Source organism: Brachyistius frenatus, unplaced genomic scaffold, assembly GCF_029030835.1.
Source record: "Brachyistius frenatus isolate BFR_SWC_R1_liver_20210118 unplaced genomic scaffold, ASM2903083v1 Contig_150, whole genome shotgun sequence".
Lineage (NCBI taxonomy): Eukaryota > Metazoa > Chordata > Actinopteri > Embiotocidae > Brachyistius > Brachyistius frenatus.
The window spans coordinates 599017-739618 of NW_027210749.1; the positions used below are offsets into that span (position 1 = coordinate 599017).

Sequence of the window (140602 nt, forward strand, 5' to 3'; positions counted from 1 at the left end):
GACATTGAACGTCTCAGGACATTGAACGTGTCAGACAGTGAACTTCTCAGGACATTGAACGTGTCAGACAGTGAACGTCTCAGGACAATGAACGTCTCAGGACATTGAACGTGTCAGACAGTGAACGTCTCAGGACAATGAACGTCTCAGGACATTGAACGTGTCAGACAGTGAACGTCTCAGGACATTGAACGTGTCAGACAGTGAAGAGTACGCCGGACATGAATGCAGCTTCGTCTCTGTTGCATCAGATTTGGTTGCGTTACGCTAGAATATTTAGAGCAGGTTCAACAAGGCTGTTGTTTATTCTTTAAATTATGTTGGTTTTTTTGTTGGTGGGAGTAAAATAAAGTTTCAGTTTTTCGTATGTCAATTTGAAAAAAATTGCCTTGGATGTTGTGATTTTACACCGGTGAATAAAAACCAAGAAAAATACTAATAAAGAGACTCAAATTTTGATTTCTTATAATTCGGAACATCTCGCCCCCCCCTCTTTTTTTGCGATGATTATATGTCCTGGTGAACTGTGTGAAAGGTTTCTCTCCACCAGGCTTCTTGTCACGCTGACAAAACTCAAACCGCGCCCAGTCAGTCATGAAAGCCTGTTTGGAGGAGAAAAAAAAGAAACTGGTGACAGGTGACATAAACCGACGCGTTCCTCCGCTTCTCTCCTAACGAGGTGAAATTAAGTTGGATTAAAGCGTTTATGAAGCCACATGACCCCGTCGGATCGGATAATCCCTTGAAAGTGACATTCTTTTCCAGGCCAAATGAAACCAATCTCATTCGCCTGCACCAGTGAATCCACACCGACACGCCCCCCCGCCCCCCCTTCAAAACACCGACCCAAACCGGTCCTACGGACTTTTTTTTTTCACGTCCTGGTGTAGTTGTGGCTCTCAAGACATATTTGCTCTATCCTGATATCTAACCCCGCTATCCCACCGAACCATGTTTCTCACGCGAAGAAAGCCGCGGTGTCTATAAGAGGCGCGAGGCACCGGCGCCGCGGCGCAGACGGATCCAGCCGACTCAGCATGGGTAAGACTCACTCACCGGGTTGTTTCTCCCGTTTTGCCTAGAAATCTGACAGGAAATCTGGAAATCTGGAAATCACTCAACTCAAAAAGCCTGGACGGACTTTTCGTTCATTTCCGGAGCCTCAAACGTTCAAATTAAAAGCTCAACGTTGAGATTTATGTAAATGTATTTAATTAAATAAAGACTTCTTTAATATTGCTTTTAAATGTTGTATATGTTATATTCTCAGGATTGTAAATGTGTATCTATCCGAGAACATTCTCAGATTCATGGCTTTGTTAAAGAAAAACGGTTATTTTGGCAACACTTTATTTTAACGCCCCTATTTAACATTTTTGATTATGAAATAAAAAATGTGGTTCTAATTTTTATTAAAAATGTCTTCATATAACGTTGAAATCATAAAAACAAAATGCTGAACAACAACAACAACAACAAAAGATACAAATCTGCAAATGACTGAAGGGAGACCTGGAAAGATTCTCTTGTGTTTCAGGATCCTTCAACTTTACCTCCACAAAGTTGGTAAAGACATTTTAAAAATGTAATTTTTGGGGGGGGTATTTTTAAGTGTAAATGGGACATTAATACTTATATAATTAAATAAAATTAAACAAGTTCTTACAAAATTTCATTCAGGTAACAATTTTATAAAACAAATATTTTTAGTTGATAATAAAACTATTCTAGTTGTAATGCATATATAAATAACATTTTGATTTTATAGCTCTAACTGTTTCTCTATTTTGGAGTTTATGAGCTGAAAATAAACGATGACTAAATGGTTTATGACACTGTAAAGTAGTTGCAAGTAAAATTATAGTTGTTGAAAACTTCTCTTTATTAACTAATATCTGCGTACGACTTAATTACTGTATGTTATGAACATGTTAACTTTTGTTTAATAAATGCTAAATGGGAGGGGGGGGTGAACAAAATGATAATGTTGATAAATACTTCACACCGATGACTCAATCTCTGTTTGTGTGCATATTTTCTGCAGGTGTAAAATTTACATGTTATTTTATGACAACTAAAAAAACAAAAACAATCACATCATTTTAATAAATGTATCGATTTGTAAAGATCACAGCCAGAATCAGCACTTTCATCAGTTTTTAATAATAATAATAACAACATTAACTTTTTTTTGCTGCACAAATAAAACCAAATTTGTTTTGTGGGGACAATAAAATAAATCCTGGAACCACCAGAAGAGCTGAATTTAAATTTTAATCCAACCAGGTTGCGTTACGAGGTAACGAGGAAACTAAGAAGTTTCAACCTCCATCCATCCAGATCTCCACCTGCTGATGTAGTTCATAAAAGCGTCACTTCATTCATTCAAAACACTTTTTATTTTTTTATTTGATTTGTTTGTTTTTGTCCATCTGGTTATAATTGGATTTTTTTTTTTTTTTAAGTTAGTTTCCTCCTTTCTTTCTGTTTTTCTTTTTGTATTTTTGTGTTGGACAGCTCAGAAGACGGTTCTGATCGTGTACGCCCACCAGAGTCCGGGCTCGTTCAACGCGGCGGTCCGAGACGTGGCGGTTCAGGAGCTGACGGAGCTCGGCTACCGGGTCCACGTCTCCGACCTGTACGCCGTGGACTTCAGAGCCAACGCCACACGGGACGACATCATCGGTGACACCGCTCAACCTCTTCCTGGTTTTGTTCGTGTCTTTTTCTGGTGTTTTTGTTGTGATTATTTCTCTTTTTACTGCTGTTTTGCATCTATCTTCAATTTAAATATCTTTTTTGTTGTTGTTTTGAGTTGTTTTATTGTTTTGCGACTCTTTTCCATCTATTTGTGTGAATTATATTCTTTGTGGTGGTTTTGTTGATTGTGCGTCTCTTTCACTTTAACCCAACTACTCGGTTAAAGGAGAAGATTCACGCTGACGTAGTTTTCTAAATCAACTCGCTTTTTCATCGGACAAACACGAAAAAAGAACTAATTTACAATTCGTGGGATTATTTTCGATACGAAGGAAATACAGAAAACTCTTCGTTTTAAACCTGACGAGTTATTTCACGTCCAGGTGACCTGAAGAACTCGGAGCTTTTCCAGTACGGCGAGGAGACCATGCACGCCTGGATGGAGGGTCGCCTCGGCGACGACATCGTCGCCGAGCAGCGCAAAGTGGAGGAGGCGGAGCTCGTCATCTTCCAGGTCAGAGGTCACGCAAAAAAAATCACATCGCCATACGATTATATTACGAGACTTTGTCACCAAAAAAAAAAATCCATGAACGCGACATCTTTTTTCGGTTCCTCGAGGAAATCGCGACATATCGTGGTGACGCAGTAATCTTCAAAACTTCAACGTTTCTCCCCGGAAAACGTCTTTTGTTTTGTTTGTTCGATTTTGGCGGGAAATTAAAGTTCCACGGACAGCGAAGTTTTCCTTCAACGCGTATTTGCTTTTGCAAATTATAAGAATTATCAGGTTACACAAATTAAAAAAGCAGCTTCACGAGTTTAGATGTAGTTCTTACCAGACCTGCAAAAATATGCACATAACACAAAACAAAGTGAACAGATTTCTAGCATGTAAATTCAAAGAGAAAGGAAATAATAATAATTGAATAAAATAATAGATTATTTTCACGACATAAATCTCATGGCTTTAATTTGGTTTAACCCTGATTGGCGTCTGTAAGGACCGACTTTATAATAAATCCACTAATAAATGCTGAGCTGATTGAAAGTTTTGGCCGTTGAGTTGGATTAACAACAGGAAAATAAAAATTGGACAAAACGCATCAAAGCCACAAAATGTGTATCAAAAGTATTTCAATTCAAAAATGTTGTTTTGTATTTTCTCTCGGCAGTTTCCTTTGTACTGGTTCAGCGTTCCCGCCATCATGAAGGGCTGGATGGACCGAGTGCTGACTCAGGGTTTCGCTTTCTCCCTGAAGAGGATGTACAACAACGGTATCTTCAAGGTCCGTCTCAGCAGGCGACACGAAAGCATCTGAATCACACAAACCTCCGTTTTACCAACCAGAACGTGTTCGTCTGGTTTTTGGGGGGATTTGAAGACAAACAGGTTTTAGCCTCGTTTTAGCTTTTCTTTAAGCTGCTTTCAGACATGTTTGAAGCATGTTTTGGAGGAGTTTTAGCCTCGTTGTAGACGTGCTCTCCGCGTGTCTCAAACTTGATGTTGAAGTCGTTTTCAGACCGGTTTGGAAGTTTTGTTAAACTTGGTTTCATTCCAGTTTTTAGATCGATTTAAGCTTTGTTTTTGGACTTGTTGTCTATGACCTGTACGAGGTGTTATATTCTGGTGTTTCCACTCATTAAGATGTGTACTTACTGTATTTGTATGTTTCCGTGAAGGATAAGAAAGCGATGTTGTCCTTCACTACCGGAGCGGCGCAGACGATGTTTCAGCCCGATGGCATCAACGGCGACATCAACGTCTCGCTGTGGCCGCTCCAGGTGAGAGAAACAGACAGATGGAAACACGATCCGACGGGATTCGTTGAAACGTTGTCGTTAACCTGCCTCTCTTTCCTTTTATTGATTTCAGAACGGGACTCTGCACTTCTGCGGATTTCAGGTTCTAGCTCCTCAGATTTTCTGGAGTCCGTCTCACTGTCCCGCCGCCGCGCGAGCCGCGATGCTCGACGGGTGGCGGGCCCGGCTCAGAGGACTGCTGGCAGAAAAGCCGCTGACCTTTGCCCCGTGCGAGCTCTTCGACCTCAGCTTTCAGGGGGGGTTCCAGCTCCGCCCCGAGGTGAAGGAGGAGCGACGGTCGCGGCCCTTCGGCATCACCACGGGACACCATCTAGGGAAGCCGCTGCCGCCCGACAACCAGACCAGAGCTCAGCCTTCGGAGGAAAATACACCGGGCTGCAGGAAGTAGGACCTTTTCCTCATCTCCTCATCTATATACGACACTCTAATGCAGAAATGTGTGATTTTTTTTTTAGACATGAAATAAAACACTACATAAAACAATGACTTGAGCCTATTTCTTTTTTTTTTTTTATCAGATGCAAAAACATAATTTTACTTGTGTATATGCTGCCAGATTAAGACAAAAGGCTCCATTATAGTCTGTTCGCAAACTATTCACAACTCTTTGCACTTTGTTGCATCAAAATCAACTTTTTTTACAGGCGAGTCGGTGACGCTTGAAATTCTTCTAAATAAGTCTCAACTGCAACTTTATCAAATTTGATACAACAGAAAATGAAGCACAACGACCCTGCGTCCGTTTTAGTCACCTTATTATAATTATAGGCTTTTTAACCCGATACTGCTGCCATTTAAAACGGCAACTTCCCTAGGCGCATGCGCAGTACGTAAGCGCTGGTTATGTTTATGTTCTCGCGAGGAGCAGCAGCGGATGCTGATCACACGTTGCGACCAGGGGGGAACGAGGTGAAAAGTTTTGCGAAGTGACACGCAACGCATTAAAATACTTCAAATAAAAAAAATAGCACTTAATTTAAAAGCTGTATGTAATCAGTAAATGTATTTAATTTAAACTATTTAACCATAAAACCCGAGGATACCGCAGTTTCCCGTCTCTCTCTCTCCCCTACTCCCCTCCGTGGTGCAATGGTACGGACTGCAGTGACGTCATTGGTGTCGGGGGGAGGTGCTCAGCTGTGCTGATTGTGAAGAAGAGGATTGTTGTTTGTTGTTTTTCTCCGGCGTTGAGAGCTGCTGTGCCACATACGACCTGATTTAAGAGTTATAGATATTTAAAAGAAAAAGACAGTTTACAGAAAGATTAGACACATCTGACATCAACTCCGCGAGGACGTGTTTTTACAATCTAAAAAAGAACCAGCCCGGAAAAGGCAAACATGAAATGGATGTTCAAAGAGGATCACTCGTTGGGTAAGAGGGGAATAACCAAAACATGTCGACGCAGTTTACATTTTGGAGTGTAATTCTTTCACTTTTGGCCCCCGTGGGAGGTTAAGTTTGTTGTTTATTGTTTTTTTTTTTGTTGCTATAAAATATTGTCTCGCGGGAGCTTGGCCTGGTCCTTCAGGCTTCCGTTAGCTTCTTTAGCTTAGCGTCGTTAGCAGCTGTGAATATGAATGCCAGCTCATTTAAAAGACAATTGAATGTCCCCGCAGGTCAACAAGCCGTTTGTTTCTTTGTCCCTGCTGCCACCACAGGATGAACTGGTTTCAGGCTCCTGGTGGGGGTGGAGGAGGGGGTCGGGAGGCTATCAGCCCCTTCACATTTGCATGGAGTCCCAGTCAGCAGCTGCATAACAAAGCAGCACTGTGGCTGTTTTTAAATGAGCAAAACATCTTCCTTTACCAGTAGATAACAAAGCACCTGATTATGTGGCCAAAGTTCTTCTATTACTTCCTATAAACTTGAACTATAACCTGGAGGCCCGAGTCCAACACGGATAAAACAACAACAAAAGGGCAAGTTAATCTGCAGCTGTTTTGATCACTGATAGTCACACAAATCACAAAACACATTTGGTCCTCAAATACATGTTGCATGACTCGATCTGTAATTCAAAAACACATTATGAACCCCATGTTGTTGACCTTTCACAGTGAGGTAAAACAAACACACTAAAACTCAAGTTATTATTACGTCATTAAACTTAAACCACAACCTGAAGGCCTGAGTTCACAAGGCAAAAAAAAAGTTAGCAATCAAGTTATTCGGCAGCTATTTTGGTAACCGATTAATCACGTCAGTATTTTTCTTTTAGACATTTGCTTGAGAATTTATTGGCGTCAAGTTCTTAAATCTGCTGCTTTTTTTTTTGTCCCAGTAAACCAAAGTAAACAAGTTTTGTATTAATTGTCACACAAATCAACATTTTAACCCTCAAATAATAAATAAATGTGATTTTTTTTTTTCTCTTACATAACTCAATCTGTAATTCAAAAACAGGAGAAGAAACCCATGTTGCTTTAACCTTTTTCACAATGAGGTAATCAAACACACTAAAACATGTTTTTTTGGCCATTTATAAAAAAAATATTTATCGACTTCACCAGATTGTTTTTGTGATAATTGGCTGAAGATTATTCAGGTCACACGGACATATTTAATGTTTTTTCTGTCTTATTTCGCATACAGAGTGACGCCAAACCGGAGTCAGTCGCCGCAGTAATCAGTTACCTGTTCGTGGTTTTTGCACAAAGCTGCAATGATCCACTGAACTTTATCTGTGAGGCTAAAAAACTTAACTCCTCCTCCTCTTCCTCCTCCTCATCATCATCAGTAGCCTCTGGTTCATCATTCATTCATTCATGGTTTTCAGCAAAAAACATCCGACATCAAAGAAAAATGCTGTTCTGCACTAAGCCCTGACACCCAGGTGCTGCAGCCACGTTACCATGACAATAAGCCAAACACACCTTAGCTTCTTTAGCTTAACAGTATATTCACAGTTAGCAGCTGTGAATATGAATGCCAGCTCATTTAAAAGACAATTGAATATCCCAGCAGGTCAACAAGCCGTTTGTTTCTTTGTCCCTGCTGCCACCACAGGATGAACTGGTTTCAGGCTCCTGGTGGGGGTGGAGGAGGGGGTCGGGAGGCTATCAGCCCCTTCACATTTGCATGGAGTCCCAGTCAGCAGCTGCATAACAAAGCAGCACTGTGGCTGTTTTTAAATGAGCAAAACATCTTCCTTTACCAGTAGATAACAAAGCACCTGATTATGTGGCCAAAGTTCTTCTATTACTTCCTATAAACTTGAACTATAACCTGGAGGCCCGAGTCCAACACGGATAAAACAACAACAAAAGGCTTTTAAAACTCATCATCATCATCATCATCAGTAGCCTCTGGTTCATCATTCATTCATTCATTGTTTTCAGCCAAAACCGTCCAACATCAAAGAAAAATGCTGTTCTGCACTAAGCCCTGACACCCAGGTGCTGCAGCGCCACGTTACCATGACAATAAACCAAACACAAGCATCCTCAGTATTAGTTTAGGTATTGTAACTTTAATTTAAAAAAAAACAAAAAAAACACTGCCCCCATCAGGTAAGATTTGGCATTACAACCAGCAATCTTATCCAGCAGAATCTTGAATAAGTTTTAATGCCAACTTTAAATATTTATTAAGACGGTTTACATGTTGCAGTGGAGAAATAAAGTCGTCTTTTTAAACATCAGTTTTTAAAAAACAAAACAGTAACTTCACCTCAGTGTTATTATTAGACTACATTACCCATAAACCCCAGCGCTTCCTGTGAAAAGCAGTTACTGTGTTCCAGTTCACTAACTCAGATGTTCTACTACGAGACTTCAGTTGATGATTGTCTTTATTATTGATTAATCTATTGATTATTTCCTTATTTAGCTGAAAACAAACAAACAAAATTGCTTCACACCACCAACAGTCCAAAACAAATAAAGCCATCAAATCATCACAGGAAATGTTTGGTTTTTTTCTTTTAATTGAGAAATTAGTTATTTATCAAATGTTTTGGTCACTTTTTAACAATTTAATGATTTGTATCAAATAATTGGAGTATTTTAATTTAAGAGGCCAATTTAAAACTCAAATACGTTGACTTTTAATGAGCAGCTAGATCTCTATTTTGCAATAGCAGTCTTAATTTAATGACATTTTCATTCACAGTATTTTAAATGGAAACAATTGTTGATGGAAGTGTTAAAAAACTGGATGATTCATTGTTTATTATTTACTATTGTTTAGTTAGTTTTAATTTAATTATTTTATTGTATATACTGTGTATTTTTATATTTAATATTTCTTACTGTTATTTTATTGCTTTCCTGTACCTATAATGCTGCTGTAGCGAAATAAATTTCCCCTTGTGGGATTAATAAAGTAACTATCGATCGGTCTATCTATCTGTCTATCTATCTATCTATCTATCTATCTATCTATCTATCTATCTATCTATCTATCTATCTATCTATCTATCTGTCTGTCTGTCTGTCTGTCTGTCTGTCTGTCTGTCTATCTATCTATCTATCTATCTATTATCTATCTATCTATTATCTATCTATCTATTATCTATCTATTATCTATCTATCTATCTCTCTCTCTCTCTCTCTCTCTCTCTCTCTCTCTCTCTCTCTATCTATCTATCTATCTATCTATCTATCTATCTATCTATTATCTATCTATCTATTTATCTATCTCTCTATCTCTCTATCTATCTATCTATCTATCTATCTATCTATCTATCTATCTATTATCTATCTATCTATTATCTATCTATCTATTATCTATCTATCTATCTATCTATCTATCTATCTATCTATCTATCTATCTATCTATCTATCTCTCTATCTATCTCTCTATCTCTCTATCTACTTTTGCACAATTAATCTCCAGAAATGTAAAATAAATGACTCAGCAGGAATACAGACAAAAGCAGGAGTTTATCCGTTACCGCACAGTTAATGTGGTGACGTTTAATTACAGTTTTCTTAAGTAACGAGAAGATGATGTTCAGCCGGTCGCAGTTTTGGTTAATCGACAGCAGAAGCCTGTGAATCTCACACAGATATTGATCCTCGTCCGTCAGAGCAGGAAGTGTTCCTGAACTCCTGCCTGCAGCAGCTTTTTGTTTTTTGAACAAACCTTTATTTAATATCAAGTAACTCCTCATGGAAACAAGAACCGTTGTTAAACTGAAGATTATTTTAGTTTTGGACAGTGTTTCCTTAATCATTTTATTGGTGTGTATGTATATATATATATATATACATACACACACAATTTGTCTTGTTCCTCTGACCGCAAATTATTTTCTTGGTTTCTTCTTTCAAATGTAAACAAACTGTAAGCGCCGGCCTCCAGACAACAGGGGGCGCTGCAGGGAGCAAATGTGGGCATTTTTGCTCTAAAAATGGCTGAGCGAACTATCAAAATCATTTTAAACCGGTTTACTTCAATTGATTAACTCGTGTTTCTGGAAAATACTTTTATTAATTACAAAATAACTTTTAAACTTCCAATTTCACATATTTGTACTATTTTATAACTCGTTAATAATCCTGAACTGTATTTGTTTTCATACAGACTTAAGTTCTCACGTATAAACAAACTATCAAAAATAGTTTTAGTCCAATCGATTAATATTCTTATTAATTACAAAACAACTCGGTCTACTTCTTGTCGTCACGTTAAACGTCGACCTGATTAACTAACATAACTGGTTTTTCTTTTGTGTCCCGCAGAACATCGATCCATAGAATCAGCCAAAATCCGCTGCAAGTACCCTGATCGGGTCCCGGTGAGTGAACGCGGTGTGATGTTTTGGAGGGTGCCATTTAAAAAAATATATATTATTATTATTATTAAAACGATACCCGTGTTTTTCGTCAGGTGATCGTGGAGAAGGTTTCGGGATCGCAGATCGTGGACATCGACAAGAGGAAGTACTTGGTGCCCTCCGACATCACGGTGGCTCAGTTCATGTGGATCATCAGGAAACGCATCCAGCTGCCATCGGAGAAGGCCATCTTCCTGTTCGTGGACAAGACGGTGCCTCAGTCCAGGTTGGTTTAGCTTTATTATAATAATAGTAATAATAATAAAACCCTTTATTTGTATGGCATCTTTCATATAAGAAATGCAGCTCAAAGTGCTTCACAGCAAGAGAATCACATTCAGTGTTTGACATTAAAACAGACATAAAGGAACATTTAAAAATACTGAAAAGAAATTAGAAGCATTAGAAACAGATAAAATTAAACACAAATAGAGTTCAAATATAAAATATCCATTTTAAAGGTAGTTCAAGTGTAAGAGAGCTTCAAGAGTAGCTCGTTGAAGGCTAAATGTAAAGTTTACAACGCATAATTACGATGATTTTATTTTTGTGTGCAGCTTCACGTCCAAAGTGCAGATTTTTTTAAATTAAAAGTACGTCATCAGTACGTGAGGCAAAGCTATCTGATGATAACGTTAGCATCGACGTCGGCTTAAACAAAATAAAGATTGCCGCTACGCCAACTACGATAAGTTAACACGTTGCCCAAAACAATCATGTCAGCTCCAAGTTTAACTGTCTCATTAAACAGACTTTTAAAGTAATGTAGTTCGTATGTAAATGAGATAACCAGTCTGACGATATCAGAATATAACATTCGCTATCACAGTAGTTTAAACAAACTCAAGTTCTCCTCCGGTTTGTATTTTGTTAAAGCGACTCCGTCTGCGTTTCAGCATCACGATGGGGCAGCTGTACGAGAAGGAGAAGGACGAGGACGGCTTTTTGTACGTGGCCTACAGCGGGGAGAACACCTTCGGGTTTCAATAACCGGGAGGCCGTTAATCGTGAGCGGCCTCGCGATGACCCCCCCCCCCCCGCCCCTCCTCCTCCCCCACCCCCCACCCACATCCAACCACCCCCCTCCCTCTTCCCTCCTCCTCCCCCCAGGAGACGGTGCGGGAAAAGAGATTCAGAGACAGGAAAAGCGACGGGAGGACGGACGACTGCTCACCCGACTGGATGAAAGTACCGACGGCACCAGTGTGTTTGTTCTGGTTCATGTTGCAGCAGTTGTTATAGTTCAATTATTATTGAATATTTGTTGGATGTTGTGATTTGATTGTTTTAGAAGGAATTTTGTTGTTGTTTGTTTCCACCTTTTAAAATGATATGCGTGAATAAGTTTTGGTTTTAGTTGAGCTTTCTTCTTTGACAAAAAATATTTAAAAGAATTTTAATTTAAATATTTGAAGGTAAGGTAGCTGGATGACCTAACCAATAAAAAACATTAAAAAAAAAAAAAATTCAACTTGCTTATTTTTGTATTTTGTAAGTTTGGTATCACCTGCGACTGGAGATTTTTTTTTTTTTAAAGCAAAATATGGAGTCGTGGGAGTGTCATAAAAACAATAAATCTGTGGAAATATAAAGACTAAGTATGAAATAGTTTTGTTGTTGCTTTAAAAAAAAAAAATTGCTTTCACTTTGAGGGCTGAGCTGTCAATCAACTGCCGTTTTCGCTGACTTCTGGTTTCTACCGGCAGTGGTACCAATTTTCGTTTTTAAGCCGTATGCTAGCGGCAAATGTTTTTGGAACAATGAGAGAAAAAGTGGAAATATTACAGGAAAAAAAAAAAATCATCCCCCTTCACACTTTGTCTTTATAGTTCCACTTTTTTTTTTAAATCTTTTTTTTTTTGTGGCTCTAATTTTCCCATTAAAAAGCAAATTGAGCAATTGAAAAAAAATTTAACATTAAAGAAATTCAGAACAATTTTATCAAAGGAACACCAGATAAAAGTGGCAAACTTGAACAACACCACAAGGAAAATCAGCTTTAAAAAAAAATAATTTGTAATATTCCTCGACGGAACAAGTAAGTAAACATTCGGCATCGTGAGTTACGTAGCGCTTACTTTTCACCGGTGTTGTACTCAAAACACTTCAAGTTAAAATACAAATAAACTGACACGAATGTACCTAATTAACCTTTCTACTTGGCAAACGATCACATCAATTATTTAAGACACATTTTAACACTCAATTCTATAAATCAGATTTGGGTTGTTGTTGTTTTTTTTCTTCGGTTGACCTGAGGTCAACATCCATCAAGCAAAATAACAAATAAGATTGACTAGTTTTTATTTATCTGTAAAAACAGCCATCTGATGTGAAACCGTGGCGCCTCATCGACTACCGTAAACACAAGTCGAAAGGTTCTGCCTGAATAAAGGGGCATTAAAAACACCACCATACAACACAGGAACAAGAACAGACTTATTTCATGCTCACTAAAAGGTTTATTTCTCCTAAATTTGCTTCACAAAATTGTTAAAATCTGTATTAGCGAGCGCCTCACCTGTGTGAAGATGACCCGTCCTCCTGACAGGTGCAGCTGGTCAAGGTGCTGATTGAACAGCCTGATTATTGACATGTGGTCCTCAGACCAGTCACGATAAAAGGACTCTAAAATGTGCTCATTAACACAGATTTGAACAAATGTGAGAGAAAATATACCTTTTGTGTGCATAAAAGAAGTCGCAGTTCTTTGACTTCAACTCGTGAAAAACGAAAGTGTTGCGTTTATATTTTTAAGTGTATAATTAAATATTTTTTTGTATTTCAAACCCTACTTAATAGTTTTTCGGTTTTGTGCTCATATGGTATATTCTACTAAATAAAGTCATGTTCAGTGAACAAATTAAAAATGATCTGAGGAGCTGAAAACAATTGATGAATGATTTATATTTATAAATGAAGATCAATGAACATTGAAATCAACATTTGTAGGTGTCCATATACTTTTGTCCACTAGAGGGTGATAGTGAACCTCAAGTGTTTATCAGCTGTTGCTCAAAGACAGCAATGATGGAGGTCCATGAGAAGAAAGAGGAGCAGAGTTTGTGTTCATGCCCTGAATTTAAATGACACGACATCAGCAACACAAGTTAAATACTCAAATACAGAAACTCAAATAAATAAATAATAATCGAATAAGGCACCAGTGGTGGAAGAAAGTACTCTTACTACAATTCAAAAACACTACGTGTCTCTTTATTGTAGTTTTGAGTTTCTTTGTTGTAGGTTTGAGTTTCTTTGTTGTAGGCTTGAGTTTCTTTGTTGTAGGTTTGAGTTTCTTTGTTGTAGGTTTGAGTTTCTTTGTTGTAGGTTTGAGTTTCTTTGTTGTAGGTTTGAGTTTCTTTGTTGTCATTTTGAGTTTCTTTGTTGTAGGTTTGAGTTTCTTTGTTGTAGGCTTGAGTTTCTTTGTTGTAGGTTTGAGTTTCTTTGTTGTAGGCTTGAGTTTCTTTGTTGTAGGTTTGAGTTTCTTTGTTGTAGGTTTGAGTTTCTTTGTTGTAGGTTTGAGTTTCTTTGTTGTAGGTTTGAGTTTCTTTGTTGTCATTTTGAGTTTCTTTGTTGTAGGTTTGAGTTTCTTTGTTGTAGGCTTGAGTTTCTTTGTTGTAGGCTTGAGTTTCTTTGTTGTAGGCTTGAGTTTCTTTGTTGTAGGTTTGAGTTTCTTTGTTGTAGGTTTGAGTTTCTTTGTTGTCATTTTGAGTTTCTTTGTTGTAGGCTTGAGTTTCTTTGTTGTAGGTTTGAGTTTCTTTGTTGTCATTTTGAGTTTCTTTGTTGTCATTTTGAGTTTCTTTGTTGTAGGCTTGAGTTTCTTTGTTGTAGGTTTGAGTTTCTTTGTTGTCATTTTGAGTTTCTTTGTTGTAGGTTTGTGTCTCCGATGTTGTTTCGTGTCTCTTTGTGGTTGTTTAATTTACTTTTTCCAACATGGAGTCCCTCCTTGTTATCTTTAAGTAAAGCAGCACATCGTACTGAGTACATTAGAAATCATCCCTAATTGATGATTTGACCAATAATTTATGTTTCTCTGAACAAACACATCGAGCTACTCAGGAACTAACGATCGATTGATTGTGTTTTGTGAAAGTGTTGCTGGTCATCGACACAATATCAAAGGTTTTACAGTGTGCTGCTGTCGTTCTTCTACTTCTGTAGAAAACAGCATTAATTGGTGACTTTTTAATTCTGCGTGCGTTTGCGTCTGTTTGGGATTTCTGGGTAAAACCACTAAGACCAAAAACAGGGTGAAAAGTTTATGGTTAAGTTCAAGGAATTGCATCTAACAGTCTGCTGTAATGCACTTAAATGAGGACCTAAGCACTTCATATTTTACTGAGGAAGTGAGAATGCGGTCATTCGTATAATAAAATGTCCTGACGTCATGGTGTATTCAATGATTCCAAGGAGATTTATCCATCTTTAGTCACCATGTTTCACCTTAGTATAACATTATTTGGTATTACTACGAGAAATTTTTATCTCTATATTCACTCCCAGTTTAAGTAACTCAGCTCTTCATGTAAATTCCTTTTTTAAATATTTGTAATTTATTGTGGGATGTTAAGGTTTTTCTCTAAGATAACTTTGCCTCACATAGTTTCTACATGCAAGTAATAATGAGTATTTATTGATTTTTATTATTTATTCTGTGTAATTAATTGCACAACTACTTTTTACTACTACATTTATAAGATAATAAAAAGTCTTATCTCGACATAGTAACACTTTATAGTGGGGTTTTTTCTTACACCTCCATGATGGAGATAGCTATAGCTGATTTTATTGATTTTTCCGTGTCGTTCTTGTGAACACAATATCTGAAGAACACCTTGAGGGAATTTCTTTAACTTTGGCAAAAACATCCACTGGCTCCCGAAGATAAACTGATTATATTTTGTTGGTTCCCATTTTTGTGAATGTGATATCTCTGGGGCGCCTTGACGGAATTTCTTCAAATTTGGGACAAACGTTGACTTGGACTGAAAGATGAACTGATTCGATTTTGCTGGTCAAAGGTCACTGCGATCTTTTTTAAAACAGGTTTGTGGCCATAACTCAATAATCATGACAGGTGTCACAAGATTTCCCACAAATATCTGACAGGATAAAATGATGAGGTGATGACATTTAAAATTCAAAAGGTTGAGGTCACATCAAAGTAAAAACCTTTTTCCGTCCATTATTCAGCGCCGTGTCTCAGGAACAAGAAGGGGAGACTGTGACCACATTTCACATTTGATCAGCTATGAAATCGGTGGCACTAATCTTGGGTGTCCACCTTGAAACTGTGCTGGTTATATAGATGTTCTGTTCTGTTGGGTTGAAGATGTGTGTGAAGCCTTCGTGATCTAGAATTTGCCACTTTGAAGCATCGTCTGCCGTCACTCGGCTTCATTGGCCAAACATATAAGGATTCCCTTAAATTTAAGAGACGAGCTTTATTTGGTCCAACAATTATATTTTATTCAAATGCTGGTAACTTTAGAGTAGATAGTGTTGGACAAAGAAGATTTTTCCAGGCTGCTTTAAGCCTTTTAATTAGGGTAAAGTAGATCATTTATAATAAGTAACAAAATAATATCAAAACAAATTTCACTTCCTCGTCTCTCTTCTGCAGCCTTTCTGTGAACATGCTACATACTTGGTAATAAAGAGATGACTTCCCCAATGAGGAAGAAGCAGGAACTTGTTTCTTCTTAGAGAAACATCCTTCCTTATCCTCAGAATGAAGTCCAATCTCTGACGTTCCTTTCCTATATTTCCAGACTCCCATTCAACATCTCATAAAATTCTCAATAAATTCAATAAAATGTGTCCATCAGTTATCTCGGTGTTGTTAGCTAAAGTCACTCCTTCTTATTAGTTTTCTGGAGGTCCATCTGAAAATAATCCCTCATTCATTAGAAAAGAAGATTCAAGAAGACCTGTTTTTGGGGGCGTGTCTGTTTGACTGACAGGCCTGTGGTGCAGTCAGGTTACAGCTATCGGTGGGCGGGACGTAGTATCGTCAGGTTTCCAATCAGATCGGTCAGATCCACCTCTGGCTCCTCCCCCAGCTCGTCCAAATATGGTCACTTCCTGCTCCTAAATGCTCCAAAATTCCGAACTCGAGGCTTCATCACAGCTGTTCACAAACCAATGGGTGACGTTGCCACTTGGTTTATCATCACTAAACCTCACCAAGATGTTTTTGTAGCAAAACACCAAAAAAACAGAGGTAAAACTATTACTTTGCAATATTTCACAAACAAAAATGTCAGTTAGTGCAAAAGTCCCATTGAGAAAAGGTCATTTTTAGGATGTTGTTTCTCTTTGAAATGTAGCAAAGAAGAAGTGAAAAGTGGCAGAATTTGGAAATACTAAAGTAAATTACAGCATCTTTCCATCTCGGCCTTGGGGTGCCTCAGGGAAGTATACTCGGCCACAACTCTTTCTTATTGTTTTCTACACTGAGATTTTCCACTGATGATCTTCATGTCACAAACACTAACATTTTCTTCTTGTCTGGGTTCAACAACAACTGGATCATCTGAACAAACTCAAACACTGAATTTATAAATTCTTCTGTTTTTAACATTGTTTTTTATATTATTTATTCAGATCGATGCTAAATCATGAATATATTACCACATTTAATGAAGTTACTTCTATACTGAGGATTACAGCAAAAATAAAGTGGGATTAAAAAAGAAAATAGAAAGTGGTTATTGTTACTTCTATTTTACGTCTACTAAACGTGGTGTCGTAAGACTGAGTGGAAAACGACCACAAGTTGTTCTCAGAAACGTTGTTGTGCTTTTGCTGGTGGAAACAAACGAGGAAGTGCAAATTATATCATGCCGAACAAACAGCTCATTTACACTGTTGCACGTGTTTTGTATTTCAAAAACTCAGCTTTAATAATGCCAAATAAAAAACGTAGATACTACATTACAAGTCTTAGCTTTAAATCTGAGCAGGTTGAGTGACTTCAGATTGATTGTGTAAACAGAAGACGAGTTCTGCTGATGCAAACTGATGACTTTATAATTTTCTAAATCAATCTTAGGTGTTCTGACGATTTGTTGTTAAAGACGAGGACGTTTCACTGGTTTGATTCAAAATAAAAGTGGTCAAAGACGAAGGTTCGGAGCCATTAAACGAAGTGAACTGAGTTTCTTTTCCAAGCAGCAGTTTAAAAAAAACCAAGTTTGTTCTTCGAACGACTTTTTTTTTTGCACTATCACTTTTTTCTCTGTAGTGCAGAAATGTCATCGGTGTGAGAAAAGAGAAGGAGAGGAAGCAGAAGAGAAACTAATGGCTGCGTTTTCTTCGAATGTAACTGAATGAATGAGAACGTGTGGAGACGTCTTCTGTATAAAATGGGAGCGCAGAGCTCGAACCAAAGCAGATCGTCTCTTCAGAGTAAAAGGTCCTTCAACCGAAAACCGAAGAACACCCGACAATGAAGACGCTGGCAACTCTCGGCCTCCTGACTTTCATCTGCTTCCTGCGTCAAACCTCCACCAGTGAGTAAACTCTTGCTCGATTTTTGTTCTAACAGTCGTGAGTCTCCGCTGCGTTTATTTTTAACCGGCAGGTGTTTTTTGTTTTTTTTGCATTCGCAGGTCCGCAAGCCCTGAGCATGATGTTAATGGAGGGATGCTGTACAGGATACAACCGAACAATGATACCTCATAGCAAGGTGAAGCACGTGGCGATGACCCCGAGCGGCTGCAAGCCAGCGGCAGTCATGTGAGTATATATGTGATGATATCATATCCACCACGTGTTGTGTGCACTGCAAAGAGTTTATATTTTTATCAGTTTCTTTATTTTCCTAAAAAAAAAAAAAAAAAAAAGAGGGAGTATCACAAAGTAAAAATTCTCCTTTACAAGAACTAAAAACGGCTTCATATTTAGTAGAGCTGCAGCTGCAAAGGTTTTAAAACAGATTTAATAACATCGGTGTCATTGAGACGCTTATTTACAGTTTTGTTTTTAGCAAAAATTTGTCATTTTTGGACGCAGTATTTTCAGATTTCAAGCTTTTAGATTTCAAAAGGTGTAAGGCAGAAAAATAAAACACGTAGATGTCTGATAAAAAAATTATATCAAGCAGACAATTCATATCCCATTATATTAAAGAATGATGCGTAAAAACCCGACTTCTAACAAGCACGAAGAAAAACAAAACAAATTAGAGCTTTAGTTTAATTTAGTAAAATTTTGGGTGGATCAATTTCTGCAGGTTCATCAATATAAAATTAACTTTTACTATACAGACATATAAATTTGTCCCACTTCTAAGTACATTAAGGTGTTTTTGAATGCTGGATTTCTTTACTTGTAATTGTGCATTTGGAGTTGTTTTGATACTTCAATTCATCAACAGGAACTGAATGTTTCTTTTTACTGAGACTGTTTTTTGTTTTTTTTCATCAGTGACAGTGTGTGAAATGCTCTCGTCTTTTTATTTTTTTAAATTTTTGACAACGTTCAATATGTGTTTCTTACAGAGTCACAGTTAAGAGTGGAAAGAAGTTTTGCCTCGATCCCAAATGGCAGCGGGCAGAAACTCTGCTGGCAAAATATGAGAAATCACAAGGCGCCTCGAGAAAACTCTGAACGTGTGAAAGGAGATTTTTAAAACTGTGAAAACGTTGTTCCTTTCTGCATAAATAATCATTACATGGAAAAAAAAAAAAATTGAATGACAGAATGCAAAATGACTGTTTGCAAAACCTGAACTGATAAAGTTGGGTTGTTGGTCAATTAAATAACATCTTGATTCCACAATATTTAAGAGTTTATTCAAAGATAATAACAGGTAGTTTTACTGTTCGTTACTGTATTCATGTGGATTACAGGACAATATTTCAAACATGTGTTCATCAGTGACAACATCTGAATAAAAACTGTATTTTTGTATTTGGTGTTCTGTGTTCTTTATTTTTGAGGTCGTAAGTCAAACAATTGAACTTACAGTTGATAGTTTTTCGTTGATTTTTTTTTTATTACGATTCGCAAAGATTTTTTACTTCATTACTATGATCCTTTGATCAGTATAATCTGGGGAGCATCTATGTCCATGAATGTCTAAAACCAGGATAATACAAATGAACGTACAGTCCTGTCAATCAGTGAATCTGAGTAAAAAGTTTATTTTTTTATTTTTTTAAATCAACATTATTATTATTATAGCTGAAGACGTTAAGAAAGTGCCAATCTTTCAATAACAGCTGGTTTCAAACCTTCGAGGATGTTACGAAGGGACACGTCAGTCGCGTCGCTTTTCTTTTGAGCTTCTTGACATTTGGGTTTGTCCGCCGAGGACAGCAGGAAGAGACGAGGTGACGAAAGGACGAGAACAAGCGGCGGTCGGACTTCTACAACGTTCCCATTGTCTGCGGGTTTGAATTGGAGCCATCGTGGCAGCGACGGCGTCTGAATACGTTCTGGTCCAGACAGAAAGGAGCTTTTTGAAAACGCTCCATCTGCGTCTCGAAAAACACACTGACGATAACAACAGCTGTCGGTTTGAGGAGAGTTTGCTTCGGTGTTTGGATGTATCAGGGTTGACGACCACGCACACCAACTCATGAATGTTCAGTTCAGCGTTAAAAGATCATCGTTCTGGACGAAGAAACTAAAGGCTGGCATGCTGCTTTTTAAGTGTTGTTTATTGGGCTGTTATTTCCTTTAATTCCTTTCAGAGTGGAGATGATATATATATATATATATATATATATATATATACACAGACAGACAGACAGACAGACAGATAGACAGATAGACATTATAGGACTGTGACGCCAGATGCTACAAGCCCTTTTTGGTTAACAGAGTTACGGCAACTTATGTCTAACTTTACACTTTTCCACCTCCGTTGTGGAGATTCAACCGGATTTTTTTTGTTTGTGAATCATTAAATGTTTGTTTTCCGTCTGACTGACTGGACATTTTGCTTCCTTTCAGAATCGTTTAATTGGCCTCGTGATCTTTAAGGTTATATTTATTCAGCCCTACATTTCTATTTTATTTTTTAATCTACAGTAAATGTTTTATTAATTATGTCAAAGTTTTGACGCAAACGACACGATGAAAATCTAAAGCTGTTGTCGGAGGGCCAAATATTTTTAACGGCTGAAATTAGCAGAAGCTGTAATCAGTAGAGTCACTTTTTAGACGATAAAATAGTCAATTGAAAGGAAATTGGCTACCTTTTTATTTGTCTTCCCGCCAACTACTTCACAGATCCTACAGGTGGCGGTGATGTGCCAAGAAATACGGCAACGTGAGGAAGGAGACTCCAAGCTAGCTAACACGGACGTAAACATTTGAGTATTAGCCAATTAAATGAGTTATGAAATAATTGACCGTGCGCATTATAACCGGCAATTAGCAGCATTTATATTGACTATGTTTTATGTTACATTTTCCAACACGTGAAGGCGCGAAATCGCTGCAGCTACTGACGTGACAACATTTCGTCACAGTAAAAGAAAAAGATCTGACAAACTGAGCTCGACTAAAATTATGATTTTATTTATATTTATACGTCCTATCTGCGAACATGGAGAGGGGGCGGGGTTTATGACCGATACAGCAGCCAGCCATCAGGTAGCTTCAGGGTTCGACTTTTTGAAAATAGCCAAATATCCTCTTTTTAAAAATTCCCGTGACTTAATTCAGCCATTAATTTAGGATATTTTCCATCTCTGATATAAGAAGAAGGTAAGGCATTCACCTTCATTTTCTATCATATCATCCCTTTGGAGCTTCATAAAAACAAAAAAAGTATCTTCCATATCAAGTAGAAACAAAAGCAAACCAGTGTAAGAGTTATTTTATTTAAAAAATGCCTGGAACAGAGAAAAGAGGAGCTACAGGACGTTCGAGTGGAGGACGAGATTTATCTTGACGTAAAAGGACCCGACTGTTTTTCTGTGCTCATCAATACCGACGCCAATCAGGTTGTTTTATTTTAAATGACTTTCTTATCCTTCGAGGCATCCATCGATTTCCCCTGGAAAAAAAAAAAAATCCACCTGCAGATACGAGACAACTCGTTTTGTGCTGCGTAATCCATCACGATGACGTTTTCATCGCCACGATCTGTCACTTGGCTTTTTGAGGGCTGACGGTGAATTTAAAGTGGAACTCCAAATTAAATTTGAGAGTCGGCAGCGTGAAATTGTCGCATTCATGAGACGTGTGATGAAAAACAAACAGGAAGAAAAAACAAGTGAAGTTGTTTAGTTATTTGGTTAAAAACACTAAATGGAAGAAATGTGATTTCCGGTCTTTATATTTATGCTTGCCGGACAATCAATAACAAAAATTTTGGTAGCTACGGTAATTTGAATGGTGCTATATGTGTGGGTATAAAAATAAACGGTTGCTCCCCTTTTATTTTAACGGCAGGTCCGGGAAGATTCCTGAATTCTCATATTTTCAGGAGAAACTTTGCAGACAACAAGAGTGCCAGAAATAAAGTTTTAAAAATCAAGTGTCTTTTCCGTGTTTGGCTTTACATCCGTAGGTTAACAAGTTGGCAGCAAGTTGACTCCGGTAATTTGTTATCGGTTAACGACACCAAACTGGCTGGTTCGAAATCAGCTTAATAGAATTTCAAACTACGATGATGTTAAAAAAAATTGTGAATTTTGAAGTTTTTTCGACTTACTGATTATACAAAGTGCAAAAAAAACAAAAAACAAAAAAAACAAAACCGCAGGCTGGGATTACGTGAAGTTGAAGGGGTGCTGAACATTTGGGGACGGGGCAGGAGGCGGGACCTCGATACCACATCAGCATAGCACAGACTTTGGTTGTAAATGACGTCACCAGAACAAGATAGTTTGGCTTTCACTTCAGTACACTTTAAACACAGTTGGACACGAGTCGCAGTGAGATTATAGTTTATATTTTCTGACATAAAGTGAGGAGAGTTCAAATTTTCAGTTCAATTTGCAGTAAAAGTGTAAAGAAGAATTCTCAGATAGGAAAAAAACAACGAAATAAAACCTGATACGTAGCAGAGAGACTTTGTCGGAAGCATTTAAAGCATGAACCCATAAGGTGGAACATGAATTTTACTCTGGCGTCCATCTTGTAACAGTGTTTGGAAGTGTAAATATACGTTTCAAAGGACGGGGAGTGTCGTGAGCGTCTGATTGCTCACTTCCCCGTTAGAAAGCCGTAGGTGGAAGCGTGGCCCGATGAGTCTCGCCTGAGATCGGCCCGTCGTCGTCGGGCGAGAACTCGTCCGGCGCCGCGTCCGCCTTGCACCAGCTCGCCTCCGACTCGGCCGCCGCCTCCTCGTCCCGCTCGGCCTTCCACAGCCGCTCGTACTCCTGCTTGAGCTCCTGGTAGGAGCGGGAGAAGGTGTGGAAGATGGAGGTGGCCGGGAACGCCATGATCAGGATGCCGCTCAGGATGCTGGTCAGCGCCACCACCTGTCCCGGGATGCTGCGCGGCACCATGTCGCCGTAGCCCACCGTTGTCATGGAGATGATGGCCCACCAGTACGAGGCCGGGATGCTGCTGAAGCTGTGGTGCGGGTGCGTGGCGGCGAACGGCGCCAGCTCGCTCTCCGCCAGGTGGACCAGCGGCGAGAAGAGGGTGACGGCGACGCAGACGAACAGCAGCAGCAGGCCGAACTCCCTCATGCTGCGCTGCATGGTCAGACCCAGCGTCTGCAGGCCCAGCGAGTGGCGAGCCAGCCGCATCACGTAGAGGATGCGCAGGGCGCGCAGCAGGCGCAGGATCAGGCTCAGCTTGTCCAGGTAGCCTCTGCCGGCGCCCACGACGACGTCCTCCTGCGACTCGTCCCCGACGTCCACCGCCAGCGACACGTAGTACGGCAGGATGGCGATGGCGTCGATGATGTTGAGCGGGCCGCGGGCGAAGGCCAGCTTGCTCTGGGCGTTGACGAACCGCAGCACGAACTCCAGAGTGAACCAGGCCACGCAGATGGACTCCACCACGAACATGTTGCGACACTTCTGGGAGCACTCGCCCTGCAGACAGAACAACATCCGTTAGCCCGTGAAAACCGGAGGCAGGAAGACAGACGTCGTCACGGTTACCTCCGACTCGAAACTTTTCATTTATAGCAACGAAGCCTGTCAAGACGTCGGCGGGCGTTTAGAGGCACCGATGGACCAACATCACGGTGAAGTCGATGTAACGTTAACCTTTCTTTTATTCCAATATTTTTTTCTGTTCAATGTTTGAAAACACGAACTGGATTTATTGAGGAAGGATGTGGACGCTAAGCTTTTTCTAACTTTTTTCTAACAGACAAGAATAACACCTGTAACTAAGGTAACCGTACAGAAAGATGGCGACAGCTGTAAATTAAAAATGTAAAAAAAAGACTAAAATATCTTCAGATTCTAAAACGATTAAAAATTGAATGGCGAAAATTTGACAAAAAAAATTTTTCTTCAAAAGACAAACTCTGAAATTAAACCAGAATTAACACTGCTCGTAACGCAGCTCACAAAATTACCATACTTTTTTTTAATTTTATTAATTTTCACAGTGAAGCTGTAACATTTTTATAAATGGAGTAAATAAAAAAATACAATGGTTCCTTCTGAAATATGAGTCATAAAGTTGCGCAAATGGAAAATAAAAAGTACATCAAAATGATTCTTAAATAGAGTATTTAAATGTGTTGTACGTTAGCATATCAAATATTGACTTAAAAATTAAACGGTCGTACTAAATAAGTCTGTTTGGATCCTCCAGCTAGCTGATATAATGGATTTCTTGTGATTCATAAAGCTAAATAAAGTTAAATGAAGTAAAAATGCGTAAAAAAAACCCCTCAAAATCTTTTTCTTGTAAGTCCAAATTTAAATTTTTAAGTAATGAAGTACACGTTTGAACAAATCAATCAGCAAATCAATGCACCTTTCTATCGACAGTAGCACGACTGATGAACCTTTAAGCGTTGCAAACCGAACGAATTCGAAAAACCTCCACTTGTGTTGCAAGTCACCTTCCCTCCATGTACGGCTGAATTATCAAGACCTGCCCAGTTTTTACACATTATCACTTCGGGCACGTTTCTTAGTGCAAAGTAAGAAATTGAAAAAAACTTTTAGAAGCTGCAGAGCACTTATATTGATTTCTTTTGTGTTGATGGGTTAAAAAACGTGAAGCAGACGTTCAGTAAAGTGAAAAAAAAATTAAAATACTATTTCCATTCCAGTGTGATTTTCTAAGCCAGCGAAAAAAGAAAAAAAAAAACAAGACCTTTGTGATGAGAAACAGTCAGCGCAAATAATAATCACACAAACGAACAGGAAAACTACAACCTTGGGAAAACACAGGCTTTTTCTAAGTGCACAAAATGAGCCCATTTTCCGAACGAGAAAAAAAGGCAGAAGGCAGCTATTTCTGATTGAGGGTTGAAATCAATGTTTGTAATCTCTGTTACCAGAAGAGAAACTACTCTTGAAGATAAGTCGATTGTTATCCAGGCATTCGATGGTGAATTCAATACGAAACGTTCTGCACGCCAACGTGTTGAAAACGTACGGCATTTTTTTCCAACAGTTTGTGTTGTGTTATTTTCTTATCTTAACACTTCACTATTGTAATAGCACCGTTTCATTTTGGTGTTGCTTTAATTACAAGTCGCACTGATGTCTGACATTTTCTACTACTTCCACTGGACACAAGCCAGTGTGAGACATTTGCGTGGATAATTCTTTTCTAAGGTTATCTAGCAGAGGTGGAATAAACGGTCATATTTACTCAACGATGGCTCGTTGACACTCGATATAGTTATTTACATTTTTTTTACAGGAAATCACCCCAGCCAGAATATATATACGCCCGTATATGGTGCCAACATGGGAAGTCCTGTATGCTCGGCGTTCAAGTGATTAAGTCGTTAAAAACACTATTGCTAGGCAACGGCAACATGGATGGCATCTAGAAGCCTCAGAGGCTAACAATTTAGCAAGCTAACAGGGGAATGCAAAGACAGAGGGGAAAAGATGAGGCCGTTGGGAAGATCAACATTTCCCACAGACGATAGGCTAAGTTATGAAGACAAACTCTACATGACTAAGATTACAATATATTAGCTTAACATCCAACCAAAACACGAACTTCCACGACCTCTGACCTTTCTGGAAACGTCACGCAAACAACGTCACGACTCGTGAACTCGAGGCTTGTAGAAAATCTAGAGTTCCGACGTCGTGAACACCACAAGAGGGCGCCGTTCATACAGATCCTCTTGTGTAAAACGGTGAATACGACCGCATTTGAACGCAGCGTTAATGCCAAGTTATGTCACTTGATCAGAAGCACGTCCCAACTGAGTTTTTATGAGTTTTTCCCATCAATCGAGTTACTTGGACACATATTTCCTGATCTAATGGATGTGTTTTAGGCACATTTTTTTCCATTTGATTTCATTAATGACTTGCTCTCCTTTTACTCCTGGTTGTGATTTTACTGCCGATTGAGCAACTTTCTTTAAAAAGCTGTACAAACATCAATTAATTGCTAAGGTAAGATAAACTCTACTTGCGTGCACCCTTAGATTATTTTCTATCTTTCTTATGTTTAATCACGCATCTATTTTTTTGTCAATAGCATCGTTTGAACTGTTGTGATGACGTAATTGTTTTGACACCACAAAATCCTGATTCAAATCATGTTCATCATAAAGAGACCGCCACTGAAACATCCACGTAAACGTGACTAATTCTGACATATTTAAAGGTGCATTAATTTATTCATGTGACCACTTGGGTGGCACGGCGACTTCCTCGATATATACAACAATGACAAAGTTAAATACATGAGCATGTTCCTCGGTTTTGAGTTGATGTGATGAATACGCTGGTGAAGAGTTGAGTTTTTACACATCCAGCCCACACAGCACGGCATTCATCTGTAGCCTCATTTGCATATTATCCACTCTCCGGCGTCGGTTGCCGGGCGCCGGGCAGGTATCATACCGAGTGCTTTTCTTTCTTTGTGTGTCCTAAAAACACCTTCCTATGCGTGGAAATAACACTGTGAATAAAAACACTATCACTCTATGATTCCTGACCAACACCGCTTTAAAATGACAGTTATTTGGCACGTTGTTCACATACATTTTTTTTTTATTTTTGCAGTGTAAAAGGTTGTATCATCATTTTCTTGCGAAGATTTGATTAATAGGAAATCTCGCTGAATTTAAGCTAGTTTTTGATAAATTAATCAGTAAACAGCTCCACAACTATGAGGCCAAAATGTTCACGTCTGTAAGGATCAGACACAATTTTAGGAAAATTTTAAAATACATTTGTGCCTCTGTCACCGGGCCGAATTAAAATCTGAAAAAAATCCAGCAAAAAGTTTTAACATCTGCCTTATCAGAACTGTAAATTAGAGAGTCAATGACGGCCTCGTAACGATGAGTAAGTGACACTGATGTTGTTGAAGTTGCTCTAAAAAACTCTCGACTGCGACTTCACCAAATCTGACGCAACAGAAATGAAGCACAACGATGTCGTTAAAGTCACAGCAGAAACCGGTGGTTGTCGTCGTAAACAATTTTTCCACGCTCAGCCACCTGCTGGATATTTTCTAAACTTCTTCTAAACTGCTGTCTTACCAGCATCCGTCGTAGTACGGCCACGAGATCTGGTGCAACAGAAATGACGCACAACAATGCTGCCTCCATTTTAGCCACAGAACCTTTTTTTCCAGATGTACTACGATACGAACTTTCACGTGTTTAAAATATATTCGAAAAGATGTTACGAGGCTTTTCGATGGCTTTTGTACGCACCCTGGTCTCCTCGTCTCGGAGGTCGGGCATGGTGCTGATGCACAGGCTGATGACGGTGACCATCACCATGATGATGGAGAGGCAGGCGAATATCTTGCCCGCCAACCCCGAGTGAGGGTTTTCCACCACCTCCCGCAGCACCCAGATCAGCCTGCGGTCGCCCTTCTCGGGCTGCGTGGCGCTCTTCTTCCCCACCATCCTCTTCTTCCGCCACTCTTCTTCCTTGCGCTCCCGCTCGGCCAACTCGTCCACGCGGGTGAACATGCGGCGGCGGCAGCAGCGCTCCATGTGGCCCGGGTCCACCCCCCAGTAGTCGAGCTCGTCGTGCAGCGAAACGGCGCACAGCTCCCGGAGCAGGCGCAGTTTCCCCGCCGCCAGGAAGTTGAGGATGACCCTGAAGGCCGTGGGGTTTCGGTCGAAGAAGAACTCCCTGCACGTCTCGTCGTAGTCGTCGCAGAGCCGCGCGATCTCCTCGGGGGTGGTGCAGAAGCGCAGGCGCCCCAGCCGACTCTGGGGGAACCGCTCCAGGGTGCTCCAGGGGAAGGCGTAGCGGTTGCCGCCGACGTTGACGAGCGCCTGCAGGGTGTGGTCGACCGCGCGCCAGGCCTTGGGGTCGCGGAGCAGCCGGGCGCGCTGGAAGTAGACGCCCTTGAGCGTCTCGGTCTCCGGGATCTCGGTGAAGAAGCGGTCGAGGCTGCTGTCGTCGCTGCTGACGGAGTAGGTGCTGAAGTCGTGGTTGGCGTTGCTGATGATGGGCATGCTGGCGGCGGGATGGAGGAGGTTTTTGTATTTCCGGGAGACGGGAGATTACGTGGAGGCTCCACAGAGATGACGGATGGACTGACAGGAAAAAAAAAAAAAAAAAAAATTCAGTTTTTAGAATAAAAAGACAGTTTTTCCTGTTGGAGTCCCACAGGGCTCGTTCCTGGATCCACTACAGTTCTGCATGTACTGGGATCGGACAGCATTTTATTGAATACTCCTTTAAAAAAAAAAAATCTATTATTCTTGTTCACCTTTCAAAATTTGCGATAATTGAAAAAACACCTTCAACTCCGTGTTTAATCACCTCTTGTTGACAAAACACTGCAGTTTCACAACCTGAAAGCTATTTACGACATGTTTCTTAGACATTTGACGCATTTGGTAAACATCTCGTATCTCACTGTACTTTAGCAGTTTTCTGACATTCATCCAAGAGCTGCAGTTTCCTCACATTAATCTGTTCATAAAGTAAGGTGCAGATTAAACAGCATAACAACTTCAAATTAGCTTCATCTCAGCCAGCTGCACCGTTAAACTGCTGGATCAGTGTAATAATTCAGTATTCTTAAAAAGAGTACTTCTAGTTTTTTAAAACTTCATTTTGCCTCTAATAATGTAAATATAATTATGAATGCAGGACTTTAACGTTTTGCAGTGTTTAAGTGCAACTTTTATTTTGTAAAATCTCAATATATCCTTAATTAAGCACCTGAAGTTGTCACAAATTAAGTTACTGAAATATTGAAAATATTTTGGACATAAACTGTTGAATTTTTAAGAACCATTTATGACCTGAAACCTTAAACGTTTCAAGCCATTCTAATATTAAGTTAATGGGCATATTAATAGTTATGAACCAAGGCAATTCCCCTCGTTAGTTCTTTGCATTCAAATGCACGAATTGGACTCCAAAATGAGAGGATGAATTAAGTATAAAAATACAAAACAGCAGGTTTAAAGTTGCAGTCGTGGTTGCGTGTGAAACAAAAAGTCATAAAATACAATAAAAGTCACGAAAGTTGTTGCTGGCTCACCTCGTTAATGCGTCTCGTTCATCCTCACTCAGCTGTTGCTGTAAAATGAAGATCAATTAAGACTGGAGCCAAACCGTCCGCGTGATTGTAAATGATTTTAATTATTATAAAGCTGCACGTGAAGCGGCAGGATCAGTGTTGTTACGGCTCCAGCAGTTTATTTTAAATAAAAATCCACTCGGGAAGTTTTTTGCCGGTTCGGTGTGCGTCCGTGCAGCTTCACCGGGGACGGCACGCGTCGCCTCTCCGGCAGCTCCAGCAGAGTTGGAGGGAATTTAAATTTAAATTAAAAAAAAAAAAGAAAGAAGATTTCTCTGTCCTCGGCTCGTCGCTGCGTTTTTTTTCCTCATTGGACCCCCTCCCCGCCCCCCACCACCCCCTCCCCGCCGCCAGCAATCCGACGGAGACGATAAAATGGGATTATCTAACAGCGGTGCCCTCCTGAAACCTGCTGCTGTATTTTCATCTGGTGTTTGACAGCAGGACCATCCTCCTCCTCCTCCTCCTCTTCCTCCTCCTCCTCCTCCTCTTCTCACCCTCCCATCTCCATCTCTTTTCTAATACACTGTAAAAAGCAGACTGAGGCAGCTCCACTGTATTTATTTCAGAGCTAAACCTGTTGGTTGTTTGTCGTCTTTCTATGCTGTTCCTTTCTTTCTCTGCTCTCCCTGTCTTCCAAAGGAAAGATGGCCGCCGACCTCTGAGTCTGGTTCTGTCTGAGGTTTTAACATTTATTCATGTTTACACACATATTTTATTTCTACTGTGTGACCCCGCGGATAGAATTAGTAGAAATAATATTACTTATACAAGTAAAAGTTACACATTTTTTAAACCTTTTTTTGACAAAGGAACCAACGTTTTTTTAAGTAAAGTTATGTGGCTGAATCAGAAATATTAGTTTATTTGAGCTAATGTCAGTTTTACCCGTTTGTGTCCAGCGTTGTGTCAAAATCTATTTCTCCAACAGTTCGTACATGAAATATATAAACATCATTTTGATGGATTTGTGGTGCCCCAGACTTTTCAAATTTATTTTCAACATTTTGACTTTGTTCTCGATATTTAGTCTTTATTCTGTAGCCTATATTTCAATTTTATTTACTGTATTCTGTACGTGTTGATTTTATATTCAACATTTAGTTATTCTCAACCTTTTAACTTTATTTACGACATTTTGACTTTATTCTCGACATTGCGATATTTGAATTTTATTCTCAATACTTTGACTTCATTCTAAATTTTTCAACTTTATTCTTGAAATGCAAAATAAAAAACGATTTTCCTCTTCTAATTTTTTTTCCCATAAATTTGCCCTAATGTGAAATCCATCTATCAGTTGTTGAGATATTTTATATTTTACCATCTTACGTTTTGAAAATTACATTTTATTTTCCAAAGTAACTGATAGTTAGGAACAAAACTAAGGTCATAAAATAATTGTATTTTCTTCCTCCTAAATGAGATGGAGTACATTCATAAATATACACATATTCAAACTTTTTGTTTGTTTACATATAAATTGTACAAAACACATAAATCTCACCAGATTTAACTACTTTGCATCTGTTTTTTTTTACAGTGCAGAGCTGCTTGTCTACACTCCATCATGATTCTTCAACATAAACTGGATTTGACTGAGCAGCAGTTTAAATGCAGCGAAAGCCTGATTGACAAAGTTTGTGCATGATGTCCAAAGACGGGGAGGATTAATAAAAACGGACCGAAGATAAAACTGTCTCAGTGTGTCCGCGTCTGCGTCACACACACACACACACACACACACACACACACACACACACACACACACACACACACACACACACACACACACACACACACACACACACACACACACACACACACACACGATTATGTCATTGATGATTTGCTCTGCTGCTTTACAAGAAGCAGGTGGTTGTTTCCGTCCAGATCTAATAAGCAGAACATCAGCTGCTGTGAAGGTGAAACGCTGTTATCATGTGGTCACGGTAAAAGTAGAGTTGGTTGGTTTGTAGAATAAACCTTCATCTGAGGTTTTGGGTTCCTGTGTTTATATTTTATAGCATAAATAAGAAGTACTCCAGTAAAAGTACCTCCTCAAAACTGTACTCGACCGTTTCTACCTTGGAGGAGGAAGATGAAGTCGCCCTTCGTCTCTCTCCAGTTCAATCCAATCCGTCTGCGCGTCGGGATGAGAAGCGATGTCGGAGAATTGTAATAGGATGACCTTTGACCTCGCAGGCTGTGCTGATTAATATCAAGGATTACATGATAATCCACGAGCAGGAGGGAGGCAGGAAGGAAAAGGAAACCAGAGAAACGTCCTGGGACACAATGAGGCTGCTGGGCATGGCCGGATTAACCTCCTGAGGGGGGCGCCGGCACACACACCTCCTGACCCCCCGCTGTTTCATTATGTCTTTACACACCAAAACATCTCCAACTCAAAGACGGTGTAGGCGGCGCCATGATAAGGAGCTTCTACGTGAGCCGGGCCTTTTCTCAACCAAAAGACCAAAACCCAAATCTGCCTGGGAAGAGGAGGGTCGACGTGGGAAGTTCCTGGAGGTCTCGCACGCAACCCCTTCGTTGACGAAGTATCGTGGTTTACCGAAGACCGGAATTCATTGTGGTTGAGCTGACAAGACATACGAAGAGACCCATGAGAGAAAAGGTCTGGAAGTAACAGCCGTTTAGTCCAGGAGGGCGAGGTGATGGTATGGTCGTCTGGGAAGATTACAGATTGGAGTTATCCAAATATCAACCGGACTTGCTTGAAAATTGAAATTGATGTAAAAGTCTGCATGAACGACTTTACTCTTGTAGCCTCGGTGTACTGTCCTTCGGTTGGACGAGCTTCTGCCAGGTGCGTCTAACATGTGACTTTAACGATCCTCCAGGCACTAGGAAACCTTTCAGATGAGAGGTCTTTCAAGAATTTCAAGTAGGTCCAGTGACCTTTGGATAACCCTTCGATTGGCAGGTACGGTTGTCTGTAAAGGTTACAGATTGGAGTTATCCAAAGGCAAGTAAAGTTGCTTGAAATGGAAATTAAGGAGCTCTGCTTATAGCCTCCATGTTGTGTCCTTCGGTTGGACAAGTTTTCTGCCAGGTGCGTCTAACATGTGACGTTAACGATCCTCAAGGTGCTAACGACCCCCACAACAGGTTAAAGTCCGGGACTCCCTGAGGAAACCTTTCGGATGAGATGTCTTTCAAGAATTTCAAGTAGGTCCAGTTGCCTTTGGATAACCCTTTGATTGGCAGGTCCGGTTCTTCCCAGTGGGATATTGGTGCTGCAGAGGTTTTCCCAACCAGATCAGCATGCTGCAGAAAAAAAATTCCCAAGCAGCTTGCGGGACGGCGGAGGAGGCAGACCGAGTTTCTCCGAGAGGAAGAGATGCCAGGAGACGGGCAGGTGACCTGGCTGCCATTGCCGACCAACCAACCGGAGATCGTCGCTGGTTAAGGCTTGAAAACACTCAGTGAAGGTTGGGTACCACCTGAAGACATCTACTCTTGGCCAAAGGCTACGGTTTCCTCATCAAGGTAGCTGGATTAAACATCAACGATTTATCAAAGATTCTTTTTTTGGGGAGCGCAAAATCAACGACAAACCACCTTTACATCCATTCAGGTTGGAGGACTTGCCGGAACTGGATCAACATTGCGAGTCGCCACTCCCCCCTTTTTTCTTTGTGAGCAGCTCATTTACATTTTTGTAATATTAAAGACCTTTTCATCCTGTTCGGAAACCCTAAGCCTTCTCTTGTAACTTAATTTCCTGATGGTGCTTGCGGGTTAACACGGTTCAGTGGAATCTCTGCGACGGAAGAAATTAAACCAAACTCCTGGGGAATTGCTCTGCTCTCTCAATTTGCGTCCAATCCGCCGGGGGACCCGTGCAGCGGGGCAACTGATAACTCACCCCTTGATTCAGCACAAACACTTCTCTCGAACGCTCGTTAATTAACTCCCGCCTTCAAATCCCAGCCTTATCGCGACTCCCAAAGTCTACTTGTAAAGGCCGTCCTCGCCTCCAAATGCCACCGAACTGTATTTCATTAATACGACATGTCGGCGGGCGCTTCGGCCTCATTAAGCATTCAGGATTTGTTTGTGCCTGTTTCCCTCCTCAGTCTCCTGTTTCTCATAATGGATTGAGGAAAGAGAGGAAGTCAGTGGAGCATTCACGTAGGAAACCATCACAAAGGAATTGGATTATATAGGCCAGGTGTACTTTTATAGTTATCGACGAGCTGCCCCCCTCCTCCCTTCACCCCCGACTCAGTTTACAAGCTCCTTGACCGATCCCGGATAGGCAGAAGGCATCGGTAAACAAATTCACATCCTCCAGGTGGGTTTGGTTTTATTATTCAAGGTTTTTTGTCCAGAACCAACAGATTTATCTGGTTTAACATGCCTAACTGTGTTTGAAGCACTTCACGTGCAGTCAATAGATGCTTTCGGATTCAAAACTATGGATTGGAGGAACAATGCTGAACAACCGACCCGCCGAGTATCTTAAAAACGGTTCAGGTGTGCTGAGGAGTCTGTTTTTTTCTCTTTACTGCACTTTGGGTGGCGGTAACTGATTAAAAAACTGCATATCAGTAGAAGAAAGCAGTCAGTTGCTTTTTGCTGCACAAAAAACATTGATTCAGTCCTGAAAATCACAAACAGAATCCTTGCTCACGGCATTAGTTGGCCATGAGAGTTTTACTGTCAGGAACCACAACACTGGACAACACGGTTATCTGTGGGGAAGAGATGCATGATGGGATAAAGGTGATCTTCTGGGACGGCAGAGATTTGAAATTTCCCAGAGCTGTCAGAGATAAATGGCGCTGAGTCATGCTCGGAGAAACACGGGAACAAGGACAGAATGTTTTAAAGAATAATGCAGCTCATTTAAAGTCTGACCGGCGGGTTTTTATTCACCGCACACCAAACAGAACACGATGGTTTTCTGTTTTTCACCTGGTACAAGAGCAGTGACGGAAGAAACAGTGACACTTTATACCACAGCTAACAAACCTTCTCATAACTGAACGATATGAAATGAAGCCTGGAGTCTCTGTCTTTAACAAACACTGATGTTGTGTGTTGAAGAAAATACAATATAACAGAGGGGAGCTCAGTTCCAGACACACTGCAGTCAATTCAATTCAATTCAAATAGATTTTATTTATAAAGCGGCAAATCACAACACTATAGTCTATCGGGCATCTTAATGCAGAAAGAAAGCCTCAGTAACAGTGACGATTGTGGATTTTATGATCAACCAATTTAAAATAAAACAAATGCGGATGTTTATTTGTGGCTAACTTACAGTGTTCACAAAAGGATTGTCAAATCCCCAAAAACCAAACAAATCTAAAACAACTTGACAAAAGAAGAGGATGAGCGGCGACTTGACTCAAACAGGCAGAAATATAAGAAACAGTTTGAGGGCAGGATGAAGATATTTAATCCGGTTTAAAAAGTCAAAACGATTTTGTTTTCTGATGAGCTGGCAGCGAACCTTGTTGTCGTTTCCTCCTGAGCGAGAGCGAGTCAACGTTGACCGTTAACCGCCCGTAAACACACAAGCAGGCAGCGCCACGAACAGCTCCGGCGTGGACGGGGTTGTTTTTCTTTGTACGAGCAAGGTGTGTAAGACACATGTTTTCTCAGTCCCGTACCATCCCATAATCAATATCAATCAGCTACTCACGCAACTCTCCATCGTCCAGGCTCGAAGTAAACAATGGTGAAAATTCTGAGTGTAATTATATTGCTAACGTTGCCACCGAGCTACTCTAATCGAGTTACTCTGAACCCTGTTGCCATGGCGCCACAGTTTAGCTAATTTAGCTAAACTACAGCTAAAAACAAGTTAACGACCAACTAAAAACACTAGCAATGAGCTAACAAAGCTAACAAACAGCTGATTCTGCTTAGAAAAAAAACGAACAGCAAAACTCAAGTTAACAAACAGATAATAACGCTTACAACCATCAGACGCCTCAGAAGGAACTCGTGTTGACAGTCTGACTCTGGGGGACCAATTCACGGTGACACAAAGAAAACCCACCTGGTGTCTCCTGACCTGACGATCCTTCTTCGGTCTTGGACGGTGAAGCTCCGCCCCTCTTGAAACGTGATGTCATCAGAACACCTCGCCCGGCTCGTCGTTTCATCGCCGTAGACTTTCTGAACATTTCAAAGGTCTCTGTTGACCGTTTACACAGTTTGACCCAAAATCTGATGTTTTTCTGGATCCTCAGGCGACACCGCTATAAAAACAACCACGATGCTGTAGTGGAAATCACTGCACGGGCTCAGGAACACTTGTTGAGGTTGTCTGTTTCCCCAAAATCTGCTGTTTGTCTGCTCCAGTTTCAGGTTTCCATGGTGACGTCACTAATGTTCACGTTACCAGCGGTCACGTTGTGGAACTCAGTGATGATGTTGATGAAGAGACGACGCTCTGAACACCCCCTCGTGAAGGTCGTTGCTTCCTGCTGCTCTCCGTGTGCATCACTTGTGCACAGTTGCCGTGGTTACCGTGGATGTATTAAGATGACATGATCCCGGGTTTTAAGATGACGTATGATGACACTCAGATAAATAACATTCACTGTGATGATTTGGTGTGTGTGTGTGTGTGTGTGTGTGTGTGTGTGTGTGTGTGTGTGTGTGTGTGTGTGTGTGTGTGTGTGTGTGTGTGTGTGTGTGTGTGTGTGTGTGTGTGTGTGTGTGTGTGTGTGTGTGTGTGTGTGTGTGTGTGTGTGTGTGTGTGTGTGTGTGTGTGTGTGTGTGTGTGTGTGTGTGTGTGTGTGTGTGAGACACGAGCTTTGTCTGAGCCGCCGTGCATCACGTGATGAAATGATCGAAGGCTGCAGTTTTAAAGTTTCAAAGACATGAGAAGGTCGATCCCGAAGTGAGGACACACACACACACACACACACACACACACACACACACACACACACACACACACACACACACACACACACACACACAGAGTTGGACAGCTGACTTGTTAAACTCGGGGGGGAAGGGATAATCTGATTTCCCCTCCTCGGTCTCCTTCTTGACCTTTTCTTTGTGTTTTCTAATCAGCATCTCTCCTTCGTCTTCCTCTAATTTCTCTTCTGTACAATTTCCTCCATTGATTTTTGTTGTTCGAGTGCGGCTGTCGTCGGGGGAATCAGGGCCATAAGTACGTCATCTTGTCTCCTCCAGATGAATTTAAAATGAGAGGGGAAGAACATTTGTACTTTCTGCTCCTCGATCGTTTCAGTCCACATCACAGCTTCGTTGATCGTTTCGAAACCTCCTTCAGCTGCCGTGAGAACTTTAATCTTCACTTCGTTTGCCGCACGACGTCGTCTTGATTAAAGTCGTTTAAAATCCATCGCCGTGTCAGAAATCTCTTTAGTTGACCGTGTAACAGTTCCTGCTTCTGTGCCTGTTAAAAGTTCAATTAACCTGTATTTCACCTCTTAGCAGACATTTTATTCTGACTATTGTTTCGCTGTTTGGCAGAAACGACTTCATTAAATCTAACAGAAATAAAAAATGCAACACTTTTGTTTTCACGAATTTAATTAAAAGACTTGAGACGTCGTTAATTTACAAATTAAAATCAAGATGGTGATTAAACAGCAGGGTTGTTACACCGGTGACCCTCAGACTGGTCACAATAAGGCTTTAAAAAGGTTATTTTCTGATATTAAAGTACATTTTTATGTATAAAATGCGTTTACATGTATGTTCTCCATGCGTTTACATGTATGTTCTCCATGTGTTTACATGTATGTTCTCCATGTGTTTACATGTATGTTCTCCATGTGTTTACATGTATGTTCTCCATGCGTTTACATGTATGTTCTCCCTGTGTTTACATGCATGTTCTCCATGTGTTTACATGTATGTTCTCCATGCGTTTACATGTATGTTCTCCATGCGTTTACATGTATGTTCTCCATGTGTTTACATGTATGTTCTCCATGCGTTTTGTGGGTTTTCCTTGTGTTTAACCCTGGCTGTAGATAACGGATGATTGGAGTCCTCACAAATATAGAAAGGCCAAGATTTGTTTGTTTTATGCATTTTGGCTCACATTTTGTTATATGCAGAAACAACAGCTGCCACTTTTATCTCCACCTGCACACAGAAATAACACACACACACACACACACACACACACACACACACACACACACACACACACACACACACACACGTTTAAATCCCTTCTGGGGACATCACCTTCACTTCAATACTTCAATGACACTTTAACCCAAATCTTCACACCAACAGTTGCTGTTTGACCTCGTGGTGTTTGTTTTTTTTACCGTCCAATGAGTCGAGTCGCCACAATGTGACTGTTTAAACAGATTTATGACCCCACAACATGAGTAAAACCAGTAAACACACACACACACACACACACACACACACACACACACACACACACAGAAAAACAAGAGGATGGAAATGTAGCTGCATGAAACCGGACTCGTCATGACTCATGTTGGTGTAACGTGACATTACTGTACTCTGTTTTAATGTTACCGGGCAGCTCGTTTACATGCAGAGACACTAAAAATAAACTGTTGGCGATCGCCGCCACCGATACGATCGATCGGAAAACACTCAGTGCCCGTTTGTTTCATCGCATGCTGTTCCTCTATTAAATGTACTCATGTCCTTTTGCTTTTATATTGACTTTATTGTTTTTGCTGTGATTGTTGTGACTTATATTCTGTTGTTATTTGTTTGCATTATTTTTATGTAGCGATATTGTGATGTCAACTTTGTATTTTCTAAAACTGTAAATTGTTTTAACATTATCAAGGTGGAGGCTTCAAATAAGCCCACTGGGTGTTTGTTTTTTCGCACTGATTTATTTTTATTTAGTAAAATCTTGTGTGTTCTTTTAATTTGTGCAAAATAAATCAAATCATGCACAAAAAAAGAAAGGCATGAAAACTCACTTCCTCTTTGATTTTATTTTGAAATTGAAAAGCATGTTTATGTTACAAAACAGCCTGATACTCCCCCACCAGTCCACTCAGAGTCGGACTGATTTATCTGCCTGTTTATCATCATCATCATCATCCTCACTCGCAGTCCACTTGACAATGAAGAAGATGAAGGATAAAACAGAGAAAAGACTTAAAAGAATTAAACATTGTGACACAGAAGAGGTCATTTAAAATCCACAGAGAATTTCCTATAAAGCTTCTCTTCCATTAGACGAGTTGTGAGTTTTCTGACTATCGTCCCAGATTTTCATGATGCATATTAAACAGCACACACACACACACACACACACACACACACACACACACACACACACACACACACACACACACACACACACACACACACACACACACACACACACACACACACACAGTGATGATCTCTGCTTCTCACCCACTTACTCCCTCTTGTGTTCTGTTTCTATTCCTGTCGAGCGGCTCTGAGTCAAAAAGTCCTCCAGGACTCAAAAAAAACCAACAGTTTTTCTACATGCAACTCGTGTCGAGATGAAACCTGGAAGCACACGTGGCGCTGATGTAACGCTTTTGAACGCTGCGGCGACACTCAGGCCCATCATCCTGCTGCAGGAGGTGGTGCGTCCACTCGGCGCCCACCTGCAGCACTCAGGCCTGGTCTGAGGTCACCGAACCGGGTCAGAAAATAACCTTCCTCCGCCGACAAAACTCTCAGCTCCTCAAAATCCACCAAACACAACACGCATCAATAAAACATATATCAATGTATAAAGTTCCTCTGGTGTGATTCTATTCTCATTCATAGCTCTGTATTATCACTTTATGTATACACTTTAATTAAGGCTGGATTACCATTAAAAAGATGATTTATTTGATATTATTTTGGAACTTCCTTTTCCTTCAGCGCTGGGCTTTTAGAGGGACTTCCTGTTTTAAAAAACAACATTGCTTTTGTTTTTTGTTTGTTTTGTTTTTGAGCTCCTTTGTTGTTGTTTTCTCATACTACTTGAATTTTGTTTTTCTGTGTGTCACCCCAGCGTATGAGGCAGCAAGCACAACAATGATCTTCATCGCCACTTAACTGTTCAGTTTATGAAACATCAGAAAATAATGAACAGTTCATCATTATATTTATCGATTCAATTTAATTTATCTTATTATTTGTTTATATTTTATTCACATTAATTTTTTTTTCTCATTTATTGTTTTATAAGTTAATTTATTTGATCTAATTTAATTTACATTTTTGTATTTTATTTAATGAAATTCTAAAATAAATTAAATATTTTTAATTAAGTAAAATTATTTGTTTATGCATTTATCTTATTTTTCCTTATATCATTTATGTTCTTATTTTATTATATTACTTATTGCCTAAAAATAAAAGTTGAATATTTGGGGAGCGTCCGCCCTCAATTCAACGTCAAAACGAGATTTGGAACCTAACCTCTCGCGCGACTTGTCGAAGCTATAAATACCTGCCCCGGCCGCGCGCCCGCTCTCTTTCTCTTTGTCCTTTATCGGTGGAGGTGCACCAGTAATCGGTCGTCCCGAGTCCGGGTTCATCCGACACCCTCACCAACCAGGCTGAGCCGAGCTCCTCCTCCACAGCAGCGACATGCCTCCCAAATTCGACCCCAACGAGATTAAGATTGGTATGTGTTCAGTGTCGCGTGGTAATAAGCAGCAGACGCGTTTTTCTCAGCCGGGATGGAGGCGCTCTGTTCCCGCGCCTCGAGGCCTCTGAACGGCCACCACAATACGGTAAAATATGGGACACGAGACGTCGCGAAGAAAGCGGAAGGACGGTGCTTTGTTCTGTGTTTGTGAGCTTTAATGTTTGACGAGGCCGAAAAGATGTGAAACGAGTGTGAGGCGGATTGTAGCTGCACGTGGGAGAAGGAAGTTAGCATCTGGTGCTAATGTGCTAACATTAGCTTTTAGCATTTAGCCTCGTAAAAGGTGAATTTTTGTTTTGGTGTTTATCTGCATTTATTGGTTGTTGGTTTTTTTTTTGTAGTTAAAACATGAACATTTAAATAATAAAATCCAGATCTTAGGTTTGTATGTCCAGAAAACATGAATGAAACTGCTCATTTGTTTCTGTAAATGCCTGAGTTGAGTCCTTGTGTGATTTTATATTTTATTCTAGTTTTAACTGTAATTGTTTGTGTGAATTATGTATTTAAATCTGCCTTGTTTGTTTTTAAGTGACCTGCTGCAGCACCAAGCCTTTCCCTTTGGGGAGATCATTAATATATTGAGTTAATGTGTTAGCCTGCAGACCCATGAAGCCTTTTTTATTTATTAAATCCTTCCTCCTCTTCCTCCTCCTCCTCCTCCTCTTTCAGTGTACATGAGGTGCACCGGTGGAGAAGTCGGAGCCACCTCAGCTCTGGCCCCCAAAATCGGACCTCTGGGTTTGGTGAGTGTGACGAAGCCCTTCTGTTCTGTTGTAGCCTCCCGCCACTACGCCCGTCTGACCCGGTGACGGAGCGTAATCCAGTGGAGGCTCAGAGCAACCCGGCTTTAGGAAACAGGGCTGCTCAAGAACTGATGGGCAAAGCTCTGTGCCGAAAAGTCTGGAACAAACGAACCAATTAAAGACGTCGAGATTAGTTTCAAACGACTGGAAAAAGGCCCAAATATAAACCGTTTGAACGGAGTTGGTTTCAAAACCACGTCGCTGTTTTTATTAGGGAGCTTCTACGGACTATTATCGTTATTTAAAACCGACATTGGTTACAAACGCGGTGTGATGCTCTCGTAGCTGAGGTCCTCTTCTCTCCACAGTCTCCCAAGAAAGTTGGTGACGACATCGCCAAGGCAACCGGAGACTGGAAGGGCCTGAGGATCACCGTGAAGCTGACCATCCAGAACAGGCAGGCGGCTGTAAGTACCTCCGGACCCGAACACCTGAACCACATGCTGAAGTCTACTTCTGATTGGACACTTTAAGGGGAAATCTGGACCAGAAGGGGTTTTAAATCTTAATTTGGATCTCGTGATCGAGATGTGGAGAGGGGGGGGGGATAGTAAAATGTCCCTTTTGTTTACTTTTTTTTTTTTTTACACATAAAATGAAGGTTTCAAGAATAAGAAAATGTGTTAAGATGCTTTTTCCAGCTTGAAGAGGTACAAAATAAAATGGAGAAATTAGCAGATCAGAGCTTTTGAGTTGTTTCCTTTTAGGTGACAAATCGGACTTCAACGTCGGCAAATTGCACAACGTGACCTTCATCATATGATGAAATATTAAAACCAAATTCTACAGACTTGTTACCTGCAGTAAGCCCCTCCCCCTTTAACAAAGCTCTTTGATATCACAGGAGCTCAAACTCGCCGGTCTTAATGAGCAAGTGTCTGTTTTAGCATTTACATTTTCTACAAACTAAACTTAACTACATTTGGGAACAAAAATTCTGAAATTAAATTAAATTCAACTGGCATTAAAGTGACTAACAATCCAGTTTTTTGTTTACCAGGTGGAGGTGGTTCCTTCGGCCTCCGCTCTGATCATCAAGGCTCTGAAGGAGCCTCCTCGTGACAGGAAGAAGGTCAAGAACAGTGAGTGACTCTTTATTTAATAATTATTAATAACAGCTGGTTTGAGATTCATCGGCTGCATTTCACCCTCTTTATTTTTTATTTTATTTTTTTTATCTTCCAGTTAAGCACAGCGGCAGCGTGACCTTCGACGAGATCGTCGGCGTCGCTCGCGTCATGAGGCCTCGCTCCATCGCCAGGGAACTCTCCGGTAGGAACCGGCACAAAAACCTCCCTTTTTTATAGCTGTTAGTCGGCTTGAATAGTTTCGTAGCTGCTTTTTTATATATATATATATTATATATCTCAGCCTCCCGCCACTACGCCCGTCTGACCCGGTGACGGAGCGTAATCCAGTGGAGGCTCAGAGCAACCCGGCTTTAGGAAACAGGGCTGCTCAAGAACTGATGGGCAAAGCTCTGTGCCGAAAAGTCTGGAACAAACGAACCAATTAAAGCGTCGAGATTAGTTTCAAACGACTGGAGGAGAGAATATAAAACATTTTCAGAGTTTGGTGAGCCAGTAAGAAAAGGGTTTAAAATGTCACACACACAAAAAGACCAAACCGGAAGAAAACAATTTGGAGCTTTTTTTAAAACTTTTTATGGAACTATTTTTTTTTGGAATATTATCAGTTACTTCAATGTGTGCTGTAAAAATTTAAATACATTTTTGTACTTTATTTTTAAAATTTCAAGTCTCATCAGGTCTTTATAACAGTTTATAACTCCTGACGTGAGAAAGCAACTGAACTTGAAGAGCTACAAAAAAAAACAAGCTCTTTTGCATCTGCTTGTTTTAGTGACGCATCAAATTAGATAATCTGGTTAGAATAAAGAAACGGTCTCATTTGTCTCATCCTTTTTTATCCTGTCACTCTTTTTAAACGTCAACTTTTTAACCAACGAGCTCAACGGCAACTTTGTTTTATTTCCCTCTTCAGGAACCATCAAAGAGATCCTGGGAACCGCTCAGTCGGTGGGCTGCACCATCGACGGCCGCCACCCCCATGATGTCATCGATGACATCAACAGCGGCAAAGTGGAGTGCCCCACTGACTAAACATGTCACTAATAAAATGTTGACGAGAACAAATACACTTGTTGGTTCATTTTTGTTTTTAATTGAATCAAATAAAATACCTGAACCCTCAATGAAACCGACGGTTTCAGAGTTGACTGTCGGCATCAAAGTCGTAATTATCGGTAAGAAGTTGACTTTGGTTTGTACTTTTCTTTTTTTAACAGCTCATTGGAAAAAATATTTTCCCTTTTAGTATATTAAGAGTTTAGCAAAATTTGAAAATAAGACATTGTAAAATGGGTTTGACAGATTTGTAGTTGAAATGGGATTTGAGCATTTTTGTTGTTTTTAAAGAAAATGTCTATTTTTTGTTATTTTAGGTTCATGTCACAAATTTTAATTCTGAAAAACTAAATGTAGTTTAATTTCTTCATACTTTTGAGAGAAAAATATAAAATTGTTTTCTGTCATAGTCTTATGAAATATTGTTTTTTTGTGAAAACATCCTGATTTCAGAAAGCTGGTTTTGATAAACCTGAATATTAAGCAGGTTATTTCTGCATGTGAACATCTGATCCAGGATTTATCACTTGTATATTTATATTTTATATATATATATGTATACTCGTGTGTGCGTATATACAATATATATATATATATATACAGTGGGGCAAAAAAGTATTTAGTCAGCCACCAATTGTGCAAGTTCTCCCACTTAAAAAGATGAGACGCCTGTAATTTTCATCACAGGTACACTTCAACTATGAGAGACAGAATGGGGGGAAAGAATCCAGGAAATCACATTGTAGGATTTTTAATGAATTAATTGGTAAATTCCTCGGTAAAATAAGTATTTGGTCACCTACAAACAAGCAAGATTTCTGGCTCTCAGACCTGTAACTTCTTCTTTAAGAGGCTCCTCTGTCCTCCACTCGTTACCTGTATTAATGGCACCTGTTTGAACTTGTTATCAGTATAAAAGACACCTGTCCACAACCTCAAACAGTCACACTCCAAACTCCACTATGGTCAAGACCAAAGAGCTGTCAAAGGACACCAGAAACAAAATTGTAGACCTGCACCAGGCTGGGAAGACTGAATCTGCAATAGGTAAGCAGCTTGGTGTGAAGAAATCAACTGTGGGAGCAATTATTAGAAAATGGAAGACGTACAAGACCACTGATAACCTCCCTCGATCTGGGGCTTCACGCAAGATCTCACCCCGTGGGGCCAAAATGATCACAAGAACGGTGAACAAAAATCCCAGAACCACACGGGGGGACCTGGTGAATGACCTGCAGAGAGCTGGGACCAAAGTAACAAAGGCTACCATCAGTAAAACACTACGCCGCCAGGGACTCAAATCCTGCAGTGCCAGACGTGTCCCCCTGCTTCAGCCAGTACATGTCCAGGCCCGTCTGAAGTTTGCTAGAGAGCATTTGGATGATCCAGAAGAGGATTAGGAGAATGTCATATGGTCAGATGAAACCAAAATAGAACGTTTTGGTAAAAACTCAACTCGTCGTGTTTGGAGGAGAAAGAATGCCGAGTTGCATCCAAAGAACACCAAACCTACTGTGAAGCATGGAGGTGGAAACATCATGCTTTGGGGCTGTTTTTCTGCAAGGGGACCAGGACAACTGATCCGTGTAAAGGAAAGAATGAATGGGGCCATGTATCGTGAGATTTTGAGTGAAAACCTCCTTCCATCAGCAAGGGCATTGAAGATGAAACGTGGCTGGGTCTTTCAGCGTGACAATGATCCCAAACACACCGCCGGGCAACGAAGGAGTGGCTTCGTAAGAAGCATTTCAAGGTCCTGGAGTGGCCTCGCCAGTCTCCAGATCTCAACCCCATAGAAAATCTGTGGAGGGAGTTGAAAGTCCGTGTTTCCCAGCGACAGCCTGTGCGATTCTGTGCTAGGTTATGTTTACAATAATACAACATATATATATGCCATATCATATTAATTATATATAGGTTGTATTATCAACTATTAATCCTAAAGGGTAGACGAAAGGCTGTGTTTGTGAATGAAGGTGTAGACAAAAGGGTGTGGTGGTGAATGAAGGTGTAGACAAAAGGGTGTGGTGGTGAATGAAGGTGTAGATGAAAGGGTGTGTATGTAAATGAGTGATACTGCTGGGCCAAACCAAAAGGTCACAGGAGGGGGTCTGTGACCTGTGGGGTCACATACTGTTGTTCTTTGAGTCATAAACAGGAACAGACTGTCTGGAGGACTCCAGGATGTGAAGGAAGACAACCACCACCTCCACCTCCTCCAACCAACAAAGGACACATCAACACACATGACTTTTTGGTGTCTGTACTATAAGAAGACGGTCAGGAGGTCAGGAGTCAGACTTCATGAACTGACACATACTCTGTTGTGGTCAGGAAACATCGTCTGGACCCAGAGCTCTGTAAACGGGTTATTCTGCTGCTGTTAAATAAATATCTTGAAGCCTGACATCTTCTCCTGTTGCTTCATTAAAGAACACGCAGGACTGGAGGCTGACACATGTTGGCTTTGTACTAGCAGGAGCCCGAGTCCAACAAGCCCCAAAACATCACTGCTCTGGAGGAGGTCTGCATGGAGGAATGGGCCAAAATACCAGCAAGTGTGTGAAGAGCTTGTGAAGACTTCCAGAAAACGTTTGACCTCTGTCATTGCCAACAAAGGGTATATAACAAAGTATTGAGATGAACTTTTGTTATTGACCAAATACTTATTTTCCACCATAATTTGCAAATATATTCTTTAAAAATCAGACCATGTGATTTTCAGGATTTTTTTTTTTCTCATTTAGTCTCATAGTTGAAGTGTACCTGTGATGAAAATTACAGGCGTCTCATCTTTTTAAGTGGGAGAACTTGTACAATTGGTGGCTGACTAAATACTTTTTTGCCCCACTGTATATACACATATTTACATAACCATAAATCTGGTTATGTATGTGTGATAAATATATATAATGTATATTTATCACACATGGACATACATAACCAGATTTATTAATTAAACTCATAAAACTTGACATTAAACCAGAATTATTCTGGTTCTGGATGAGTCGAGTCTCTTCTGATAATCACGACAGAACAACGTTACAGGTTCAACTTTTATACAAAATATTTATTGAAAAATTTCAGCCGTTCATATACAAGTCTACAAAAAAGTATAAATGGTTGAAAAACTCAGCAGATGAGAAACAGGCTGACGTGCGTTCACTAGTGCAACTAGTTTTTTTTACTGAAGTACTTAAATCCAACGACAGTTTTACAATCACTCTTCATCTAAAACCTCATATCTGCTTCTGTTTAGAAAAAAAACAAAACCAAACATCAGATTCTGTACCAAAGTTCATTTTTATCTTCTTTGATCGGGACGCTTTCGGATTTAAATCCTGAATTCAATCCCGTTCCTGACAACTTTAAAAAAAAAAAAAATGTATTTGCCTTCTTTTGTTCAGTTTAAAAAGAAAAACATGTTTCACAGATCAGAGTGAGGCTGTTTTTTTTTTTAACTACTGAAGGACAGCGACCTACAAAGGGAGCTTTGCGTTTTTTTTTTTTTTTTAACGCTCGTATAAAAGACAAGTTTGAAGAGCAAAATTTCTTGCACTGCATTCAAAAATACAAGTTTGTGTGTAAAAAAAAAATATATATAAACCTAGAATGAAGTTATTTGACTTTCCCCCAAAAAAACCTCCCTCAGTTTTTTGGGGGTTTTGGTCAGATTTGAGAATTTAAATTATGAAACCAGACTTTAAAACATCTTCATTGTGAATCAGACCTTCTTGGCAGGAAGTGACCATATTTGGACGAGCTGGGGGAGGAGCCAGCGGTGGATCTGACCGATCTGATTGGAAACCTGGAAACTACGTCCCGCCCACCGATAGCTGTAACCTGACTGCACCACAGACCTGTCAATCAATGAATCTTCTTTTCTAATGAATGAGGGATTATTTTCAGATGGACCTCCAGAAAACTAAGAAGAAGGAGTGACTTTAGCTAACAACACCGAGATAACTGATGGACACATTTTATTCACTTTGGATTTGATGAGAGAAGTTGAATGGGAGTCTATGGAGCCGGAGGCTTTTTGGAGCCGACCTCTAGTGGCACTCGCTGGTATTGCAGCTGAAGACATTATTTTCAGACCCAGAAGCTACGAACACTTTTAAATAGTTTTAAATAGTCTGGCAGTCCAAAACCTTTGGTTGCAGTGGGCGGAGCCTACACTGATTGGATGAGAGGAGAATTTCTGCTTGTGGGTTTGTAAACACAACTGGACTGTCGAAACCTTTTGATTTACAACCAAACGTTTTATTTTAGTTTTTTTAATCAGACCTCTTTGGTTTAAAGTTAGAATATAAACTTTTTTGTTTCAGAAGCAAAATCCTCAAATCTGCGACCAAAATTGTTTGAAATCCAAAAATAATTTTATTCTTAGTACATATTTTTACTTACAAACTTTATTTTTGATTGCAGTGCTTTTTTCTGATGAATCTGATCGATTAATCGTTTGGTCATTATTTATTTAATGTGTAACGTCACATTTCATCAGACAGGAGATTTTAAAATGTTTTTGCTTGTTGTATTATGAAAATTGTTTACTGCTGAGAAGAAAAAAAAAGTTTGTGTTTATAAAAAATAAAAATAAAAATAAAGGTCGCGGAGGAGGACGTGTGTTTGTGTTGTTGTGCTTTTGTGTTTGTGTTGTCGGGCTGGAAGACAGCAGCTGCACCGGACGCCACCGAACGCCTCACCGTCCGACTCGAGGAGGCCCGAGGTGAACGAGCGTCACCTGAACGCGTCACCGGGGGCGACGACCCCGAGAGGGAAGATGGCCGAGCGCTCGGTACCTCAGTTCTCCACCTCCTCCTCCTCCTCCTCCGCCTCGTTCTCCGCCTCCGGCTCCTCCTCCATGCGCTCCTCCTCCTCCTCCTCCTCTTCCTCTCTGCTCTTGTCGTTCTCCGAGTCGTTCTTCTTCTCTTTGTCTTTGCGCTTCTGCTCCGAAACCTCCTTCTTCCCCTTCTGTCCCTTCTTGTACACTGGAAAAACAAAACCGTCGTTTATTCACGAGGCGACCCTGAACGCATCGCCCTGAACGCATCGCCCTGAACGCATCGCCCTGTGAAGCTGATAACTCATCTGTTCCGTAGATTCTTCTCGGCTTCGTCTGTTTCAAGACCGAAGAAGGTTTGTTTACTTGAGATCAGCTGGTTTTTAGCTAAACTAGCTGTTTGTTAGCAGGTTGTCAGCTTTGTTTGCTGTTTTGTTTACTTGAGTTTTCCTTTTTTTTGCAAAGTGATCCGTTTGTTAGCTGTTAACTTGAGATTTGCTGTTCTTTGCATATTGAACTGGTTGTTCGTTGGGTATTAGCCGGATTTGAGCCGTGTTTGTACTCGAGTTTTACAGTATTTTTTGAACAAAGTGATCCGTTTGTTGGCGTCGTTAGCTGGTGGTCAGACTGTCCACACCGAGTCCTTCCGGGACCTTCTGACGGGGAAACCACATTCGCTGTGAACTGAGTCGCCGTGGCAACGGGGTCCTCCAACAGGACACAGAAGTTTCACGAACGGCCGAAGTAAACCGGAGCTAGCCGCGGTCTCCGAACCGATCGGAGGAAACCCCCGAAGCCGTTTCGTGGGTTCGCGTGCTTCAAAAAGACGTCGCTCACCTTCCAGCGCGTCTCGCAGCGGCTCCAGGAAGCGCTCGAACTCCATCTCCTCCATCGCCGCCAGCACGTCTCCTGCGTTCAGAGTTTTCCTCTTGGCCTTCATGGCAAAGTTATTCGCACTGACGACGACAAGAAAACACAAAACGTCGTAGTGGAGCGAGTCGTGGACAGAAGAGTCGGCCAACGCTCCCGTCGGGAAAACGTGGATTTTGTTTTAGTGTGTGAACGAAATTAGTTCTTACCAGGAGGTCGCGTACAACACGAACACGCTGGCGGCCTGAGAAATGGCTCTCCGGGCTTCTTTGGACACGTTGACTCCATCTGGGAGCTGAGGAAGAAAAACAGGACGAGACTTCCAACAAACACGCTTTTAACCAGATCTTCACACATCTGAAGGTTTCTGAACTTTAAACGATTTTAATTCATTCAGCCGACGTTCATTCTCATTATTGGTGCATTTGTTGACCAGTTCTTGTGAAGCAGCTTTCATGTTCATTAAACCTCAAATAAAAACAGATCTGAAGGAATAAATTCAGAGAATATTGAGGAGTCTGAAAACGACCGTCCGGTTCTAAAAACACTCTCCGGTTCTAAAAACACTCTCCGGTTCTGAAAACACTCTCCGGTTCTAAAAACACTCTCCGGTTCTGAAAACACTCTCCGGTTCTGAAAACACTCCCGGTTCTGAAAACGACCGTCCGGTTCTAAAAACACTCTCCGGTTCTGAAAACACTCTCCGGTTCTAAAAACACTCTCCGGTTCTGAAAACACTCTCCGGTTCTGAAAACACTCTCCGGTTCTGAAAACACTCTCCGGTTCTGAAAACACTCCCGGTTCTGAAAACACTCTCCGGTTCTAAAAACACTCTCCGGTTCTGAAAACACTCTCCGGTTCTAAAAACACTCTCCGGTTCTGAAAACACTCTCCGGTTCTGAAAACACTCTCCGGTTCTGAAAACACTCTCCGGTTCTGAAAACACTCCCGGTTCTAAAAACACTCTCCGGTTCTGAAAACACTCTCCGGTTCTGAAAACACTCTCCGGTTCTAAAAACACTCTCCGGTTCTGAAAACACTCTCCGGTTCTGAAAACACTCTCCGGTTCTGAACACACTCTCCGGTTCTGAACACACTCTCCGGTTCTGAAAACACTCTCCGGTTCTAAAAACACTCCCGGTTCTAAAAACACTCTCCGGTTCTGAAAACACTCTCCGGTTCTGAAAACACTCTCCGGTTCTGAAAACACTCTCCGGTTCTGAAAACACTCTCCGGTTCTGAACACACTCTCCGGTTCTGAAAACACTCTCCGGTTCTGAAAACACTCTCCGGTTCTGAACACACTCCCGGTTCTGAAAACACTCTCCGGTTCTGAAAACACTCCCGGTTCTAAAAACACTCCCGGTTCTGAAAACACTCTCCGGTTCTGAAAACACTCTCCGGTTCTGAAAACACTCCCGGTTCTCTCCGGTTCTGAAAACACTCTCCGGTTCTGAACACACTCTCCGGTTCTGAAAACACTCTCCGGTTCTAAAAACACTCCCGGTTCTAAAAACACTCTCCGGTTCTAAAAACACTCTCCGGTTCTGAAATCACTCCCGGTTCTAAAAACACTCTCCGGTTCTGAAATCACTCCCGGTTCTAAAAACACTCTCCGGTTCTAAAAACACTCTCCGGTTCTGAACACACTCTCCGGTTCTGAAAACACTCTCCGGTTCTGAAAACACTCTCCGGTTCTGAACACACTCCCGGTTCTCTCCGGTTCTGAAAACACTCTCCGGTTCTGAACACACTCCCGGTTCTCTCCGGTTCTAAAAACACTCTCCGGTTCTGAAATCACTCCCGGTTCTAAAAACACTCTCCGGTTCTAAAAACACTCTCCGGTTCTGAACACACTCTCCGGTTCTGAAAACACTCTCCGGTTCTGAACACACTCTCCGGTTCTGAAAACACTCTCCGGTTCTGAAAACACTCCCGGTTCTAAAAACACTCCCGGTTCTAAAAACACTCTCCGGTTCTGAAATCACTCCCGGTTCTAAAAACACTCTCCGGTTCTAAAAACACTCTCCGGTTCTGAACACACTCTCCGGTTCTGAAAACACTCTCCGGTTCTGAAAACACTCTCCGGTTCTGAACACACTCCCGGTTCTCTCCGGTTCTGAAAACACTCTCCGGTTCTGAACACACTCCCGGTTCTCTCCGGTTCTAAAAACACTCTCCGGTTCTGAAATCACTCCCGGTTCTAAAAACACTCTCCGGTTCTAAAAACACTCTCCGGTTCTGAACACACTCTCCGGTTCTGAACACACTCTCCGGTTCTGAAAACACTCTCCGGTTCTGAAAACACTCTCCGGTTCTCTCCGGTTCTGAAAACACTCTCCGGTTCTGAACACACTCCCGGTTCTAAAAACACTCTCCGGTTCTGAAATCACTCCCGGTTCTGAAAACACTCTCCGGTTCTGAAAACACTCTCCGGTTCTGAAAACACTCTCCGGTTCTGAAAACACTCTCCGGTTCTAAAAACACTCTCCGGTTCTAAAAACACTCTCCGGTTCTGAAAACACTCTCCGGTTCTAAAAACACTCTCCGGTTCTGAAAACACTCTCCGGTTCCGGTTCCGAGCTCGCGCTCACCGCCTCCTTGATGATGCGGGTGATCACCGCGTTGGGGAGGTTCAGGTCTTCCGGCCTCTCCGCCATCTTCGCTCGCGGTTCACTGCCGGTCCTCCGACCCGGTTCGGGGCCCGTTATCACCGGTCAGATCCTCCGGTGGGGGGGGGGGGGGGGTGAAGCTAACCGATGAAGCGCCCGTCCGCGGCTTTGTGTTAGCTTGGAGCTACTCGGAGCGGCTAGCTAACGTTCGAGCTCGTTCGGTTCCGGTGTTCACGTGCGTCCGTTAAAATCAGCCGCGTTCAAAGGAACAACGTGAATCTTTATCGAACAACGTGAATCTTTATCGAACAACGTGAATCTTTATCGACGTCCGGTCGCCTCAGGTCGGTCGCGTGGCCATCTGAACCGATTTGTTTTGGGAACGTTTCCCGCGAACCTTCCAACCCACCACGAGCCCTCCTACGTCAGCGATATGCACTCCGACCTCGTGACGTGTGCGTGACGTATTTCCTGCTGCAACGTAACAAGCGAATGAAACGAATAAAACGATAAACAACAAAGAGATATACGATTAAAATCATGACACGCCAGACATGATCCCATCAAAACAAATTATATATCTTCAAATTGAGATTAAAAATGGAATTTCAGAAAACAGGAAATAAAACAAAACACTGTATTGCAGAATATTTCACGGTGTTTCTGTTATGACATTTCTTTGAGCTATTTTATGAGCATTTCTCACAGGTGAACTCGAAACTTAACGATGGGGATTGTTTTGTTTGTTTGTCTGTCAGCTTCTTGTAGCATTGTTGTTTTTCTAGTTTTGTATTTTACATGAACTCTGTTGTTGTTAACTATTAGACACAGAACTTGTTTTTTCTCTTTTTCTCCGCCTTCTTATTATTCTGAATGTTATTTATGGTCCGTAATTTATTTACTTTATTATTATTTACTGTATTAATACAGTACTTTGGTTGACACTTTAATTATGGTCATCCCCCCCCCCAAAAAAAAAACTTTAATTTTAAGCTTCAAATTTTTTGCATTTTTAGCTGTTTGAGTAACATTTTGTAAAAACCTGCAGTAACCAGCTGTTGTAAAAAAATAAATAAATCATAATTTAAGATATGTTTTTAAAGATTTGGGTTTTAGGGCAATTTTTGTTAGTTTTAATTTGCTGATAGTATGAAAACCTCTATAGATTAATGTGTATTTGCTGGTCCCCCTGTGGGTAAAGTACTTCCAACACATACTGTAACATTAATGATATTCTAATTATATTCTAACTATGTGCAGTGTGATGAATATTAAATCCCTGATTGGGCAGACTTCCAGCTCAGCTGACAGCTTCATTACAGTCAGAGTGGGCAAGGTCAGGGTTTCGTTGGGGTGGGCAGGTGAGGGGTGAGGGTGGGGGTGGGGGGGGTATTTAGGTGGTTTCCATGGCAGCTGGCTTCCTCACAATGCGGCCCACGGCAAAAACCTGCTCTGCAGAGTGAACCACGGCACCGACACACCGACACACCGACGCCCACCGAGTTCAAACTTCTGGAGCTGTTTTCTGGGCAGCGCTCCAGGAAAGCAAAGTTTTTTTCCCTCGGGCTTCTTTCTGTTTGCCTCTTTTTCTCTGTGTTCACCTGTAAACGTAACACCCACAAATGTCAGATCAGATTAATGGAACAAGGGTTTTCCTCCTTTTATGAAATCACTGTTTTGTTTTCAGTTAATCGTAAAAAAGTTAAAAAAAAAAAAAAAAAGTTGTTGTTTTTTAATCTTACAGCTTTGGTTCCATTCAGGGATGAAATGAAAGATCAAATTGTGTCCACATTTTATTTTAAATTTATGGTTGACTTGTTTGCAGCTTAGTTTATTTATTGAATATGTGTTGTGGTTGTTACTGAATGCCATAAATTGTCTTAATCTACTTTTAGGACTTGTGTGAATTCTTTTTTTTTTTTAAAGGTTTTCCATCATTTTTTGCTGGAATACAGTGAAGAAAATAATTATTTGATCTCTTGCCGATTTTGTCAGTTTTCCCACTGACAAAGAAATGAACAGTCTATAATTGTAATGGAGGTTTATTTTAACAGAGACAAAATATAAAAACAAAATCCAGAAAAATCACATAATGTAAAAGTTATAAATTGTTTTGTGTGAAATAAGTATTTATGTGATTTTCTGGATTTTGTTTTTATATTTTGTCTCTCTGTTAAAATAAACCTCCATTACAATTATAGACCGTTCATTTCTTTGTCAGTGGGCAAACTTACAAAATCAGCACAAGATCAAATAATTATCTAATTCACTGGATGTAAAAAAATTTAGGGCTTCACAAACTTTCTATATGTTTATATCTAATTTATCTTCAGCATTAACCAGCTGGAATCACTGCACTGTTTATTTGTATAATATTTATAATGGTGTGTTAATAACCTAAAAAGCCAGACTGTATTCTTACAGCACTTAATACATTTCACGTAGCTTTTTCCCCCCCAGTGACAATATATAAATATTGATTAGTGCAGCTGTAAGCGGCATTGAGGCCTCTCTCTGCTGCTGTTGCCTTCAGGGAGGAATATGACCATAATCATATTCATAATATGCGCTGTACCGCACTCTGTTACTATAGGAACAACCAACATTTGCTTACCACAGGAGTCACGAACCTCCCTGTAAAGAAAACAATAATGTTTCCTGCAGGGAAGTCAGCAATATTGAATAATGAATACTGAAATATACTGAAATATTAATACTAATGCTGTATAGAGCTGTCTGGGTCATCGGTGTCTTTGTAAGCACAGACACAGAAATCAGAAGATCCCCTGCAATACTACACAATGTAATCCAAATTATTATGCAGGTTTATATATTATTATATTACAACGTGGATATTAATACAACCGAGTTTAAAAAAAACAAACATCTAAATTATTATGCAAAATGAGGTTTTAAAGTACATAAAAGGGCAAAATAAACTCAAAACAGAAATTTGTAATTCATAATTATAATCAAATAACATTTCTAATCAAACAAACAGTTTAAAAAACAAACACCGGTGAAGTAAAAACAGAGATCCTCCCTGATATAATCACTGGCTCATCCATTGAACCGCTTTTATTTTGAAACTGTAAAATAGTCTTTCATTGTAAAACACAGAGCAAGTGGAAATGCCCAAAAGAGGAAGAGATATCAATAATGTTCTGTTCAGTAGAGAGGCTGTCTATTTATTTATTTTTCCTGCCTTCATTTATATAATTAGTTTATTATTTTATCTTCCTGGGGGATCAGGCAGACCAGGGCAACTCTGGGCCATTTCCTGATTTTCAGAGTGCTTTCAGAAATGCATCTCTGATTACATCTTATAAACTGAAAGGAAGGAAGAAAAACCTCCAAGAGGGCAGGAAGAAAAAAACGTTTAAAAGGAACAAAAAACCTTCAAGACGAGGGAGGAAAAACTCCCTTTTAACAGGAAGAGAACCTCTGTCATGTGCAATACCTTTGACAGCAGGAAGGACAAACACCCTTTTAAAGGGTAAAACCTCCAAAAAAGGGCAGAAAAAAACCCTCTTTCAACAGTAGGAAACCTACAACAGTGGGCAGGAAAAACTCCCTTTTAACAGATAGAAAACTCTTTGACAGCGAGCAGGAAGAAAACCTTGAAATGGGTAGAAAACTTCCAACAGCAAGCATAAAAAAATAACTTTTAACAGGAAGAAAACAAGTGACATGTGGAAAGAAAACGTCCTTTTAACAGGGACAAAACCTTTGACAGCAGGAAGGACAACAACCTTCAACAACGGGCAGGACAAAATTGAACTTTTAACAGGTTGAAAACCTCCAAACAGCCAGCAGAAAAAAACCCACCTCACTTTTAACAGGAAGAAAACCTTCAACAGGCACCAGCAATGAGGTTTAGAGGCCATCAGTACAGTACATTATTTGCTGTATTTGTTTTTAATGTTAACATGGTATATGGTATGACATCATATTTCGTGTTATCTCACTTCAATAAATCATAAACCGAGGCACTCATTCTTGAAAACTACAACTAGTGAATGTGGTTGAGTTCATATTCAAGGGTAAATAATAATAACAATAATAATGATAATAATAATAACAATTGGAAAACAGCTTTCCAAGTAAAAGGTGGTCTGTTCGGAAACAAATGAGGAAACGCCTTTTAGAGAAGCCTTCACCGGCCCGTTATCAGGTGGCGTGTGATTAAAACGCCATTAAGAGCAGTAAAAGAAGGTTCTTCCTGGTTCTGGTACGGAGTTCTTCACAGCAGGAACCGGGTCGGGTCTGCCCACCGCCCAGCTGGAGTCCTTTAGGGAAGCATAAAGAGGTTTGTTTATGCAGCACTACTTTCTTTTATGTACATCCGACAATTACTGCCACAAAACTAACATGCTATATAATTATTTATTTGTGAAGGAAAGCTTTGACTTGTGTGCACTCCGTTGAGCCTGTGTGAGCGGGTGTTTCCTGTCTTTCGGGGGTGGAGGGTCTACTTTCTCTCGGAGGAGGCCGTGCTGCGCCTTCCTCCGTCCGTGCTGCTAACGCCGCCATCTTGAATTTTAATGTTGAGGTAAAAAAAAAAAAAAAAAAAAAAAAAAAAAAAAAAAAATGTGTTTCCTGTGATTATTGTCGTTTTCGGTGCTCGGTGGCCAAACGTGATCCTCCGGTGTCCCCGGTGCTGGTTGTCCCCGGTGAGTGTCCCGGTGCTCGTGTCCGGCTCGAGGACATCTGACGCGTCGCGAGCGAAGCAGCGCGAGACGTCCAGCTCGTTCAGCCGTTAGCCGTCGGGATGACAACACGCGCCCGCCGCGGGCCGCTCCTTCTCCTTCACCGGCTCCGGTAGCGGGTCACCGTAAACCTACCGACGGTCACATTACGGACGGAGCTTCTTAACCCGCCTCGGAGACGACGGGTCGTTTTATCCCGTAAAAGGCAGCGAGCTTCACGTCGAGCCGCCGGAGCAGCGGACGTTAGCCTGCGTTAGCCGCGGCGGGGTTACTGGTAAGCGTTAGCGGCTACAACGAGCACTTTGTTTTCATGAGTTAACGTTCAGTGTGGAGAACAGGGCTGGATGGATGTGTTTAAATCAACATCAACATCAACATCAACATAAACATCAACATCAACAATGTCTGCTGAGCCTGAAGCTAACGTTAGCTGTAAGGGAAGCTCGATGCTAGCTAGCTTCACACCGAAGTGAACGTCGTGAAACGTCCCGTCGGACTCGCTCACAGCCGGAGGTTGTTGTTGTTTGTTGTTTGTTTGTTGTTATTTGTTTTGGTGAACGTTTAGCAGCTTGTGTGTGTGTTTACACAATGTGGAGGACAACAAAAAAAAAAAAGGAAAGAAGAAAAGAAAGAAGCGTCGTGGAGGCTCGGTCATATTATGGTGTTCGTTAAATACCCTCCACCTCCTCCTCCTCCTCCTCCTCCTCCTCCTCCTCCTCCTCCTCCATCATCCCTGTAAAACTCTCCAGTCGGTCTTTTGTGTTGATTTGAGTGTTTTGAAGCTCAACTCGTCGCCCCGGTTCGCGTCGTTAGCATCGTTAGCTCCCTGCGCTAACGATGCTAACGACGCGAACCGGGTGGCGAGATTGTTAGCAAACAATACCTCGGCTGCACGTCTCGGCCTTCCGGGGTTCACAGCCCTTATCGAGTTAGTTCTGCTCTCCCCCGTGCGGGATGCGCGTTTTATTTATTTAACATATATTTCTGTAAATATATGTTGTTGAGCTTAGCGGAAAGGCATCTTTCTGTCTTTGAACGCATCGGGCTCACCACCGGACACGATGCGACGCTTTCTTTTTATTTTTATTTATTATTTCCCCTCTTCTCTCGTGTGCATCTGTTTGAAACTGACAGACAATGTAAACAGTGCAATTTGATGTGTGTTCGTGCAAAAAGTTAGACGTGAGCCGCGGTGACGTCACGACGTCACGCACGAACGTCTTTTTCCACGTCTGTTTACAGGATCAATAAATGGGGGGGGGAAGAAAACGGCTCTTTTTATAGCGAGACCCGGTGTTGACAAGAGCAGCCGAAGACGTCCCCGTGTTGCCTGCTTGACAGTTAAAAGCCGGTGCAGTACCCGGGGTTACCACTAAGCGGCGCTGCAGGAGCATTTTGCTGGCTGAGCACCTTTTTATACATCTTGAGCCGACCTCAGTTGTAAACAACACCTGTCACCGCTGGGTTTAACTCACTGATGCTGGTAGTTGGTTCTAAATATGAATCCACCGGGTGGATCAATGGGTCCGATCGGTACCAAATAGGACCTCACAGCTTCGTCCTAGTTCTCTACCTCGTCTGTTATTTTCAATTATTCGTTTAGTCTGTTGTATATATATATATATATATATGAAGTTGTGAAAACGACCCTAAAGAAAAGCAGTCCCGTTTGAGAAGCTAAAACCAGCAACTTGTTTGACATTTTTCGCTTGAAATTAAAATAGTTGGCTGTACATTTCGGGTTTTGATTGGCTAATTGATTAATAACAGCAGCTCTAGATTCCTAAATGCTGTACAAATATAATTAAAAGAGTCCTGCAGAGACACGTTTGTGTAACTGTGCCAGTTACGTATTGATGCTGGGAAGGTGTCCATGTGGTTGATCCCAGCCAAAGACTCATAGAAAGAGTGAACAAATGGTCCAAATTCAATGAGAAAAGTTTTATAGAAAGATGTTCCTCTACCTTAAAGTGAAATATTTACATTACAGAAGTTAAAAACAGCCTTTTTTCCCCCCTGTTTGCTCATTAAAATCATTATTATATTCATCAGTTATTTGATTAATCGCCCCAGAAGTTTTAATACATGTGTTGTTGTTCTTCTGCTCCGCCTCCTCCAGGTTTCAAACTCTGGACCCCCAGGTCTTCCCCACTCGAGAGTGTTCCTTCATCTCGGAGACTAAATGCAACTGGACCAGGGGGCTTGTGGGCATGAAGTGGCTGGGCGAATCCAAGAACATGGTATTAAATGGCAGACGACACGGAAACAAGTTGACCGGCGAGCAGCCTGTGAGCCAGACGCGCTCTCAGCACCCTCAACGCGCCTCCCTGCGCCACAACAAGAGCCACGCCGGAAACCGACGATGTAGCCGCAGTGAGTTCGACGCGGTCGCCGCCGCCGGGAACCTCCTCCCCCCTCCCCCCCTCCTCCCTCTCCTCCGGTCGGCGGGTACTAACACCGGTTCTCCTCTCTCTCCTCTGTGTGGGTTTTACAGGGTTCACCGCGGCCACCCTGGAGGCCGAGAGGCGCTACGTGCCGTCCTCGGGGATGACTGCGAAGGAGCTGTGCGAGAACGACGATCTGACCACGAGCCTCATCCTGGATCCGTATCTGGGCTTTCAAACTCACAAAATGAACACCAGGTCGGCAGACGAACTCCAGCAGACAAAAGATTACGCCGCGTCGGCGCTTGGATTTTTTTTCACAGTTTGCGTTGCTGAATTCGTCCCCGACAGGTTTCGACCAATCAAGGGAAGGCAGGAGGAGCTGAAGGAGATCATCGAGCGCTTCAAGAAACACGACAACCTGGAGAAAGCTTTCCGAGCGCTGACGACGGGCGACTGGGCCCGCAACCTTTTCCTCCACAAGACGAAGGCTCAGGAGAAGCTCTTCAAGCAGCATGTAAAACACGCTGACGTAGATCGGCCATGTTGTTTCTCTCGCCGCAGCGAACCGGCCGATCACGCCACTTAACTCCGGTGTGTTTTTCGCGCAGGTGTTTGTTTATCTGCGGATGTTCGCCACGGACAGCGGCTTCGAGATCCTTCCTTGTAACCGATATTCGTCGGAGCAGAACGGAGCGAAAATCGTGGCAACGAAGGAATGGTGAGAAAACATCCTGAAATCACTCGATACGCTTTTAAACTTCTCCCAATTTAGATAGAGATCGATAGATAGGTACTTTATTAATCCCTCAAAGGGACATTTTGACGTTACAGCAGCATGTAGAGGGCAAAGACATAGAAATGACAAATAAAAAATAGAGGGAGTAAAAAATATTAAATATAAAACTTGTTTTTTTTAAGCAAAGCACATTATATACAAGTGAAAATAGACTAATATTAAATGAAACTAAACTAAAAAAACAATGCAATGAATCAAACAAACTAGCAGCAGCGCGACGGTGTTGTTGTGTGGTGGGTTTGGCCAGAGGTGAGTTGTCGTTAAAGTCTCATCTCGGTGGGAATTTATCAACCAACGAAACCCAAAGTAACAAAAACCTTCTCGTACACTCTCGAGGAAAAATAAATAAAGTCGCATCAAATCCTGTTTAACTTCGGCAGTAAAAAAAAAAACAACAAAAAATGTGACTTTTTTTTAAAATGTTGCAGGAAAAGAAACGACAAGATCGAGTACTTGGTGGGATGCATCGCCGAGCTCTCGGAGAGCGAGGAGAACCTGCTGCTGCGGCACGGGGAGAATGACTTCAGTGTTATGTACTCCACCCGCAAGAACTGTGCGCAGCTGTGGCTCGGGCCAGCTGCATTCATCAATCACGGTATTGATCCTCATTGGCAACACGTATAATAAAACGCTTCAATCTCACATTTGTTATTATTCAAAACGATACAAATTCAAAATGTCCTTTTTTTTTCTTCTTCTTCTTCTTCTTTTTTCCCCCCAGATTGTCGACCAAACTGCAAGGTAGGACCGCTTCAAAAGACCCCGTTACTCAGAAATGTTTAAAAAACAAAACAAAAAAAACCTCTGAACTAATTGACACTTTTTCTTAAATTTCGCGTGTCCAGTTCGTGTCGACGGGACGCGACACCGCCTGCGTGAAGGTGCTGCGGGACATCGAACCCGGAGAGGAAATCTCCTGCTACTACGGGGACGGATTTTTCGGGGAAAACAATGAGTTTTGTGAATGCTATACGTGCGAAAGGTTGGTTGATAAAAGACACGAGACGCTAACGAGGAAGCTGCGAATACACGCGGAAGGTGTTCGAAATGCGATCAGCGTGCTAGCTGGCCCGAGACGTGTTCGATAACCGTAAACGAAACGTTTTAGTGTGCTTGAATTGAGAATCCGAAAAATGGAAAAAAAAAAAAATATATATATATATATTAATTATTAAGACAACACAAAATAAATGTTTTTTTTTTTTCCCCCATTATTGATTTTATGCTCAAGACAGAAATAATAACTTGAATAAAATTTGTTGGTTTGATTCGGTTTCATCTCGTCCCGAGGAACCAAACGGTGATTTTAAAGGAAGCTCACGTGACCACGTGGCTATTTTAAATAAACTAGGGTTGAATGTTGAAATCAAAGTGGTCTGCTTTAATAAAAACTGATGGTGATTAACACACGAAGAAGTGGACAACTTCCTGTTTACACCAAAAAAAACTTTTTTTTTTTTTTTTTTTTTTTTTTTTTACAAACAATAACAAATAGTTCTTTTCATTTCCTCTCTCGAATAAACAGAGGAAGGAGTCATTAACATATTTGATGTCTTTCTTTTTTTTTGTTGTTGTTGTTGACGCAGACGGGGTACTGGTGCTTTCAAATCAAAAGCTGGACTGCCAGTCGAGGTGCCGGTAATCAACAGCAAGTACGGGTTGCGGGAGACGGACAAGCGTCTGAACCGGCTGAAGAAGCTCGGGGAAGGAAACCGGAGCTCGGACAGTCACTCGGTCGGCTCCCACACCGACGTAGACTCTCAGGAAATGCCAAAAACACATCAATGTAAGAGTTCGCCGACGGGTTCAGGTTCCCCGGAAGAAAAAAAAAAACCATCCCACGTTTTACTGTTGCAGTTTGTAGATCGATACACAAATATCGTAGCTCGGCAATATTTCGATACCTTTGAACCTTTAATGTCGTCTTCCCTGAAAATGTGTTTTTTGTTGTTGTTGTTTTTTTCCCGTTTTCACCTCCAGCTGCCAGAAAAAGAACATCATCATCATCATCATCATCATCTGGCCTGAAGTATAAAAACAGGACTCAAACCAGACAGACTTTGTCGCGAGCCCTCACTACCTCATGTTCGAAGCAAGGTCGCGTAAACAATAACAGGGTACCAAAGAGACTAAGAACCCAATCCAAGCCTTCACTAAGTAAAGTCCAGTTGCGGAGTCGGCGGCGGGCGGCGGAGCCCAAGGCGTTGGCCAAAGGAGAGACTTGCCAGCTGGGTCTCAGGGACTCGAAGGTGTCGCTGTGTAAAGGCGTCACCGTCAAGAAGGAGAAGGACGGGCAGGAGGCGGCGCCGCCGGGCCCGGGCCAGCGGGGCTGCCTCACCCGGCACGCCGCCAAGGAGAACGGCAACCCGCCGTCCGCGCAGAGCGGCGACGACGGCAGCCGGTGTTCGACGTACAGAACTCGCAGGTCCACGAGGACCCTCGTTAAAGCCCAGGAAACGGCGGCCGGCGTCAAGCTGGAGCCCAGCGCCATGGACGGCCTGAGCCCGGTGCCCGGCGGCGTGGTCATTAAGACGGAGCCGGCCGACATGGAGGAGTACCTCCACCACGGCGTCGGGCTGGAGACACCGGACGCCGGCTACAGCCGGCGGAGCTCGCGCACGCGGCGGAAACGGCCGACGCGGCTCCGGACCGAGCGGACGATTAAATGCGAGGACTCGTACGGCGAGCCGTTCACGCCGGGCGGCCGCGCCGCCGGCTTCTCGGACTGCGGCAACATGCTGCTGAGCTTCACCGACCGGCACCGGGACTACAACGGCGGCGGCGAGTCGCTGCGCCGGGACAAAAGCAAGAGCGGCTGCCGGTCGCAGGACAAGGTGAAGAAGAAGCGGCGGATCACGAGGTACGACGCGCAGCTCATCCTGGAGAACAACACCGGCATCCCCAAGCTGACGCTCCGCCGGCGGAGGGACAGCAGCAGCAGCAAGACCAACGACGGCAACGACGCCGTCGGCTCGTCCAACCTCGCCGCCGCCGCCGTCAGCTCCGCCTCCTCCAGCAAGATCAGCATTAAGTTCAGCAAGGACCACGACAAGGACAAGGGCGGCTCCTACATCGCCAAGCTGAACAATGGCTTTGCGCCCGTCGTCCACGGCAACGCCACCAAGCTGAAGATCCAGCTGAAGAGGGAGGACGACGTGCGGAGGACGTCGCAGACCAAGGGGGACCAGATGTCCTACAACGGGGACACGGGGCCGAGTCTGGAGGCCCGGAACGGCGGACATCGGACCCAAAAGGTGCTGGCCGAGCCTTCGTCCGACGAGGACGACGACGAGGACGACGAGGACGATGAGGAAGGGGAGGACGACGAGGACGAGGACGAGGACGACGACTATTTCGACAATGAGTTCGAAGACGATTTCATTCCACTTCCTCCGGCGAAGCGGCTCCGACTCATCGTGGGCAAAGACTCCATAGACATCGATATCTCCTCCAGGAGGAGAGAGGATCAGTCTCTGAGGCTCAACGCATAAGCTGTGGACCTCCCCACCACCACCTCCCCCACAACACTCCCTCCCCCCTCCTTTGTAAATAAAAGACAAGCCACCAATCAACTGTTGTGTTGATGTAAAAGAAGTACAGTAATTTAAAAATGAAAAAAAAAAGAAAAAAAAGAATCTGAATGAACGTTACTAAAAAGGGTGCTGTTAACCTAAAACAAATCTCTGTTCTTCACTTCAAGTTGTCTTCATCAATAACGTATCATTTTTTTATTTCTTTTTTAAATGTCGTTCACGTTGAGACGAAATTCCATCGATCATGAAAAGTTTACTCGCCCGGCAGGAAGTCTCCTCTCGTTTCCCTTTTTTCGACGTCGTGAAAAACCGGAGGATTTGTTTTAAGTTGAACTATTCCTTTTTATTTTTTATTTTTTTTAGGTGAATCCACTTTGTTACGTTCATAACGGGCGTGGATATTGTAGAAAGTGTACAGTAATGGTGACTTATCCCCTCTGTCTCATAGGCAGGTTTTTACCGGAACTTTTTTATTTGTTTGTTTTTGTTTATCTTTGTTTTTTGTTTCTCGTCTCATAGTTTTGTACGTTTTGTCGAGCAGCAGTTCGGTCCAGAGGCATTATGACGACGTCGTGTTCGGGTGCCATGTTCTCATTAACGCGAGTCACCTTCACCGTTATTTAAAATCATGTCGTGTCTGTGGAGTCCATCCGCGAGGTTTTGGACCTGTCCGATCATGAGGTTTTTTATGTTGACACTACAAACTACACACAGGTTCTCACGCTATTCACACGTTTACAGGTTTTATTTAACAGGAAATCCCCCCCCCCCCCCTGCACTCAATTCTCACGTCTGTAAATACATTGATTAAGCTTCATTAACTGCTGGAAAATTTAAAAAAAACAAAAAAACACAGAAGGTTTTTGTTTTTTTATAATCAGTCAGCGAATTAAAAACAAATCGTGTTTTTTTTTTTCTCGTCTACATTTCTGGAGCTGCTCCGTAATGACAACATGGCACATGGAGGTTTAATCAGATGCATATTTACAAGGCGACCTGTGTGACTTTTCTTTTTATCAGTAAAGTAACGTACGGAGAGACTTCATGACGCTCTTTTTCTTTTCGTCACTTTATTAATCCAATTTTTATTTTATTTTTAGAAGCAATAAAGTCAAAATTCAACCTTTTCTAACGAGTACAATCAGAATCTGCTTTTATTTGTTTGGACCCAAACAGCCCACACACACACACACACACACACACACACACACACACACACACACACACACTCCCCAATTTATTTGTATGATTACGTAAAATTTTCCGACAGCACCAGGTGCCTTAAAAGACCCTCCCGACCAAATTTTACCGCACCGAGGAGTCCCGTCAGGTCCTCCCGTACGTTACTTTCACTTCTCCAGACTGAATGTTTAACCCCGTTTTCTTTTTTGTTGTTGTTTTGTTGTTTTTTTCTTGTGTTTAATTCGTACTGTTCACATCACCAGCAGCTAATCACCCTTGTGACCCCCTCCTTCCTCACCCTCTCTCCCCCCTCCTCCTCCCGTCGGACGTCTCCATCCCACACTTGTAAACTCTTCCAGGTGTTACCGTCTGTGTGGTCTTTGTCCCAAAAATAGACAGCTGTCACAATTTCCAGTCGATTCAAAACAGAAAAAAAAAAAAGTGAAAAAAAAAAATCTAAACAAATGTGAATAGTTTTGCGGACATTTTAGCGTGTTGCGTGGGTAGTGGGGAAAAACGTGTAAAGAGAATTAAAAATGGGCAGTGCATATATTGTCCGATATGTAAATCATGTGAACACATCTTGTACTTATTTAACAGTTTTGAATACTTGAAAACTATATAAAGTTTCTTTGTGACTCTTGTTTTCCTGAGCTTGTTTCAAAGTTCTGCGCTGCTTTAAAAAAAAAAAAAAAAATATTATCATCGCCGTGGAGACGCAGACGATACCATTTATTGTTTTCTGTTCATTATTTTACATTTCATACTTTACAGGGGGATGTTTTTTTTTATTACAGCAGCGTGGAAAGATATGGGATAAAAGCAATAAAAATATAGGATAAAATGTACAGTGTATATAATCAGACAGATTCAAGGCAAATCAGGACTTTTAGTGCCAAATCTTCTCAGAAAAGCCAAATCTTCCTGATGTGGGACACAACGTCCACGTTAAAAAGTGTAAATCACCTTTATTCATGGAATAAAAAACGTCTCAGGTTGGTAATATTCAAGGCGAAATGTCCAATCCCATTCAGTAATTTTATAAAATAGTTTATAAAATTTACTTTTACAAATGAGAATCAAACAAAACACTCTTTAATAGTTGTGATGTATTTATTAGAAAGACATTTAAAGGGCATTTCTCACGTTATCTCAGGGAAAGTTGATGTAAGTGTTTATAAATGGTATTTTTTAAGAGTCCCGTCTTTCTAAAATGATCTGAAGCTTGTTATGAACTCTAAATGTGGTTTAAAGTGCAGGTTAATCCGTTTAATGTTCTTTAAACGACCTTTTCGTGTCTAAGTTCGCGTTGCCATGGTAACGAATGAAAACACGTTGGTTTCATACGGAACTGTAACATGACGTCAACCTTTGACCCTCAGAATATCAGCCAATCAGAAGCGTCCGTGCCCCAAGGCGCCGTCCAATCAGATCGGGCGGAGCGCTATTTGAAAGCCGCTCGTGTCCTTGTTTAGATGCTAACAGTCGGTGTTCACGGAATCTGGTCGGTGCTGAACCGAAACCCCGTTGAGTTGATTTGAAGTCGGTTTGTCTCCGTTGCTGTCGAAGTTAAACATGTCGTCGCTGGAAGTTCGTGCTGCGGTGAGTGAACTTTTATTTTAGCTGCGTTTAGTGACGCTGTTAGCACCGTTAGCTAGCATTAGCTCTACGTTAGCAGTTTGTGGGTTTATGACGTCAGAAACCTGCAGCATGTTTGTCCAGCTTCTCCTCCGAGTTTTAAATTCTGGGTCCTCCTCTTTTATGGAGCAGCTTCCAGCCGCAGAGAACCCGCTGAAGATGAGGAAACCCGCCGCAGCGCCTCCGAGGAGAGGAGAGGAGAGGAGGAGAGCTGCTCTCGGGGAGATCACCAACAACTGTCCCGGAGCAGGAGGCACCACGAAGGTAGGAGGAGGAGGAGGAGGGGGGGAGAGAGGAGGAGGAGAGGAGAGGAGGAGAGGGGGGAGGGAGGAGAGCTGCTCTCGGGGAGATCACCAACAACTGTCCCGGAGCAGGAGGCACCACGAAGGTAGGAGGAGGCGGGAGGAGAGGGGGGGAGAGGGGAGGAGAGGGGAGAGGAGAGGAGGAGAGCTGCTCTCGGGGAGATCACCAACAACTGTCCCGGAGCAGGAGGCACCACGAAGGTAGGAGGAGGCGGGAGGAGAGGGGGGGAGAGGGGAGGAGAGGGGGAGAGGAGAGGAGGAGAGCTGCTCTCGGGGAGATCACCAACAACTGTCCCGGAGCAGGAGGCACCACGAAGGTAGGAGGAGGAGGAGGGGGGAGGAGAGGGGGGGAGAGGGGAGGAGAGGAGAGCTGCTCTCGGGGAGATCACCAACAACTGTCCCGGAGCAGGAGGCACCACGAAGGTAGGAGGAGGAGGAGGGGGGGAGGAGGAGAGGGGAGGAGGGAGGAGGAGAGGAGAGGAGGAGAGCTGCTCTCGGGGAGATCACCAACAACTGTCCCGGAGCAGGAGGCACCAGGAAGGTAGGAGGAGGAGGAGGAGGGGAGGGGGGAGAGGGGAGGGAGGAGGAGGAGGAGGAGGAGGAGAGGGGAGAGCTGCTCTCGGGGAGATCACCAACAACTGTCCCGGAGCAGGAGGCACCACGAAGGTAGGAGGAGGAGGAGAGAGAGGGAGGGAGGAGGAGAGGGAGGAGGAGAGCTGCTCTCGGGGAGATCACCAACAACTGTCCCGGAGCAGGAGGCACCACGAAGGTAGGAGGAGGAGGAGGAGGGGGGAGAGGGGAGGGGGAGGAGGAGAGGGAGGAGGAGAGCTGCTCTCGGGGAGATCACCAACAACTGTCCCGGAGCAGGAGGCACCACGAAGGTAGGAGGAGGAGGAGAGGGGAGGAGGAGAGCTGCTCTCGGGGAGATCACCAACAACTGTCCCGGAGCAGGAGGCACCATGAAGGTAGGAGGAGGAGGAGGAGGGGGGGAGTCAGGGGCCTCCTCAAGGAGGAGGAGGAGCAGTCAGGGGTCTGACAGCTTTAGTTTCCTTTCAGGTTCATAAATGACTCTCTGGTTTCCGACCTGTTTGTCTTCTGACTTCAGGTCAAATTCTAGATTTACTGAAACGGAGATTTATTTTATTTTTTCCCTCAAAACTTCTCGTTGTTTAATTTCAATAAATCATCCAAATATCTGGAAAATAAGAACTGGATAGAAAGTAGTTGAAAGCAGCTATAATAACAATAATAATAACAATAATAATAATAATGATAATAACAATAATGATCATAATAATTAATAATAGTTATTGTGATCATTATTGTTATTGCTGTTATTATTAACTAACAACAATAACAACAATAATAAATCGGTCAGAGGGACCAAACCAGGACTTTTATTTTGAAACATTTTGTTTCTGATATTTTCTTTTTTTCTGAACGTGTTTCCTCAGAAGACCAAAACGACGTCCAAACCGTCGCGTGTCCAGAAAGTTAAACCTACGACTGAGGTCGTCCCGGTCCAGGCGGCAGAAGCTCCGCCTCCGGTCTCAGAGGAGCCGTCTGTGAAGGAGGAGAAGGAGCAGGAGGAGGAGAAGGAGCTGTGCCGGGCGTTCTCCGAGACGCTGCTGGACGTGCTGGACGTGGACGAGCAGGACGCCGACCAGCCGCAGCTCTGCTCCCAATACGTCAAAGATATCTACAAATATCTTCACGTCCTGGAGGTCAGTCGTCGCAGGTTCTCCTCCTCATCCTCCTCCCTCCTTTCTTCTTCTCCTCCTCCTCCTTCTTCTTCCTCCTCCTTCTTCTACTCCTCCTCCTCCTTCTCCTCCTTCTTCTGCTCCTCCCTCCTTTCTTCTTCTTCTCCTCCTCTTCCCTTCTTCTCTTTCTTCTTCTCCTCCTCCTCCCTCCTCCTCCTTCTTCTCCTTCTCCTCCTCCTTTCTTCTCCTCCTCCTTGTTTTCCTCCTCCCCCTCCCCCCGTGTCACCATCACCTCCCCTGCGTCTCCTCAGGTGCAGCAGGAGGTGCGAGCCGACTACATGCAGGGCTACGAGATCACGGAGCGCATGCGTTCTCTGCTGGTGGACTGGCTGGTTCAGGTCCACTCCCGGTTCCAGCTGCTGCAGGAGACTCTGTACCTCACCGTGGCCGTCCTGGACCGCTTCCTGCAGGTAACCGCGGCGACCGCTCCGCTCTCGGATCGTATTCGACGCGGAGCGGTCGGAGCGGGTCCCGACGGATCGACCGGTGACGCGGTTTAAAACATTGAAGCCAAATCGGCACTTTTCCTTCCAGTTTTCTCAAAAGCGACATTTTCCTCGTGTGAGAAACTAAAACACCAAAAAAGGTTTAAATCCTTTTATTCGTCCAAACGTCTCCAGTTAGAAACGTCGGAGGAGAAACGTCCCGTTTATCCGGCGGTTTTCTAAACGTGGAGCCGAACGTACTGTTTATATACACAGTATACACAGTATATACTGTATATACAGTGTATATACTGTGTATATACTGTGTATATATATACTGTATATACTGTGCATTTGATATTTGTATTTGATATCTTTTACTGCTATGTTGTTGCTTTTCTATTGTTCTATTCTGATCTTCTGACTTCTGTACGCTGCTGTAGTGTAAAAATGTCCCCTCGGGGATTAATAAAGTAACGACCTCCCTAAACGGCTTCCCGCCCGTCGCAGGTCCAGCCGGTGTCCCGCAGGAAGCTGCAGCTGGTCGGCGTGACGGCCATGATGGTGGCCTGTAAGTACGAGGAGATGTTCGCCCCCGAGGTCGGAGACTTCGCCTACGTCACCGACAACGCCTTCACCAAGCCGCAGATCCTGGAGATGGAGCAGCTGGTTCTGAAGCGCCTCAACTTCCAGCTGGGACGTCCGCTGCCGCTCCACTTCCTGCGGCGCTGCTCCAAGGTGGCCGACGTGAGTATCGCCGTGACGATGTCGCTCCGTGAGTAAAAAGGTCCAAATGAGGACGCGAGGTTGAAACGGAGATACGAAGTAAAAGTTACGAGCTGAAGTCAAAATACTGAAATCGGAACGAACGAGATGAAACGACGACGTCGAGTCGTTTTAAAGGAGCGTTTGAGTTTCCTGGTTTCGTTCCTTCGGCGCCGGCGGCGGGAAGTTCTCCTCCGTCGGTTCGTTGACGTGTTTGTTGACGTGTTTGTTGACGTGTTTGTTGTGGTGTCAGTCTGACGTAGAGCGCCACACGCTGGCCAAGTACCTGCTGGAGCTGACCCTGCTGGACTACCAGCTGGTCCACTACCGGCCCTCCGAGCTGGCCGCCGCCTCGCTGTGTCTCTCCCAGCTGCTGCTGGACGGGCTGCCGTGGGTCCGTTCGTTAACGCCTCGCATTTATTTATTCCGACGAGTCGATCCGCCGCTCGCTCTTCTCACCGATCTCCTTTCGCCCGTCAGTCGGCGGCGCAGCGTCACTACTCCACGTACGACGAGGACCGCCTGAAGCCCGTCATGCAGCGCATCGCCAAGAACGTGGTGGCGGTGAACGAGGGGACGAGCAAGTTCCTGGTGAGGCGTCATTTAGAAAACCGATCCTCGCAGCGTATCGCCTCGAACTAAACCTGAAGTAGTAGTATTATCATTCTTCTTCTTCTCCTCCTCCACAGGCCGTGAAGACCAAGTACTCCAGCAGCAGGCTGATGAAGATCAGCCTCCTCCCTCAGCTCCAGTCCTGCGTCCTGAAGAAGATGGCGTCCGCTCCGCTCAACGAGCCCTGAGCTCCACGTTCACGCTGCCATCAGGACTTTTCACACATCTCGCACTTTATGTTTGAGGTCGATCGAACCTGCGAAAGAACGCTCACTCAATTTTTTTTAATAAAATGGTTTTATGATTTAGTTTTTATTTATTTTTTCATCGGGGCTTCGTGGTTTGTTCGGAGTTTTAATTCGTTCTTTTATTTTTGGACTGAAGTCTGAAATCCCTCCCGCTGATCCGATCTAGCACCCGCCGACCGGTTACGAGAATCGAGGGATTGAGATGTTGCCATGGATACTGCGGGCTGCATCCCGAGCTTCGTTTCCTGTGCCTGTAATCGTTTACATTTTTTCAAGTTCAAATCTTTTATTATTTTTTTTATTTCGCACTAAACTTGTTTTGTTTCTTGTCGGAGTCGATTTTAAACCAATCGTGGAGTTTAATTTCAACAACTAAGTCGACAGTTTATTAGAAACATCCAGATTAAAACCTCTGAAATAATGGAAGCACTTTGTAGAAATCAACACAAACTGAACATTAAAGTCTTCAAGAAGGAGTTCGGTCTGAATCATAAACCGATTTAAATACGGGGTCAAAAACAAAGTGCCTTGATTTTCTTCGGTCTGATGGCTGTTTGTTGAAATGTGTGTTTCTCCTCCCGGACACAAGACCTGAACGCTTCTTTACAGCTGCAGCTTGTGTGTTTGTTTTTGACAATCATTGAATGGATTTACATTATAAGATAATAAAAAGGTAAAATACCAATCGATGTTGAAACAAACATGTCGGCTTTTTTTATTATTTTTTTTTAGGTTCTGCTGCGTCACTGAAAAGTAGATTTAATCTGATTAAACTTTCTTATTCCTCAGACAGTAACGTCTTCCTATGAGGAGATAAAAAGTTCATTAATGATATTAAAAGTTTAAATTATGTTATAAAAGGTCTGAATTTTGAGAGAAAACTGACATTTTTAGATAAAAGCTCTGAACTGAGATAAAGTTGAAACTACGATACAAATTTCATTAATGACATAAAAAGTAGAATTTTTGAGATAAAAGATCAAAGCATTTAGATAAAAGTTCAACATTATGAGATAGAAAGTTGAAACTAAAAAGTCACATTAATGAAGGTCTTGTCTCGTGTCGGTAAAACGATGACTCAGCCTCTCCGGTGGGACGTGACCCGCCCGCGGCCCGCGGCCCGCCGTGAGGTCAGCCTTCAGCTCCTCGGCGTCCCTCGGCTGCTCCTCGGAACCAGGTGAGAGAAGTCCGGGGACGGACGTCACTCTCCGGGTGTGACGCTGACGTCCAACAGGCTGACAGGACGCTCTGTTGGACGCCGCGTCTCCACGGCGATGACGTCAGGCTGCAGAATGACACTCTTTATTTACAGCCCGTGAACGCAGCTTCATGTTCAGAGCTGACGGACTGCATGTGCTGCGGTCTGAGGAGGAGCATTGTACCTCCTTTCAGACTGGCCCTGACCTCACCCCCACCCCCACCTCACCCTCCACCACCACCACCACCACCCGGAGTGGCCCGTCAGCACCCAGCTGGAGCTGGAATATCAACACTGTAAGCACATAACTGAATATATTCAATGAAAAAAAAATATATATATATATATATATATATATTCTGTATATATGGAGGTCATTTCTGCCCGGAACATTTTTACATAAAATTAAAGATATAAGTTGGAAATTCAATCATTTGAAATAAAAAGTAATATTTTTTTTAGATAAAAAGTTAGTCATTATTAAAACTGAAAACATTTTTTGATAAAAAATGAACATTTTTAGATTTAAAAAAAGTATGTATGGAAGCCTGTTTGCGCCAATAAACAAAACAATACAAAATAAAAGAAGTCATGATTTTAAATCAAATTATAAGACTGAAAGGTCAAAATAATAAAAATGTCAGTGAGATAAAAGGCAAACTTTTACAATAAAGCCAAAATATTATAGTGCTTTGATCTAAAAAAAATACAAATATAATCCAAAACACTAAATATTAACCAAAGTAAAATAATTTCATCAATCCAAATACTGTCAACTATCCTACTGCTATTTCTACAAATAAAATGTAAATATAAAATCTTTGATTATTATAATACTTTTTCAAAATAAAGTTACAAAGTTCTTTACATTAAAAAGTAAAAACAAGCTAAAATAAACTACTACTACTACTAATAATGATTAAATGTCAAAATAAAATCTTTGTTTAGTGCTTAGTAGCATACCTTTCAAAATAAAGTTACAAATTGCTTTACATTAAATGTATTGTAATAAAATGGCCTACATTAAATACAATCCAAAACATTAAAGATGAAACCAAGTAAAATAATTTTATTCATACAACAAATACTATCAGACCAGTTATCCTATTAATAAGACTACACTATAAATCTTATAATATTTTTTTTAATATAGTGCCTTTCAAAATAAAGTTACAACGTGTTTTGCATTGAAAATAGAAATACAATCTGAAAGTCAAAATAATAAAGAAGGTGAATTAATTTAATCAAAACTAAAAAAAAATACTATTAGTTATCCAATTAATACTACTACAAATAATAAAATGTAGGCTAAATATAAAATCTTTGTTTATATAGTAGGGTACCTTTCAAAATAAAGTTAAGAATTCTTCACTTTAAAAAGATTGAACGAATATAAAAGTAGTCTTAATACAAAACCCCAAAGCATTAAGTATAAACGATGACGACAAATTAATTCATTAATCCTCCTCCTCCTCCGTCTGTGTGTAAACAGCGCAGCGGGGATGGAGGGGTTAACCGAGGCGGTTCATTCCCCGCTCCGCCACACGGTGGGGACCGGAGGATTCCCCGCCGCCGCTCGGTCCTTCCCCTTCAGTCTGCTGCCCCGCTGCTGCCGCTTTGTTGTCCCCGTCGAGGAGGTCAGTCAGTCCGCGCAGCAGCAGCAGAGCTCACCGAGCAGCACAGGAGCCCGCACGGGAACCCCCGCACTATTTCTCCGCAGTTTGAACGCAGAACAACACGTGAGTAAAAAACCCGCAGCTCGCGCTGAGGGGGAAATAAATGCGTCTGAACCGAAGCTGGTTCTCTAACTCCGGGTTTTGTGAGCACGAGGCGTGCGCGGCTTGCCGGGTGATCGGGTTCAGATTGATCACTGATCAGACTCCGGGTTCGTCGTCTTTTGTGAAATCGGCCGTGTTTCTGCACGGTTTTTTTGGCCGCAGTTGACGTGAAGGAGCCGCTGATGTGGCGCCTGTGTGGAGGATTTATTTATCGGACCACTTGTTACTGAACATACACGTTGCTGTTACAACTGAGCTGAAAACTGAAGAACTGACACCTCAGTCGTGTTTTATAGATTCAAAAAACTCCCAGAATCGAAATATAAGGTAATAAAAACGTGAATAACTGATAACTTCACCTGCTGTAAACGTTATTGAACAATTATCAGAGATCTGGTTAAAACAGCTGGTTTACTGAATGGACTTTGGTTCGAACAGAAACTGAAGGCAAATTTGATTTAAAAACTGCTGGACTTTGTCTCAGCTTTGTCATAGTCAGTATTTGTTTCCTGCTCAACCTATTTAAAGCTTCAGGAGTGTGAAACTACTTTTAGACAAATACATTTCTGCTTTTTTTTTTTTTCAAACTATTTAATGACTTAAGTAAGACACACAAAAAAAGGCACATTTACCATTAAACGTAGTGACGTCAATGGCTTTAAATGGGTGTTGAATGCACAATTAAATCTACTAAAAGTTAAAATGTCTACAGTTTTGGATATCCTGGTTGTCGCGTTTCTTGTCCACACTTGTACAAAACAATTCAGAAGCAATCGAGGTAATTAGTGAGGAGGTGTCCTTTAAGGAGCCAGGCTGATCCAACAGGGTTGAAATCTGATTTTTTTAATTAATTTTTTTATAAATGTTGTCTTGCAGCTGACACACTACAAAAGAAGTTTCAGTTTGGATTGCAATTTATTTATTTTGTTCAGATCTCCAGTTGTATTTTCTTCTGTTCTAAATGTCTAATTTCACATATTTGTTTAATATAGTTTAATAAGACAACTTATGATCGAGATGAGATGTTTATTTGCCGGCGTTTTGGCTTTGAAACTAAACCCGTGATGCTGGTGTCGGTAGATTCTCACTGAGATGTGTTTTGGTTGAATTATTGAATATCACCTGTTGATTCCAGCGAGCTTCGGTTCGTCACCTCGTTGTTTTGTTGTGTTTCACAAGATTTTATTGACTTTCTGTTTTGGTCAATGTTTTACTTGTTTTCTGTGTTTACAACATTTTAAACTTCGTCATATGGTTTGTTTTTTTGTGTTTATTGTTGTTATTTCTAAACTTTTTTTCCGTTGGCTAAAATTTTGTAACATTTCCTTTGTTTTAGTTTAATTTAGATTTGAACGCATTTCTTTTCTGTTGTCGTATCCAGAGGATTTATTTGAAAGTCTGAATAGTAAAATAACAAAACATGAATTGTGATTTTTTTTTTTTGTGTGCATCTGGAGGAAGTTTGAAATGTGACTCCAGTCAGATTTCTACAGATGCTCAGTCTGGACGCTCAGATTGGATTTCTGGCGTCACTTGTAAACACGACACTCGATGATGTCATCATTTTCAGAGAGACAGTGTTCCTGTACCTTCCTGCTAAAAGAGAGTTTTTCCTTCTGTTGGAGGTTTCTTCATGTTAAAAGAGAGTTTTTCCTTCTGTTGGAGGTTTCTTCTGTTAAAAGAGAGTTTTTCCTTCGGTTGGAGGTTTCTTCTGTTAAAAGAGAGTTTTTCCTTCTGTTGGAGGTTTCTTCTGTTAAAAGAGAGTTTTTCCTTCTGTTGGAGGTTTCTTCTGTTAAAAGAGAGTTTTTCCTTCTGTTGGAGGTTTCTTCTGTTAAAAGAGAGTTTTTCCTTCTGTTGGTGGGTTCTTCCTGTTAAAAGAAAGCTTTTCCTTCTGTTGGAGGTTTCTTCTGTTAAAAGAGAGTTTTTCCTTCTGTTGGAGGTTTCTTCTGTTAAAAGAGAGTTTTTCCTTCTGTTGGTGGGTTCTTCCTGTTAAAAGAAAGCTTTTCCTTCTGTTGGAGGTTTCTTCTGTTAAAAGAGAGTTTTTCCTTCTGTTGGAGGTTTCTTCTGTTAAAAGAGAGTTTTTCCTTCTGTTGGAGGTTTCTTCTGTTAAAAGAGAGTTTTTCCTTCTGTTGAAGGTTTCTTCATGTTGAAAGAGTTTTTCCTTCTGTTGAAGGTTTCTTCATGTTAAAAGAGTTTTTCCTTCTGTTGGAGGTTTCTTCATGTTAAAAGAGAGTTTTTCCTTCTGTTGGAGGTTTCTTCTGTTAAAAGAGAGTTTTTCCTTCTGTTGGAGGTTTCTTCATGTTAAAAGAGTTTTTCCTTCTGTTGGAGGTTTCTTCATGTTAAAAGAATTTTTCCTTCTGTTGGAGGTTTCTTCATGTTAAAAGAGCGTTTTTCCTTCTGTTGGAGGTTAAAGGAGTTTTTTCCTCCTGACTTCTGTGGCAATATTTGAGTTTTGGGGTTTCTCTGAATTATGTTGTAAAAAAATAAATTATGTCAGCCAGCTCAAATATTTGCGATCAGGTAGTTTTGTAATCATTTTGAAAGGTCAAACTCAGGAGAAAATAAAAGTTTCCTTCAGAACTTTTGGCGTCTTTTTTTTCAGCATTTTTATGATCTGTTTTTATTCAAAAATGACCTAATTGAATTTCAAATTTTTATTAATGCAGCTCTGCTTCTGTCTTTATAACAAGTTAGAAAACATAGAAAAACAGTTTCATAAATGTCTCGTTTTATTCAGAGTTAGTGAGAATAAACAAAAACAAAAAAGCTGCAGATCCTCCGGTCGGTGGAGCTTGAAATAAAGAGCTGACCATATTTCTTTTCCTGACTGATGAGTCGATCAATCAATCGGGGGTCTAAACTGAATCCAGAGCTGACCCACGTCTGAAATGTCAAAACTGTTTAGTCCAACTTACATAACGTCCTTTTAACATCGACGTCGTCGGTGTTTACGAGTTTACCGGTTCTGCACTATGGATGATAAATGCGGGTCAGCGTTGAGTGTCGATGCTCGGCCGATATTTCAGCCTCACATCGTTTCCTCGACGCGAGGCTGTAAATCAGTTGAGCTGCACTCCATCCGTGACCTTAATTACGTTTCCATACGCCCGGGAGGGTCGGACCCGAGACGTCGGTAAACGTCTGGACGACCCTCACACAGGAGCTCTCGACCGGTTGGGCTGCATTCTGGACGCCTTCGCTGTCGAGCCGAGTTCGAAGCCGACGCCCACAACCGGTTCGCCCTATTTGCTGGAATTTAGCCCGGAGGGTAATTATGGGCTGGATCTAGGTTTGAAACACTCAATCACATTTTTCTGTTCCTCAACTGACGAACAAGACAGGTCGCTGCTTTTCTTTATTTCTGGCAAATTTAAAATGTAAAATCTGATGAACTTGCTGATTTTTTTCAATTTTTTAAGATAAGTTTGCGATATTTTTTTTCTAACTGTCCGGAACCAAGTCCACCACCAGGTGTGGAGCCAAGTCCACCACCAGGTGTGGAGCCAAGTCCACCACCAGGTGTGGAGCCAAGTCCACCACCAGGTGTGGAGCCAAGTCCAAAACCAGGTGTGGAGCCAAGTCCACCACCAGGTGTGGACCCAAGTCCACCACCAGGTGTGGAGCCAAGTCCAAAACCAGGTGTGGAGCCAAGTCCACCACCAGGTGTGGAACCAAGTCCACCACCAGGTGTGGAACCAAGTCCACCACCAGGTGTGGACCCAAGTCCACCACCAGGTGTGGAGCCAAGTCCACCACCAGGTGTGGAGCCAAGTCCAAAACCAGGTGTGGAGCCAAGTCCAAAACCAGGTGTGGAGCCAAGTCCACCACCAGGTGTGGAGCCAAGTCCACCACCAGGTGTGGAGCCAAGTCCACCACCAGGTGTGGAGCCAAGTCCACCACCAGGTGTGGAGCCAAGTCCAAAACCAGAGTCCTGATCTCAACATCATGGACTCGGTCTCTGATTATTTAAAGAAACAGAACAAGTCTAAATCGAAAGTCCGGACCATAAACAGAACCAGTTACTTTATGTACATATGTTTGTGAGTAAACACTGGTTTCACCAACTGAACTGTGAACAGCAGCAGAGTCGTCATGACTCGGCAGAAAACGGCATGAACAGGTGAATTCTGGGAAACCTCAGCGATGCATTTGAATGTCGGAGGAACAACGGAAACAAAGCAGAGATCCCTCTTCTTCTTTTTTTTTTTTCCTCTGTTTACAGCGTCCGAGTCTAAACAAGCAAGATATCCGAGCGGCTCGGTTTTCCCACGCCACACCTCCACCGCTGCAGCGTCGCCATGGAAACCCACTCCTCTTCAGGCTGAGTGGGAATCAAGTTGTTCTGGGCGGCCCGGACTGTTTTTTTACCTGACGGCGGATTAAAGACGGAGGGTGGGATTCAGTAACCGGGGGCGACAGGCTGGGGCGGCACCTCTTTTTGTTCTGGTGGACAATGAGTTGTGCAAAGTCATTGTTTCACTTCACAGGAAGCTGTTTTGGTTTTAAACCGTGGGACAAAAACAAGAAATTTCATGGTATTTTAAAATTATTTTGATCAAAATATAAACCAATGGATCAATTAATCAAAGGATAAATCAAAACTGGTGGACTTCAACGAACAGTGAAAAATGTATTTCTGAAACATTTGATTATTTTACTGTTCTTTTGTAAGAGCATCGGCCTTATTACATAAATGATTCTTAGTTTTTGGAAAATAAAGTAATTTAAGGTGTCAAATAAATGCTGTGAAAACTAGAAGCAGCAAATAGAAATACACGAGAAAAGTACCTCAAAATATTGCTGAGGTTAAGTACAACCACCATCTGTGTCATCAATATCTAGACTGAGGACTGAAACAATTACATGATTAATTGATGAATTCATTGATATAAAATTCCATTATTTTGATAACAAATTAGTAGTTTAAATCACGTTTTAAGCAAAAAATGACATGAATTTTCAGCTTCCAGCCTCTCAGATTGGAGAATTTGTTGCTTTTTATGATCAGAAACTGAGTCACAAAAACCAAGAAAATGAAATTAAACTATTTTCCAACGTTTCACAGAAAGATTTATTTGTCAAATTGAGAAAATGGCATTGATTTAGCAGCGGGTGGTGTTTTTTGGGGTGGAGCTGCTCCTGACTCCCGGGATCAGCTTTACGTCGGCAGGTATCGAGTGTCTCTGGAAAACAAGGTGTCACGGTGAGAAGAGGGCGTCCTCAACGGCTGGTTTTTTATTATTGTGGTGAAGAAATGTCAGAACTGAGCTGAACGCCGTGTGTCGAGTTTCCCCCCTTTTGTTGTCGAGGGGAAAATTGTGTCTGAAAGCTGCCATTGTTTCGGTGGGACCCTGAGGAGGGGAGGTGGAGGGGGGGGGGTTAGTGAAAGGAGTGTTGGTGGGGTTGAAGTCAGGTGGGAAGAGGACGAGAACCAGCTGTAAGTTTAGTCTTGCATCCCCTCGTGTAGTCACTAGCAATTCTAGGCTGGTAGTTGGAGGCTGGTAGTCGGAGGCTGGTAGTCGGAGGCTGGTAGTTGGAGGCTGGTAGTCGGAGGCTGGTAGTTGGAGGCTGGTAGTCGGAGGCTGGTAGTTGGAGGCTGGTAGTCGGAGGCTGGTAGTTGGAGGCTGGTAGTCGGAGGCCAGTCGCCACCATGTTCAGGTTATCCATTAGCATTCATTGGTGAGCAACTAGCCTTCTAAGGCTAATGATTTCAATTCAATTTTATTTAAATAGCAGCAAATACCAATTTAAGTCATCTCAGGACACTTAACGCGTCGTTATCAGAAATACTTTACTTATAAAAAAATGTTCAGTTGAAGATAGTATCGATATTCCCATCTCACTTTTGCCAAGAAAGTAAAACTGTAAACTTCCCCAGAAGTTGAAGTGTCTCTTCAGGACGACGGCATTCGGTTGACATGAGGCTTTAAACGATAAAACAAATGGCGTCTTTGTTCGTCCCTTCGTCGTCCTAATATGAGATTTAAATTTCCGGCTACAAATAGATTTTCGAGCTGTTTATGGAAAGAACAGCGAGGGAGGAGTGAAACAACAGAGCTGATTGTTGTTGTTGTTGTTGTCGTCGTGCTCGTTTCTGATGGAGAGAAAAGAAGAAGAAAAAAGCAACGTGGAGTTGAAGTTCTGCTGCCAAACACTGAATGATGGACGCTGTCAGAGGAAAAAAAAACAACTGCCAGCAAAGACAAATTGTTGTTTTCAGCTTCAGTGTGAGGAAGCGCTTTTCACAGTTTGGAAGAATCTCAAAGACAAAACTGGCCGTCTTTTGGTTTCCACTTGGAGACTCTAAAATGTCCTTTCTGAAGAACTGCCGGGACTTTGTCATTAAAAAACGCTCAGTCATCAGATTCGAGGCTCTAGAAAGTAAATACTGAGTTTTTAAGTTTCCGTTTTCGTTTGGTGACTGTGACGCTCTATTCAAATCTTATTTCTCTGTGTTAGGAGCTGGAATTAAAATGAAAGTTTGGACCTGTTTCCACATCGCCGTCATGTCAGACTCTTTAAATACAAACTGATCTGTGAGCTCAAAACAGAAACCTGCTCTTATCATTTTCACTGAGTGTCGTTGCGTCATTCAGCGACGCTCAGCTGTGTTGTTGTGCCTGGTACAACCAGAGGCTTCAGAAGGAGGAGGAGGAGGAGGAGGAAGAGGAGTAATAAAATCAAGGAGGAACCAGCACACTTATTTATGAGTTACAGCTCAGAATGAAACTGAAGAAGACTTTCTTTTTTTTATATCCCCAGTTTGTGGATTGTGTTTCTGGTGTGGCTAAACCAACAGTAATAACTCAATCAAACGAATGTAAATCCAAGTATATCCTTTTATTTGAACTTGGAAAAACGAAAACGCCCTTACTTTGAATTCTGTGTACAGATTTTGGATCTCCGTCTTTTGAGTTCAGTGTTTGAGGTGTTTCCTCCTTTAAAGAAGTGTCTTCAGCTGCAATACTAGCGAGTGCCACTAGAGGTCGGCTCCAAAAAGCCTCCGGCTCCATAGACTCCCATTCAACTTCTCTCATCAAATCCAAAGTGAATAAAATGTGTGCATCAGTTATCTCGGTGTTGTTAGCTAAAGTCACTCCTTCTTCTTAGTTTTCTGGAGGTCCATCTGAAAATAATCCCTCATTCATTAGAAAAGAAGATTCAAGAAGACCTGTTTTTGGGGGCGTGTCTGTTTGATTGACAGGCCTGTGGTGCAGTCAGGTTACAGCTATCGGTGGGCGGGACGTAGTATCGTCAGGTTTCCGATCAGATCGGTCTGATCCACCGCTGGCTCCTCCCCCAGCTCGTCCAAATATGGTCACTTCCTGCTCCAAACCGCTCCAAACTAGCAAAGATGTGAACTGGAGGCTTCACAACGTTCACAAACCGACGGGTGACATCACTGCTAGTCGCCACTCAGCGACGTTTGAATTCTATCTTTTGATCATCTAGAAAGTCGTCCCTGGTCATCGACTGAAACGCTAACACGATTCTGACGCACGTCGGCATCAACGCTGTGCCGAAGAATCTCGTGACTGAACTCGGGAAGGAATTTTTAAAACCCATCGGACAGTTATATGAAGACTGATATTTGTTGTTTCTGTTCATATAAACGACTTCTCTCCTCGTCTCTGTGCAGCTCTGTCGAAGTCGTGCCATAAATTCCTCCTAAACAGTAGTTATGTGACGGATCTGTCAGCGTACACGGTGAAACGACAGGGTGAAGCACTCCGGGTGGTTGTTATGGGCTCGTCTCGGCCCGGTCGGCGGCCCGGCCTCCAACTTCCTGCAGCTTGTCGTCAAAGTGGTAATTTACTCTCGTGTTTGGTGTCATCAGAGCAACACTTTGGTCCCGTTTAAGATGCCCTCGTTTCCACTCAGCCACATGTAGCATGTCCTCTCTGCTGGGCTGATAGTAATCCATCTGGGTTTCCTTTGGACTCGTCTCACTCCACCTTCAGCAGCTTTCTTACAATAACAGTTTAGCTCGCTAATATGTAACTACAGTACACAAACAGGTGGATGGTTTTAAAGCGAACCTGAGGTCAGCGAGCTCCTGCACTGAGTGAAGGAGTACATGGAGAGAGAGAATAAGCAGCTCCTTAACAACTAAAAGAGCCCGTTGAGAAGGTTTAGTTTGTGATCAGGATGCATCCCAGACAAGACCCCGATTTCAGACAAATATTCCTTAATAAACAAAGGCTAACTCGCCATAACTAAGAAACTATTACTTACTTTTAGCTACTTATAACTAACAACAACTCTGACTATAACTAACTGATTGGCTAAATAACTACCAAACTAACTCGGACTAGGCTAGGTTAGGTTAGGTAGTTACTTTATTAATTTACTATAACTTACTTCGTAACTAAACGACTAACAAACACACTAACTGTTGCAATAACTAACAATACATTTTACTGTTCTGACTATAACTATGATTCACAAAGCGTCTACAACTAGCTATAACTGACTCGCTTAAATTACTAACAAACTAACTCTGACTATAACTTACTGCAGCTTTACCTAAATTACCAAATAACTGACGAAGTGCCATAACTATACCAACCGAACTACAACTGGTTAGAAGTTACTAATAAAATAACTCTTGACTCTAACAGACGGACTAAATAACTAAAACTGCCGGGACTTCAGCTCGACCTGCAGCGCTTCCAAGATGGTTTTAAATCACATTTCATGATGTTTACTGCCTTCGTAACGAGCTGCAGACGACGTAGGAACTCTGGGAACAAACGGGGAGATCGTGTGTTTCTGTCGGTTCTGGTTGCACAGTTTTTGCAAAGACATCAGTTTGTTTGTGTGTGTGTGTGTGTGTGTGTGTGTGTGTGTGTGTGTGTGTGTGTGTGTGTGTGTGTGTGTGTGTGTGTGTGAAACAGCAGCTGCTTTGAATAGCATGTTCTGGTTTCTGGTTTTATTTTCAGAATTTTTTTTCACCAACTTCTGGCTAATAATTACATTTAAATCTCATGTAGAGTAAATTCCCAACAAGGACTTCTTCTTCTTCTTCTGCTTTTCGTCCAGCAGCTGCAGCACAGAGTGGCTCCGTGGCACTTCTAAATTTAAAAAGGCCTTTGTTTCAGGGACCGTCTTTTATTTTTTTATTTTTTTGCGTCAACCACAAGTACATAAATGCTTTGTCATGTTTTACGAGCTTCAGTCGCAGAATTTAGAGCCGCAGTGAAGCCTTGAAGGCACCGTTGTGTCATTTAAGGGACCAGCCGGGTGATCTTGAAAAGAAAATGTCTTATAAATATGAATTATGTGTATTTAAAACATGATGGATGTTATTCCAGAGTGTTTCCTGGAAGTGTCACGGCAAAATTCGTCCCCCAACGTCTTTGCAAAACGGGACGTACATGTCTTTGTAAAACTTCGACCTGGTCTTCGTTAAGCTCATAATACCTCCCATCTGGCTTTGCTTGCGCCAGCTTGCCAAAAATGTCTTTCCCATTGCACATTTCTCCTCCCTGTGCCATCCCTGCAGGTGGCCCCCCCCCCCCCCCCCCCCCTACAAAAACTGGCACAGGCCGCCGAGTAACAGTAACCCATTTTACAGTCATGGGAAAAGTGGGTCGGCAACGGGGCTTCACTGCCAGGAGGGAACATCGAGCTGAACTCCCATATTTCACCCAGATTTTCATAGTCAGGGCCATTAATGTGAGGAGGAGGAGGAAGAGGAGGAGGAGAAGGAGGAGAAGGAGGAGGAGGAGGAGTTGTGCATTGAGGCCGATTTGGACTTTCCATAAACATACTGTAAGCCATCACACAGGAGTTATTAGTTATTTGTGGGTAAAGTCATCCAGTCAGTTCTGTTTTCAAAGAGACGATTTAAATCAAAAGAAGATGGAGCTGAGATGTTTGGGAATAATTTTATTTTTTAAGTGTGTTAAATTCCTATTTTCACTTCTTGTGATTATAAATAAACACGCCATGAACTGAAGATATAAAGAGAGACCACATTTTTAATCAGTTGTTTATCGATTTTAATAATTCATATTATTAAGATAATTATTTGTGATATAAACTAAGAAAAATAGCTGGTTGGGTTGTTTCACTTGTGTATATTTTTTGGGGGCAAATTTTGTAGCTTTTTAAAAAAAGAGAAAGAGAAATGTCCAAATGCGTACTTCAACGTAGTATGTAACAAAATACGAGCATAAGTAATTTCATATCCATTCGTATCCTAAAACAGGAAGTACAAAAACAAAACTGTGAAAGGGATCCCCATAGATTATCTTTTAAAATGATTTTCCCCATCAGGTGCGTTTCCATCCAACTTTTTTTGGATGATTTTTTGTTTTGTGTGGAAATGCTCAAAAATATGCACGGAAAGTTTTTCTGCTTGGCTGAGTTGGAAAAAGTTCCTGTATTGTTTGAAAATTTCAAAAATATTTTAAAGAGCATACAAAATGCCTGATCGATACGAGGTTCTTTATCTGGTAGTGATTGATTAAAAACAAATAAATAGAGGAATAAACACCAAAACACGTACCGAACAGGGTCCATGAATTAATAAAATAAAACAATAGTTTTTGACAAAATAAGAATATAACTCAAATACATATTAAAAAAATCTTTCCACAATTATGTCATTTTAAACAGTAAATGTGGCTTTTCTACGTCTAAAATAAATATCTTACAATCTGCAGATAATCTTCAAAACTACATGAACATCTCAGATCTTTGAAAAACGGCATGTTGTTTCGACAAGATGCAGAAAATCCTGGTTTGCTTGTGAAGCCGGAGATATCGGTGACGGATATCGGATAAATGCGTGATGTTGGACGCGAGAAATCGTCTGACTGCTGGAGATGGTGGTTTGAAGACAGCAGGAGTTCGTCCCCCCCGTCCCCCAGCTCACAGATTGCGGCCGTACTGGTTTTGCGGGTGTAATCCTGGAGATCCCCCCCCCCCCCCCGCCGTTCCTGATGGTGATCATCAGCTTAGCGACGGAGGTCTGAGGGTTCTTCCAGCATCTGTCGCCACTTGTTCACATCAACTTCGTTTCCCTCCGAGCAGATCTGTTACAATTAAACCAAAAGCCGTGAAAAAAAGATAACTGCAACTGTTTTCCAACCTGAACGTCCGCTGGGCCGCTCGTTTATTTAACTTCCTCGTGTGTCTCCTTCCTGTTTGCAGATATAAAGCATCATGGGGAAAGGCTGCCTGACCGCGAGCAAGTACTTCCTATTCCTCTTCAACCTCATCTTCTTTGTGAGTATTTTACCTTCACTGGTGATTCTTGATCTTTTTTTGGCGTAACCATCAGTGTATAGCTACCGGAGCATCGGCATGAAGCTCCGCCCCCTTTTTTCTCTCCAAGTGAGGAAATGAAGTGTTCGCAATTTTCTTTTGATCCGCTCCTGTTTGCCCTGTTAAGGTTACAGTATTAGACTGTTGATACAACCACTTCCTGTAGCCACTTCAAATTAAAAGCCCCTTGAGCATTTTGGCAAGAGAGAAATGCTTTATTTCTGAAAGAGGCTTTTATTGTGAAACATTCAAAGGAAGGTGTTTTGACTAATATCAGACAGGAACACTTTCGATGAGTGAATCAATATCGCTTTCACTCAAAGTAAACAATATAATCCTGTTGTTTTCAACAGTTGCTCTGGATCACTCATTTAAACTGTTATTGTCGGATTTCAGTCGCAACACGTTCCTGTAAATGTTTCAGAATAAAAGCCCGGTTAGAAAATGAAGAGTTTCTGTCTGCCAGAATGTTAGAGGGCTTTTAATTTGAAGTGCATACAGGAAGTGTTTGTATCAACAGTGTAAATGGGAGTGTATCAACACAACTGCGAACATTTTGTTTTGTCACTTGGAAAGAAAAAGTGTCGTAGCGTCGTTCCAGCAGCACTTAAACCTGCGCCTATACTGCAACCAGCCACCAGGGGGTATTCAAGACATTTTTGGCGCTACTTGTGGTGGGCTGTCATGTCGGACATCTTTATACATCTATGACTTGAATGTGTGCTTCTTCGTTACAGCTTTATACCTTTAACATCTCAATGTTTATCAGCTTTAACAACAGACTTTAGCTGTCTTTAAACTTCCGTAGTTTTTACGTCGTCTGAATCAGAGCTTTCAGGAAAAAAAAAAGAAAAAAAAAGGTCTTTCTCAGTCGGAATTACAACTGATATTACCTCTGCTGTTATGTCCACATGGTATTAACCCCCAAAATGTCCAGGGATTATTAGATATGCTGTTTATCGAGGCAGCTAAAAAAAAGAAATCTCGAAAAAAGCAACAAGGAAGTAGTTTTCCCATCAAAACATATAAAACATTTTTCTGAATGAGGTTTTCTTACTTCTAGAACACATTCTCTTCATCTCTCTGTTATTATTATTGGAAATTGGAGCTTCACTGATGTGTTTTAATTCTCCGAAACTACCACAAATTATTTTTTTTAATTTTTTCTCCCTGTAATTGCTTTTGCTGCTGCAGTCGGCCGACAGCTTGGCAGAAGACGATTTCAACTGTTCATTCATGTTCTGGTTCTTGTCTCTGTGAGTCTTAATTACAGTGCAGATGAAGTGTTTGTGGCCTAGTTACCACGGCGATACTCACTTTCTCGTTTTCCTCTCTCTCCGTCTGCGAAAATGAAAAATCTATAATCTGAGGTTAAGAGCTTCTTACAACCTCTGTGATTGTGCCTCAAATCGAACACATTATTTTATTATGTTGTGTGTGTAACTGCGTGTCGGTCAAATCTTCAGACTATTAATGTCGACAACACGAATCATAAATTACTGGAAAATAAATAAATAAACATCCTGGTTCCATCTTTTCCGGGCTTTCAAGTCAAAATTAGAAAATTCTTTGTTGAGCCATGTTATTAAAAACGATACCGCAGCTTTTTATGAGATTTCTGTAGGTTTTTTTTTTTTTTCTCAAATAAATTAGTTTGTATTTAATTACATTTATATGATCAATTCGTTATTTTGGTATTAAAAAATCTTGAAATTTCAGTGGCGTTTTAGCAGCTGCCACATCTCTGAGCAATCGTATTATGTTTTAAAGCCCACGTTTCTTTTCTGATTTGTCTTGTTTGCTGATCCTCCAGCTGTTGGGGGGCGTCATCATGGGCTTTGGACTGTGGCTCCTCCTGGACAATCAGAGCTTCATCGTCGTCCTGAGTGAGTTCGCTGATCGCCTTTAATGTCGTTTTTCCTTTCAGTTGAATAAATGAAATAAATTCAAGATTAGAACTAGAATATTTCTGTGATGTGCAGCGTGATTAAGTATCAAAAGAAGTGATTCCATATTTATTCCTTCATCGGTAGTGTTTTGAAAAAACCTTGACCTGTGATATTTTTCAAATTCCCACGATTTTACCAAGTTTTTGGAGAAAATCCGCCCCCAAATCAAACATTATTTGACACAATCATCACGACAAAACTCAGCGAAATCCTGGAGGGGGCTGAATTATAGTTGTTGTTTTTTTGTTTTTTTTAAATGCAGCTGTGAGTGGGATGAAGTCAGTTTTCTGTGCGTGTGTTGCTTTCATTGAAGATGGGATAAAAACCTCCTTTTTTCCCCCAAGTATATGTATGTATGTATGTATGTTCTCAGAAGAAGAAGAAACAGGTGGCACCTCTCCAAGATTTTATTACTCTTTCGTTTGACGTGTTGAAATATGATAAACTTGTAGATGAGTCAGGGTTGTTGGCAAAAGTCAAGTGGAGATTAAGGATGGGCATTTCAAGTGGAAACACCCTTTAATCGCTGAGAACTATTCAACTATTATTGGATTATTAACTGCCATTTATCTGCATTACCGCCACCTTCTGATGGGAGTAACACATTACAGCTAGCTGGTGGTAAAAACAGGGAAAATAGGGAAGAACGATATTCGTATATGCTATTAGATTAAAATTTTTAATGACTGTTCGAATATGATGACTCATCCCCAGCAGGACGGAGTTTGTCCATTTACTGACCTACAAACACAAGTAAAACACTTTTGTTGAGTACAATCAGACTTTTTTGACATCTTGTGGTTAAAAAAACACTCGTAATCAGTCTGGTTAGCTTTAGTGAAAGCTAATTTAGCCATTACTTCTCTGTTTCTGAAGTATGAAAACTAAATTTTGATGCTCCGTTGCCTTATTTACTTTTTTAAATGCAAATAACTAAGAAAGTAGCATTATAGTTAATCCTAGTGGAGGAAAAAGTAGCATCAAATAAAGTAGTCCTGCTAAAAGATAACTTAACTGTGTTTAATCAGCTTTATAACAAAAAGCTGAATCTGTTTTTAAAGTTTTCTTTCTGGTTTTATGTGTTTCATAATTCTATAAAAGGTATAAAAGTTTATAGGTTCTACAGTCACACCAACTATTTGATCAAAACTGAGAGGTGATTTCTTTTTAGACATCTTAGGTTGGGTATAAAAATCATAATACCAAAAATGAGACTAAAAGGTCTGTTTGGAGGCTCAGCGTCGGACCGAACTCGTCGTGAAGTTCATTCAGGCGTTAAAAAAAAAGGCTCTTTAAAGGTCACGAGTTTAACTGAAAGAGGCCTCGTAGACGCAGTTGATCCCGGCGAGGGTAAGAAAGGACGAAGTGTCCGCGAGACAGAAAAGGCTCAGAAGACGTCTGCAGAAGGCTCGACTGCAGACTTATAGAGACGGACACTGAGCGAGTTGTAACGGAGCAGCGAGAGCGTCACTGAGGACGTTTGTCCGCCCGGCAGGTGTCCTCCCGTCAGACACTGGGCTCTTTCTGCTCCGTCCGGCATCAGCATGCATCACATCAGCCCAGTGCGCTCACCGCCTTACTCATCACACACACACACACACACACACACACACACACACACACACACACACACACACACACACACGCACTCACGCACTCGCCGAGCGCCGCGATGCGTCGGCGGCCCGGCCCGGCCCGGCCCGAGGACGGACAGCGTGGCTTCCAGTGGACTTCATCGGGCTCGGACGGGAGGATGCGGTCATGCGACGCCAGACCGCACGGCGGCGGGTCGAAGCGCAGCGGGACAGTTTAGCTTTGTGTCCGCGACATAAATGAGACGTATTGATGCTCGGTGGAACGTTTTTTTTTTCTCTGAACCGGGCTGATGATGTGGACGACCGAATCAATGAGCTGCCTGGTGCAAACATGCGAGAGATGAAATCACACTGCTGCCATCGGAGCTTTTTCACAAAGAGAGCGTCGAGTCACAACGAGAGCAAAAACAAGACCTCGGGGTTTTTATCTTTTTGCTTTTAGTGGTCTGATGTCGTCCCTCTCAGATAAAACTCACCTTTAACCTTCCTCCTCTCACGTTCGCTGTCTGGGACCTGATTTTATTTAATGCCTAATAACTCGTTTAAACTCACTGAACACTTGTACTAATACATTTGTGGACATAAATTACTTAATTTATCTCTTGAAAAAAGCAGGACATTATATACTCTGTAGTAATAAAAACAAAAGGCAGTTTTGAAAGATACTTTTATTGATTACGAAACAACAGCAAGTCTCACAAACTTCTATTTTTACCACATTAGTAGCTTATAAGCTGTTAATTATTCTGACAACTGAATTTGAGTGACATGGACTTTTTGTTTTGGTCGAAGAGCAACTTTATTTCACGTTAACGAGCCGTAGACGGCGGCGTCCACCCAGCAGGGGGCGCTGTGGTTTTAAACAGACCTGACAAATCTGGACATTTGGAAACTAAAAATAAATCTGAGTCTGAAGTTTACACACGATGAACATCGTCTGTTACGATTCACCAGCTGGTGTTTCAGCTGCTTGTTACTGCACACGTCTACATGTGTAAAACCAGTTTTCATTTCCTGCTCTGTGTACATTTCTGTGTTTCACCGGACTGTGACAGTAAAACATAAAACTGATGGTTCAGATTCTCTCGTTTGTTTTTTCAGACTAAAAAAAACATTTTAAAGGGATTAAAGTTGAGATGAAATCACAGCAGCGAGCCAAACGTAGACTTTAGCACATAATTAACACTTAATATGTTAAAAAGTAGATTTCTGTTTATGTCACTGGTGCTCTCGAGACTTTTGGACGGGATGTTACGAACGTTACGAATCCTCCAGTTCAGATTCTGTCCGTCACCATCTTGATAGTTCAAAGCGGTTTGGAGCAGGAAGTGACCATATTTGGACGAGCTGGGGGAGGAGCCAGCGGTGGATCTGATTGATCTGATTGGCAACCATGACGATACTATGGCCCGCCCACCGATAGCTGTAACCTGACTGCTCCACAGGCCTGTCAATCAAACAGACACGCCCCCAAAAACAGGTCTTTTTGAATCTTCTTTTCTAATGAATGAGGGATTATTTTCAGATGGACCTCCAGAAAACTAATAAGAAGGAGTGACTTTAGCTAACAACACCGAGAGAACTGATGGACACATTTTATTCACTTTGGATTTGATGAGAGAAGTTGAATGGGAGTCTATGGAGCCGGAGGCTTTTTGGAGCCGACCTCTAGTGGCACTCGCTGGTATTGCGGCTGAAGACACTTCTGGATCAGAACCATTTTACAGACCTGAAGCTACGAACTCTTTTATAAACAGTTTTATGGTTTGGGACGGTAACATGTACTCTGCACACCGACAGTAATCGCTGCCGTGTTGTTTCTAACCTTCGGCTCTTCGCTGCGTCTCCTCAGGTAATTCTACGGCCGTGAAGGCGGCCTGCTACATCCTGATCGGCGTCGGAGCTTTCTCCATGCTCATGGGCTTCCTCGGCTGCTTGGGGGCCATTTACGAGATCCGCTGTCTGCTCGGCCTGGTGAGTGACGGTCTGCGTGTTAGACGTGACGATGAAGGTTTTTCAGGCGACTTTTTAAAGTCCAGATCAGATCAGCGACGGACCAACAAGGTTTGAAAAGATCTGGATTTGTTGAATTTGCTGCTACGAGAGGTTTCCATGTTTTAACAATGGATTGGAAACCACTGAATACTGTATAAAATAAATATTTAAATTCCACTTAAATGATGCAGTGCCTGGCGTGGTTTGAATATGTGTTCTGCCATGAGATATTATAAACAGAAAATAAAACTGGCTTTGGATTTACAACATTTTCCATCATCAACAAGCTGTGCGGCCGCGTTTGATGTCTTTTGGTTTGAGTTAACAAACAAAAGTGAAAAACCTGCAGAAGGTTTAAAATATCTTAACAGATTTAACAGTCACAGCTGCAGCCACATCTGGATCTGCAGGTGTTTTTGAGTTAGTGTCTTACTCCTTCCTCCCTCCTCCTCCTCCTCTTCCTCAGTACTTCACCTGCCTCCTGCTGATCCTCATCGCTCAGATCGTGGCTGGCGCCCTGATCTACTTCCAGAAGGACATGGTGAGTTTCTCCTTTTCTTACCCAGAAGTCAAACGTTGACAGGACGTGATTTTATTCTGAATTATTCGTACAATAAACCGTCATCTTGTGATTGGTTGGTGTTCAGACCCACAATGCATCACAACACTTGCTGAATAGCACTTTAACTGAGAGCTCGATGTCTGATGAGGTGAGTTTAATACCAACAAACTGAAGAGGAACATGAAGGCGTTTTGTGTTGCGGCGCCCTCTGGTGTTCAGGCCGAGCTTTTTTAAAAAACAAAAAACAATTTGCAGAAAACTGACTGAAGCAGCTTCTTTTTTAAAGAATACTTTTCACTGTATGTTTTATTTTTTTCAGTTGGTGAATGTTGTGTTTTTTTTAAAAGTTTATTTTGAAAAGTTAAACCTCTCTAAGTTTGTCAATAAACGTATACCGTCAGCGCACGCTTAATTCTCCCCCGATTTTCCATCTCTGTTTTATAAAATGTCAGATATGTATGAAACGGGATACTCTTCCATTGAAACAATAATTTTTCATGGTTCAGTTCAAAAATATACGAATCTCAGGATGAGGGTGAAAAGAATTTAACACAATTTAAAACCCATAAAAACAGTCGGAGCGACTAAAATGCTAAATTCAAGTAATAAGTTATAATAATTTAAGAAGGCTTAAATAAAACAATAAAAACACTTACACTGCTTAATTAAATATTCTGTTTTCTGCTGTAAAAATATTTCCTTTGTCATTTTGTTAATATTTTTGGAAATAAAAACTAAAATTACATCCAACAAAAATATAAACACTTTTGTTTTTGCTCCAATTTGAAATAATCGACGACCTCTTTTATGCACACAAAAGATTTCATTTTTCTCAAATTCTGTTCTAAATAATATCACATTTCACATATTTTAAAAGATGCCATTTTTTTTTACAAATACAAATCTTATTGACTCTAATTTGAGTTCATATGTTCCTTTAACGTTTACCTTTCCATGCAGCCAAGAAACAAAAGTTGAAAACTATCTGTTTGGCTAAAGCACTTGGAAACCAGATCGGCCAAAAGTCTTGTTTTGCTGCGATCTGAAGGTCAAAAACAGATTTGAAAGTGAAAAAAAGATCTGAAACTGTAAAGAAATCAGATCTGGATCTAAAAGCATAAAATCTACAGCTGAAAAAATAAGTGCTACAATTTCAAAATTCATAAGAAAATGAAAATTGAAACTAAATTTTTTTTTAATACAAAATATTTTCAGAATTGAATCAAAATTATATTCAAGTTGAAAAAACTTTTCTCACAAGTTTTTCTAGTTTAAATACATTGATTAAGATCAAATCTTGAACTTTCAGTTTAAAATTGTAGTTTTTCATGCCTGAACCTTAACAAGATGCTGAGGAATGAACTCGGAGACGAAGAACGGCCCAAAACTCTGAAACTACTGGGAAAACCTGTTTGCGGTTGTTGTTGTTGTCAAAAAAAGTTCGATGAAAGTTTATTTAATACAGAACTTTTCCCCAAACAAAGTGCTTCACAACAACAACAACAACAACAAATAAATGTTAAGTAAGGCCGCAATGATCGGGGTCCAAAGCAAAGTTGCAAGCAGTTTGGTTTTTTTCCAGTAAAAATGCATGAAAAAGTCAAAATATTGGTGTTAAAATTTGAAGAAAAAACGAATCCCATTTTTGTTCTGATCAGATCACATTTACAACCATTAAATGCAGAAAACCGATTCCTTTCAAAGGCTGCCTGTTTCTTGCCATTCGTGTAAGTCGTTGCTGCAAATCCTGATTTGGTCGGTAAAAAGAAAGAAAAAAAACAGACAGCGCTTCGAGTGTTTCGACCGTCTCAGACTTGGACAACCGAGAGTTTGAGTTCACGTGTCCTTGCTGATTCAGCTGCACGTCTTTGCGTGAAGTATCTCGGTTGAAAAGAAAAATGCTACGAAGAGGAAGCCGGTACTTCTGAGTAACAGATCTCTGTTTATTGGATGTGAACATTTGTTGGAAGCTCTTTGCAGCCACTGTGCTTTCTGCCAAACTTCGGTTCAACACTCAGGTCTAAAGCCTCTTGGAGGGAAAGATATCCAGCATCTGGTCTGCCGTGGTTTGGATCAATTCAGCCTATCCAGGTGTTGTTTTTGGCTTCTGATGGAGTTGACTTGATGCTCCTGAATAAACCAAAAAGATTTCATGGATCTGCCTCCCAAACTTTATGCACTCGTGTCTCGTGATTATTCAGGAATGTGAGATAAACATGGATCTGAAACCTTTTGTTTATTTTGGCCCCAGATGTAGATTTACTTTCATTTTCTTATGAAAATGTTTTAGATTTTAGTCAAATGTTTGTCGTTTTATTTTTGTCCGTTTTAATCAAGAAAAATGTGACATTTTAGTTGAGTTTTTATTAACGACATTATAGCGGAGTTTTCGTTATCGACATTTTAGCCGAGTTTTAGTTTGCGACATTTTAGCCGAGTTTTAGTTTGCGACATTTTAGCCAAGTTTCAGTTTACGACATTTTAGCCGAGTTTTTGTTAACATCATTATAGCCGAGTTTTCGTTGACGACATTTTAGCCAAATTTTAGTCCGGTTTTCCTCAACAACATCTTAGAAGACTTTTTCTCAGCGACATTTTAGCCGTGTATCTACCTATACTAAAATAAGATCAGATAAATTAGATTAAATTCTGACACTCAAACGAATATAAATCTTTATTTAATCGTTAGTCCCTGAAATATTTCATTCACCTTGTTGAGTCGCTACGTGCATCACAACACGTGTTTTCATCAACCCCCCAAAAAACCTGCTGTGTTTCAGTTAAATGAAGAGACGTCCAAGATCGTCTCCAAGGTGCTGGACAACTACCCCGGAAACAACTCGACCACGGAGCAGGCCTGGGACTTCACCCAGAGGAAGGTGGGTTGGAGAGTCTTTAAAGCTCCTCTTATTGGGTCAAAATGCACACTGTCTTTATCTTATCAGCACAAATACAAAACCCATCCATCAAAATCTTCTTCAGTACTACAAAACTGCCAAAACTCCCCAACTAGAAACGAGACTAAATGTTCCTTTAGCCGGTGCTCATTTTGAAGCCAAAAAAAGCCGATTGTTTGTGTTGCTGTAGACGTCCAATATTTCAGGACCGAACCCGTAAGGTTTGTCAAGGCGTGTTCATTCCTTGTCAAACATTCTCCGGCTGCCAGCGACTAAATCTCTGAATCTCCGTCCGTCTGCAGATGGAGTGTTGCGGCTGGACCGGCCGTCTGGACTGGAGCGGTAACATGGTCATCGTCAACAGCTCCCAGCTGCTGTTTCCCTGCTCCTGCCAGAACATCTCGCTCAGCGCCGAAAACGTCTCCGACAGCGGCTTCTGCGAGGCTCAGACGCCCGACTGGCCCGTATACGACGTGGTAATCGCCGTTTGTTTTTTCTAGCTCGTCTCGCCTGCTTTCTGTCTCTCGGCTGGGTTCTTTTTTCTGTGATTGATCTACTTGTGTGTGTGTTTTTTTTTTGTTTAATCAGGGATGTTCTGCTAGCGTGGAGAGCTGGCTCCTATCCAACATCTGGGTCGTCCTGGGAATCTGCCTCGGAGTGGCTCTGATTGAGGTACGGCAGCAATCAACGCTCGTAAACACGTCACGCGGTCGGCGTCCGTCCAAAGATTTTAAATTTTAAGAGAACCTGCAAATGAAAACCCAAATTAACGCCGGTCTCAGTCCACTATCGTTATACAAAGAGTTGGTTCATTGAGATAAACAGTTGGTGGCACAAACTTTTTGAATCGTAGAAGACGACGCTGCAATTTGATGTAATTAAAAAAAAAGAAAAAAAGAAAAGCAAACGTTTGAAATGTCTTAAAAGAGAGGCCGTAGAAGATCTGACATCGAACGCAAAATAAAAAGCACGAGTTGATATTGGAAAGTGCAGGTTATGTAAAGATAAGTAAAAGGATGTTGAAATAAATGATTAGTAATAAAGGTAGCCGGTGTATAGCAGCAGATTAGTAAAGACTTAAAGAAGGAGGATGTAAAGGTGTGTCGTCTGCAAACTTGCAAACAATTTGGTGATTGACGACGTTGCCCAGCATGTATGACGACAAGAGAACAGGACCGAGAACACTTCCCTGAGGAACACCACATTTAGCATCAGTGTCATTTTAAAAAGATGTTTTTAAGGATATAAAATAATTGATCAGTTGTGTTTTTTTTGTGCGTGTTCGGCAGCTCCTGGGGATGATCCTGTCCATCTGCCTGTGCAGGAACATCCACACGGAGGATTACACCAAAGTGCCAAAGTACTGAAGCTCACAGGAGGTTAATGTTGTTGAATTGAAGAAACACAGAAAGTTAAAGCGTTTTTTTCCAGCCTATATTTGGTGAAATTGTGTTCAAAAAAATTAATGTGCATTTTTTTATCTTTGTATTTTGTTTCCTCTGAAGCTTTTTTATTCTTTCTTTCTCGACCCAGTTTCCTTTGAGCACTTTAGAAACTTTTTTACTTTTGAACTTCGGATCAGACAGCAATGCTGAAAACGAATTGAATTTAAAAGGAATCTCGCGGAGAAATGTGTTGGTATAAAACAAAATGACGGGTGAGCTCTCATTATCGCTGGTATCCATAACGTCAAATTACCACTGCATGCTTTTATTTTCCCTTTAAAATCTGAAAATAAATCCTATTTGTCTATAAAGACATAAAGCAAAGCTAAGTTTGGGAGATTCTGCAAGACAACAGATCTGGAAACTGGAAAGTCCACCTGGTGGATAATGTTTGATTTTTTGATTTTTATACACCAGTGTTTCAAGTAATTGTGAAATGTCTTAAAGTACTTTGTATATAATTTTAGTGATTATTTGTGTGAATCCAAAAAATATTATTGCCAGTGTTTTCTTTAAGCAGCTGGTCTCTCCTTGAATTATTAAATGTCGTATTATTTTTTTTAAAATGTTTTCTTAATTTCTGTTCATCATTCTGGAAATAATAAGAAATAATGAGGTACTAAAGAGATACTTGTTTTCTAAAAGTATCGCTCCCAGTTTACAATTGTCTTTTGACAAGCAAATATAAGACTCTTTTTTTTTTTTCAGCTTTAAGCATACAACCCAGTTTAACCCAGAAGAGTTTGAGGAGTGAGTTGTTTCTTTTTAACATTGTTGGATTGTGTGAAAAGGTAAAAAATTTACGCGACAGAGTATTTTGGAGCAAGAAAAATAAATATATTTTGGGGAGTTGCATCTTGGGAAAAACTCATTTCTGTACAATTTTAACTTTGAGCCAAGATGTGGTTTTTATAGCGTCCTGTTTTCTTTTTATGTACAGTCTGTATGAAAACCATTCCATTAACCCCATAATGGTGTCTTAGAGAAGAAGGGTTTATCTGTTTAGAACTAGATGGACTTCTGGTGTTGCAGCTAGCTGGAGTCGTACGTACGCATGTACTCACAACATTCATTCTGTTTCATTTTGCCAATAAACTGATTACAGTAGTTTGTGTGCGTCTCATCAATTACTGCTTCGAACATTTCAACCTTTAAGAAAATTCCAGTACAAACGTTTTTTGTTTTTCGATGAGCGTTTTAGCATCTTTGAGCTCAATTGTTTCGGTTTTTGCTCACGCTGATGGACTTGGCGAGGTATGACATCACACATTGGTTTTTGCGGTTGAGCCAGCTTGAAGCCCAGATTTGTAGCTCATGAAGTCAAAAACACATTTGGTCAAAACTGAATTAAAATGTATATCTGATTTTCAAAACCACTTATAAAGTATTCAATAAAAATGATCATTTAGCAAACGAGCAAATAAGACAAAGCTAGTTTACTGTTCTTTTTTCTTTTTTTTTCCCGTTTCACCGATATCTTACCAACTGAATTTGTTGTGCCACGTAAACACAATAAAATCCAGCTTTCGAACTCGGCCGGTACGCACCGCCATGCTTTATCGGCACTTCTACATTTTACTCTTGGTGTACTGTGATTTTTTTTTTTTTTTTTTTTTTTTGTGCACATGCAATTCTCACAAGCAGTTGTTTTTTTTTAGTTGGTGCTAGATTGGATCAGCGGGCGAGATCTGTTGTTATTGGTTATTACGCTGTGGGAGGATTAAGGTTACGGACCAGTTGATTCGCAGTGAAACAACCAATCAGACTTCAGCGTGTGCTTCCGTCTGGTTGATCTAATCTAACACCAACCGGGTTCCCGTTTCCACCGGCTGCTTTTCTCTATCGGCAGCTCATTTAAGTAAATAACTGAGTGATTCGTCCTCCTAAACATGCCTACATCAAATATTCAATCACTTAATACAACCGAATTGTCTCTTTCTACAAACTTGAGTTAATGAGAAATAAATGGCTGAAGTCACCGTTGGTTGACTGAGTGCCACAACTTCATGTATCTGTTTCAATTTAAAAGTTCTGGTCTCAAAATAAGAGCCCTCCTGTCTTTCACACACACTCGTACCGTCTATTAGATTTAGAATTTTTTTTAAAAAGTTTTACTTTTGTTATAATCTCAAACACTGAAATCTTGGCAGCAGTTGCAGCTTCCCGTCCTCTCGGATAAGTCGGACCAGACTTTAGTTTATCCCGTTGGTCCTGGCAGATCCTTTCAAGCATGAGACTGGATGAGAAGCAGTAGACTATTTGAGGAGGGATAAGAGTGGATGCATCTCCATCCCGTTACAGCAGAGAGAGTTTGTTCTAGTTGTGGAATCTATGGCCATGCATGACTGTATGTGGAAATAATAAAATAGTTAGTAAAAAAGTGGATAAAAACGTAATGTTAAAAGACCTCCACTAAATCAACCTACAGACCATGTAAAGTATTTGTATTTGACTTAATGAAGAAATAACGTGATAATACACTTTTAAACAAAAGATGAAGTTCATGTGACTTTTACAAAATTAATCTCGAGGTGTTGATTATTTTGTCAGATTGATGAATAAATACATGAATAGAAGCAGAACAATAACACAAAGCTGCAGCTGCACACATCCTGTAGTTTCTGCTCTGACCACCAGAGGGCGACGTCGCTGTGCTCAGAAACCTTATTTAGTGCTTCTGTGTGATTTCACAGACTTTAAGCATTAATGATCTGAGTATTAACACTTTTTTTTAACACATTATAATGTAGTTATAAACACATAAGTGAAATTCATTTTGTCAACAAACACCAGCAAACAACAAGTGCAAAAAAGATCAAAAACAGCAACTAACAACATAAAACAAGAATAACAACAAAGAACAACAAACAACCATCATCAACAGCCATAATACCAACAAACAAAAACAACAGCAAACATCCTTTGACAACAGTAAACAACACTTAAGAACAGCCAACAATAAATATCAATAAACAACAACAACAAAAACCATCAGAAGTTGTACCAAGGAAAGGAGCTCCACCATGTAAATGAATAAAATAAATGATAAAATGTATTTTCTGCTCTGAAGTTTTCGTCTGATTGTTTTCGAGCCTGAGAGATTGCAGCTTGGAGATTGTGGGCGGAGCCACCACAAGAGTCGTGCAGGTATTAATATTACAACCTACTACAGGTAGAGGTGGTTTTTTTTCATTTATTTTGAAAGACACCTGATGCTGTGGAGAGCATTTCAAAGATTACCTCTCCAGAACTCTTCCAGAACATCTGGATCAGTGAAACCTCTGTCAGGGTCAAACTGAGGGTAAATTCTGGTACGGGTTGGATTTGGAAAGATGCTGACAGGGCACCATTTTAAAACTTGAATAAATGTGTGTCTGGCCACATCGAAGGAGAAGCAGACTCTCCTTTAGTATCCCGTCCTCCGGTCTCTGCATCAACGTTCATATACATCAACAGGAAACGATTGAATAAAGTGAGATGAGTGTGTGCAGCTCACGGTCCGAAAAACACACCACAGACATGTGAGAAAACGGCAGCTGACAGGAAACAGGCAAGACGTACACAATCCAGACCTGTGAGGTCATCAGCTGCCATGTAAAGCATAATGTAATTTCACCTCACAATGAGGGGCGTTGAACGCACAGAGAGGAAGTCATTACTGATGTGTGTGTGTGTGTGTGTGTGTGTGGGGGGAGGTGTTGGGGGGGGGGGGGGAAAGAGGTCAAGACTCCCTCTGATGAATCTCATGTCATGTTATCTTGAATACATCCCATAAGTCCCAAAACCCGCCATTTATTTCCTCCTAAGTAAGACGGAAGTCTCACAAGTATGGAAGGCCATTAGTGCCACAATTCAAATGAAACATAACGCTTTTGTTTTAAAAAATATAGTCAAAACATTCCTTTTTAATGTTGTTAAAAAGCCATAAAATACCATTCTATTGAATACAGTTAAACACCGCTAATTATGGTGCTTTGTCTTGTCAATAATGCCGCTTTTTACATTAAAACACTACTTTTTATGCTCTCATGCTGTAAAAAGGGGGATTTTGCTGTACTCACTAGATTTGCCATAGAGAGCAGTGGTTTGGGGTTTTCTGTAAAAGTAGTGTTTTTTAAAGCGAATCGTACAAAAATTAAGTGAATTGTGGTACTAATGGGCTTCTGTACACATCAGTTTTCTGAAAATGGCCTCGTTCTGCAGAGAAACAAATGCTGAGGTGGGCGGGGCATAGCGTCCTCAGGTTCTCGCTCGGATCCCCCCCTTGTTACTCCTCCAGCTCGTCCAAATATGGTCACTTCCTGCTCCAAAACAAACCAAGATGGCCTCGGGGAAAAATGCCCGACTGGAGGCTTTTAAAACACCGGTTCATAACGGGTCGCCGCTCATTCCCATTAGTTATTAAATCTTCAGTCCATCCCATTCTTTTGAACGCAATATCTCAGGAACGCCTCGAGGGAATTTCCTTAAATTTGGTACAAATATTCACTTAGACTCAATGAGGAAGTGCTTCTATTTTGATAGCCATAGGTTAAAGGACCACTATGAACTTACCAAAACACTTTTGTGGCCATAAATCAGAGTCAATTTACTTCATATTATAAAAAATTCATACAAATATCTGGCAAGCGATGAACTGGCTACATTTTATTTACAAAAGGTTAAAGGTCACTGTGACATCATAATGATCTGCAGAAAACCCTTTTCTGTCCTTTAGTGAGCACCACAAGAACAGAGGGGCAGATTGTGACCATATTTTGTGGTCAGATCCTGAATGTGTGACACTAATCTCAGGCGTCCACCTTATAACTGTGCTGATTGTGAGATCTTCTCTGTGTGTCAACTTCCACCTTTTAATCTGTAGCTTCTTTGCAGCAACATGCAGATCTGAAGCAACACCAGGGTGTGAATTCTTGTTTTACAAATGATCTGCTTCAATATTTAAGGCTTATTTAACCTTCTTCTCTCAGTAAAAAATAAAACTGAAAACATAAAAAGAAACGTGTATGATTGTGTAAATAATCAGAGACTTCCTGTGACTTTAGGATATGATTTCATCTCTCTTCACCTACAGAAGAATAGTTTGAGTATTTTGGATGGAAATTTGTGAAGAGGTTGATGCAGGCTTTAGAGAAACACTCAGCGACCTGAGGCTGCTGCTGATGTAGGCTGTGTTTGGATAGAGTGCTCCTTGAAATGCTGCATGAGTCATTTTTTTTTGTGTGTGAGTCTGTTGGGTTTTTTCAGCTCAACACTGAACCAGCGGCTCCTGGTTCCTCCTGCCTGAACCGCGGAGCAGCGGAGCTCCTTCATCTGGAGTTATGGACGAAGCTGTAGATGCCCGCAGCGTCTCCCTGGTGTCCGAACCAACAGCAGGCAGCGGGTTTGTTATTCTAACCCAGGAGTCTTCCTTCTCCTCCTCCTCCTCCTCCTCTTCCTCTTCCTCCTCCTCCACCTCCTCCTCCTCCTCAGTATCACGGTTCACTCTGCTGGAGAGTTGTTGATGTCGAACAACCATAAAACCTCATTTGATCAACAATTCAGAGGCTAATGTTTGTGTTTTAATTGTGCTTTTTGTTTTTACTTCAAAATGACCGTTTAAATTAACACACCTGCTTATAGTGTTCCTGAGGCCATGCAGTGATTTCCGCCACAGAATCGCATCTGTTTTTAAAGCAGCGGGGGCTCCGAGAAACATCTGATTTTTGTGTTTTGTGTCGGCGGTGATTGTGTCACCGTGAATTTGTCCCTAGAGTCAGACTGTCAACACCGAGTCCTCCTGGGACCTTCTGAAGCGTCTGAGGGTTGTTAGCATTGTTATCTGTTAGTTAACTAGAGTTTTAGCTCTCAATCAAATTGAATAAAGTGAATTATTGAACATAATAATCATTGAGGAGGATTTATGTTGCTTATTCTATACTTTATGCCACAGCTGGCAGTTGTTTTAAGTCTGTGTGTATATTCAGTTGCCTATATGTGTGTGTGTGTGTGTGTGTGTGTGTGTGTGTGTGTGTGTGTGTGTGTGTGTGTGTGTGTGTGTGTGTGTGTGTGTGTGTGTGTGTGTAGCACACTCTGCTATATACACAGGAAGTGACCATATTTGGACAAGCTGGGGGAGGAGCCAGCGATCGATCTGACCGATCTGATTGGAAACCTGACGATACTACGTCCCGCCCACCGATAGCTGTAACCTGACTGCACCACAGATCTGTCAATCAAACAGACACGCCCCCAAAAACAGGTCTTCTTGAATCTTCTTTTCTAATGAATGAGGGATTATTTTCAGATGGACCTCCAGAAAACTAAGAAGAAGGAGTGACTTTAGCTAACAACACCGAGATAACTGATGGACACATTTGATTCACTTTGGATTTGATGAGAGAAGTTGAATGGGAGTCTATGGAGCCGGAGGCTTTTTGGAGTCGACCTCTAGTGGCACTCGCTGGTATTGCAGCTTAAGACACTTCTGCATCGGCCTCATTAGCTGGAAGCTACGAACACTTTTTAAATGTTTTTTTCTCAGTCAGTCTCAAAACAAATGTTTAAAATGACTTATGTAAAAAAATCTGTTTTTTGGAAGCAGACACACAGCAGGCTGAAATAAACCGGAATGATCCTTTAAAAAAAAAAAAAAAAGTTCTTTTCTGCAGCACAACACTGACGAGTTCAGCCTGTAAACAGCCTTTTTTTTCATATCAAATCGAGTGCGATGTTTCCAGCCGTCCGTCGCAACACGCCGAGACATAAATCTACCCCCTGCCTGAGCGGAGGCTCCGCAAGACGATCTCGCTATCTCCCTGAGTCCTTCACGCTCGCAAGCTCCTCTGGAGGCCTGTCGGGGTTCGTACATCAGACGCCCGCGGCGAGCATCGCTGTGCCCATCACGAGTGACAGGGGGAACGAGCCGGGGTAATGGACGGGGACGCTCCGACTTCACTCACAGCTCGCTGCTCCTCTCTCTGCTCCAACCCACGACACAAGAGGGAGGCCTTTTTATTATTCGTGTCTCCGCAACGTCTTTCTTCAGAGAGGACGAGGCACGGCGAGAATCTCAATTGGACCGGAGACAGACAAGCTGTCAAACGGGACGTCAGGTGATGCCAGTGGGGTGGAAGTCGTCTGTATGCAGGCAGACGTCCGAGGAGAAGCTTCGTGCTTCTTCTGTAAATCAAACTTACACCTTTAACAGCCAAATGCTGTTCAGATGTGAAGTTTAACGTGAAGAGGATGCCCATCGTGGCTCTGGTTTTTCCTTCACCCTCGACCTCCGGGACGCTGAAGTTGGCTTCCAATTCGACAGTTAAGGGGAAACATTAAGAAAACATCACTTAGTTTGATAGTTTAAGAGGCCTGTGGTGGTTTGAGTCCAAGGAGAGCTGTTAGATTAGTGCTAATATTAAAAGGCCATAACGATCAAAGGTTGCTTTGCAGGATGGAAGTTTTATTGGGGGCTTGTCCGTGGTGAGATTTACAAAACTATTATGGACCGGGTTATTCTTGCTAATAAAGTGAGTTTTAATTGAAAAGACTTACTTTACGCCATTAATAGTTTCAGCACAGCTTCAGTTGATGATATTTTTTGCGGAAACATTGCGGGAATAAAAAAAAAAAAAAAATTGCAAATTTCCGCAAATACTGCAGAGTTTGCTTGAATTTGCGTTAATTATAGCGATTGATTTGCGGGAGTTTTTTTTTTTTTGCAGACAATTCAGAAGCTGAAAGGGCCATCGCTCTGAGCTGTGATGAATCCCCGTGATGTTTTTGTGGCTCCCCTCCTCCTATGACCGGCTTTCCCACCCACCGTGAGAGCAGGAAGCCCGCTGCATTATTAAAACAACAAAAAAATCCCCCTCCCAGCCTCGCTGCACGGTGCCTCTGCTGTTAATCTGTAGCCAGGCAGGAGTGAAGAGAGGCTTTCAGGAAAAACTCTAAACGTGAGCGACCACCCACGGAGAGGGCGGCAAGCGCCGAGGTCTTCATCAGCATTCGTCGAGCTCAGCGGAGGGCGACGAAGGTGTTCACCGAGGACGACGACGTGGGTTGGATCGTCCACACAAAGAAAAAGAAAAACAGCAGTCTGCAGAGATGAACACGAGAATCTGAGCATGAAACACTGGAGGTGGATCAGTCACAGTTTCTTCTTTGGTTCCTGTGTGGGACGGGAGGATAAATCAGAGCACGAGGTGATCAGCCAGTTAACCTCCGAACAAGAGTCAACACGCCGCTGCTGCTGGATGATTTTAAATCACGGGTCAAATAGTTGAAACCGTTTAAGATACCGACACCACAGCAGCAATAATAAAAAAAAACATGTCTTATGTGTCTTATTAAAAAGGTCTGTGAAGAGAAACAGTTTCCAAACCTTTCAAAGGTTCATGTAACTGAATGAAGCTGGTTCAACTGTCACGGCAAAGAAAAAAGGTCTATTTCAAAACAAGTGGAAACACCTTTAAAAAAATAAATAAAATAAAAACCCTGAGATGATCATTTAATACCAGAAACTCTGAAACCACAAAGTAAACTCTCAAGAATTTCTTCCCAGTTTTTCCTTTGCTCGTTGGCAGCGAGCTGAATGTGGGAAGCCGTCACTCACGCGCTGCATGAGGGAAACAACAGAATACAAAATGAGGCCAGAGATAAGAAAGAGCCTCTCCTCTCCACTCCGCTGCGCTTTAATTGACTGCTGCACATGAAGCTGACAGGCCGCTGCCTCCGGGCAAGGTGACCTCCTCCGACTTCATCATTAGAGGCTCTCATGAAGCAGCTCCGAAACAGTTCGGTCCATAAAACCTCCTCCTGCAGCACCTGTTTCCACCTGATTCTGTAAACATCACAGAACCACGGTTAACGGGCTCAAAGAGGGAATTTACCCAACGACACCATCATTACATTTATTGTTTTTGTATTTTCAATGAGAAAAGTCGATGTTCTTTTTGTTTCGGGTGAAGACGAAGACATATTCGGATTTTATTTGATAGATATTTTATACTATTTTAAATATTGCCTTCTCTGCCATGTCACTTATTCTATGTCACTTTTTTTTCCTTCTTTTATCTGCTCTAAAAATTGTTGAATGTTGTATTGTGATGCTCTTTGATGCACTGTAACTTTGCACAAAAGGTGCTTTATAAATAAAGTTGACTTGACTTTACGAATGGGAGTCTATTGGAGCCAGATGTTGTTGTTTTTTTAGCCAGCCCCTAGTGGCCCTCAGTGGTATTGATCTTTAAGGCACTTCTGCATTGGTTTTCATATTTCAGACCCAGAGTCAACGTCCATGTTTATATGTATTTTATGGTTTTAAACCACATTTCCCTTTTGGTTTCGAGTGTGTATTACTGGAAGCTGCTTATTTTTTTTTAATATATAGTTAACTGTTAAATGTTTAAACTCATGAAATACAGTCCTCTTTATAAAAAATTACAGTGAATATGCCGTTTTTTTGTTTTGTTTTTTTGTTTGTTCTCCTCTCCCAGAATCTGCCAGCTGACATATTTTTGGGCGGGACGCCGTTTCCGGTTGTGCTCTTATTCTGAAATCGTCAGACGGAAGTGGTTGTATATCCTCCTCTGTGTATGTGTGTGTGTGTGTGTGTGTGTGTGTTGACAGCGGGTCATTAACGGCTGTCCACGCCGCGCAGGGAGCACCGTCCGCCCGCTGCCTGAGCAGGAGGACGCCTTAATGCGGCTTCCAGGAGTTCGTCGGATGTTTTACGTTTTTCCGGAGTCCAACGTTTTGAAGACACGTTTTTTTTGGACGCACGAGCTCGGTAAGTGAGCCGTTTGTCCCCGCAGCAGCCTTTAATATTAGCCTGCAGAAGGTGTGTTATTAAAGCGGTGTGAAGATTAATTTATTGATTTCAGCCACGATTGTAGATCCTATTTAACTTAGTTTAGTGCTGACTTTTGGACACATTTGTTCAATTATTGACAAAATCTGGGAAAATATAATATTAAAACAACCTCGTTGATATGAGTACTTAAAAATGTTTAAAAAAATGCTGATTTAATTTTTTTAAAGTACTCATATCAACCCTCTATTTGTTTTTAAATTGTTCGGTTTAATTATGTTTTTGTTCATATAAAATCATTTAAGGTATGATTTAATGTGTTTGAGCAGAAACACAATTAATCTGCTGTTATTGGATGTAGTTTTATGTAAGAGGAGATGCTGTGGGATTCATCTGATCATATTTCATCTGATTTTTAAATGGATTATATTGATTTTTATCAACCAATATAAGTTCTTCACACATGTATTGATATCTGTGTGTCAACGTTGTGTGGCAAGATTCATTTCAAGTAATTTAGACTTTAAATTTAGGTTTATACTGTATACATGTAAAAGAAACATGGTAACACAACTTTTAATCACGAAAATCTTTTTAAAACCTGTTGGGATGCTAGTTGGTCGATGTCATTAGCATCCAAACCTGCTGATTACTGAGTATATTCAGCAGATTTGCTTTACGTAAATGTTTTTCTCACAAGGATTTCTAATATTTCTAGACGCAAAACAACATTTATTTTGAAAAGACAACATTCAGTTCGATAGTGCTTTAAATCAGAGCAGGATGCAGCTTCACTGCAGGGTGGTAGATATCGAACCGTCTGTGCTGGTTTTATAAAATGTATAGGAGGATGGTCCAAATTACTGAGCGGCCCGACGGCCACACGGGGGGATAGTTAATTAAATAAAATGATTTATCAGCATCGTGTCTTTCTAACCGACAAGTTCTCCTCACGTCGATATGTTTCACGGGGGGATGAGCCGGCCCATAATGCTGCTGCTGCTGCTGCTGCTGCTGCTGCGGCTTCTCTGTAACTTTGCAGTCTTTGTTTATGTTGACACAGATGTGGTTAGCATGCTCACTCCTACGTAGTTTTAATCGATGTAACTCAAGTGTGAAGGACAAAAAGTCGTCCTTCTGTTGGATAAAAACAGAAGCAGTCACATGTAAAGAGCTGGTGCAGAGAGAAAAAAAGACACGTGGATGCTTTGTCTTCAGTGAACATGATGGAGAACAGAACAAAGCTGCGAGGATTTAACAGGACTGACTGGATTGGACATATTAAACGCAACTAGAGTGCACGACCAAGAAAAAGGCACCAGCAGAAAATCAGAGACCAAGCCATAGCATGTTGCTTGGTAACCGTACTACCACTCTTACTACCACTATAGTTTAATTTTAAAACCAGCGAATGCTTAACAGAAGTCTGAGTATGTGAATATGACAAAATGATTCTCTGATAAATACAGTTTGACTAAATTAAGACACTAAAGGACCCTTAAAGGGACACAAAACAACATGAACTATAATTATCGCCTGGTGGTTTTATCCCTCCACAAACCACTGACATTTTAATTAACATCAAGATCTGACTGACAGTAGACGATGCTTCAAATATGGAAGCTACAGATTTTAAAACATTGATGCTTCACACCATCTTTAATCCAACTGCACAGAAGATCTAAACAACCGGCACAGTTTCAAGGTGGAGACCAAAGATTCGTGTCACCAATTCAGTATCTGACCACATGTGAACTATGGTCACTGTCTGCCCTTCTGGTCCTGAGATATTGTGTTAAATTAATAAACGGAACGAATTTACAGAACGTTGTGATGTCTCTGGGTGGTTGACCTTTGACCTTTTGGATATTGAATGTCATCACTTCATCATTTGAACGGATTAGAAACCTTTGTGAAATGTTGCCATAATTAGCTGTCGAATTATTTGAGTTTTTGTTAGGTCATAGTGACCTTTGACCTTTGATCAGCAAATTCCAGTCAGTTCATCTTTCAGTCCAAGTGAACGTTTGTGCCAAATTAGAAGAAAGTCCCTCAGTGTGTTCCAGAGATATTGCCTTCACAAGAATGGAAAAGACGTGAGGTCACAGTGACCTTGAACTTTGACCTTTTACCACCAAATCAGTTCATCGTAGAGTCCAAGTGAACATTTGTGCCAAATTTGAAGGAATTCCCTCGAGGCGTTCCTGAGTATATCATGTTCACGAGAATGATTTGAGTAAAGATCACAGTGACCTTGACCTTTAGCTTTTGACCACCAAAATTGTATTCAGTTCATCCTTGGAACCAAGTAAATGTTTGTGCGAAGTTTGAAGAAATGTCTTCATGGCGTTCTTGACATATTACGTTCACGAGATCGGGAAGTACACGTATAACCTCAAAGAGAAAAAAATTACGTGATTTTGTTTTTTTCAGGTTTCGTTCAACTGCGATGTTTTTCATTTTCTTTTTCTTTCATTTTTAGCTGTATAGTCCATCTGTTGTTTTTTTTGCATTTATCTGAATTTTTTCCCAGTCTTAACATCCAGCTTCTGTTAATATAATATGCAAAACAACAAAACAAACATGTACACATTTCAAATCTGAGATTAAATGTTCCTACCCGTTCTTCAGACTCCTTTATCCCAAACTCTAAGAACATCATTTCATTGTCTTTTATGCCAAAAAAAAAAATCCCTGCAAATTCTCACGAGCTACAAGTACAAGTGTTCTAAATGATATACAAAATATTAAAATTGCACATATTTTAAATATTGAAGCGTTTATCATGTCATCAATCAAGTTACAACTTTTAACTTTAAAGTTTAGAGACATTTCAGAGTGTTTTCCTTTTCCATGTGTCAGAGACAAATTTATTGTCCAGCTATATTTTTAGAGTAAAATCAAATAAGAGTTGATAACCTGCCATGGCGGCCAGTTTCGTAGCCAGACGAACATTTGGCTGCTGGTTGTGGTGCAACTTTTCACACCTCGTGAAACTGTGCGACTCATGAAGCGACCATTCGTTCTGTTTCTCCGTCCACGAGTTTCAGCTGCCAGACCGGCGAAGTTTGCTTTGCATTTTCTACACGTCGGTTTCGCATGTTACATCGCACCATGTGCACGAAGAAAAAGGTCAGACTGGCATCACATTTACCACCTGAACAAATCTGGGCTCCGAATCAGAGTTGCCACAAAGAAACGTCCCAACCGTCCCCTCTTTGAGGTCCATTTGTGGTTTTGACAATTATTTATATTTTTATATTTAAAATATTTAGATTTTAATCCATTAAAGTGACGTCAACAACTCAAAAATGTTGATTTCTAATGAAAGAAAGGTTCTCCCTTCCCTCCCCCTCCCCCCAGTTGGTAAAGAGCAGAGTTCATGAATGGGGTCGCTCTCCGGAGGGCGGCGCTCAACCATCTGCTATTTAATTCAGTTTGACTGAATTCAATCTCGTTAAAACTGGAGTTCTTTGAAGGAGCAGCCGGGCATTAGCATTATTAGCATTATGTGTGTTGGGGGAGAACAGGTTGCGTTAAGAGCTGTTAATTTAATTTGGCAGATAACACGGATGTGACCCTCTTCCCTCTTTGTCAGATTGAATCGTTATCACTCGGTCGTTTGCGTGTCTCATTAGCGCACGAAAAGCTCCCGTAACTCTTACTTTAACATACTTAACACCTTCGACGGAAGCTGTGACGACGGGTCACAAGCAGCTTCATGTTCATGTGTTTTTATCTATGGAAAACGGAAAATGCTCAAAAACATGATTTATTAAAAAAGAGATTAAGATGAGATTAAAAAAAAAAAAACCTGAAAGGGAGAACTAAAACTGTATAAATTGTGAAAACAACAATTTTATTGCCTCTTCTGGACCGACCTTCATCATTTATTTTGAAAATTAGTTGATTAATTGAAAATTAATCTTTAAAGGGAAAATCAACCAATTATTTTAGCACCATTAGCATGATAAGATAAATTGGGCAACAAATATTTTGTACTAAAATTTCACATTAAAAATAATTTATTGAGTCCATAAATCATTTGGACCAAAAAACGTCAGAAAATAGTCGTTTTTTAATTCTTATTTTTTTCAACAGTCAAAAACCTAAAAATATAAAATTTTTAATGACATGAAGCAGAGAAAACCAGCAAATCCACACATTTAGAAAAAGCTGCACCCAGAACATGTTTTTGTTTTGACTTATTTCTTTCAATATTATCTTAATAATTGTTGTTAGATTATTTTCTGTCAATTAATCGACCAGTTGATCATCAGAATACTAATTAGCTACAATTAGGACGATCAAAAGGCCCAAAAACTTGAACTGTTTCCCCGTTATCTAACGTCAGAGTTTCTGACTGACATTTTCCACAATATTTGACATTTTACAGATGAAGAAAACAACCAGTAGATTAACTGGTAAGAAAATAATCACCAGTTAAAGCACTTTAAGTCGACTAATTGAATAACTGACTCGTAATTTCACCACTAAAACAAAACAAACTCCTTCAGTTCCTTCTGCTTTGACCCAGTTTGTTAAAGAAAGAATAAATCGCCACCACTGGAGTCCAGACAGCCTGATTTCCTCCAGAGGACACCAGATGTCTCGGGTCCAAAGGACCGCAGGTCTCTATTCGTCGGCGGTCGACCTCAGTCCGACCAGCGGCGGTCTTCCTTCGGTTTACTCCCCCCACAAGACGCCCCGAGGCTCGGCGGTCCTTTTGTCGGGCCGCCGGGGCTCCTGCTGTCATCCACAAATAGACCCGGAGCCTCGGTGTCACACATGAAAGGAGGGGACAGATGGAGACGTGGTTCGCCTCGACGGCCCCCCAGAGACGAGCTGAACTTCCAGGAGAGCGATTGGGAAGCAAGAATCAAAATAGAACTTCAATCCCAAACGAAATCACTACGTAAACTATTTGAAAGCGTCTCAACTCTCTTTTAAAGCTGCGAGGTTAAAAATGAACAACGAATCAAAGCTGATATTGAAGAGTAAATAACCGGCTCTAAAAACTCTGAACAGCAACTCTGACAAATCTGATGCAACAGAAACTTTCATCCCAGTAGCACCAGGCAGACTCTTCCCTGACCCCCCCCCCCCCCACCCACACACTACACACACACACACACACACACACACACACACACACACACACACACACACACACACACACACACACACACACACACACACACACACACGTTGGTACTTGTTGGATCACTTCCAAGCTTTTAGACTTATTTTAGCAAAAAAGGGACAAAATGTTATCGGGACGGGTCAAGAGTTTTTGAATTTTCAAAGTCAGAAGATGATGAATATTTAATAAGAAAAGGAGAAGATGAAATGTTGCGATTAGAGATGGGCATTTCAAGCAAAAACACTACTTGATAACCGCTCAGAACTATTCGACTATAAACGTTGGGATCAACGGACTGTGCTCGGTGCTTCACTCTACAGGCGGTGCGCAGCTGTGGTAGACTGATGATCTGCTCGCTTCACCTGCAGACTTTTTGTTTTGAATGAACTTCACACAGAACTTTTTCACGGTCTCAGTTGTCGTTGCACGTTTCTGCTTTGCACACCGTGAAGTCTAATCTCACAGCGACACACAGTTTTACCTGCAAAGGTGTTCTTCTTCTCTTTATGTTATTTAATAACGGCTAGCAAACAGCTTAAAGGTGCATTACCGCCAGCTTCTGACGGGAGTAATGCATTACAACCAGGCGCCGGTAAAAACTGGGGAAATAATGAAGAACCATTGATTGTTTATAAAAGTGTTCGTAGCTTCTGGGTCTGAAAAATGAAGCCGATGCAGAAGTGTCTTCAGCTGCAATACCACCGAGTGCCACTAGAGGTCGGCTCCAAAAAGCCTCCGGCTCCATAGACTCCCATTCAACTTCTCTCATCAAATACAGTGAATAAAATGTCTCCAGCAGTTTTTGGGGGCGTGTCTGTTTGATTGACAGGCCTATGGTGCAGTCAGGTTACAGCTATCGGTGGGCCCGGCGTAGTGTCACCGGGTTTCCAATCAGATCAGTCAGACCCACTATTGGCTCCTCCCCCAGCTCGTCCAAATATGGTCACTTCCTGCTCCAAAATAACAAGATGGCAACGGCCAAAATCCAAACTGAAGCTTCGGAACCGCCGTTCACAAACCAACGGGTGACGTCACTGTTGGTTGCTGCTTGGGAAGAACGAGTCACGTATACTAACCGATTTTTAAAAAAAATATATCTTAAAGACTATTCAAATGTTCTAAAACCATGTACAATTCTTACCTTTAAATAATAATCAAACAGTTCCCAGCAAATATGAAACTGTATATTTGCCGTCGTTAGACTGTTAAGTTTCATAATTGGCAATCACAGGATATAAAAACAGACTTGACAAGGTTCAGATGTGAATCTGTAAAACTTGGAGGCCGATTTAAGTCCGAATAAAAAAAAAAAAATTGCTGCGTAATCAGACATTTTTTACTTTTAAGTGGTGGCGTTCAGGTCGGTCTGCCACAGTCGGATGCTTCGGCAATTCAGTCACTGCGGTTTATAAAGTCAAAAAAAAAAAGAGAAGTGCAGCTGCAACACAGTGGCTGAATCACCAGAGCAAAGCAACACGGGAGCCGATAATTCAGAGTCTGAGAGAAACCAGCGGACGAGTTTATCCTCCCAAACCTGAACCAGATGGCCTCGGCTGTAACCACGGTTACTTTCACGGAGCGAGGCAATTACAGCGAGAGGAATCTGCTGCCTGTGTGGTCCCGTGTGGAGCCGATTAATCTGCATGGAGGGGTTCGACGTTAAAGGTCTTAAAAAAAAAAAAAAAACGGTCTTCTGGTCACACCTGCTGTATTGATTTCACTTTATAAACAGAGAAGCGAGCGGACGCCTCGCTATCTACCCGCCCACCGCACCCGTCCAACCTCTCGGTGGTGGGGGTGGGGGTGGGGGTGTAATTGGGTCTCTGGAGGATTACATGTCTACCTCCAGTGCACGACGCTTTTACTTTCATCTCTTAAAGTTTTTTGTTTTATTTTACCGGCTGACAGCTCAGAACTGTTGGGAGGAAATCTCTTCAGGGTTTTAAAGCGGTCTGATAAAAGCTTCTAGTGGTGGAGTTCCTCTTTCTTTTTCCTTCTTCTACTTCTTCTTCCTCACAAACGATGTTCAAACAGTTGAAAGTTTCAGGCGTGTTTGCTGATGACGTTCGAGATATTCTGGGAGTTCAGAAAAGTTGTTCAATTGTTGAGTTGCTGCAGACGAAGCAGGTTGAAGCAAAGTGAGAAAAACTACACTGGTAGGTTGTTTCTAGAAGTTCATAACCGGACTTCATTTCACAGCGTGAATATATATGGAGTCTGGACCTCTTATCTTTTTAAACATGACAAATCAATCATATCTTTTTCAGTTTTAAGAGAGGGCAACAATATCAGCACATCTATTGAATGGAGTACTATGAAAGTACGGGGCGGCACGGTGGTGCAGTGGTTAGCACTGTCGCCTCACAGCAAAAAGGTTCCGGGTTCGAATCCGGTCCTGGGCCTTTCTGTGCGGAGTTTGCATGTTCTCTCTGTGCTTGCGTGGGTTCTCTCCGGGTTCTCCGGCTTCCTCCCATCATCCAAAAACATGCACCTCAGGTCAGGTTACCTGGCGCCGCGCTAGTGGCAGCCTGCTGCAGCAGCTCCCCCCTGAGAGCCCCCCCTGAGAGCCCCCCTGCTGTAGTGAAGAAATTTCCCCTCGGGGATTAATAAAGTGAAATTAAAAAATAAAAAAAAATAAAAATATGATGCGTTCTTGGTCCCCGGAGGATGAATCCTGATGCCGTGAACGTCACGCTGCAGCTTCTGATCCGTAAAGTTTCCTCCACGTCCCAAAATATGGAGACTGAAACGTCACAGAGGAAAACTGGAGGAATCCAGGAAGAGGATTTCTGTCATTTGTTCAACACAAAATCTGCTTTGAAAGGAGTAAATATTTCAGTGAAACACCGGACGGATCAATGCGTCTCTTTCCAATTGAAATCAAGTTGACTTTAGAGAGTTTAAGTGCTTTAAACGAACCTGAACTCTGCATCACTGAACACTTCTTTTCCCTGAAACGAGGAGCTCCCGAAGGATTCGCCTCCGTGCGCCTCTCATCTTGAACGTACATGTGATTTCCACTCGGAGGAGATAAGAAGTGAGCGGCGGAGGCTCGTCGCTGTGTGGGCAGCGCTGCTGTCAACACGTCTGAATCGTCCCCCACATCCGTGAGTCATGTGTCCTCCGTTTCTTTCATTAAAGGTCCGCATCACCGGCGCAGCTGCCGGCAGAAGACCTGCGGCCGGTCGAAGGACGGGAACGCGATATCCTGCTCAAAACATACCGCAGAGACATTTCACCGCGATCACACTTTCCTGCTCTTCGTACTCTGATTTTCCGGTGTTTCTGCTCCTCGGGGACTTTCTGCATATTGAAGATCTCACGGTGAAAATTTAAACAAGATCATTTCAAAACTGGAGACATATTTGTGATTTTTTTTTTTAACTGTATAAAAACCCCGACCTGCCTGACTGGGTTCAATGTTTTCATCATGTAAATATGTAAGAGGACAAATGTGTAATACATATTTGAAACAAGTGTGTCAGAGCTGAGGAGCAGAAGACGGATTTGATTTTGTGGTGTCGGGTTTAAACTAATGATTATTTTTTATTTTTTAATGAACCTGCTGCTTATTTTTATAATTAGTCAATTTGGTCAATAAAACATTAGAAAATGGTAAAAAAAAAAAAAAACACGTCCAAGATGACGTCTCAAAATGTCTTATTTTGTCCAAAAACCTCTGAAAAATATTAAATGTATAGAAACAATATTTGAAAAGTCCTGCAAAACTGATGCAGATTAGTTTTCAGTCGTTCGACTAACTAATAAATTATTGCGCATTCTCTCACGAGGCTTTTATTTTGAAATCCTGTCCAGTGACGGCAGCTGATACAGATGGTGTCAGAAGTCATCCGCTGAGTAATAGTTCACTCGGCTGCTCCGTCATGCTTTTATGTGTTAACTTCATTACAAGTTGTGTTGTTTTTTTTTTTTTTTTATAGTTTTGAATCACGTATTCAAAAACAACAAAAAACCCGACAACGTGACTCATGAAAGCGTGAATCACGACAACACATGAGTCAGTCTCCTCGTTGAAGTCACCGAATAAACCGGAGGAACATCAATCGTGTCGATTGATGTGCAGAAGGCATCGTTTTCTTTTGTGTAACTTGAGTTTGAAAAGGATATTTTTAGTTTAACGAGACTAACAGAACAGAAACAGCTTTTGCTTTGAGCTAAATGCTCATGTTAGCATATTAGCATTCACTAATTTGCCCAGGACTGTTAGTATCCAGTTAATAAGATAAGTTAAAATAACTAATAAAATTAACTTTATTAATCCCACAACCTATCCATCTCATGAAGGTTTCTGCTTCATCCTGCTCCGTCTGTTCCTCTGATATTTGATGATAACAACGTACTTGCTCCTCTCGTCTACAGCGGATGTGAAGCAGCAGGAGTTCAGAGGCTGAAAGCTGAAGGCTGCCGTCGTCCCGCCGCTACGTCCGAACCAGGAGCCATTAAACAGGTACAGATGGTACGATGCTTTCTGTCCTTTTTTTGGCTCAACTTTCAGTTTCAGTTTTTTGTCCATCCGGGCGGTCGGGTCGTGGTCGTTGGCCAAAGAACAGCTGCTGCTGGACGGTGCTGCCTCGCACCTCGTCTTTAACCTGGAAACCAGGATGTAAAGTTCAGGATACTCGGGTATTCACCAACAACGATAATCATGTTTGTAAAACTACGGCCGCAATTGGTAAATATTGGAAACGCTGGTGCAGTGGTTGGAACCTCGGCTGGGACCCTTCGGGTACTCCGGAGTCCAAAGACGCGTTCGGTGAATCGGTGATTTCACAATTCGCCCCAAAAACCTGCTTCCATGAACGTGCAATTAATTCGGTCAGCTGGCAGGAAACTCCGGTTGTTGGATCCATGATGTCGGTTCTAGGTGGCGAATTTCTGTGTTTCTGTGTTTCCTTTCAGTCAGACTGAAAATTGTTTAACGATTCATGTAAAACTCTTGAGCTTTTTGTCCCAATATATGTTGATTTGCGCGACTCCTCGTTTCCTCGACCTTCACGACGGAGTGCAAAGGTCGCCCGACCCAAAAGAGACACAACAGACGTGTTAATGGAAAACACAGCAGGCAGGAATAAAAGAAGAGATTATTTCTTAACTGTTACTGTAAGAATTACGTCTATTTTCTGTTTTCTTTCAGTCAAACTGAGAATTTTAAGGATTCATTTAAGAATCTGAGTTCATGAGCGACGTTAATTCAGTCGTACCAACTGGTGAACTTCTGCAAAGATCATCAGACGTCACCTAAACAGTCCGGTCGACGTACTTTTGACATTTTCTATTGTTGAACATGAATTCTTTGTAGCTTTTTGGGGACGTCTACTTTCTCTACTGAAGACTTCTGTGTGATATACGTGGGTTTTTTTCAGTGCTTCTTTCTTCATTGTGCAGATAATTGCTTCGGTCTGCTTTACATCGTTCAGACGGGCCAGACGGAGTGATGAATGTAAATCCCCTCAGAGGTCACGCTGATTCAGCTTATTTACACCCGTCGGATGTTTTTTCAGCTTCTTTCACTTCAGCAGAAACGTGTTCGTTTGTGCAGTTTTACAATAATCGACGAAGAAAAAAGTTTCTTTGAGTTTTACGACGTCGGCGTTCACACACACACACACACACACACACACACACACACACACACACACACACACACACACACACACACACACACACACACACACGAGCGTGTTGCGGTCGGCAGCAGATGGTGAGCTGGACTGTTCAGTCGTCTTCACGCTGCAGCTCCGCTCGCTCCCCGTCATCGTTCCCGCCCTTCATTAACGCTCGATAAATATTTAAACCCAAATATTCCCTCGCTGTCACGACCCGCCTCTTTTTTTATTATTCTAAATCAACAACAATTAAAGCGACATTATTCTTTTAAAGCCTCCCTCGCCTTTTCCCTCCTCACGTCACCGTTCATCACGGCTCCGAACCGACGGGCTGGAAAAGCCGAACCCGCAGCGCCGACTAAAACACGACATGTTTGCCGATACTGACTCCGGCAGTATTTTAGGAATGAGATGAATTATTCAATTCTCTACATTTTGCTCTCTGTTTCAGGGTACAACTTGTCCTTGTGGGTCTGGTCGGCGCCATTACATCACTTTCAACTCAGTTCAACTATGACGAAATAAATCAGGATGTTACGGAACAATTTAAACATTAATACATTTTTTATTTTACACAACACATGATTGATTAACTTTTGTCCAAATATTTCATGAAAACCCAACGGAGTATGGATCGTAATGTTTAGGTTACATCAAAGCTTTGTTACTGATGGTGTAACAGTAGAAACATGACCTCAATTTTAGCCTCCAATAATCAATACCTCCCTCGGAGAGAGGCTACGAACCGACACTGTTTAAACAGGTCAGATAGTGGACAGCTCCTGGTGCTGAAACCAGGTCAAAACTCAACCAGAAACCCATATCGGTCCAAATAAAATATGATTATAAGGCCATCAAGGGGCCCAGAGGAGACATGAAAACAGACAAAACACAAGCAAACTGAGAACCAAACACAGAAAATATAACCAAACACAGAAGCTTCACAGAGCCACGACATTTGTTAATACCAATAATTCAAAAAGCTCTTACAAGACGCGTCATGAACTCCTGCAGGTTCAACTAGATGACAAGTCGGGCTACGAACAGGATCTCTGTTGGAGCCGGTTCTCTCTAAAAAAATAGACAAAGTTTTCTCGGCCTACAATAAAACGACCCCTAGTTTTTACAATTTCGAGAGAAAGTACATTTTCATCAGATTCTCCACATTTGTTATGATTCACTTTCAGAGCAGTAGTCTGTAATATCGTTTGTTTTTTTCACTCTCCATGGTTTTCAACACTGACTGTAAAAAGTTGCTACCGTGGCGATGACGTCTACGTCTCTCTGATAACGAGTGAAGAAGCGAAGCTAAATGAACCCAGACGCTTTGAGCTCCTCGCTGGAAGCGGCTTGATGATTTTTTGGGGCTAATCAAACCAAAAAGAAAACCTGCCGGTGACCCTGCGAGAGCTTCGTTGCGTCGTGCTTCGCCGCCTCCGTACTTCCACGTCTGTTTAGCATTCAGAGCCAATCTGGACTCACTTCTATGTATTCTTCACGCATACTTGACTTGCGATGCATCTCGCGGCCTTTTCCAGAGTCAAAGCGTGTGAAAGCAGATCATTCGATGTCTCCTCTGCCGGGCGCCATTTACTGTTATGAGTCCCTCAAAGGCAGAAGCTGTTCATGTGACCGGTCGTCATGAGAGAACGACTGAGTGTGTTGAGTGGTTATAAATTCCTCTTTTAAAACACTCGCCCGAAGCTTTCTTCGTCTGAGACGTCTCTCTTGTCTCCGACGAGTATTTCTCACACGTCTTCAGCAAATTACTTCGCAATAAGACCTGTTAATTCGTTTTGCTGAAGTACCTCGTGAACCGACTTGGAGGATAAATGATTCAGTCAGTGTAGACGGAGATGAAAGTCGAGCCCTGAATATTCTCTATTCAATTATTTATTGATGCCTTTTTGTGTATGAAGTGCGATCAAAAGGTTCAGAGGTTCCTGTTCTGTAATGAAAGGAGCGCAGCAACAGAAAAGCAACGACCTTCGTGAGGAAGTATTTAAAGTGTCGTCTCTTCATCGACATCATCAGAGTTCCACGACGTTGACGTGACCGCTGGTACAAGAACATTTGTGATTTCACCTGAAACGTCAGCAGATTTTGGAGAACAGAAAATCTTCAACACGCCGGCTTACAGCCGAGTGTTCCTGAGCCCATGCAGTGATTTCCATTCAAGAATCATGGCTGTTTTTATAGTGGCCCAGGCAAACATCAGATTTTACAAAAGTAAATCTGAGGAATTTTAGCAGACTTTATATTATTAAATGTTTTTTGTCGCCTCACTAAACTTTTAGGAAAAAGTCCAACCCAAAGTGGAAGTTTAGTCCCTGGTTCCTTTTTCAATAAAGAAGAACCAAACTGGAGTAAAACCACCAGTGACAGATTTCAATTACAACTGGTTTTTGACTAGTTTTGGGTTTGGATTTGGACTTGGTTTCAGACTCGGTTTCTGACTCGGTTTCTGACTCGGTTTCAGACTCGGTTTCTGACTCGGTTTCAGACTCGGTTTCAGACTTGGTTTCTGACTCGGTTTCAGACTCGGTTTCTGACTCGGTTTCTGACTCGGTTTCAGACTTGGTTTCTGACTCGGTTTCAGACTTGGTTTCTGACTCGGTTTCTGACTCGGTTTCTGACTTGGTTTAGCCCAGATATAGTCTGGTTTTTAGCATCTTTAGGAACCTGTCACCGATCTTTGGATTTAGGCCGTCTCAGCATCTTCTTCGTCTTCATGTAAAGCCACTCCAGAATAAATCTGAGACGATCAAACTCGTCATGATGACGATGCAGAAAAATCTGAACATCAAAGTACCTGAAAGCTTTAGCGCGGCACTGTCTAACCTCACAACTCCTATACAGAAATAGTCTTTTAATTGTCTGGCATTAGATACTTAAACTACTTTTACAATTTATTTTTACACCGATGCTTTTCTCTGTAGCTGAGTAAATGCTTTAAATACTTCCTCTTTGCTCTCCTGTCACTCTCCAGTCTCTGAACCAGCATTGAGCCTTTTTTTTTTTTTTTTGCTTTTGCAGTCCAAGTGCGAGTTGATCAAACACCTGAAGCACCTGCCGCGTCGTCCCGCTGGGAGAAGCAGGCTGCAGGATTACTGAATACGAGCGGAGTGATTCTCCATGACTGCAGAGCAGAGAGGGAATCATTTGTGGCCATTCTCTGTGGAGCTGCGTGAAATCAGCCAGCTGTCCCCAGACCTATTTTTGAAAAGGAGCTCAGCTGCTCAGTGGGACTGCGTTTGTGCGTTTGTGCGTTTGTGTGTCTGGTACACCCACAAATTTCAAGGCACAGGGACAAAAGGACCAGCGGCTTTGTGTCATAACCAGCCAGATGCCAAAAAAAAAATCCTTTGACTAACCAATTAAGGTGGCCGTTTATTCGCCGTCCAGGTGTCCAAACACTTCAGCCTGAGTTAAAAGGGACAGTTTCTACGTTTGTTGTTGGGAAGCATGTTTTGCAAGATTGCAAACTTCCGCAAATGTTGAGAAAATTGCTTAAATTTGCGTTAATTTTTGCATTTATTTTTTTCTGGAAAGACTGTTATGTTTTCAGTTTGAATCCAAAACAACATCATTACATTTTGATTCATCCAGACTGTTTCCATCAAACGAAAATGTTTCCCCTTTTTGGTTTTGATCCCCGTTAAGAGCACTCGGCTCTTCACGTGTTTTCACAGGTTAGCGGTTGAAGTGCGAAAAAGCACTTTTCTCATTTAAACAGCAGCTGCCGGTAATTTATTTACAGCTGATTTCTGTATTGGAAATGCAATCGTAATCATGTAATAATACTAACTTGATTAATTCATGATTACTTGTAATCACAGCAGCCGTTTTTGCTATTTAGGATTCATGACTGTTTTTTATTCAAGACATCTGTTTTCTGACTTTCCATCTTTGTAATTACGGCTGCAGTTTATTTGATTGCGGCGTACAATTATGTTTCCTCTAACGTCGCCACAAAGCTCACTGTTACATTTTTTTCTTCGTTCCTAAAACCGCCGTCTGTAAATGTGTTTTTCTTTTTGTTCGTTTCATAATCACACACCTGTCTGGAATTGGAATTCGTCTGTAATTGTACGGACGTCACATGACAGACAATTTGCCTTATTTTATTAACCCTGACCTCAACCAAAGAGCCCGCAATTACCCAGAGTGCACCAGCAGTGACAACCCCCCGGGTTTAATTGGCTTCATTAAAGCAAAAGCTCCACACGGAGACGTTGAATTAGCCGTAAAAACACATTTACACAGCCGAGAGTCTGTCGATGAGCGGGACCGTAAATAAGCAGGAATTACTGGCATTCAGCAAATCTGTCAATTAAACCTCAGCTTCCACACATTTCTTTTCCTTTTTTTTTTGTTGACATTACATTTACCTCACACTTTATTTGTTTAAATTGTGCGTTTGGAATAAAAACGTTCAAAGTCTGAAATGTAAAATCTAATTTGATTTATTATGTAAAAAGACCAATTAAAGTCAATAAAAGAACAAAATACATCAAACAGAATACGTTTTGTTCGTGCTCTTTAGAACAACTGTGTTCAGATGGTCCGCTTCAGACAAAAATTTGTTTAAAAAAAAGACAAATAAGGTGTTTTAATGTCAGATTTATTCAAGCTGAGACTGTGATTTTATCTGTGTGCGGTCCTTCCAAATAAATACCACGAATGATGAATGCTGTGGCTCATTTAAACTGAGATTTATTACCGTGTAAACAGAGAAAAAGTTCTGCATTTTCAAACAAAAAGTGTAAAAAAACAACAATTTGGTACCAAATTAAATTTTTCAATATCAGTTTGTATCGAAGAAGTTCGGTTGGTGCCATTAAAGTGTGAAAGTCCCGAGTCAGCGACACGTCAACGCACAAAAACACATCAGACAAACTTTTATTGGTTTGTAAAGTTAAAACACTTTTTCCCGTCTGAAATCTGTCTTCAGTGAAAACAGAAAACTGTGGTAGAGACGAGCGCTGATAAACACTTTGGATGATCTCCAACACGCATGAACACAGTCGTTGTTGTTGTTGTTGTTGTCTAACCAGGAACGCGCACCAATGTGATGATTTGATGGAGTTATTAGACGGAGCTGCTCGCCGTCCCCTCCGATGTGACAGGTGGCGATACGTCAGCTTCGACTGGTAAACACCATCAGGGACCATAAGTGCACAGTTGGTCCTCTTCACACCCCCACCGACGGCCTCACTTACATCAACATGTCCTCGCCACCAGCTAGCGTCTCCTCCGTGTGTCATGCTGTCCTGCAGGGACACGCTGTCGGTGTCGCGGCTGCCCGATGTGTCATCGTGCGTTTCCTCCGTCCAGCTCGTCGTGTTTGCTCGTATCAGCGCGATTCCAGTCGGAGCGCCGTGAACCGAGTCTTCAGTGTCTGAATGCAAACGAGCTGCCAAAAGGACAGTCTGCGTTTTTTAATATCTGGGCACGCTTTAAACGAACAATGCACGGTTCATTTGTTGAATGAAATTATGATTCATAGTCCTGGAACTGTTATTAAAATGCAACCTGCTGATGTTTCTTCTGTGACTGAACTGAAGTTGCAGCTGAGAGTTTTTAGATCAGGTTTAATGACAACAGTCATTCTTATTAAGGCTGTTTTTACAGTTTTGATGTAAAAATCTTGAATTTTTCAGAGATTCAGAGACTGTCCCTGTTGCGCGGGAACAGTGCACAGCACTGTGACCCGCACAGTCCAGAAAAGCTAAAACCTTCATGAGGAAGTATTCCAAAATGTCGTCCCTTGATCATCATCACTGAGTTCCAAACGTTAACGTGACCGCTGGTACGAGAACATTTGTGATTTCAACACTTTACAGCCGAGTGTTCCTGAGCCGATGCATTGATTTCCACTACAGAATCATGGCCGCTCTTCAAGCAGTGCCAGCTGCTGCTGCTGATGTTGATTGACAAATCCAACTTGCAATACTTACCTGTGAAGGTTATTGGTTCTCTGTGCACGTCGCTGTATATTTGTATATTTACGATATGTTACATGTTCGTTTGCATATAAAGAGAGGAAGACAGCTCCGATTACCAGCTGTCACTCAAGACTCACGTGAACACGTGATAATATCAGGTGTAAACAAAGAGACGTCCACTGAAACAACCACATCGAGCCCGAGGTGTTTCAGTTGGACCTCACAGTTGTGGAGCTGTTAGTGACTGATGTTTTTTAGGATTTAGGGTGTTAATATCGAGACGTGCAACAAAAATACATCACAAATGTGCTAATTACAGTTGCTTCGCTCCTTCAGTCGTACTTCAGATCAAGTGCGGTGCCGGAGCCGGAGGAGGCGGTGGTGTCAGCAGAGAAATGATCATTATAACAAGCAAAGAGTGACTTTAATCGATGTCTATTTTAAAAGGGAAGAAGTCTCGTAACCCTAAATAATTTGTAGGATTTGTAAAGACGGCTCCCTCCTAACATATAAAAACGGAAAAATAGAAACTGTTATCAAAATAAATAACTTGTTATTGTAACTTAGGTCCTTGTTTTGAGTCTTTTGGATGTCACAGCTCTTAAAATATGAATTTAAATAAGCGTTTTTCTGTTTTTAATCAACATGTGTTTGTTTGTGTGTGTGTGTGTGTGTGTGTGTGTGTGTGTGTGTGTGTGTGTGTGTGTGTGTGTGTTCAGGGGCAGGGGGAGGTTTCAGCGAGAGGCTCAGCCATGGAGGGCGACTGCCTCAGCTGCATGAAGTACCTGATGTTCATCTTCAACTTCTTCATCTTTGTGAGTTTTGGCACTTGTCTCTGAAATTAAAGGAGAGCAGAAAACAATCTGGTGAAATTTTACATTATTCACAGCTGGGTGGCTCCCTTCTGCTGGGTGTTGGCGTTTGGGTGCTGGTGGACCCGATGGGCTTCAGGGAGATCGTGGCGGTCAACCCCCTGCTGTTCACCGGGGTCTATGTCATCCTGGCCTTGGGAGGCATGTTGTTCCTGCTCGGCTTCCTGGGCTGCTGCGGAGCGATCCGGGAGAACAAATGTCTGCTGCTCTTTGTGAGTCCAATCAAGTCAGGACACAAAGAACCGATTTTTGTTGTTGTTGTTGCTGTAATTACTCCTTCGTTTCATAGTAAAAGTTACTTTTCTGATGGTGCCCGTCAGAAACGGTGTACCACAGGGCTCTATGCTCACTCCACTTCTTTTTAAGTTGCACGTGGTTAACTTTCTTCCTACTCAGTCACAGCCTGTACACAAAAGTGGACGTAGCTTCCGGGTCTAAAAAGTGAAGCCAATGCAGAGGTGCCTTAAACTGCAATACCACTAAGGGCCACTAGGGGCTGGCTCCAAAAAAGGCTCCAATTAAAAATTCCATATGATCCCATCATTAGTTAGATGTTAGGCCTCAAAAAGTGGTTTGTTGAGGGTGGGGTTTCTGTTTGATTGACAGTCAGGTTCCTCTATAGATGGGAGGGGCGTCATGTCCTCAGATTCCCAATCAGATCCAGTCAGATCCACCGCTCACTCCTCCCCCAGCTTGCCCAAATATGGTCACTTCTGGCTCCAAAATATGAAGACGGTGATGGTAGTTCAAAGTGTCTTCATCACTGATTGCCACTTGTGCTCAGTACTTTCTTTTTATTTCCAAAATGTAAACATACAGGCTAAAAACACTGGGCTTGTTTGTTATTATACCTTCTCGTGCCACATTAGAGAGTTTGAATACTTTTCTTACTGAGCAATTTCAGTTTTGGGGTTTTTAATACATTTGAGCATGTTTTCCCTTTAAATTTATGGACTATTAAATGCAGATTGATGCAGAAAAGAACATATTTTCCTTTATCTACTGTACATATACTGTATATGTGACAGTATGCTTGTTATATTGAGTTCCACAGTTGAATCTGAAGTTTTAAAAAATTTCATTTTATAAATTGGTAGGTAGGTAGGTATATACTTTATTAATCCCCGAGGGGAAATTTTTTCGCCACAGCAGCATACATACAGGAGCAATAATAGAAACAATAGAATAAAATAATAATAGAATAGAATAATATAATAGAAAAGCAATAAAATAAAAAATATAAATATAAAATATAAAATGCACAGTACATACAGTATATATACAGTACATTAAATATCTATATATATTATATACAACAAACCAATAAACACAGTCAACATATATATACAATATACAAGCAACCAAGAAACACAGTCAACAGTGTTATTGTACTGTGATGGATTTTGCCAGAGGTGAGTTATTGTAAAGTCTTATGGCAGTGGGCAGGAATGATCTCCTGTATCTGGAATGATCTCCTGTATCTGGAATGATCTCTGTATCTGGAATGATCTCTGTATCTGGAATGATCTCCTGTATCAGGAATGATCTCCTGTATCTGGAATGATCTCTGTATCTGGAATGATCTCTGTATCTGGAATGATCTCCTGTATCAGGAATGATCTCTGTATCTGGAATGATCTCTGTATCTGGAATGATCTCCTGTATCAGGAATGATCTCCTGTATCAGGAATGATCTCCTGTATCAGGAATGATCTTCTGTATCTGGAATGATCTCCTGTATCTGGAATGATCTCCTGTATCTGGAATGATCTCTGTATCAGGAATGATCTCCTGTATCTGGAATGATCTCCTGTATCTGGAATGATCTCCTGTATCTGGAATGATCTCCTGTATCTGTCCTTGTGACAGCAGCTGGAGGAGTCTTTTGGAGAACGTCCTCCTCTGTCCCTGCAGCAGGTGGTTGAGAGGGTGGACAGGATTATCCAAGATGGACAATAGTTTGTTCAGCGTCCTCCTCTCCACCACCTTTTCCAGACTATCTAGTTTGCAGCCAATGATGGAGCCGGCCTTCTTAACCAGTTTGTTAAGTCTGTTGGTGTCTCCGGCTCCAATGCTGCTCCCCCTCCACCTCTCCCCCCCATCAGACCCCAGCGAAGTACAGTTCACTGGCCACAACAGATGGTAGAACATCTCCAACATCTCGCTGCACACATTGAAGGATCGAAGTTTCCTCAGAAAAAAGAGTCGACTCATCACCTTCTTGTAGACAGCGTTGATGTTGGTCTTCCATTTCAGTCTGTTGTCGATGGACACACCCAGGTACTTGTACTCCTCAACCAGAAACCAGAAAATTGACCAGAAACAGAAAATATTCTTTAATTATTGTTAAAAAAAAAAAAGTTTTAAATGAAAACAGTTGAATATATTTATGTGTTAAGATTTGTAAATCAGCCAGTGCAAGTGATGAAACTCCAGTTTGGAGGAGAAACTGACCTCTTGTTTGTATGTTACATAAGACCAGGGTGAAACAATACGAGTGCGCCATCTAGAGGAGATGAATGTAACAGAAACAAAATCACACTCGGGCTGATGTGCAGGTTTCACTGCTGCTATGCAGACTTAAACGTGATATTTTGGTTTATTTTTTTGCTTTTATGTATGTTTGACATTTAAAAATGAATCAAACCTTTTAGCCTTAAGCGATTTCTTGAGAATACAAATCAGTAAAAGCTCCACAGCTGTGAGGCCGATTGAGCAACTTTGAGACTCAGAAACTCAGACTTGGAGAATAATAATTATGTGAAATTTTAGACTGATGTTATTGAACTCGACCAAATCTGATGCCCTGAACACGTCGTACGTGCAGACTCGTTTGTTCAGAGTCGCTGCAGAGCGATGTTCCCGTGCGGAGTCTCGGCTCGCCGCGTAACGACGTCACATCTGCTTTTGTCTCAGTTCTTCATGCTCATCCTCTTCATCTTCCTGGCGGAGCTGGCAGCTGCCATCCTGGCTTTCCTCTTCAGGGAGCATGTGAGTACCGTCCCCAGATCAGTTCAGACAAGTGAGGTAACGAAGCAAAGAGTTAGTCAGCACAAAAGCTGCCAATTAATGTGTTCAGTCTCTATTTTCAGTTTCATTTCTAACCGTTTCCCTCTGTAAGAAGTCCACTACAGACAGAAATACTCTGCTTTAATGGTAGTTTGTCTCTGATGTCTTATTTCCACATATTAACTTGTTGAATTTCTTTATATAACATCTCCTTCTTCAGCCATGAATAGTTTTCAATCATCAGTTAATCCAACGTGCAGTAAACAGGAAACAAAGACAAACCAGATTAATATTTGTTGTGAGCACATTTTATTGTTAGAACAGCTTCAGTCCGCCTCAGTGCACCTGAACAGTTCTTCCATTTACTTTGCAGGAGAACTTGTCACAGTTTTCTTTAGATTTTGCTGTCCTGGTTTTTGGATTTGATTTTGAATAGTGTTGCAGTTGGTTTTGGTCTTGTTTTGAATTGGATTTGAACTTGGTTTAGGACTTAATTTGCACTTGGTGGACAACTGGTTTTGGATGTGATTTTAGACTGGTTTTAAACTTGGTTTAGGACTGAATTTGGACTTGGTTTTAAACTGGTTTTAGACTGTATTTGCAGTTGTTTTTAGACTGGTTTTGCAGTTGGTTTTGTACTAGTTTCGGACTTGGTTGAGAACTGGTTTTGAACTTGGTTTGGGACTGAATTTGGACTTGGTTTTAATCTGGTTTTGGACTGGTTTCACAGTTGGTTTTAGACTAGTTTTGGACTTTGGGTTAAAGAGGCAGATTTGGCAGCTAACAGTTCCTGGACTTCTGACCTGGACTGTGTTTGTGTCTCCGTTCAGTTAACCAGAGAGTACTTCACCAGGGAGCTGAAACGCCACTACCAAGGTCGCAATAGCACCGACGTCTTTACCTCCACGTGGAACGCCATCATGACCACGGTGAGGCGTCCATTCTCCAATCACCGCTCCTCCTCTCGCTTTCTTTGCCACCTTATAAACATCATTAACCGCCACTCTGCTCCTGCAGTTCGACTGCTGCGGCGTGAGCGGGCCCGAGGACTTCGAGGAGAGCCTGTTCAGGCTCCTCAGCCCCAGTAAGATGGTCCCCGAGGCCTGTTGCCAGAGGAACAGTTACCCCGGAGACGTCGGCGTGGAGCAGTGCGTGAGCGGCAGCGTGGCCTTCCGACACAACAAGGTCAACAGAGGAAACACAGTTTACTGCCCTTCAGGTTCAACGACTGAAAGACGAGACACAGAAAAGCTTTGAGGGAAAGTTTCAGCGCGACGACGTGAAAACAGAATGAAAAGTGTTGGATGTTGACATGCAGGCAGCGTTTTCACCGTCATAAAGAAACATTCACAAAACACACACAGGTTCAGCTTTACTCCAACAGAAAACAGAAGTAAACAAAGTGTTGCTTATAGTTTCATCTACTGGATAAAAACTAAAGAATAAACAGAGATTTCAAGCAAAAATATTCTTCGATAATCTCCTGGAACTATTCGACTATTATCCAAAGTGTTTTTCGGCCTTCTTTCACCTTCTGGCGGGAGTGACGCGTTACGACCAGGCGCCGATAAAAACGGGGGAAATAAAGACTAACGATCAACATATACCAGATATTAGGCCTTAATATACGCATAGACTGATAGACTTTTGTTTATATTTAAATGAATATTCATATATTTTTACCCATCTGTAATAATTAAAAGTCTCTCACGGTTTTTATTTGTAGGACATTCTTAACATGCAACTTCAAAATCACTGCAGGTCAGAAGTACAGTGACATTTCTAAAGTAGATTAAAAATAACAAGTAAAAGTGTCTAAAAACAAAGAAATAATAAATGAGACAATAATAAACAAGGATCCTATTGTGCTGAACAGCATTTCTTTTATTTAGTTAATTAATAGTCATGATATCAATAACTGATGAGTCATAGTAGTGATTCTCTTAATTAAAGACTTCCTTAACAGTACTGTGTTAAAGGACTTAAAAACTCTTTGTGTGTGTGTGTTGTGTCTGCAGGGCTGTTACTCAGCGATGGTGGAGTACTTTGAGACCTACATCTACACAGCAGGCGCTCTGGCTATCGTGGTGCTCACCATCGAAGTACGTACTGTTTGTTTGTCACAGACTGACCGTCGTATTACATGCTTTGGTGTTGTTTTGGGTTAGAAAATAGACTGAATATAAAAGTGTTCGTAGCTTCAGGTCTGTAAAATGGTTCCGATCCAGAAGCGTCTTCAGCTGCAATACCAGCGAGTGCCACTAGAGGTCGGCTCCAAAAAGCCTCCGGCTCCATAGACTCCCATTCAACTTCTCTCATCAAATCCAAAGTGAATAAAATGTGTCCATCAGTTATCTCGGTGTTGTTAGCTAAAGTCACTCCTTCTTCTTAGTTTTCTGGAGGTCCATCTGAAAATAATCCCTCATTCATTAGAAAAGAAGATTCAAGAAGACCTGTTTTTGGGGGCGTGTCTGTTTGATTGACAGGCCACTCGAGCACCAATGGTTAATTAATTCACTGCTGAAAATCATCCGACAAATGTCCTCCCGTTTGTTTGATAGAAACTGTGAGCAGATGCTTTATAAAAATACTTTTGGAAAAGGAAATGATTTATTCATAAAAAGGTTGTGATGTATTTGTGAGTCTTCAACACCTGCCTGACCTCCGTGTGTCTCGCTCTCCCTCCAGCTCTTCGCCATGGTGTTTGCGATGTGTTTGTTCAGAGGAATCCAGTAACCACGGCCTTCGTCACCTCCATCATCATCATCATCATCATCAACATCACGATGGCCCACATCAGAAAGGAAGAACTGACAAACTGTAAAATATGACACGTATTTACACAGTGGTAGTTAATGTGTCTCGTTGGTTGTGTGCTCGACATCATTTTTGTACTTCACAGCTGCAGGATTTCAGGTTCTGCTTTTGGGCACAAAAAACACAAACAGGAAGTGAGCCGAGACGTAGACGGACACGCCGGCGGCTTCGGTCCGGGACCGACAGGCCTTAACGCCGGAAACACGCCGACACGCGGCACAACGTAAAGATGTATAACCTTTATTTCACCCCGAGAGTCGACACGCGTCAGTCGTCACGATTAAAGTACAAACGTTCATTTTATTTTTATAGATGTGGAAATATGAAAACTTTCAGCCTCGTGAAGGAACAGTTATCTTAATCTTATTCCAAATGTCTTCTTAACTTATTTTTTACTTGAGGTCTGCTCGTAATTTTTTCATTATTTCATTTCGGCCTCGTGTATTCCCCACGAGTCTCTACGAGGTCAAAGGTCAAACTCAGCCTGACCCACAGAGACACAATAGAAACGTTTAAAGGGAAATAAAGCAGAATCGTCCTTTAACTTTGACTAAATGTCTCGTTTGAACTTTGATACCACCAGTTTGTACGATGGAGGATTCGGACCACATCGAGACAAAACAATTAGAGGAAGATGTTTTTTTTTATTTTTTTTAATTTTGCATTTCAACAAATAAGTAAAAAATTACGAGAATAAAGTCAAAATTTTGAAAAGCAAAGGAAAGCGCGTTTGGATCTCTGAGCTTCACACCTTCACGATCAAACAACTCGATCAGTCGCCTTATTACGTCTTTCGACACAAGTGTTAACCAGATGCGGGTGTTACCATGGTTACGCTTCCATCTGTCCATTTCCGGCTATTTTGGTCTGAACGAATCTGGCCACTTCCCTCCGAGTTCACGTGGTTTTCTCCTTCTGAACAGACGCAACTTTCTGCACAATCTCTTCAAAGTCCTGAAAACGTATTACCGAACTGTGTTTATGTGCTAAAAGAGACATCGTTTCCTCGTCGCTAAAACCGTTTCTGAAGTACGATTGCTCAAATCACAATTTGATTTAATCTTGAAATGTAATTTTATTCTGTAAATATGATTTAAAATTATTTTGCAACATTTTAACTTTTTTCTCAATGTTTCGACTTTTTTCGCAACATTTTTACTATATTTTTAAAAGTGAATCTTTTCTTTCATTAATCCTCTTTTTTTTTCCTTCATGTTGCCTTAATACTTTCATTGTTGTACGTTTGTGCAGCAATACACTTATTATATTAATCAATATTCGCCTTCAGTTTGTGATCACTGATTCATTCACATTAAACTTTAAATTCTTTAGTGGCTCCCCCTGGTGGAGAAAGGAAGACTATCATCTAAGAGAAAAAAATCTTAACGTGAAAATCACGGTGTTTGTTGGAGTGTTTGTTACAGGAGGTCGACTGTCTTCAACACAAATCATTAAAACACTAAATTTAATTATTTTCACGGTCAGTTTGGATTTTAAATCTTAGTTTGTTTATAAGAGTTTGTACATGAATGCAGGGTTCTGTGTAAAGTATTATAAGTACAGGAGTGTTCAGTATTTAAGGTGTGTGTGTGTGTGTGTGTGTGTGTGTGTGTGTGTGTGTGTGTGTGTGTGTGTGTGTGTGTGTGTGTGTGTGTGTAAATAATCCTCAGGACTGTGACAGTGTACAGCGTGTGTTCTTCTTTTTGTGCACAGTGTGATGTGATTCATTTTGTCAGTAATTATGAAATTTAGCTTAAAACAACCTTTTTTTTCTGTTTGTCTAAACTCTGACTCTGATGGTCATTAAAACTGATGTCTGTGGTTTTACTGGTTTTTATTTGTCATTCATGCATGAATACTGCAAAAAAAATGTATAAATAAATAATTCAATCACTGATGAAATTATGCAAATGAAAAGTCGGATTATATTTAAATGTTTCTCCAAATTTTATCTCATGTTTACGAGAAAATCCTCGAAATTCAGAATATAATAAGATAAGGCAGAAAAAAAAGAAACACATCTTTAACCCTTCAGGTGTAACTTTTTCCTGCAGCGCCCCCTGGTGTGTGGATGGCTGCACCTACAGTTTGTTTCCATGTAAAAACAAAACTAAAGCCTGCTTCATAGAAATCCCCAAATATTTTTTTAATTCCACTTTGAGCAAATTCTGTCGTTATGGCATCTTAAAAAAAGACTGCGCTGGCAGAAAAATATTTAAATAAGTTCACATATTTTTACTCACAAACTTAATTTTTCATTGTAGTTGAGAAAGTTGCTCCTTAAACTGCATTTAAAAGACAAATAAAAAAAATAGCTTCATAGTATTTTGGAGACTTCGTGCTGTTTTTTAATGTTCATGTGTTGTGCACTTTTATTCTGAAAGTGTCAGGTGCAACTGAGCTCCGCCTTTGTCCTCTTCTCGTTGGATAATTGGAATTGTGTCGGCCATCTTGTGGTGTATATAAAGTCCGTTTTTTTCTTCCTGCTATAAGGCACTGGATGAACAAAGAGCCGACTTTTCCTCCAAGTCTGTTAATAACAGATTTTTATTCTTGTAGAAACATCAACAGGCTTTTTTCTGTCTGATTCAGCAGTTTCACATTACAGGCAGCTCTTCTGGACCTCAGATTCAGTCCCTCTGGAGGCTTGTAACTCGACCCGACCGTGAAAACAGAAGCGATAGCAGCCGGGTGTCGCTTCTGATCTCCGAGCTTCGGCTTCTTCCATGTTTTCAGAAAAGATTTCTTAAAAGTATCCGAAACCTGTCGCGTCGATCCGTCGCCAAATGTGGACGACACCTCTCGAGCACTCGACGGCTGCTCTCTACCTCGGACTGGTTCTGTCACAGTTGGTCGGAGACGGTAAGTTGAACAACACGGACGTTATTTAATGAATCAACATGTAGCTGTTTGGTATTCAGCAGCTAATTCCCCCCCCTCCAAAAAAAAACTGTCCTCATTAGCTGCTATTTAGCTGTAAATTACACAATATTTCCCTGAAAGTCCTGCATATGGTTGTTGTGAAATATCTCGGATGTAGAGGAGGAAGATTTTGAGTTGTCCAGGTTCAAACTATAAACTATAAAATGAAATTCAGGCTGTAAATTTGAACTTCAAACTTTAAACTGCCAACGAGGTCTTTTTTTTTAATCCTGCTCAGCTCTGATCTTCTCTCCCAATTAGTCATTTTATTGAAATTCTCTGCTGTTTATGGCGACCAGTCCCTCTTTCCCACAGAGCTCCATTTATATAACAATGAAACCAGCAAGGCTTGTAGTCAAGAGCTCCGCCCCCTTTTATTAAACACACAGAGATCAGAGGACAGAAACACAGCAGAGACTCTCAAACTGAGCTGAAAAAACAAACAAACGTGCTCATAAATCGATTAAATAACATGAATACAGTATTTATGTTATGATGCTGAGTATAACTGTGCATTAGTGATATTGTGGGCGTAAACTTAGCCCGTGTTTGGTTTGTTACAAGGATGATGCTGTGCTGTTTATATCGTTAATACTTCGAAAAAAGAGATTTTCAAGAAGAGTCGGTATCGGGTTTCAGCTGTACGTATATCAGAGTATCGTCTGCATAAAGGAGGATGTTAGTGCTTTAAAAGTAGAACGGTGAGGAAGCGTAGTTTGAATAAAAGCTCGTCTATCGCCTCGAGTCTGAAGCTGTTTGGTAGAAACCAGGTGTTTGAGACTGGAGCAAAAACAATGAGCTAAAAGGGCCTAAAAAAAAAAAGCTCTGCGTTTTGAATTCTTGTGCCTCCAGGCGCCACCGTGACGGTGCTCTGCCGGCCCGGTGAGCGCATCACTCTGCCATGTTCGTACCACTATGAGGACGGGACGAACGTGTCCCAGCTGTCCGTGCAGTGGCGGAGTCCTCGCCACCAGCTGCTGTGTCACTACATCAAACATAAGAACTTCCAGAACTGCAGCGCTGGCTACGCCATCGGCTACCGGCCCGGCAACATCGCGCTCACCGTCCAGCGGGTCCGGCCGGAGGACTTCGGGACTCACGTGTGCTCCGTGACCAAACGGCACGAGTTCTCCGACTACAGCGTGGAGCTGGCCAGGATGTCGGGTGAGTGTGACGGGTGACGGGTGGGGGGCGGGGCTTCTAGTCTGCATTAAGAGCCGTTAGCCTTTCAGAGGCTAGAAAGCTAAGAAGCTAACGGCTGCGATGCTGACAGTAATGTTTGTTGTCCTCTAGAGTCCGCCACTTCAGCACCGACGGGTGCAGTGAGTCAGTCAGGTATGTTAGCATGAAGCAGCCGCCAGTTTCCCCCAACGTGCTCGTGTTAAAGGGAAATTCCACCACAGAAGAGTTTGTATTTCATCATTTCCACCATTTTGACTTCAAATTCAATTGAAATAACAAGTAAAAATGTGTATACATATATATATATATTTATATGTATATATGTACAAAACATCAAAAAATGACACTTTATTCTACAGTTTGAAAACATTATTATATTCTGTTAATAAAAAGATAAAGTACTAAACAAATATGCCATCTTTCACTCAAAAAGCTTTTGTTCTGATGAATAATGTCAACAAAGACAGTTATTGTGTTCTTTTGTCTTTTCAGGTTTCTCCTGGAGACTCGTTGTTCTTCACATGTTGGCTTGTTTGTTTGTTTATTTGTAGGATAGTAAACACAGTATTTACACACATAAAGAGACACACTTCAGTTACACCTGATAAACTGTCCGTCAGAATAAAAGCTGCTGTGGTGACGGACGTCTGCTGACGATTTGTGTTTGTGTGTGTGTGTGTGTGTGTGTGTGTGTGTGTGTGTGTGTGTGTGTGTGTGTGTGTGTGTGTGTGTGCTGTGTTGTGTATTTTCAGTGGAGACTGTGACCTTTCACTCATTTCAACGCAGAACAAGTAAAAGACTTTAGATAATAACTTTATTTTACAGCAAGTAATCATCAAGAAATGTCAAGAAATGAACAGACGACAGAGATGCAAAACAATTAGAAAGGAATGCAAAGTTATAACAACGAGCAATAAACAATATAACAAATTTAATTTTCAATTTCCACCACAGAATAACAGTTAAAAATGTTCTTTCCAGTTTTATTCATTGTTTGAAAACATTCTAAACGCTTATATTAGTTTTCAGGCTGTAATACCAACATCTTCCACTTGGTGGCGATATTCTCCCGACCGACAGCTCCGACAGCTCCGACAGCTCCAGTGAGCCTGAGGAAGGAGATGATGCAGCGTTTGTGTGGATTCGAGTGCAGTTCTGGACGTGTAGATGTTTAGTGACAATATTTCACTTTTAAAAAGTTGCAGCTTCGATCCTGTTCGCCTTTAAAGGAAAATCAGCAGCAGAAAGAGAAAATATCAGTTTTCCACCACTGGGTTCATGTGTAAAATATAAAACTGTTTTAGACTCAGTTTTAGACTAGTTTTGGACTGGCTTTAAGCTGATTTCAGACTGGTTTTAGGCTGGTTTTAGACTAGTTTTAGGCTGGTTTTAGAGTAGTTTTGGACTGGCATTAGGCTGGTTCTGAACTGGTTTGAGACTAATTTTAGGCTGGTTTTAGACTGGTTTTAGAGTAGTTTTAGACTGGTTTTAGAGTAGTTTTGGACTGGTTTTAGGCTGGTTTTAGAGTAGATTTGGACTGGTTTTAGGCTGGTTTTAGACTGGTTTTAGGCTTGTTTTAGAGTGGTTTTGGACTGGTCTTAGACTGGTTTTAGGCTTGCTTTAGAGTGGTTTTAGTAGTTTTGGAGTTTTAGGCTGGTTTTAGGCTTGTTTTAGGCTTGTTTTAGAGTGGTTTTAGGCTGGTTTTAGACTGGTTTTAAGCTTGTTTTAGAGTGGTTTTAGAGTATTGAACTGGTTTTAGGCTTGTTTTAGAGTGGTTTTAGAGTAGTTTTGGACTGGTTTTAGGCTAGTTTTAGAGTGGTTTTAGAGTATTGGACTGGTTTTAGGCTTGTTTTAGAGTGGTTTTAGAGTAGTTTTGGACTGGTTTTAGGCTGGTTTTAGGCTTGTTTTAGGCTTGTTTTAGAGTGGTTTTAGAGTATTGGACTGGTTTTAGGCTGGTTTTAGGCTTGTTTTAGAGTGGTTTTAGAGTAGTTTTAGGCTGGTTTTAGGCTTGTTTTAGAGTGGTTTTAGGCTGGTTTTAGACTGGTTTTAAGCTTGTTTTAGAGTGGTTTTAGAGTAGTTTTGGACTGGTTTTAGGCTTGTTTTAAAGTGGTTTTAGGCTGGTTTTAGAGTAGTTTTGGACTGGTTTTAGGCTGGTTTTAAGCTGGTTTTAGACTGGCTTTGGACTGGTTTTGGACAAAGCATCTTGAATAACACAAATTTAAGTGTTATTCCCTTTTAACAAACTTTGTTTTTATAATCCAAAACAACAATTTCAAATGTGCAGCTTATAAAAACAGGGATCTGTGAAGTTTTGTGATGTTTCGTTGGTTCACCGTGTTACATGTGAGAATTGAACACATATACACGGTGCAGGGCTGTAAAAGTCATCATCTCCGTCCGATCGTTTTTCATTCATTTTAGTTTATCTGCACTTGCCTCACCCTCAATGTCTGCGCGGCCCACAACGATAAATGGCCTTATGTCAACAGCAGGATGTGGGGTTTCCTGGGGACGAGCTGGACGCCTGCCACAGCTGCGAGTGTTCAAAACCTCATGTTATATATCCAGCGAGACTGCGTCGGGCCACGTGAGCCATACTTTCAGCCGAACCTGCGGACCAGCTGGCTGCACGTTTCGCCTCAAATAAGGAGTCAAACGGTTTCTGTTCCAGACTCCCATTTGTTTTTCTGCAGAAGTCGAAGCCCTTGAGATTAACGGGTCTATTCTTCACTGAGCACTCAGTAATTTGTAGGTGCAGAAAGCCTCATGTGACCTCTGCCAAGCGGCTGCAGGGTGTAAAGTTTCACCTGTGTTATTATCTGAGGTTTTATTTCCTCTGCTTTCCACAGATAAATGCACTTCACTACCATATTACAGCTTTATTTACTGCCTTGTTATAAATAACACGACCAGCTTGTGAAATGTGATGCACCGTTTCTACGCTGAGCTTCTAAAAAGTACAAAGTATAACCAAGATCAGCTGCTCACATTAACCACCTACCGCTGCCTGGAAACATCCTCATTATAGTCTCTCATTACTCCACAGAACAATGAAATATTTTTAGACTTGGTTTTTAGACATGGTTTGGAACTGGTGTTGGAGTGGTTTGGATTGGGTTTTGGAGTTAGTTTTACACTGGGTTTAAACTGCTTTTGGATTGCTTTTGGACTGGATTTGGGACTTGGTTTTAGACTTTGTTTTAAACTGGTTTTGGACCTGATTTCATACTGGTTCTGGACTACTTTTAGATGGATTATTGACTTGGTTTTAAATGTAGTCTTAGACTGGTTTTGGACTTGTTTTTAGATGGATTTTGAACTGGTTTTAGACATGGTTTTGAATAGCTTTTGAACTGGTTTGGAGGTTGGTTAGAAACTGGTCTTGAACTGGTTTTAGACTTTATTTTGCACTGGATTTAAACTTGTTTTAGACTTGTTTTTTGATGTAGTTTAGTCTTTGTTTTAAACTTGGTTTGAAGCTGGTTTTGGACTTGGGTTTTGGAACTTCTTGCAGAACTTGGCACATATCTTCAGTCCCAGTGTTTTCTGTCTCTTCGTGTAACCCAGACTGACTCCATTATGCTAAAATCACGACTCTGTGGGGTCAGACCATCTTCTCCGATGATGTGGGAGATCTAAACATGTTCACACTTAAATGCACGGTGCTGTACAGTAGTTGTTCACTTCACTCAGTTGAATTACGGTATTTTTACATAATGGCATTCCTACTTTTACCTCATAAAATATTGAGAATGGTTCATCATTGCATTGATTTGTTCGTATAGAGTGAGTGCAGCAGTCAGAGACACTCAGCCTTCAGTACGATACAGACTCTTGAACGAGGGCATCAGTTAGCAGCTGGTTTTCTCTGTATGTGTTGAGGCCTGAGCCTCAGCTAATAACATGGTATTAAGAAAGGTCGCTGTGTTTGTTGGTAAACTCTGAGCAGGAGGATAATCAGCACATATTACAGGATGTGGAGGATTCAGAGTCTCGTCTTTATCGTGAGAGAAGCAGCTCTGTGATGACACAGCAGCTTTGCCCAGCTGACATGTCGCTCAGGAGACGGTTGTTTTGTGATATTCAATGCTGTGTTTGATGTTTTTAACCCCTTTAATCGTGTGGCTGTTTTCAACCTGAAGCTTGCCGCCAGCGTCGCGGTTCATCTACCATATTTCACCATAAATCAGTCAGACAGCTGACTAATTAATAGGGTGTACAACAACAAGCTCCTAGTTAACATCTCACCTTCCTTCTCCTCATATCTGTTAATCTTTTATCCTAAAGAGTTATAGTTTCAGCCGATCTAACTTCTAGGAAATAGATCATTTATATCTTTTAGGTTTAGGTTCCACGTAAGTAAAGTTTTATTGTAGCAGTGAAACTGTAGCCAAAGCAAAAAAACACATTTCCCATATCTGAACCACAAGCTGTCAAACCCACAATGCTGCCATCAATATATGTGAATATTGGACTGTAAGATCAGACAGTTTGGCAAAACAAAAACAAAAACTTTGCTACTTTCCTCATTTTGTTTTTGAAAAATGTAATTTTGTGTTATTTTCTTTAAAATGTATGCGCTGTCTTACTCTAGTCAAACACCTGTCGAAAACAGGGCTAAAAAACAGTTTAAAACCAAGTCCCAAACCAAGTCTGTAACCAGTCAAACACAGTCTGAAACTAGTCCAAAACCAGGTCCCAAAACCAGTATAACACCAGGCCAAAAAAGTGGGGAACCAGTCCAAAACCACTGCCCAGAACCAAAACCAGTCAAACACAAGCCTAAAATATGGCCAACACAAGGCTGAGACCGGACTAACACCAGTCTAAAACAAGGACGAAGACCAAAACCAAGTCCCAAGAGTCTAAAACCCGGCTAAAAGAGTCCAAAAACAGTATTAAACAATGACGCACTATCAGAAGGACATCCCTGAACTGTCTGCAGAGTTGTTTGTGTGCACTGGGGGGAAAAAGAAAACGTGAGACTCAATCCGCTGAGAGCTGCTTCACCGTCCCTCACCGTCCATTTGTTACTATGGTGAAAAAGAGCCGGAGACAGGTGAGCGCTCAAGGACGCCTCTTGTTTAGTCTGAGCTGGCCGACCGTCCAGCACAACAAACTGGCCAATCAAAACGGTCGAAAGGTTTCTTCTTTTTTTTTTTTTTCCTTGAACTTTATCGGGTGAGAAAATTTAACAACAACATCGCTCAGCTGACTTTTGAGCTCGTTGGCAATTCAAATAAATTGTTGGATGTTGTGATGAAGCTGTAATTCAGAGCTCTCTTGTTGTTTCCAAATGGCAGAAGGCAAAAAGCAAAGAAATATATTTCGTGTTCCTTTTGTGGATGGCTTGTGTCCTCCATTACTCATTTTTTGGCGTTTTAATGTGGACGGAGGGTAAATGAGAAAATATGTTTACATGAGTCATGAAAATGGTTGGCAGTTTTTTCTTAATTACATCATTGAAGGTTCAACAGCGGATCCTAATCTGGTCCAAAAGACTATTTTTAGCGGTGTTATTGGACAATGAGGGAAACAGTCCTCAGAAGCAGAATTTACAGCTCTGAATCTCTTCTTCTCTTATCTCATCGCACACATTTCCTGTTCGGGCCTCTGACGACATGTTCTGGAGCAGCTCGAGAGCCGGCACTCGCTGGTTAGAAATTCAAGTAAACATACTACATTATGCAATAGTATTATCAGGGATGGCAGCTGTCATTGTGGTCCCAAGTATAAATGGTAATAGAAAACCTTCAGGAGCCGCTTTGATTTATTCAGAAGTTTGTTTTTGAGGCGTGCTCTCCTTTCGAGAGGGAGGCCCGTTGTCTTCAACTCTGTGGTTTCCTTGTCGAGCAGGCCGCTCATCAAAAGCCCATAAAAGACGACAACGGAGCTGTGAGCAAGCGTTAGTCAACAGCGGGATCCCAAATACGTTCCAGGAAATTGTCGTAAACGCTTGGATTTATGGCTACGAGGGATGTTGGGAGTGTTCGGGGTTGATGGATGTGGCGTCAGACGCTGCACGCCGCCTACAGCGACGACTCGAACTTCAGATGGCGCGAATTAGTTTGTTTTAGAAGCCAATGGAAGACTGAAGATACTCGACTGTGATGGGTTGTTTTATCATGGACGTGAATAATGGGCAGAAACAAATCCAAAAGGTCACCACACCTCTGCAAGAACCAGATATTAAAAACATGTAAACTGAGACTTTATTTAAGTGAATACTGAAGTTATACTTCTGTCCTAAAAAATGAAAAAAAAGAAAGGATCTACACATTTGGTCAAAATTGATGTGAGCTCTGGCTTTTCAACCCGGTATCACAGCAAAGCGTGAAATAGACATGCGAGCCCACTACAGTAAAACGTGAAACTCTCAAGTAATTGCCAAGTGTTGCTATTTCACGTTTTGCCGTCGTGGACAGGCGTGTCCATCACACAAGCAACCCACTGCATATGTCCTTTAACGATCTCTGACTTTTTAATTTACAGTAAGTGCTGTGAGTCATCGGCACACCGAACTGCAGTCTAACTACTGCTGAGGTCCTTCGCTGACTACACAGCTAAAGTCCGACGGCTTACTACACGACTCAAGTCAGAGAAAGAAGGCTAACGACACAACTGAACTTAGAAAGTGAGGTAAAGTCAGATTAAGGCCGGTAAGTACTTAACTATGCAGCTAAAGTCATCGAGCGACAACTACACCTAATGTCAGAAAAAGATGATTCAAGTTAAAGAAAGACAAGTAAAGTGAGAGAAAAACGACAACAACTAGCTAGACAGCAAAAGTCAGAGGAAGACGGCTAGCTACACAGCTAAAGGTCGCCATCTCTCTTTACCACTATTCCTTTGTTGTATTTTGTATCTGGTTCTTTTGCATTTCTTTCTGATCTTTTTTTTTTTTTTTGCATCTTTTTGTGATTGTTTGACTTTCCAAGAAAGAAATAACGCTCCCTTCAAACGGCGAGGCTGTGGCCTTCAGGGCCGGTGCCCACGAGTCCAGTAACCTTCCACCGTGTTATCATTCTTTGTGGGTTTATTGGTCAGTCTGGTTTTCCGGGTAAAAACTGCTATCATGTCAGGATTTTAAGAGCAGCTCTGATTTCGGTCAAGATATTCTGCTGCAGCCAACACAAAGTCCTTCGGCTGACTGGAAACACTTTTTTTATGTCCTTGAGTCCGGAAAGACCGTCTGACGCTTATTCAAATGCAACCAGAGTACAGTTTTTCTTTCAAATGACCTTAAACGGAGCCATAAATCAGGCTCAAGGTTGGAGAATTAATAGTTTGCTTCTTCCCATAAAGAGAATAATATCTTCTGTGGTAAAAGCAAAGTTAATGCCAGAGGAACAGACCTAACAGAACAAATATGGGTGAAACTAAATTCACCCTCATTTACCTGGTCGCAAAGAAGTTGAAAAATTCATTGATTTTAATTCATGTTTTAACAAAAAAAAAAAAAAACGTTTTCTGGTAACATCCTACTTTTTACTGTGTACGTAACTGATAATATTTGTAACTCCATTAAGTCTTTGATTTTTTAATAGCCCCGCCTTAAATTGGTGCGCTCTCTTTTATCCACGTTATAAATACTTCTTACTTTTTTTTCTGTAGTATAAACAATAGCTTCATGCTGCTTATGTTACCCGACACTTTCACACAATAACAAAGATAAGGTCAAATAAGGGAGGGAAGTCCGGGCCAACTGGCGCCGCGACCCGATCCCGTCCTCACCAAGGTTTTTAGTTGTTTTTTTGGATGGGAAGTTACTATACTGTCATTTTAATTGTATAATTTTAATAACACGTCTGGGTCCAATTTTGATGTCATTTACACCTTTTTGCGTTTTTTTGTTTTTTTTCCTGCATTATCCCCCTGCTAGCTCGCTAAATTGTTAGCCACTTTGGCTTACGGACATGGACTCCATCTTTAAGCGATCCACGTTGCCGTTGCCTAGCAGCACTTTTCTGACGACTTAACCACTTCAACACCAAAGTAATACCGTGAGCACGACTTCTTATGTTCACCACGAGCTCACATGTTCCATTCAGAGGAATAGATTAGCATGATAGCACAGTCAGCATGTTAGCATTTAGCTGCTCGCTTGGCTGTGGACTTATTTTATTGAGTAATCAGCACTTTGATACTGTCGGATCAGGAATACGAGCGGACTACTCCCACTGTATTCATACAGAAGTGGATGTTAGCATTTAGCTGTCACTGTCGACTCATTTAAAAAAAAAAAAAAATAATAATAACATTTTTTTAGATGATTTCTTAAGTAGCCAACTAGTTGCCAGTGACGGATAAAGTGTAAAAATAGTTATGTAATTGTTAGATTATCTAAGATTTGTTATCCCGTGTGACCTCGCTTTGTTATTGAGGTGTTGCTTTTTGTCTGTTTTTGTATTTAGAAAATTAAAACACACACACACACACACACACACACACACACACACACACACACACACACACACACACACACACACACACACACACACACACACACACACACACACACACACACACACACACACGGGTTAACTTTAGGATGTAACTTTAGAGAAAATAAGAGAGCACCTTTCTGGCAACACTCAAAATTATGCAACCACCTTTTTAAGATCATGTCATATGTGGACGTTTACTGTTCTTGGCATCGTGGGCGTCTGAGGGGGAGGAGGGAGGGAGGGGGAGGAGGGGGAAGAAGGAGGGAGGGAGAGGAGGAGGGGGGAGGAAGGAGGGGGGAGGGGGGAGAGGGAGGGAGAGGAGGAGGAGGGGGGAGGAAGGAGGGAGGGAGAGGAGGAGGAGGGGGGGAGGAAGGATGGATAAGAGTTACATAACGGTTGAAATATATCTGGAGTCACATGTTCAGAGTAAAGACTTGTAAAACACACACACACACACACACACACACACACACACACACACACACACACACACACACACACACACACACACACACACGTTAAGTATTGCACTGTTTTCTGAGCCATGTGAAGAAGGCGGTGGACAGCAGGACAGAGTGCCACGTGTGAGGGGCGGAGCCATGACATAATACTACTACTAATGAAGTACTATTAGCAGTACTAGTACTATTATTAGTCACTACTTATTCTGCCGTTTGCCGTCCACGGAGCACTGAACTACTCCTACTACTACTACTTATATTACCAGGACTTATCTTTTATATATTTATTACACTTATTTATACGTCTATTGTTCACGCCATGGTGATGTCTTGTTTTAACTTAGTTGTTGTTGTTGTTGTTTTATATATCTTTAACCTTGTTCAATGCTGCTGAACTAAGGAGTTGCCAACAAAATGTTGTTGTATTTTTTACAATGACAATAAACTGCCTGTCTTTATGTCCTTATGACTAGTACTACAACACCACTTACTACTAGTACTACTACTGGTA

The 140602-nt window shown here is 41.5% G+C and overlaps 10 protein-coding genes and 2 non-coding genes across 20 annotated transcripts; 10 read left to right on the forward strand and 2 right to left on the reverse strand.

The window, feature by feature from the left end:
- The first annotated feature begins 889 nt into the window (after nt 1–889).
- nqo1 (NAD(P)H dehydrogenase, quinone 1) lies at nt 890–5010 on the forward strand. The gene is made up of 6 exons (XM_069715964.1): nt 890–1041; nt 2518–2685; nt 3084–3214; nt 3876–3989; nt 4384–4485; nt 4577–5010. Exons 1-6 carry the CDS (start codon nt 1038–1040, stop codon nt 4910–4912), a joined length of 855 nt encoding a protein of 284 aa, XP_069572065.1. The 5' UTR covers nt 890–1037; the 3' UTR covers nt 4913–5010.
- A 643-nt stretch (nt 5011–5653) lies between these two features.
- On the forward strand, nt 5654–11366 carry LOC138631168 (gamma-aminobutyric acid receptor-associated protein-like 2). The gene is made up of 4 exons (XM_069715957.1): nt 5654–5898; nt 10212–10267; nt 10360–10532; nt 11203–11366. Exons 1-4 carry the CDS (start codon nt 5865–5867, stop codon nt 11294–11296), a joined length of 357 nt encoding a protein of 118 aa, XP_069572058.1. The 5' UTR covers nt 5654–5864; the 3' UTR covers nt 11297–11366.
- Nucleotides 11367–17691: 6325 nt separating this feature from the next.
- LOC138631169 (C-C motif chemokine 26-like) lies at nt 17692–18955 on the forward strand. The gene is made up of 3 exons (XM_069715958.1): nt 17692–17823; nt 17923–18049; nt 18814–18955. The coding sequence occupies exons 1-3, from the start codon at nt 17760–17762 to the stop codon at nt 18920–18922; spliced, it is 300 nt and encodes a 99-aa protein (XP_069572059.1). The 5' UTR covers nt 17692–17759; the 3' UTR covers nt 18923–18955.
- A 2173-nt stretch (nt 18956–21128) lies between these two features.
- LOC138631155 (voltage-gated potassium channel regulatory subunit KCNG4-like) lies at nt 21129–29262 on the reverse strand. The gene is made up of 3 exons (XM_069715936.1): nt 28910–29262; nt 27111–27950; nt 21129–23319 (listed from the first exon to the last, which is right to left on the reverse strand). The coding sequence occupies exons 2-3, from the start codon at nt 27867–27869 to the stop codon at nt 22489–22491; spliced, it is 1590 nt and encodes a 529-aa protein (XP_069572037.1). The 5' UTR covers nt 27870–27950; nt 28910–29262; the 3' UTR covers nt 21129–22488.
- Nucleotides 29263–39426: 10164 nt separating this feature from the next.
- rpl12 (ribosomal protein L12) lies at nt 39427–42567 on the forward strand. The gene is made up of 6 exons (XM_069715989.1): nt 39427–39581; nt 40278–40351; nt 40720–40818; nt 41412–41493; nt 41597–41683; nt 42416–42567. Exons 1-6 carry the CDS (start codon nt 39545–39547, stop codon nt 42532–42534), a joined length of 498 nt encoding a protein of 165 aa, XP_069572090.1. The 5' UTR covers nt 39427–39544; the 3' UTR covers nt 42535–42567.
- LOC138631198 (small nucleolar RNA SNORA65) lies at nt 40389–40519 on the forward strand. The gene has a single exon (XR_011311705.1). It is a non-coding gene; the product is annotated as a small nucleolar RNA SNORA65 (small nucleolar RNA).
- Nucleotides 41786–41916, forward strand: LOC138631199 (small nucleolar RNA SNORA65). Its single transcript, XR_011311706.1, has one exon. It is a non-coding gene; the product is annotated as a small nucleolar RNA SNORA65 (small nucleolar RNA).
- A 3896-nt stretch (nt 42568–46463) lies between the features above and the next one.
- On the reverse strand, nt 46464–51256 carry pole3 (polymerase (DNA directed), epsilon 3 (p17 subunit)). The gene is made up of 4 exons (XM_069715993.1): nt 50806–51256; nt 48421–48506; nt 48179–48297; nt 46464–47549 (listed from the first exon to the last, which is right to left on the reverse strand). The coding sequence occupies exons 1-4, from the start codon at nt 50869–50871 to the stop codon at nt 47362–47364; spliced, it is 459 nt and encodes a 152-aa protein (XP_069572094.1). The 5' UTR covers nt 50872–51256; the 3' UTR covers nt 46464–47361.
- A 4127-nt stretch (nt 51257–55383) lies between these two features.
- Nucleotides 55384–63375, forward strand: kmt5b (lysine methyltransferase 5B). 5 transcript variants are annotated; one of them, XM_069715906.1, is made up of 10 exons: nt 55384–55496; nt 57652–57905; nt 58018–58174; nt 58268–58433; nt 58528–58637; nt 59144–59310; nt 59437–59456; nt 59561–59697; nt 60302–60501; nt 60696–63375. In XM_069715906.1, exons 2-10 carry the CDS (start codon nt 57743–57745, stop codon nt 62204–62206), a joined length of 2631 nt encoding a protein of 876 aa, XP_069572007.1. In that variant the 5' UTR covers nt 55384–55496; nt 57652–57742; the 3' UTR covers nt 62207–63375. The 5 variants fall into 5 exon arrangements, with proteins under 5 accessions (XP_069572007.1, XP_069572008.1, XP_069572004.1 ...); XM_069715907.1 differs by having other exon boundaries at nt 58027–58174; XM_069715903.1 differs by having other exon boundaries at nt 58018–58433.
- An 83-nt stretch (nt 63376–63458) lies between these two features.
- ccnb2 (cyclin B2) lies at nt 63459–69312 on the forward strand. 2 transcript variants are annotated; one of them, XM_069715909.1, is made up of 8 exons: nt 63459–65032; nt 65201–65332; nt 66825–67094; nt 67382–67540; nt 68066–68302; nt 68574–68714; nt 68801–68911; nt 69010–69312. In XM_069715909.1, exons 1-8 carry the CDS (start codon nt 65006–65008, stop codon nt 69118–69120), a joined length of 1188 nt encoding a protein of 395 aa, XP_069572010.1. In that variant the 5' UTR covers nt 63459–65005; the 3' UTR covers nt 69121–69312. The 2 variants fall into 2 exon arrangements, with proteins under 2 accessions (XP_069572010.1, XP_069572009.1); XM_069715908.1 differs by lacking the exons at nt 63459–65032; nt 65201–65332 and adding an exon at nt 66268–66335.
- Nucleotides 69313–71945: 2633 nt separating this feature from the next.
- On the forward strand, nt 71946–94980 carry LOC138631185 (CD82 antigen-like). The gene is made up of 9 exons (XM_069715986.1): nt 71946–72117; nt 83317–83391; nt 85244–85316; nt 88827–88948; nt 89436–89510; nt 92312–92410; nt 92731–92904; nt 93017–93100; nt 93718–94980. The coding sequence occupies exons 2-9, from the start codon at nt 83329–83331 to the stop codon at nt 93793–93795; spliced, it is 768 nt and encodes a 255-aa protein (XP_069572087.1). The 5' UTR covers nt 71946–72117; nt 83317–83328; the 3' UTR covers nt 93796–94980.
- An 8474-nt stretch (nt 94981–103454) lies between these two features.
- Nucleotides 103455–128900, forward strand: LOC138631174 (tetraspanin-18B-like). Of its 4 annotated transcripts, none has more exons than XM_069715962.1 (9): nt 103541–103642; nt 113187–113283; nt 121101–121196; nt 121271–121465; nt 124170–124244; nt 125093–125191; nt 125280–125447; nt 126281–126364; nt 126951–128900. In XM_069715962.1, the coding sequence occupies exons 2-9, from the start codon at nt 113281–113283 to the stop codon at nt 126996–126998; spliced, it is 768 nt and encodes a 255-aa protein (XP_069572063.1). In that variant the 5' UTR covers nt 103541–103642; nt 113187–113280; the 3' UTR covers nt 126999–128900. The 4 variants fall into 4 exon arrangements, with proteins under 4 accessions (XP_069572062.1, XP_069572063.1, XP_069572064.1 ...); XM_069715963.1 differs by having other exon boundaries at nt 113187–113274; XM_069715961.1 differs by lacking the exon at nt 113187–113283 and having other exon boundaries at nt 103455–103642.
- The last annotated feature ends 11702 nt before the right edge of the window (nt 128901–140602 follow it).

Coding starts and splice junctions, on each gene's coding strand:
- LOC138631185 (XM_069715986.1), top strand. CDS start 83,329: ATGGGGAAAGGCTGCCTGACCGCGAGCAAGTACTTCCTATTCCTCTTC. Junction 85,317..88,826: donor GAGCTTCATCGTCGTCCTGA/GTGAGTTCGCTG, acceptor GCGTCTCCTCAG/GTAATTCTACGGCCGTGAAG. Junction 93,101..93,717: donor TCGGAGTGGCTCTGATTGAG/GTACGGCAGCAA, acceptor CGTGTTCGGCAG/CTCCTGGGGATGATCCTGTC.
- rpl12 (XM_069715989.1), top strand. CDS start 39,545: ATGCCTCCCAAATTCGACCCCAACGAGATTAAGATTG. Junction 40,819..41,411: donor TCCAGAACAGGCAGGCGGCT/GTAAGTACCTCC, acceptor TTTGTTTACCAG/GTGGAGGTGGTTCCTTCGGC. Junction 41,494..41,596: donor CAGGAAGAAGGTCAAGAACA/GTGAGTGACTCT, acceptor TTTATCTTCCAG/TTAAGCACAGCGGCAGCGTG.
- LOC138631174 (XM_069715962.1), top strand. Junction 121,197..121,270: donor TCTTCAACTTCTTCATCTTT/GTGAGTTTTGGC, acceptor CATTATTCACAG/CTGGGTGGCTCCCTTCTGCT. Junction 125,192..125,279: donor GGAACGCCATCATGACCACG/GTGAGGCGTCCA, acceptor CTGCTCCTGCAG/TTCGACTGCTGCGGCGTGAG.
- LOC138631155 (XM_069715936.1), bottom strand. CDS start 27,869: ATGCCCATCATCAGCAACGCCAACCACGACTTCAGCACCTACTCCGTC. Junction 23,320..27,110: donor TCCGAGACGAGGAGACCAGG/GTGCGTACAAAA, acceptor TTCTGTCTGCAG/GGCGAGTGCTCCCAGAAGTG.
- LOC138631168 (XM_069715957.1), top strand. CDS start 5,865: ATGAAATGGATGTTCAAAGAGGATCACTCGTTGG. Junction 5,899..10,211: donor CAAAGAGGATCACTCGTTGG/GTAAGAGGGGAA, acceptor TGTGTCCCGCAG/AACATCGATCCATAGAATCA. Junction 10,533..11,202: donor AAGACGGTGCCTCAGTCCAG/GTTGGTTTAGCT, acceptor TCTGCGTTTCAG/CATCACGATGGGGCAGCTGT.
- ccnb2 (XM_069715909.1), top strand. CDS start 65,006: ATGTCGTCGCTGGAAGTTCGTGCTGCG. Junction 65,033..65,200: donor CGCTGGAAGTTCGTGCTGCG/GTGAGTGAACTT, acceptor TTTATGGAGCAG/CTTCCAGCCGCAGAGAACCC. Junction 68,715..68,800: donor TGCTGGACGGGCTGCCGTGG/GTCCGTTCGTTA, acceptor TTCGCCCGTCAG/TCGGCGGCGCAGCGTCACTA.
- LOC138631169 (XM_069715958.1), top strand. CDS start 17,760: ATGAAGACGCTGGCAACTCTCGGCCTCCTGACTTTCATCTGCTTCCTG. Junction 17,824..17,922: donor CCTGCGTCAAACCTCCACCA/GTGAGTAAACTC, acceptor TTGCATTCGCAG/GTCCGCAAGCCCTGAGCATG. Junction 18,050..18,813: donor TGCAAGCCAGCGGCAGTCAT/GTGAGTATATAT, acceptor TGTTTCTTACAG/AGTCACAGTTAAGAGTGGAA.
- nqo1 (XM_069715964.1), top strand. Junction 2,686..3,083: donor CACACGGGACGACATCATCG/GTGACACCGCTC, acceptor TTTCACGTCCAG/GTGACCTGAAGAACTCGGAG. Junction 3,990..4,383: donor ACAACAACGGTATCTTCAAG/GTCCGTCTCAGC, acceptor GTTTCCGTGAAG/GATAAGAAAGCGATGTTGTC.
- kmt5b (XM_069715903.1), top strand. CDS start 57,743: ATGAAGTGGCTGGGCGAATCCAAGAACATGGTATTAAATGGCAGACGA. Junction 58,434..58,527: donor AGAAGCTCTTCAAGCAGCAT/GTAAAACACGCT, acceptor TTTTTCGCGCAG/GTGTTTGTTTATCTGCGGAT. Junction 59,311..59,436: donor AGCTGCATTCATCAATCACG/GTATTGATCCTC, acceptor TTTTCCCCCCAG/ATTGTCGACCAAACTGCAAG.
- pole3 (XM_069715993.1), bottom strand. CDS start 50,871: ATGGCGGAGAGGCCGGAAGACCTGAACCTCCCCAACGCGGTGATCACC. Junction 48,507..50,805: donor CCCGCATCATCAAGGAGGCG/GTGAGCGCGAGC, acceptor TTTCTTCCTCAG/CTCCCAGATGGAGTCAACGT. Junction 48,298..48,420: donor GTGTTGTACGCGACCTCCTG/GTAAGAACTAAT, acceptor TGTCGTCGTCAG/TGCGAATAACTTTGCCATGA.